Below are 140,705 nucleotides of genomic sequence, written 5' to 3'. Positions count from 1 at the left end.
CCACAATATACACAAAGACTTCAAATGATTATTGCCTGTGAGTAATAATCTAATGTGGCTAGGTATAATTAAAGGCCTTAAGAATGAATAGATATATTCATGCTTTATAGTTAAGTAACACAACATCATTTATGGTAACATGTATTGTTTTCTCGGCTTTTATAGTGGCAGCCACAAGAATTTTAACTAATTTCACAAATGGGTATAAAAGGAAAAATACTTTAGTAACTATGCATTCAGTCTATCTTTTTAACATGTAATGTGTAAGTGATTATTTGATTAGATGATTCACCAGTAAATGTTTATAAAATTAAAAGTACTACACTCAAGGAGAGAATAGTCTTTGGAATTTTTTTAAAAATAAGAATACTTAGGCTACTTGAAACAAGCACAAATTTTTCTGTATCTTTTTCAGACACGTTTTTGTTAAGGAATTTTCTTTCTTCCAAAAAAATCTTTAGACAACTTTTAGGGTAACAAACTAGAGTAAAAATGAAATATTTGCTTTTCTATTACTCATATAGACCTGATTTTCAAATGATTTTTACTCATTTTAATATTGTAGTCTTTCAAAATGTGATGAACTTGGCTATCTGATATTCAAAGAATTTTCATTGAGGTACAATTATTTTTATTTCAGCAAGTGCACTATAGATTATCTCATCAGAATTCTGAACCACAGCCACTGGAGAAAATATTGGAGAAGAGTTTAAAAAAAATGTAAGAAAGAAGATGCACTTAGATGTGAAGTGGACACATTCAAACCACCTTGTTTCAAATAATGACCATGGGTCAAGTTCATAACTCTGCAGAGAACTGGGTGAACTGGGAAACAGAACAGCAGGAACAGGACTGCAGTTCATATTATGCAGACAAACCAGAAGTCAGTGTAGAAGCTTTTCTTGCATAGTGATGTGGTTGTTGCTTACTCTGAAACATAAAGTCAGTTTTCAGCAATATGAGACATTGCTGATGTTTCAGACAGATGAACCCCTTTCAGTTTGATTTTGACTTTGTCTTCAGATCTTTGAGATTTTAAACTCCTTTTATTTCCTACTCAGAAATCAGACTCTTTTCTAAAGGCATATCTACAACAATAATTTCAACTTTAATAACTGAATAATGTTTAAATAAAAAGTGACTGGAAAATGAATCAAGCCAAGAGGCAGAATTTGTTACCATGTTTCAAGTTTAAAAAGCATGACAATATTTTCCCCTATCACTCGCCCTTCAATCACCCTATTGTGTATTCATGATGACAAGAATTTTGTCTCTTCTTCTTTCTAGGATAAATATATAACAATAATTCTTATACCAATTGATAATACTGTCTGAATTTTGTAGACTTTCATTTCTAATTCATAAAGAAAAATTAAACTAAAAAATGTTTTGGTGAAGTCATAGTTCACACTGGGATAGGAAAATTAACCTACAGATAATTATATTTTTCTAATGTAATGAAAAAATACTTTTTCTTTTTTCTAATTCAATATATTCATTAAATGCAAATTCCATATATTTATACTTTATGAATGAGTAAAATCTGAGTGATGCTGAGTACAACTCAAGAGTGGCAACAGAAACTTAGCATAGGGCTTCTGATCAGAGTATATATTTTTACACTTATTCATGCAAAATGAAGAGAATAGGGAAATTAGATTTTAAGACATTCTATGTAAAAAAAATTGTTTTTAATAAAATGGAGGATTTAAACAGCAATTAGCACAAATCTGGTAGTTTTTAATTTTTATAACAATTAATAACTAATCATAGTTGTATATTATACATTTTAAGTGCTTTTTTACAGCATGATAAGAACAGAACTCTAACCACATTTATAGTAAGAATTGTTTAAATCCTATTTCCTTGGATATATACTCTATCATTTTATTTATAATATTTAAAGAGAAGAGGTTTTAAACATGTTTTAGATTCAACTCAGAGATAACATTTCTCAGGGCAGCCTTGGAAAGACATGTGCATTAGGGTATTCCAGAAAATATTTATATTGAGTGAATGACAGTATTAAAGTTCATCACAGCACTTTGGCAGCTGCTCCAGATGCTACCCAATCTAGGGTTTTAAGATTTCAAATAAGAGCTTATGGGCAGTTGTCAAGGTAATTTCTCTTCCAAGAATTTATTTGGGCAATTTCATTACTCCAGTCACTAAAGCTAAGGTCTCTTTCTCAGACTGAGGATAATTTCTTTCAAATTTAGTCACAGTATGTGACACAAACCAAGTAGTGCTTTCACTGACATCTGAAAATCTATGCTATATCCAAGATGTAGTGTGAAGAGAACTGTACAAGTCATGATTAAAAGAAAAAGGGGATCAAATATACCAATAATTTTACTCATACATTGACTTTTCTATTGTTGGGTCATCCTTATTTTTTAAACTTCTTGATTACTTAGATATTCAGTGTACCTTATTATTTTCTGGTGCATTTTTTTTCTACTTCCCTGTGTAATGGTCATTATAATGTCTGTACAAAAACCTCAACGAATAAAATATATTTGAGTGTAAAGTTACATTTGAATATACATGGCTGGGTATTTCAGTGTTTCTTAAAAATGTTCAGTATTTTATCTCATGATTGGAGATTTCATGTGCATATGTCTTAGTATTTCTTGTTCTTTTTCCAGTAGACATCTCTACTGTAATGAAATATTTTCGTTCAGTTTTGATTTTATTAATAAATTCTTTCTCCTGTATTTATGGAGAGGAAAAAGCTATTAGACGTTCTTTGGTGTTTAAAGCAACACTTGGACACACTGACCATAACCCTTATCAATGTTGTCATCTTAGAAAATAAAGGATGGCAATAGCAGAGCTTCAATTTTAAGGAAGTAACAGTAAAACCGAAAGACCACAATTTGACAAAACCATCTCAATTACATGGTCACTGTACCTAAAGAGCCAAACTCAAGAGGAGAGTTGTACAATTGCTCCAGTAATTAAGTCCCCAAGAGCTCAAAACACATTTTGCCTAGATAATCCAGGTAATTCCAACTCAAGTGCCCAAGTGTCTCACTTTATGATTACCCAGTGTCCTAGAAATCCAAACTTATGGAACAGCTCAATCAGAGAACTATTTTCCTGTCACAAAAGGTTTTATTCTAGCTTTTTTTTTTTATTGTCAAGGAGGCCAGAACTCCCTCAGAATAGGTGGGACAATTTTTTGCTTATCAACGACCTGAATTACTCACACATGTTGACCAATCTCATAAAGCAAACACAGAGTTACTAGAACAGACCTAATTTCCAATATTCTTGTTATAGCAGTCCAGAGCATTGCATTGGGAGTCAAATGCCTGATTCAGTACTGAAGATCTTCACTTAATAGCTGTTTAACCTTGAAAATTTTACTTACCATTTCTAAGCCTGTGTTACTTTATTAAATGAGTACAACAATATCTTTACAAGACTTTTGAGAGAATAACATAACAAATGAATTAAGTGTAACCAGGAAAATAATACGCAATCAATTTTAACTACTTATTTTTGGATGCTAGCTGCTATATGCTCCCTACCTCAGGGCAGCCTAAATTAGAAGTCACTCCCAAATGAGATCAATTGTGAATGAGGACAATTTGCAGGCAACAGTTTTTCAAATCTTATTTTTTCCATGACAACTCATTTTTGAAAATATAATTAGTAGATAGAAAACATTTTTTTCATTAATTCACTAAAAAATTATTTAATGAGGAGTTCCCGTCATGGCTCAGAGGAAACAAATCTCACTAGTATCCATGAAGACACCGGCTTGATCCCTGGCTCACTCAGTGAGTTAAGGATCCAGTGTTGCCATGAGCTGTGGTGTAGGTTGCAGAAGCGGCTCAGATCCCACATTGCTGTGGTTGTGGTGTAGGCCATTAGCTACAGCTCCGATTTGACCCCTACCCTGGGAACCTCCACATGTGGCAGGTGTGGCCCTAAAAAGGAAAATAAATAAATATAAAAATAAACACAATTAATTATGCATTAAGAGTAATGATCAATTATGTATTTACATATTAATAGTAATGATTAAGTAATGGCTAAGTAATTTATTATTTAATATCTGATTAAGTAATTTACTTAATGATTATTTATTATTTAATCAACCTATGTTCAGCTACAACACCATATCCTTTAACACACTGAACGTGAAGGGAATTGAACCTGAGCCTCTAGAGTGACCTGAGCCACTCAGTCATATTTTTAACCCACTGTGCTGCAGCAAGAACTCCTTAATCTATTTTTTGGTCTTTTTGCCATTTCTTGGGCCGCTCCCTCGGCATATGGAGGTTCCCAGGCTAGGGGTCCAATCGGAGCTATAGCCACCGGCCTACGCCAGAGCCACAGCAACACGGGATCCGAGCCGCATCTGTGACCTACACCACAGCTCACGGCAACGCCGGATCCTTAACCCACTGAGCAAGGGCAGGGACCGAACCCGCAACCTCATGGTTCCTAGTCGGATTCGTTAACCACTGCGCCACGACGGGAACTCCCCCTTAATCTATTTTTAAAGAAAGAAAAATCTCCCTAGAGTCCCCCAACTTCACCACCCAACAACACCTCACCAAATGGTGTGATTAGCTAACAGAGAAAAACCTCTCCATCTAAATCTACATGTTGAACAGTGTATTATAAGAATACTTGAGGAGGAGGAGGACAAGATGGCGGAGGAGTAGGGGGACACGCTCGCCCTCTCCCACAAACACAACAAAAAAAGCACATCTACAGAAGAAATGACTCGCACAGAACAACAACCAATCGCTGGCAGAGGAACCTAAACTCCAATAACGGCAAGAAGTTCGTGACATTATTGGGCAGAACGGGAGAAAAGAGGAGAGTGAGAGAAGGTGAATCCGAGCGGGACGGGCGCTCCCGAAAGGGAACTGCGGAGGAGAAAGGGATCCCGCACCCTGGAAAGTCTCCTACCGGGGGAAAGATCAAACGAACCGGAGGAATCTCCAGATGCAGAGAAGAGTGTAGCAGTAAGTCGGAGTACGGAAAAACGATCAAGAACCCAACGGACCATCTGAACTACGGGCACAGTCACCAAAAATTGAGACGCCTGGGTGGGGGCTGGGCACCGAATCCTCGGCTCCAGAGTTTAGTCCCCGGGAAAGGGCCGGGGGACGCCTGGGTGGGGGCTGGGCACCGAGACCTCAGCTCTGAAGGTTGGTCCCCGAGAGGGGGCCGGGGGACGCCTGGGTTGGGGCTGGGCACCGAGACCTCGCCTCCGAAGGTTAGTCCCCAAGAAAGGGCCGGGGGGCGCCGCCTGGGTGGGGGCTGGGCACCGAGACCTCGGCTCCAGAGATTAGTCCCCGGGCTAGGGGGGCGGGGAAGAGCGGAAACTGCTTGGGAGGTCTCTAAACCATTTGACGGGGCAGAGACTGCCTGAGAGACTAGAAAACAAAGCTGTCGCAGAGGAAGGGAGCAATACTCTAGGGGCGGGGAAGTGGAAAGCCGCCTCAGAGGGAACCTGGGAGAAGAGCCTGGTCTGCGCCCGTGCTGGGGAGGGGAGAGAAGAAGGGGTGGGTCCCCATAGAATACCCCCCACGCCACAGCAAGCTTACAGGCCCGCTAGCTAGCAGAAAGCTGTGCTTCCCAGTGCATTCCCTCCCCCCACCCCCGCCACCCCCTACGCTCTCGCCGAACCTGGGGCTGCCTGCCATCCAGGAGGGCTGGCCTCAACAATTGCCTGAAGCCTACCACCGCAGGGGCTCTCCCTGCACAGGCCTGCTTGCCCTTTGGAGGGGCTACACTTCCACAGAGCAGCACCAAACACCACCAGCCCCCTAGAAAAGGCCTGCAGCCCAGAAAAGCTAGAACAAGCCTAGCCAGGCCGTGAATAGATCGACCTAATTCTCCGACGGTTTTTCTGAGACGGGCTCCCCCGGGGAGGAGCCTCTTGAGTCTCCAAGGGCCTTGCTACACGCCCAAGACCCCAGGGGGTGCTAAGACCTAGGGGACCAGCTGCATAGGACTGCCAGCTCCAGGCAGGACCCCCTGCAGCCCAGAAAAACTGCAACAAGCCTGGCCGAATTGGGAAAAGATCTCAGACGGTCTTTCTGAGTCGGGCTGTCCTGGGGAGGAGCCTCTTGAGTCTCCAAGGGCCCTGCTACCCGCCCAAGACCCCAAGGGGTGCTGAGACCTAGTGGACCAGCTGCATAGGACTGCCAGCTCCAGGCAGGACCCCCTGCAGCCCAGAAAAGCTGCAACAAGCCTGGCGGAATCGGGAAAAGATCTCAGACGGTCTTTCTGAGTCGGGCTGTCCTGGGGAGGAGCCTCTTGAGCCTCCAAGGGCCCTGCTACCCGCCCAAGACCCCAGGGGGTGCTGAGACCTATTGGACCAGCTGCATAGGACTGCCAGCTCCAGGCAGGACCCCCTGCAGCCCAGAAAAGCTGCAACAAGCCTGGCCGAATCGGGAAAAGATCTCAAACGGTCTTTCTGAATCGGGCTGCCCTGGGGAGGAGCCTCTTGAGTCTCCAAGGGCCCTGCTACCCACCCAAGACCCCAAGGGGTGCTGAGACCTAGTGGACCAGCTGCATAGGACTGCCAGCTCCAGGCAGGACCCCCTGCAGCCCAGAAAAGCTGCAACAAGCCTGGCGGAATCGGGAAAAGATCTCAGACGGTCTTTCTGAGTCGGGCTGTCCTGGGGAGGAGCCTCTTGAGCCTCCAAGGGCCCTGCTACCCGCCCAAGACCCCAGGGGGTGCTGAGACCTATTGGACCAGCTGCATAGGACTGCCAGCTCCAGGCAGGACCCCCTGCAGCCCAGAAAAGCTGCAACAAGCCTGGCCGAATCGGGAAAAGATCTCAAACGGTCTTTCTGAATCGGGCTGCCCTGGGGAGGAGCCTCTTGAGTCTCCAAGGGCCCTGCTACCCGCCCAAGACCCCAAGGGGTGCTGAGACCTAGTGGACCAGCTGCATAGGACTGCCAGCTCCAGGCAGGACCCCCTGCAGCCCAGAAAAGCTGCAACAAGCCTGGCCGAATTGGGAAAAGATCTCAGACGGTCTTTCTGAGTCGGGCTGTTCTGGGGAGGAGCCTCTTGAGTCTCCAAAGGCCCTGCTACTCGCCCAAGACCCCAAGGGGTGCTGAGACCTAGTGGACCAGCTGCATAGGACTGCCAGCTCCAGGCAGGACCCCCTGCAGCCCAGAAAAGCTGCAACAAGCCTGGCGGAATCGGGAAAAGATCTCAGACGGTCTTTCTGAATCGGGCTGCCCTGGGGAGGAACCTCTTGAGTCTCCAAGGGCCCTGCTACCCGCCCAAGACCCCAGGGGGTGCTGAGAACCAAGTGAAATCTGCTACCATCGTGGGGTGGACCTCCCAGTCCTGTCTGCCCTCAGGAAGTCCTCCTTTGCTTCAAAGAAACACTGTTAGTCCCATCAACACTCCAGAAAAGCCACACTGCCTCAAAAAAAAGATTGACCAACAACGACAGCCCTCAGGAAATATTCCACGGCAGTGACAAGGCAAACACTACCCGATAACGGAGAGTACAACTCCCTCAGGAGAAAGAAGACAACAAGCAAGATGAAGAAGCTGAGAAACCACCCCCAGTCAAACCAACAGGAGAACTCACCTAAAACAGTCAACAATGAAACTGATCTCTGCAGTCTGACAGACCTGGAGTTCAAAAGAGAAATAGTGAAAATACTGAAGGAATTAAGAGAAGATATGAACAGCAATGCAGATACCCTCAGAAAGGAGCTAGAAAATATAAGGAGGAGCCAAGAAAAACTAGAACATTCATTTGCAGAGATGCAAACTGAACTAGGGGCAGTAAAAACCAGAATGAATAATGCAGAAGAACGAATCAGTGATATGGAAGATAGAATAATGGAAATCACTCAATCTGGTCAACAGACAGAAAACCGAATCAAAAAACTGGAAAGCAATATAAGAGACCTATGGGATAATATAAAACGAGCCAATCTACGCATAATAGGAATTCCAGAAGGAGTAGAAAAAGATAAGGGAATGGAAAATATATTTGAAGAAATTATCGCTGGAAACTTCCCAAATCTAAAGGATACTGGATTCAAGATACAAGAAGCACAGAGGGCCCCAAACAAACTGAACCCAAACAGACCCACACCAAGACACATCATAATAAAAATGGCAAAAGTTAGTGATAAAGAGAGGATCCTAAAGGCAGCAAGAGAAAAACAGAATGTTACCTACAAGGGAACCCCCATAAGAATATCAGCTGATTTCTCTACAGAAACACTACAGGCCAGGAGGGAATGGCAAGAGATATTTAAAGTGCTCAAAGGAAAAAATATGCAACCTAGAATACTTTATCCAGCAAGAATATCATTTAAAATAGAAGGGGAAATAAAAATTTTTCCCAACAAACAAAAACTTAAAGAATACAGCAACACAAACCCCAGGTTAAAGGAAATATTGAAAGGGCTTCTCTAAACCAAAAGAAAGGAAGGAAAGGGAAGAAAAAAGAAAAGAAAAAAAAAAAAAAAGAAGAAGAAGAAGAGGAAGAACTAGGACAGAGGAAGATACAATCAGAGAGCAGTCATTCAAATAAGCCAGCATACAGATTTAATCATGAACATGCTTCAAACAAAATAAAATTAAAAAGAAAAAAATAAAAGAGTCATCAAAACCATAAAATGTGGGCAAGGGATGTTAGGAGGTAAATAATCCTTTTTGTTTGTATGTATGTCTCTCTTCTTAATTTTAATATAATAATGAAGTGTTTGAACTTACAGGACCATCAGGCTAAAACACACAATTATGGGAAGGGGTTAGCATACTTAAAAAACAGGGCAACCACAAGCCAAAACCAAATATTGCATTTGCAAAAAATGAAAAAAAAATACACTCAAGCAGATAATAACAGGAGACCATCCAACCAAAAAAAAAAAAAAAAAAAAAAAAAAAAGAAAGGAAGAATGGAGAACCATAGAATCAACTGGAACACGAGGTTCAAATGGCAATAAATAATCATCTATCAATTATCACCTTAAATGTCAATGGACTGAATGCCCCAATCAAAAGACACAGAATGGCTGAGTGGATAAAACGGCAAAAACCTTCAATATGCTGCCTACAAGAAACTCACCTTAGGACAAAAGATACATATAGATTGAAAGTGAAAGGCTGGGGAAAAGTATTTCATGCCAATAGACATGACAGAAAAGCAGGAGTTGCAACGCTCATATCAGACAAAATAGACTTTAAAACAAAAGACATAAAGAAAGACAAAGAAGGACACTATTTAATGATTAAGGGATCCATCCAAGGAGAGGATGTTACTATCGTCAACATATATGCCCCAAACATAGGAGCACCCAGATACATACAACAAATATTAACAGACATAAAGGGAGATATTGATGAGAATACAATCATAGTAGGAGACCTAAATACCCCCCTCACATCAATGGACAGATCCTCTAGACAGAAAACCAATAAAGCAACAGAGATCCTAAAGGAAACAATAGAAAAGTTAGACTTAATTGATATCTTCAGGACACTACATCCAAAAAAATCAGAATACACATTCTTCTCAAATGCTCATGGAACATTCTCAAGAATCGACCACATATTGGGACATAAAGCGAATCTCAATAAATTTAGGAGCATAGAAATTATCTCAAGTATCTTCTCTGACCACAATGCCATGAAATTAGAAATCAACCATGGGAAAAGGAAAGAGAAAAAACCTACTCCATGGAGACTAAACAACATGCTACTAAAAAACCAATGGGTCAATGAGGAAATCAAGAAGGAAATTAAAAACTATCTTGAAACAAATGATAATGAAGACACAACCTCTCAAAATCTATGGGATGCTGCGAAAGCAGTGCTCAGAGGGAAATTTATAGCAATACAGGCCTTTCTCAAAAAAGAAGAAAGATCCCAAATTGACAACTTAACCCTCCACCTAAATGAATTAGAAAAAGAAGAACAAAGAAGTCCTAAAGTCAGCAGAAGGAAGGAAATTGTAAAGATCAAAGAAGAAATCAATAAAATAGAGACTCAAAAAACAATAGAGAAAATTAATAAAACCAAGAGCTGGTTCTTTGAAAAGGTGAACAAAATTGATAAACCCCTGGCCAGACTCACTAAAAAGAGGAGAGAAAGAACCCAAATCACCAAAATTATAAATGAAAAAGGAGAAATCACAACGGATACAGCAGAAATACAAAAAACCATAAGAGAATACTATGAACAACTATATGGCAATAAGTTTGACAATCTGGAAGAAATGGACAATTTTCTAGAATCTTACAGCCTGCCAAAACTGAATCAAGCAGAAACAGACCAACTGAACAGACCAATCACCAGAAATGAAATTGAAGAGGTCATAAAATCACTCCCTACAAATAAAAGCCCAGGACCAGATGGCTTCACAGGTGAATTCTATCAAACATATAAAGAGGAATTGGTGCCCATCCTCCTTAAACTCTTTCAAAAGGTTGAAGAAGAAGGAATACTCCCAAAGACATTCTATGAGGCCACCATCACCCTCATTCCAAAACCAGGCAGAGATACCACCAAAAAAGAAAACTATCGCCCAATATCATTGATGAATATAGATGCAAAAATTCTCAACAAAATCTTAGCCAACCGAATCCAACAACATATCAAAAAAATTATACACCATGACCAGGTTGGGTTCATCCCAGGTTCACAAGGATGGTTCAACATACGCAAATCAATCAACATCATACACCACATTAACAAAAAAAAGGTCAAAAATCATATGATCATCTCAATAGATGCAGAAAAAGCATTTGACAAAGTTCAACATCCATTCATGATCAAGACCCTCGCCAAAGTGGGTATAGAGGGAACATTCCTGAATATAATCAAAGCCATTTATGATAAACCCACAGCAAATATAATCCTCAATGGGGAAAAACTGAAAGCCTTCTCACTCAAATCTGGAACAAGACAGGGATGCCCACTCTCACCACTGCTCTTCAACATAGTTTTGGAAGTCTTAGCCACAGCAATTAGACAAACAAAAGAAATCAAAGGCATCCATATAGGAAGAGAAGAGATCAAACTGTCACTGTATGCAGATGACATGATTCTATACCTAGAAAACCCTAAGGACTCAACCCCAAAACTCCTTGAACTGATTAATAAATTCAGCAAAGTGGCAGGATATAAGATTAACATTCAGAAGTCAGTTGCATTTCTGTATACCAGCAATGAAGCATTAGAAAAGGAATACAAAAATACGATACCTTTTAAAATTGTACCTCACAAAATCAAATACCTCGGAATACACCTAACCAAAGAGGTAAAGGACCTATATGCCGAGAACTATAAAACCTTAATTAAAGAAATCAAAGAAGATGTAAAAAAATGGAAAGATATTCCATGTTCCTGGATTGGAAAAATCAATATTGTGAAAATGGCCATCCTACCCAAAGCAATCTACAGATTCAATGCAATCCCTATCAAATTACCCATGACATTTTTCACAGAACTAGAACAAACAATCCAAACATTTATATGGAACCACAAAAGACCGAGAATCGCCAAAGCAATCCTGAGAAACAAAAACCAAGCAGGAGGCATCACTCTCCCAGACTTCAAGAAATACTACAAAGCCACAGTCATCAAAACAGTGTGGTACTGGTATCAAAACAGACAGACAGACCAATGGAACAGAATAGAGAATCTGGAAATTAACCCTGACACCTATGGTCAATTAATCTTTGACAAGGGAGGCAAGAACATAAAATGGGAAAAGGAAAGTCTATTCAGCAAGTATTGCTGGGAAACCTGGACAGCTGTATGCAAAGCAATGAAACTAGAACACACCCTCACACCATGCACAAAAATAAACTCCAAATGGCTGAAAGACTTAAATATACGACAGGACACCATCAAACTCCTAGAAGAAAACATAGGCAAAACACTCTCTGACATCAACATCATGAATATTTTCTCAGGTCAGTCTCCCAAAGCAATAGAAATTAGAGCAAAAATAAACCCATGGGACCTCATCAAACTGAAAAGCTTTTGCACAGCAAAGGAAACCCAAAAGAAAACAAAAAGACAACTTACAGAATGGGAGAAAATAGTTTCAAATGATGCAACTGACAAGGGCTTAATCTCTAGAATATACAAGCAACTTATACAACTCAACAGCAAAAAAACCAATCAATCAATGGAAAAATGGGCAAAAGACCTGAATAGACATTTCTCCAAGGAAGATATACAGATGGCCAACAAACACATGAAAAAATGCTCCACATCGCTGATTATAAGAGAAATGCAAATCAAAACTACCATGAGATACCACCTCACACCAGTCAGAATGGCCATCATTAATAAATCCACAAATAACAAGTGCTGGAGGGGCTGTGGAGAAAAGGGAACCCTCCTGCACTGTTGGTGGGAATGTAAACTGGTACAGCCACTATGGAGAACAGTTTGGAGATACCTTAGAAATCTATACATAGAACTTCCATATGACCCTGCAATCCCACTCTTGGGCATCTATCCGGACAAAGCTCTACTTAAAAGAGACACATGCACCCGCATGTTCATTGCAGCACTATTCACAATAGCCAGGACATGGAAACAATCCAAATGTCCATCGACAGAGGATTGGATTCGGAAGATGTGGTATATATACACGATGGAATACTACTCAGCCATAAAAAAGGATGACATCATGCCATTTGCAGCAACATGGATGGAACTAGAGAATCTCATACTGAGTGAAATGAGCCAGAAAGACAAAGACAAATACCATATGACATCACTTATAACTGGAATCTAATATCCAGCACAAATGAACATCTCCTCAGAAAAGAAAATCAATCATGGACTTGGAGAAGAGACTTGTGGTTGCCTGATGGGAGGGGGAGGGAGTGGGAGGGATCGGGAGCTTGGGCTTATCAGACACAACTTAGAATAGATTTACAAGGAGATCCCGCTGAATAGCATTGAGAACTATGTCTAGATACTCATGTTGCAACAGAAGAAATGGTGGGGGAAAAACTGTAATTGTAATGTATACATGTAAGGATAACCTGACCCCCTTGCTGTACAGTGGGAAAATAAAATTAAAAAAAAAAAAAAAAAAAAAAAAAAATTAAAAAAAAAAAAAAAAAAAAAAAAAAAAAAAAAAAAAAAAAAAAGAATACTTGAGGAGTTCCCTAGTAGGTCAGTGGGTTAAGGATCCAGCACTGTCACTGTTGCAGCTTGAGTCACTGCTGGGGTACAGATTGGATCCCTGCCCTGGCCCAGAAATTTCCATTTGCCATTGGTGTGGCAAAAAAAAAAACAACAAAAACAAAAAGAAAAAAAAATAATGCTTGACATTTATGAAGTGTTTACTATATCCCAGATATGCTTTCAAATACTTCACATGTAATTTATTTAATATTTTCAATAACATTTGAGGTTGTGTATTAAAGAGTATACAATAATCTACAGCCCTCAGCTCACACTGGTTTAATGTGATATTATTTATTTATCATTTATGTCATGATCTATGACAGTGTAATTGTTCTGCCCCATATCATAGGATGGTTTCTTCATTGACTTCCTCCATTTGGAATACTGTCATCTGCAATATGTGGCCTCAAGTCATTGAGAGTGGAAAGAGAATACAGAAGATTGTAAATGGGATATTTTCACAGACTAGGGATGGAAATGACATACATCAGATTCATCCACATTTCTTGGCCATAGCTCAGTCTGAGCCCAACTTCAAAGTGGCTGAGAAATGAATGTGCCCAGTAAGAACAACAAAAGTGTCAATATAATGAACATAAACTCACTCTTTACTAAATATCTGCTCTTCTGATCACCTCCATTAATTTTCTGTTTTTCCTTTAAAGAAACAAGTCTCATCCAGACCTTGTTCCCAGATCAATTTCCACTACCTCTAAATGATGTTCAATCTGTTTCTGGATGTGGCTCCTAGTCCAATTGCTCTAATTAAAGCGATAAATTATCTTTTCCACCAATACCCTCAAAATACATACATACCTAGTATAAAATAGTTTAGCACAGTTGGGATAACATGATAATAAATCCAAACTCACAATTTACACTTGTCTAAAGCAATTATGGAATCTTTTTGGGCAAACATTGTGAAGTTTTCTAACCATGCCGGTAGGTATAGTTCCTCGATTTGTTCTGATTTTGCTGTCTTAGAAAATTCTCTTTATGTTTTGTTCCTTGACTTCAGGCTTTACTCTCTACAAGGTTATTTAAGGCTATCAATCATGAGGGAATAAACTATATCTTAATATGAACTTGAATCGATATAAATTTATACTCAAAGATTTCTTAGTTTTATCTGCTATTAATTGAGATATAGAAGCAATATACTTTTTAAAAAAAATAGTAAGGCCCTATATTTCAAGACCATCTTTTATTGTCCCTCTCATTCTTGCTGTCAATAGTGACAATTTTCACCTGATATTTTGGTTTTGGGATATCTTGCCCAAAACAGCCAAATGTAGATAATTACAATGAGTTTTGACTCATTCCAATTATTTCCTATGATGCTATCTTTTATATTACTATGGGCAATATTTTTCCAAATGTTCATTATTGAATATTATTACCATGTTTCTGACCCTCAATATCAGTTTTCTTTCTGTCTGTCATCTGACTGGTATACCAACGGCCACTTATTTTTGGTTTCTGTTGTGGCAGCTTTTGTGACAAACTACTCAGTACCAATTATGGGGTACTGATTTCTGTTTTAAGCAGGATAAGCAAAATTGACAGTTAAAAAAAAATACCCACATCTCTGGCTTAACATTATAAAGTGTATTTCTTCTTCATGTCACAATTTAATGATGATCACATATTTCTTCTCTGAGCAGTGATTCAAGGACTGAAGTTCCTTCCTTTTTATGGTGTATAAATCTTAAACATGTAGTCTTTACAATATTTGTAAAATGGAATGAGACAATGGAGATTTATGTGTGAGAGATTTCCATTTCCAAACCTGGCTCATATTATTTATTCTCATATTCCATTTGCCAGACATCAGTTATAAGGCCACTAGCAAGGCTCTGTTTTCACAACTTAGATCTCTACTGTCTTCTTAGTCTATGATATTCTCAAATAAAGACATTGCAGCATGAGGTGATTTCAACAAATGAATCATAGGTAGATAAATAATCAGAGGTGGATTTACCAAATTTCACTCTACTTGAAAGTAGCAAAACTGACTCTAAAACTGACATAAAATCTAACTTCAGATTCATATTCTAATCACTTAGAAATGTTTTAAAATATGAATCAGAAATAGAATTATCAGGTGCCTAAAGCAAATGGGATTCTCAAAACTGGAATGCTGAGAGGATAAGCCAAAATCACAGCAACCTATTAGACCCAGACTGAGATCTTCGGGATCAGTGACTGCAGTTTTAATATCCATATGATAAAAAATGACCTTGGGGTTAGACAAGTAAAAGAAGCTGGAACTATTATCCCTGCATGATACTAGAAATCTCTTAAAGTGACCCCTTCTGTGACAAGGAGACTAGAAAATGCTTTCAACATTGGCCTTGAAAAAAAAAATATGGTGAGAAAAAAATATAATCATATTTATTTTTGTTGGATACCAAATTATCTCTATCTGAATGGTGAAAGAAGCTTAAAACAGAAATTAATGACCTTATCCTAAATTAAAGACCTCATCCAGGAATGGTAAAACCACAGCTGTTCTATCTACAAACAATGTCAAAGCCCCAAGAGAAAAAAAATATGTTTATATGCATAATGCAAAACACTTTCTCAAGGAAAGAATAAAATCTGTAAGAATAAACGATGGACTTGAATTATACCTTGGACCAAATGAATCTAAAAGACATATACAGAACATTTCACCCTGTGGCATTTCACCCAATACACATTTTCAAGTCCATATAGAACACTCTCCAGGATAGATCATATGATAGGGTACAAAACAAGTTTTAGCACATTTAAGAAGACTGAAATTATACCAAGTATATATTAAGACTACAATCGTACAAAAGTAGACATCAGCAACAGGGGTAAAATTGGAAATATACAAACATGTGTAAACTGAGCAACACACTCTTGAATGAACAATGAGTCAAAGATGAAATCAAGGGCAAATTAATAAATCTTGAAACAGATAAAAATAGAACTAGAACATACCAAAACTTATATAGCAAAAGCAGTTGTAAGAGGAAAGTTTATACTGATAACTGTCTAAATTAAAAAAAATAATAATAAAATCTAAGCTTACATTTCAAAAAAACTAAACACAAAGTTATCAGATGGAAGGAGATAACAAAGATCAGAGTAGAAATATATGAAATATATAATTTCACACCATGCACAAAAATTGACCCATAATGGATTAAGGATTTAAAAAAAAGATCTAAAACTATATAATTCCTAAAGGAATATGTAGGGGATAACTACCTTGACATTGGCCTTGGCAATGATTTTTTTTTGGATGGCACTGAAAGCACAAGCCACAAAGGAAAAAGTGAGGCTACATCAAATGGAAAAGCTTCTATACAGCAAAAGACAATCAACAAAATGAAAAGGCAACTTACTAAATGGGATAAAATATTTGCAAACCGTATATCTGATAAGGGACCAATATCCAACATATATAAGGAACTCAAATAAGAAAATAGCCCAAAAAAAATTCTGATTAAAAAACCCAGGCATAGGAAATGAATAGAAAGTTTTTTCCCTTAAATGTCTGCAAGTGTTGGCAGTGTTTGCAAGGATGTGGGGAAATGGGAGTGTTGGTAAGGAAGTGCAGTAATAGGAACACTCTGTACTATTGGTGAGACTGTAAATTTGTGCATTGGAAATATTATGGAAATTCCTCAAAAAATTACTGTAGAACTACCATATGATCCAGCAATCCCTCTTCTGTATATTTATCCAAAGGAAATGAAATTGCAATCTTACAGAGATATCTGTGGCCTCTCATGTTCATGACAGCATTATTCACAATAGCCAAAACATGGAAATGACCTAATTATTCATTCATTCACTGATGGATTAAGGCATAAAGAAAATGTGACATATACATCCAGAAAATTATATAAATGTGTTTAAGTATATATATTTATATATTTTATATACACAAAAACAAGGAAATTGTGCCTTTTCTCACAACATACATAAAACTTGAGGGTGTTATGCTAAATTAAATATCAGACAGAGAAAGACAAATACTGTATAATTTTACTAATAAATGAAATCTATAAAAGTTGCACTCCCAGAAGCAGAGAGTAGACTGGTTATTGCCAGGAGCTAAGCAGTAGAGGAAATGAAGGGATGTTGTTCGAAGGGTTTAAAATTCTGTGTATAATAGGAAAAAGTTCCGGGAATGTAATGTGTGGGATAATGAATATGGTTAAAAATACGTATTGTAGAAAAAGAAGTTACAATGGACATCACAGAAATACAAAGGATCATAAGAGACTACTATAAGCAACTATATGCCAATAAAATGGACAACCTAGAAGAAATGGACAAATTCTTAGTAAAGTACAATCTTCCAAGACTAAACCAAGATGAAATAGAAAGGTTTGTCTTGTACTGAAATTGAAGGTGATTAAAAAATTCCAACAAACAAAAGTTTAGGACCAGATGGCTTCACAGGCAAATTCTACCAAACATTTAGAGAAAAGCTAATGCCTATCCTTCTGAAACTATTCCAAAAAATTTCAGATGCCATTCTATGATGCCACCATCACCCTGATACCAAAACCGGACAAAGATACCACACACACAGAAAAAAAGAGACAATTACAGGCCATTATCACTGACAAACATAGATGCAAAAATCTCAACAAAATTCTAGCAAACTGAATACAATATTTTAAAAGGATTGTGCATCATGATCAAGTGGGATTTATCCCAGGGACGCATGGATTCTTCAATATCCACAAATCAATCAATGTGATACACCACATTAACAAACTGAAGAATAAAAACCATATGATTCTCTCAATAGATGCAGAAAAAGCTTTTGACAAAATCCAACACCCATTTCTGATAAAAACCCTCCAGAAAGTGGCCACAGAGGGAACATACCACAACATAATAAAGTCCATATTTGACAAATCCAGAGCTAACATCATTCTCAATGGTGAAAAGCTGAAAGAATTCCCACTGAGATCAGGAAAAAGAAAGGATGTCTGCTCTCACTACTACTATTCAACATAGTTTTGGAAGTCCTAGCCATGGCAATGAGAGAAGAAACAGAAATAAAAGGAATCCAAATTGGAAAGGAAGAACTAAAACTATCACTGTTTGCAGATGATACCTAGAGAATCCTCAAGACTCTACCAGAAAACTGTTAGAGCTCATCAGTGAATTTGGCAAAGTTGCAGGATAAAAATTAATATGCAGAAATCAAATGCACTTCTATATACTAACAATGAAAGATCAGAAAGATAAATTAGGGAAACAATCCCATTTACCATGACATCAAAAAAGAATAAAATACTTAGGAATAAACCTACCTAAAGGGACAAAAGACCTGTACTCTGAAAACTATATGTGCTGATGAAAATCAAAGATGACACAAACAGATGGAAAGACCTACCATGCTCTTGGATTGGAAGAGTCAAATTATCAAAATGACTATACTACCCAAGGCAATCTGCAGATTAAATGCAATCCCTATCAAATTACCAAGGACATTTTTCACAGAACTGTAACAAAATATCTTAAAGTTTGTTTTGAAGCATAAAAGACCCAGAATAGCCAAAGCCATCCTGAGAAAGAAAAATGGAGCTGGAGGAATCAGGCTCCCTGACCTCAGAGTATACTACAAAACTATAGTCATTAAAACCACATGGCCCTGGCACAAAGACAGAAATATATAATCAGTGGAACAGGATAGAAAGCCCAGAATTAAACACATGCACCTACAATCAACTAATCTATGACAAAGGAGGCAAGAATATAGGAATGGAGAAAATACAGTCCCTTCAATAAGTAGTACTGGGAAAACTGGACAGCTACACATAAAAGAATGAAATTAGGACACTTCATAACACCATATACAAAAATAAGCACAAATTGTATTAAAGACCTAAATATAAGAGAGGATACTATAAAACTCTTAGAGGAAAATATAGGCCAAACACTCTCTGACATAAACCATGGCAATATCTTCTCAGATCCACCTCCTAGAGCAATGAAAATAAAAACAAACAAATAGAAAAAAACAAATGGGGCCTAATTAAAATTAAAAGTTTCTGCACAGTAAAGAAAACCCTAAAGAAAACAAAAAGACAACCCACAGAATGGGAGAAAATATCTGCAAATGAAGTAACTGACAAGGGATTAATCTCAAAATTTATAAAAACATCCTTCAGCTCAATACAAAAAAAAAAAAAAAAAAAAACAATCCCATCAAAAAATAGGCAGTAAGATCTAAACAGACAATTCTCCAAAGAGGACATATGGATGGCCAAAAAACACATGAAAAGATATTCACCACCACTAATTATGAGAGAAATGAAAATCAAATCTACTATGAGGTACCCACCTTACACCAGCCAGAATGGCTGTCATCAAAAAATCTACAAATAGTAAATGCTGGAGAGGGTGTGGGGAAAAGGGAACCCTTTTACACTGTTGGTGGGAATGTAAACTGGTGCAACCACTGTGGAAAACACTATGGAGATTCCGCAGAAAACTAAAAATAGAACTACCAGTTGATCCAGCAATCCCACTCCTGGGCATCTATCCAGAGAAAACCATGAGTCGAAAAGACACACGTACCACAATGTTCATTGCAGCACTATATACAATAGCCAAGACATGGAAACAACCTAAATGTCCATCAACAGAGGAGTAGATAAAGAAGATGTGGTATGTAGACACAATGGAATATTACTCAGCCATTAAAAGGAAAGAAATAACGGCATTTGCAGCAACACGGATGGATCTAGAAATCATCATGCTAAGTGAAGGGAGGGAAATGCTTATAAAATTGCATTGTGATGATAGTAGTACAACTATAAATGTAATAAATGTATAAGCAATGTTTAAAAAAGTATACCTGGAAGTTGCTAAGACAGTAGGTCTTAAATGTGCCCACCAGGACAACAGGATACAATGGCAATTATGTGAGATGAAACATGTGTTCACCAACCTTAGTATAGTAATCACATTATAGTATATACATATATTGAATCACATATGATACAGTGTATGTCTTAAACTTACACAATATTATACATCAATTACATCTAAATAAAGCTCAATTTAAAAATGTTAAAGAAGGAGTTCCCATCGTGGCGCAGTGGTTAGCGAATCCCACTAGGAACCATGAGGTTGCGGGTTCAGTCCCTGCCCTTGCTCAGTGGGTTAACGATCCGGCGTTGCCGTGAGCTGTGGTGTAGGTTGCAGACGCGGCTCGGATCCCGCGTTGCTGTGGCTCTGGCGTAGGCTGGTGGCTGCAGCTCCCCTTCGACCCTTAGCCTGGGAACCTCCATATGCCGTGGGAGCGGTCCAAAGAAATAGCAAAAAGAGAAAAAAAAAATGTTAAAGAGAAAAGTGTAAATCACTTTTTGAATAAATCTTCTATGAGAACATTCTTCACCAAGTAAAATGCAGTTTCCTTTGTCTATGATTTACAGTCTTTATATTCTTCTCCTTATCAATTTCTAAAGTCTTATTCTACTCCTTTTTTTTTTTTTTTTTTTTTTTGTATTTTTTTGTTTCTTTGCCTTTTCTGTGGCTGCTCCTGTGGCATATTGATGTTCCCAGGCTAGGGGTCTAATTGGAGCTGTTGCTGCTGGCCTACGCCAGAGCCACAACAACATGGGATCTGAGCCGCGTCTGCAACCTACACTACAGCTCACGGCAACGCCACATGCTTAACCCACTGAGCAAGGCCAGGGATTGAACCTGCAACCTCATGGTTCCTAGTCAGATTCATTAACCACTGTGCCACGACGGGAACTCCTCCTCTTTTTCTACTTCTTATGTGTTTTCATATTTTGACCTACTTAAACCTGGCTTCTCCCTGACTCCCTTTCAAAGACACCACTGCATCTGATCCAGCATAGTTCACTAATGCCTTCCTGTTTGACAAATCTCTTCGACACCTTTCTCCCCATGCAGCCCCCACTCCATTTTACGTCTCTATTCAATCTAACACTGCCTACATCTTATCCACAGCGAGAAGTTGCACCCTCCTATTTTAAACTCTTACCACCTTTTGTTTATAGATCTAATAATATTTTCCTTTCCTTTCTTTTCTTTCTTTCTTTTTTCTTTTTCTTTTTTTCGTTTTTTAGGGCTGAACTCGCAGCATATGGATGTTCCTAGGCTGGGGGTCAATCGGATCTATAGCTGCTGGCCTACACCACAGGCACAGCAATGGAGAATCTGAGCAGAGTCTACAACCTCCACTGCAGCTCATGACAATGCTGGGTCCTTCAACCCACTGAGCAAGCTAGAGATTGAACCTGTATCATCATAGATACTTGTTGAATTTGCTACTGCTGAGTCACAATGGGAACTCCACGTTTTTATTTCTTCATTTCCACTTTTGCGGAAAGATGTAAACTACTTCCTCTAAAATACAAATTTTACTTTATACTTATTGCCTTTGTAACCCACCTTGGTCCAGCACTAGTGCAAATCAGATATTTAATAGATACGCTTGTTGTGTGAGAATTTTGCTTCAAATAAGATTTTATTTGTTTCATAAAGCTAAAATATAAATAGGACCATCTATGGAAACTTAAGAAATAATTTGCACAAAACCTCAGAGGAAGAAATATCCTTTAATAATCATAATTTAAAAATAACCTTAAAAAATCTCATATGTTTTTCTTTAAAGAACAAGTATATATTATGTATATATGTGTGTGTGTGTATATATATATATATATATATATATATATATAAAACAAAAATATATTATAGCATATGCAGTCAAGGATTATAGGAAACCAGGTCTATAATTCTTAAATATAAAATTTAAAAGCATTGATGTTTTAAAACAAAGTTAACCTTCCAAGACTATTTCTCTAATGAATTTTGTGAATCAGAATTAAATTTGACTTTTAACACATTATTATTTTTTAATAAAAATAACTTCTTACACTATATTTATCAATAAAATACTATCTTATTTTTATTATTGCTCTATTCTTCTTCTTTTTTTTCCCTAGGTAATGCTACTTTACCTGGTAATGTTACCAAGGTACTGCTGTAACATTAGGTAGAAATCATATTTTTCAGACATAAAGAATGTCATTGAGGTTGAATGTAGAGAGAGTATGGTTGGAATTGGAATCGAGAGATTTCCTTGGACAGCCAGGGCCTTCTTAATGTGCTGTTTGCCAGGCTAAGCTGGACTTACCATCCATTAAGGCTGAGGGAGTGTCTGTGGTGGATAAGGATTAAGTACATTGCATTGGCAGTTTCCTGTCCTTCCCGCTCTCCTTCATTTCTTTTAACAAAGACTTCAGTAACTTTTAGCACATCTTCTGTCATCATTTATACCGTGTTTAACATTAAGAATAAATTTTCAAAAGAACACTAAAAGTCTGAATTTTCATCTTTTTTGTAACTTTAAGGATTTCACTATACTTTTTTTAAGGTTTGTTGTATTTGAAATGCTATAATTGAAGGGAAAAAAAACCCTGTTTTAACCATATAGGCAAAAAAAAAAAAAAAATTCAATTGCATGAGAGCACTTTTCTTTCAAAAAACAATCTCAAACTTGCAAAGTAAATAATGGTTTGGGATTTAAAGACCTGCTACAACACTATTGGAAGGAAAAGATTAGCATCTCAGAAACGACGTCAGACCCACCTTAAGTTTGACACTCCTTGTCATAGTGCCTGGGCATAGCAGAAAACCAAAGAATATTTATTGGATAAATGAGTGCACCCTGGGGCTGTGGGTATGCTACTCCAAGGCTTTAAATCAGCAAAAGTCAAAAGTACATGTAAAAATACATGCAAATTATGTGCATTTAGTGGAATGAAAAGTCACCTATACTTTTATTTCTACCATTTTTATTTACCAAATACTTATAAAGTCAAGGTTCTATGTTAGGTGCTGAAAGACATATTATGAGCAAGACACAATGCTCTCACTTCTACAACAAAGGACTTACTGATTTACAGGGATATGAGAAAAGAACACAGTGATCTACTATTTATAATAGGTGAATGACCAAAACAGGCATAAAAGATGATGGGGTTTCAATAATTTTAAAATAAACGAGCATTTATTTATATTTTGTTTCACTTGCCTTTTCGCATTGGGTCAAAATGAAAAATAGATAAATATACTAGTTTTTAAAGCTTTAATCATATCTGCTTATTTTTTTTTTAAAAGTCAATTAAAGTAACTTAAAGAAGGCCTAATAGTTATGATTAAAGTGCTATGGACCCCGGAGTTATGGCAAACAGAACACATATCATATAAATACTACAAAGTCTGAATAAATCATGCTGCTTGGAGTATATACGTATTCCTATTTTCAAATGCATGTTAAAATTTTTTCAAAATAATTACTCAAGCAATGGTATCTTTATTATCTATTTTATGTGACTTGATAATAAATGAATAACTACCATTAAATAGGTCCTGTATAGTTTGTTACCCAACCTCCTGAGTGGAATTGCTCCCCTAACGAGGGGATGCACCAGTAGAAAAGGGCCTGAGCTCAGTTCAGAAGCGAGGGAATGCTGTATTCTTTGATCAAAGGATGGAGAAGTGCCGAGCTTGCGCTCTAGAGAACACACTCACCGGAAAAGTCCAGTGCAGGGCTGTTTCTAGGGTTGTCTTCACAGGAGGAGGTGGAGTTCTTGCGGAGCTGGCAGAGCTGTGCTTCTCAAGCTCCAGATGCAGGCACTGGTTCCAGCAGCAGCATCTCTGCACACGGCCCGCTGCCGCCATCTTGAACAGCAGGGTGAGCGCAGCGCTTCTGCACGCAGCCCGCTAAGCAGAGGTGTTGGTGCGGTGCTTTCCTACGGGGATGCTGGTCTGAAGTGTGGGGTTTAAGGTCTCCGCCCGCTGCCCCCTGTGAGCCAGTGACAGCAGACTAAGCGCAAGGGAAAAAAAAGGTTAGACTTTCTTTTATTACTCAGATTCTATTTTTATTTCCTGAGAATCCTTAATGGGCTTTGCCGGTGACAAATCTCTCCTCTGCCTTTGGCCTGCTCCTCCTCCGTTCTAATTTGGAGTTTTATAGATTCTGAACCTTTTGGAGACAAAAGACACCAGATAACTTAAGATGCCTGGCCTAAGTATTGCCAAGAGAATAATGGTGGTTAAGAAGCCTGGGCTGCATTACAGCTCAGGGGGAACGAACCAGACTAGTATCCACGAGGATACGGGTTCGATCCTTTCGATCCTTTGCCTTGCTCAGTGGGTTAAGGATTCCGCATTGCCATGAGCTGTGGTGTAGGTTGAAGATGCAATTCAGATCTAGCGTGGCTGTGGCTGTGGCTGTGTCTGTGGCCAGCAGCTACAGCTCCGATAGGAACCCTAGCCTGGGGACTTGCGTATGCCAGAGGTACGGCCCTAAAAAGACCAAAAAAAAAAAAAAAAGCCTGGCAAAGGTACAAAGCAAGTGATTGCTGCAGAGGGCTGGTTTTACCTCCCCCTGGGGGCCATTTGGTTACCCAGGACTATAATGGCCAGTGAGTTAATGGCTTAAAATTGAAGCTGATCTCCTTGGACACCATGGCTTCAAGTGACTGTTACCTTTTCTGTTGTGACAGTGGCACGTACAGTTCCCCCAGCAAGGTCACTAGCATCCTGTGAGTGCAATGATTCTAGGGTCTTACTGGGGTATCCAGGTACCCTGTGTGGCTGTATTTGGGGGGACTGCCTGATTTACATAAGAGAGATTCACAGGGGCAGTCCAGGGGATTTCTTGCTCCCAGGTTGTCTCTCTGGAGTTTGGGGTCCTGGGGCCTCTTCACCTGAGTGTGTTGTACCCACAAAGTGATCCCCTGCAACTTGAGGGCAGAATGGCTGGTCAGGGTCACCAAGTGGGACCCATTCCATTTAGAAGTGAGTTGATCCTGTGGGCTGCCTGTTTTTTAGGTTTTTAGGTACATCCAGTCTTTTTTTTTTTTCTCCTTCTTCGGCCACACCAGTGGAGGCATATAGAGGTTCCCTGGCCAGGGATAGAAGCCAAGCCCTATCTGTGACCTATGTAGCTGTGGCAATGTAGGATCCTTAACCCACTGTGCAGGAGCAATGCCAGAGACAAGCCAGATCAGAAACCCACTGCACCACATCAGGAACTCCTGGTCAGAAGGGGTGAAGGGCCACATTGGTGGGTGCAGGCAGCAGCTGATTACCATATTCCCTGATTGCTTTCATTGTTTTCCTACCTGGAGGGCATACTACCTGTTGGGCATACCTGGTATATTTCCATTTCAAGGGGAGTAAAGGGTCTTGTCTCGTGGGCTTGGGGAATGGGTCTATTATACATCAATTCAAATGCATTTAACTTTATCTCTTGGAGCAAATTACTCTCTGAGCAGGGCAGTTGGGAGTAACTTAATCCAATCTCCCTGAGTCTCCTGGCAGTTTGGCTAAGGTTCCTTTTTAGATCTGATGGATCTCTCTACTTTTTCCAATGGCTGGGGTCTCCAGGTTGAGTGAAAAATTCATTTTATGCCCAGGGCACTTGTTATCCCTTTGGTTGCTTGAGACAGGAGACATGAATGCTGGGTCGTTATCACGTTATAGGAATCCTGGGAGCCCCAACCTGGGGATTATCTCATTTAGTCATACTTTAGCCACTTTGGCTGTTATTTAGTTCTAGTGGGGAATGCTTCTACTCACTCTGAAAATGTGTGCACTAACACCAAGATACCTGAAGTTGCCTGATGCTATCAACATAACTATGAAACCAATCTGCCATCATGCCCAGGATACGTCCCTCTGGTCTGAATGGGCCTTCTCTGGGGGTCTCCAGGGCAGTCTGGTGTCAAGGTTATTCATTGTGTATAAGGGGCATGTCTCAACTATACTACCAGTTATACTTTTCATGCCAGGAGTTACCATGACCTCACTTGACCCATTACATAGGGACCCCTTCATAGTGAGTTCCCGGATGAGTTCCCTGATGGTGTGACATGTTCATTAACTAGCCACACATTTTCTGCTAGATCTCTATTGAAGCCCCATTTCTGGGTTGTGTCTAGATCTTTTTTTTGTAAAGACTGGGGAGTGATTGGATGGACCTGGCCTCTTAGGCATGAGGGGTAATTGCCAAGTTACTGGTTCTAGGGCTGACTTTTTGGCAATTCTATCCACTTCATTGTCTCCCTTTTTTCCTCTGAGTTCCCTTTTTGATGACCCCTACAGTGAATCACTTCCATTTTTTTTTTTTTTCCAGAAACTGCCCTGCTTCTAGGAATCTCAGTATGTTTAAGTCATGTTTCACTGGTTTATTCTGAACACTAAGCATACCCTTTTCTCTAAATAGCCTGCAGTGTAGGATGGCAAACACTTACTGAGAATCTGCGGAAGCATTTAGGATCTTCCCTGTCCAGAGCCTAAGGCTTGAGCAAGGGCTCCTTTTGGGTGGAAATTCCTGAGGGTAGGCTTTGTGCCTCTGACTGGGATCTGGGAAATCTCCCCTAGCCTCTTCTCCTCTCATAAAACCTTCCTGTCAATGAACTATTCCTCTTCAGCATCTGGGAGATTACTTCTTAGTCAGGGTGACCAGAATGGATTCTGTATGTGATACAGTCATGCTCTAGGGGCCCGTTTCTGTGGGTAGCAGGGTAACAGGTTTTCATGGTGACCATTGGGTTGTCTAAAAGCCTAATGTGAACTTGAACTGAGCTTCTAGATTATAGCCCTTCTGTTCCATCAGAGCTCACTAAAGCTGAACCTGCTATATTCACTTGGTGATGGGCTGACCAAATATAAACTTTTCTCCTTCTTTAGCAGGGTGATAGTAGATGCTACTGCCTGTAGGCAAGAGGCCAACCCTTAGTGGTTTGATTTGTTTAGAGAAATAAGATACCTCTCCTCCCCCCAAAAAGTGGTCTGAGTTTTTGAGCTAATACCCCAAGGGTGATTCCCCTTTTCCTGAATGTAAAGGTCACAGGGTTTAGCTAAGTCTGAGAGGGCCAAGGCAGGGGCCTGGAGCAACTGCCTTTTCATTACTTTAAAGGCCCCTTTACATTCTGAATTACATTCAAAAGGATCCTTATGCTTTCCTTTCAACTTTTCCTTTAAGGCCCAACTATTGGAACAAAATAAGTGATCCAGAGGCAGCAAAACATGGCCACCTAAGGACTGCCCCCCCCTCCCCACCCCCAGCTGTTTTCTAGTTCTAAGAAAGGCAAGGCTTCAAATAGTCTTCATTCCTTTCCTGGGGTGGGCTTCCCTGAACTTCTGTGAGAATGAAACCTAGGTAGGTCACCCTCCTTTGTGGTATTTGAGCCTTTTTCTTGGACACTTTATATTCTTTCAGCTGGATGATTCATGATGGTTACAGTATTTTTTGTCAGGGTTCTCTCTTCCAGATGTAAATCTCAGAGGTCTTTAGCTAAAGTTTCCCCAAAACTAGTGGGGGGGGATTTTTGAATCCTTGAGGGCAGGGCTCTCTAGCAGTATTATTGGTTTTGTTGCATGTTTGGGTCCTGCCACACAAAAGCAAAAATTTCTTGTGATGCTGAGGCTAATGGAATATAGAAAGTGGCATCTTTAAAATCTAATTCAGAATACTGGGCCCTGGTGGACCCTAGAGTGCAGCAGGGTGTAGGGATTTGGGACTACTGAATGTATATCAGTTTGTCACATATATAATACTGAATGTAGATCCTCTGTGGCCTCACTGACTGCTCTGAGGTCCTGTTCCATCCAGTATTCCCCATTGGGTTTCTCTACATGGAGAATGTAGGGGTATTACAGGCTGATTGGCATGATCTAAGAAAGCCCTGGATAGCAGGAGCAATGCTCCATGAGGCTTTCTGTAAGAGAAGGTTCTGTCTTCTCTTGGGCTATGTGTGATCAGGTTTTAGATGGACCATCACAGGACTGGCTCCTACAGCCTGTTCCACCAGTCCCTGGGCCCAGACCTCGGGGTTTACTTTGGGGAGGTTGACTTGCTCTATCCAGAGAGCTTTCTCTTCAGCCATTAACATTATAATCTTGGAGTTCCCGTCATGGAGCAGCAAAAACGAATCCGACTAGGAACCATGAGGTTGCAGGTTCGCTCTCTGGCCTCATTCAGTGGGTTAAGGATCCAGCATTGCTGTGAGCTGTGGTGTAGGTTGCAGACGTGGCTCAGATCTGATGTTGCTGTGGTGTAGGCCGGCAGCTGTAGCTCCATTTGGACCCCTAGCCTGGGAACCTCTATATGCCGCAGGTGCGGCCCTAAAAAAAGAAAAAAAAAGAAAAAAAAAAAAAGAAGAAAAAAAAAACCATTGTAATCACATGTTCTCTGTCTAAGGAATGCCAGTCTCCAGTTTCCGTCCCATTAGATGGATAGCAACCACCAGTTTATGCAAAATAGCTCTTCCTAGCAGGGGTACAGGGCATTTGGGGACATACAGGAAGGAATGGGTGAGCCTGTGTTCATCCAGCTTGCATTCTAATGGCTCTCTAGTAATGACCATTCTTGGGCCTTCCATGGTACCCCCATAATTTTACAATTCTTTTGGCCAAGTTTGCTTGATCTTGTGTTGAGATCTGAGTAAGTGGCACTAGTATTGACTAAGAATTTGACAATCTTTCCTGGTGTCTTATGTCAGCCGGGTATGACAATTGGAGTGCTAGTTCAGGAGGCTCCTGGCCCTGTTATACTCCATCTGTTTGGACCACTTGCCTTCCATGGTAGTGGCTGGGATTTGCCATTTCCATTCCTCTTCAGGGTCGGTGAGGGTATTCTCTTTTCCAGAGTGCCTCTTGTTTATGTATGGAACAATGGTTGGTCCTAGTTTCCTAGACTTGTGATCCCTGGGTGGGGACTTGGGGATATTTGCCAAAGTGGAGAGTCTCTGTCAGTGGTTAATCCGGATTCCGTGATGGCCAGTTGATATTGGAGGGCAACAGCCAGTAGGTGGGCTTGCCCCTGGACCTTTTTAATCCTCTGATTTTTTTCTTCTGTCTTTGGAGTATATGTGTACATTAAAATATCATTCGTGCATTCCAAAATAACTTAAAATCCACCTAGTCCAAAATTAAGCTTAACATAGTCTACACTTACCAGTAGTTTCTATCACAGTGAATGGTCTTTTCATCCACTCAGTTGCATAAGTCAGAAACCTGAGAGACATCAATAGGAAAGTGATATGGGATTAATCAGTGAGGCTTTTTAGATCTTATTCCTCACAAAGGAGGATACAATTAAAAGTAGTTATACAAAAAATAAACATGAGTTCCCGAGGTGGCTCAGCAGTAACAAACCCAACTAGTATCCATGAGGATGCAGGTTCGATCCCTGGCCTTGCTCAGGGGGTTGGGGATCCCTGTCATCATGAGCTGTGGTGTAGGTTGCAGACATGACTCCGTTCTAGTGTTGCTGTGGCTGTGGTATAGGCTGGTGGCTACAGCTCCGATTCAACCCCTAACCTGGGAACTTCCATATGCTGTAGGTTTGGCCCTAAAAAAGACAAAAAAAAAAAAAAAAAAAAAAAAAAAGAAAAGAAAAAGAAAAAGTAAACAAAGTAAGAGTAGAAATATAAGATATTTCTGGAGAAGCTGTAGTGCAAGTTGATGAAAGCACATACAAATTCTTCCTGGGTTCATATTCAATTCCTCTATACTCATTTGTGAAGGCTAGTATAGATAAGGCCAAACATAAGGTGACTCTCAGAAAGATATCTTCCCAACCACTTTTGGATTTTCTCTGGAAAAGTGACACAGTACTTTATTGGGCTGAGCCTTTAAAAAGAGACATTGTTTCTCTCAATGCCAGTGGATAGATCTGCTTTGAATCATCACTTATTATCAAAAATGCATTTGGACACGAGTGTTCAAAGTGCTCTTCTAACTTCAGTCTTTTCCCAAACAGGGTGGGTGTACCAGATCTGGGGCAACAAATTAAAAGGTTTTAGCTTGTTTGTGTTCATTTCCAGAGAACTTGCTTCTGAAAAAGATACATTTTCTATTTTTCAACTACAGGATAATGCATCTGGAGTAACTGTTCTGGTACTTTCAGAATTAGCTGGAGAGCCTTGTTGCTGCCTTAAGAGATTTTAATTATATAGTTTATTTCAGTAATTGCTTTATTTTATAGTGCTCTTACTTCCTGTAAGTGCACTTTGTGTATGTGGCAACTGTTTTTCCTTTAATTATAAGGTTAAGTATCATATAATTACAGGGTAAATATGCAGTTATTTCTGTCCTGTGTGACAGTATTTAGGTAACTTGGTATTTGTACAGAAAAAAAATCTGGTTGTTCTTGGGAGTCTTTCCTTTGAGTCCCACATAAATTAAGCTCTAGTGTAAAATTCGATCATGTATTATATTATTTTTCTTTTTAAATCATTGTAGGTGCCAGACCAAAGTACACCTTTATGAAATAAATGACATTACAAAGAGAACTAATATCATAGGGTTTTTAAAAAAATACCATCACAAAAAAACTCTCATAAGTTTCAAGTAAAACATTTATTATGGTACCTTTAATTTAGTGCTTCTCAATTTTAAATTTTATCTTTTGTCATTGTTATTAACTCTTAGCTTAAAATCTAATACATCTAACTGAAAATAAGAAAAAAAAAACAGAGCCACGATTTAGAGAATATTCAAATACTAACTCTATAAACTAAAATAATAAAAGTGAAAATAATGAACACTTTCAGTTTTCTTAACTGTTACTATACTTATTAAACATATTTTATTTTGTGATTTTTGTAAGCACAGAATGTCCAACTTATCATCCACTTGTAGAATGATTTTAGAATTTTAACGATTTTAAAAAAGATATGTTTTATATTTTAGTATCTTCTCATTAATCATGCCTAATAACCAAATAGGTATGATTCATTAATCTAATTCATTCTATAGGTATTTGTTTGATGCTTACTGTGTTCCAGAACTGACCATACTGTAGTGTGTTTCATTATCTAGTGGGACAGATAAACCAATAATTGTAATTTGTGTTAAAAGTTCCCTAATATTGCTCCATAGAAGGCCCAGATGTGGCACACAGGAGAGGGTCATCGGTTATAATGAGGGCAGACAAGGGAGACTAGGAGCGAAAGAAATTAGATCTTGGAAGGTGAAAAACTGCCCTGTAGACAGACCATACAAATTTCAAAGACATATGTATATTACGATTTTTAAAAAGACAATAATGGCCACTACCTATTAAAGCTAGATAGAGAGAAATAGTAGTTTTATTTAGCAGCAGGTCGAATATCCACATGATTCTATTAAGCTAAAGATTATATACAACAGCTTAGAGTCTACTAATAATGAGGTTATTTAATGGCAAGGGGAATTATAAATAGACTTTCTATTAACCAAAACTATAACCCTAATAGAAATAAAATGAATTGTCCAGTATTGGTAATTAAAGGATGTGAATATGTATGTATAATCTGATGACCCAGAAAATGTCCTGCCATAGAACAGGGGCTACAGAGAACTGACTCTCCTAGCAGCATAGTATCCTCAGCATGAATAGAAATCTACTGCTCCCTAAGGAAAGAACCATCTCTGTCTCCAGCTAGTACACATAGTACAACAAACCAAGTTCACTGGTGCTTTAGTATTGGGTGAGGCATTACACTGTGTTTTGAAAGTGTTAGAGTAAATGTTCTACAGTGTAATGGGTTGCCTGATATCCCACGTGAATTAGAATAGGAGAAATATTTTCTAGGTATGATATGTCCATACTTCTCAAGGGATCTGAAAAGATCCAATTTAAAATATCAGTCTCCACAGTTTACCTTGGAGTTTGTTTTCTCTTTTGCTTCTCAGAATGATCATTATCTTTTAGGCTCACGGTGAATTTGATGCCAACTGAGTATGCTCAAAAACAGCTTCGTGGACTACTAGTCCTTTGTAGTTCTTATCACTATTTCTTTAAAGCCATACTTAAAATACGGGATCCTCCAATATAGACTGGAATTGAAGTTAATCTAATGAAGTAAGATGGTCAGAAGAAATGCTCTAAGAAGTTTTGGAAGTACGCGCCACATGTGGCACAGATGGATAGAGGGTTACTGGGCAACGAATACTCTGGAAAGGTTAACCTCATGCTAAGTATTTATATCAAGAGACAAGATTGCAAGTGAAAGCCATAGGACAAAAGATCTTGTAAGCTATATACTACATGGGCTTTGTCTTTACGCAACTTTGAGGGAACACTCTTGAGTCTTTTTCAGGTGAAGCAAAACATACCTTCTAACATAAAAGAGTATAAGTTTAGAAGACCTTTTATGTCTTAATATTGTAAACATCAGTTACTTCTTAAATTACAAGGAACACTTTTTCTTATATAAACCACAAAACCACAGCACAAACTGAGCTTGGAGGTGATCAAAAATAAAAGACAAATTAGTTTGTCAATACATAAAAAGATATACATGAACTCCTTGTCAAAACCTCAAAAACAAGGAACATGCCTCCTCACCAAATGCACTTATCAGCTTAAAATCCACTTTATGGTCAATATACAAATATTGGAAAATTAAGAGAAAGGGAGAGGAAAAGGAACAAATGACACAAAATTTTCTTCACTCAATATGTTAACTGAAAATTAAGCTAATCTTTCCTTGATTTTCCATGTAATAGGTCTGTCTTAGAAATAAAGTATAGTCTTTAAAGATCTGATCTAACAAACTGTAATTTATATACTTTGGTATAAAATTTTTAAAGTATTTTATTACTATAAAGTTGACTTTCTATGAAATCTAAGCAATTGGATAAGGTTCAGGTTATGATTTGGGTCTGACAAGTTTAATAAAAGTACTGCATATTTTTAAAAAAATCTCTCCTCAATATAACATTTTATAATACTTTAGATTGTCTCTTAAGGAAGAATTACAAGAATGCAAAACATAGTGGAGGAATATAAAGAATCAGTTCTTATTATTTTTTCAGTAGCATTTGCTTAATTTTATTTTCAAATACCACTGTTTGGGTAGATCAGGTAATACTTTGATAACCAAATGTACCAATATATATACATACATATGCATGCATACACACTATAAGAAAACACCCTGTTCAAAAATAAATGGGTTAAGCACAGTTCACAAATTTTTGCCTTTTCTGTTTGCCCTCTGAAAGATATAATCACCACAGCCTACATTTTATTATTGACCAAGAATTGTGTTTGGCTATAAATTGTCCCTTGTACAAACCTAAAATAATGCCCACTATACTTTTCTAATGGTTAATTACATAATCCCATATTGTTGTTGGTTTCTAACTTGTATTAGTTACTGCAGTATTTAATTTTAGGAACAGTTGGTAACCACATGTTTTATATGATAGGGGGAATCTAAACATCTGAAAAAAAATGTTACCTCAGTATATTTTGTGAATATGAATTCTGTGTCCTTCAACAAAATATTTAGTTTCTGACATAAGGGAATCTGAAGATGAGAGATTTCTTTGGGTAGCTGTCAACACTCCCTAGATTTTTTCTTTCATGTTCGCTGTGCTCCCATCATTAGCTCTTAATAATAATACTAACGTGAAGAGTTCTAAAAGATAGACCCTAATATTTTTATTTTTGTGTTCGTATTAGTCCATGTCAAATCTGGTAATTTTTTCTGAGTGTATAAAGTTATGCCCATGAAGATTTCTCTCTGAAGGATAAATTTTATAAAGAAGTGGGCAAACATAAAATTGCAGGTTTTAACCCAAGACAACCCATTGGTCTCCTTTTACTTTCCCTCAGATCTTTTACTTCTTGTAATTATATCAGAGAAGACGTCTTTATAAGGGGCTGGTTTGTCTTTAGCACCTTTCTTTAATTTGCTAACCTCTCCTTTAACAAAGAGCTTGTGTGTTCCCAGCCAGGGCCATTTATATAACTATAGCAGCCAAGAGAATTTAGCTAGTGGGTCTGAAGCAACCCAGAGGAGCATCAATCAATTGAGCACCTGTCATGTTGATAATAAATACTGAAAACTTGGAATCCTGAGTCCACAAACCCAGAGGATGTCCTGTATTTCATCCAGACTTAGTAGCACTGTCCCTTTCATCTGAATCTGAATTTCCTGATGGGTTAGACAAACATGATCTTAGCCACCAAGATTGTGTATGAAACTCACAACAGGCAAATATTCTCTTTTCCTAGATACATTCTCCTGGGCACATACATATTCTTTAGAGAATATCAGACCTTTCTGCTCTAACAACTAAAGTACATGTGTGTTTCTCTACTTTACAGCAGAGAGTGTTGGAAAGGTAATAAAAGTAGCACCTGATAAAGACAGCTTTCCTTCTCTCCTCAAATCTTTGTCCTTTATATTCTCCCAAACAACAATTGGGATTTTCCTGAAACCCCAAAATTTCTTGGGTAATGGAAAAGGATAGACTACCTCTCACTTTGTGGAGAAATTTTAGCAGGCGTAAATGTATGAGACTATACTTGTTGCCTAGGCAATTTTTTTTTTTTTAATATTTGCTAAACCTATAGTAGAGCTAGTTGGTCCTGAGAGCTGATAACAGAAAAATAAATAAAAAATGCTTTCTGGAGTTCCCGTTATGGCTCAGTGGTTAATGAATTCGACTAGGAACTAGGAGGTTGTGGGTTCAATCCCTGGACTTGGTCAGTGGGTTAAGGATCTGGCGATGCCGTGAGCTGTGATGTAGATTGCAGACGCGGCTCAGATCCCACGTTGCTATGGCTGTGGTTTAGGCCAGCAGCTACAACTCCAATTAGACCCCTAGCCTGGAAATTTCCATATGCCGTGGGTGCAGCCCTAGAAAAGACAAAAAGACAAAAAAAAAAAAAAATTGCTTTCTGCCACCAAGAAATTCTGTCTAATGAGTGTAAGAGAAACTATTGTATCTCCAGCATCTGAAACAATGGCTGTGTCTTTATCACTTCTCACTATATGTTTGAATAAATCAATATACAGTTTGACAAGATTGATAGAGATACACATGGGACAAAGGCACAGAGATGTGAAAGAGCAACCCAATTTTACTGATGAAGTAACTGAGGCATAGAGATGTTGAGTAACTTACACACAATATACAGGTACTAAGTGTCAGAATGAGTGTATAATTCCTGTCTCTAGAGCTTGTTTCTTTTACGTGATGCTAAATTACAGTATCATGGTCTAGATAGGGAGTGATCAGGATCAACATACAATACTTAGTTGAACTGGCTTGTCTAACTCAATGCTCCTGGGCCTGCTATCTTCCAATGGTGGCTTCTAAGAATAACTAACTTATTGAGCAGGCTTGACAAAGGCCTGTGCTTCCATGTCTTTTAATTTCATCTGGAGCATTGTGTAGCTCCATTATGCACTGACCAGACAGAACCCTTCCCATCCCTTTCACATCCTGAACATCCACAAATCTGGATAAATTTCTGAGAGGGGAGGAGGACAAGGAAGGAGAGAAAGAATTCTAAGAAACCTCTTTGGCTAAGTGCTAAGCTGCATCCTACTGAGGTTTTCTGGTTGATATCCAAGTTTCTGGAAAAAATGAGTAATTATGTGGTCGGAGGGTGGTTCATTAGCTTCTATCATTGTGAAATTCACCTGTCGCCTAATAAAATGTGTGTTTAAAATATTAGTTAAATGGATATAAAAAGAAATCTAAACCAATAGTTTTAATACATTGATTTTGGAACAATTTTAGATTTATAGAAAATTGGCAAATATAGCACAGAGTTCCAATATATGTCCTTCGCCCAGCTTACTCTAATATTAACGTTTTGTATAACCATGGTACATTCATCAAAACTAAAAAAAACCTTACTTATGATTAGGACTCTAAACACTTTACTGAGAAGCACAAAGGTTAATGAATAAATGAAGGTTAAATTCCATACCAGGAGTTCCCGTCGTGGCTCAGTGGTTAACGAATCCGACTAGGAACCATGAGGTTGTGGGTTCGGTCCCTGCCCTTGCTCAGTGGGTCCGGCGTTGCCATCAGCTGTGGTGTAGGCTGCAGACTCAGCTCGGATCCCACGTTGCTGTGGCTCTGGCGTAGGCTGGCAGCTACAGCTCCGATTAGACCCCTAGCCTGGGAACCTCCATATGCCACAGGAGCAGCCCTAGAAATGGCAAAAAGACAAAAAAAAAAAAAAAATTCCATACCATTGTTTGGAAGACTTTATATTACAGTGAGGCCCACTCTCTCAGAATTAATATATAAACTTAATATAATCCCTATGAATTGCAAGCAGAATTTTCTTTAGGACTTGAAAAAATTTTAAGTTTTATTTTAGAAAAGCAGAGTGATAACAGTTTATCCTACTAGATATTAAAGTATTGTACTTATTTAAAATGATGTGCTATTGATGTAATATAGAGACAAAACAAATAAGTCAAAAGACAAACTTCAGAAGTATATCTAGACAAACACAAAACTGTGATAAATGTTACAGTTCAAATCAGTCAAAAAGGATGGATTACTGCATAAATACTTTGGGTAAAAATGACCACAGAATCGTTTTGATTTTAGGAAGCATAATTCAAAACACAAATTCCTAAGAGTTTGAAATTGTTAAACAAAATAAGAGCACTAAAATTATATATAAGCAATATATGCATATATAATTTTACAGTGAGAAAAGATGTTAAAAAGTAACAAAGGCATTAATATTAAAGTATCAATTTGATTACATATTTTTAATATATTTCCATATAAAAAACTATTCCTGAAGCTGGTAAAAGATGACACTCAAAATACGCCACAGTGTCATAAGGATTATTTCAAACTAAAGGCACTTAAAAAAAAATTTCCAAACAAGTAACAAATGCAAGCAGGGCATTCTAATCTCCCCTTTTCTTCTGAAAACAGGAGATAAAAATTCCCATGTGAAAGATGCCCTTTATATACCAGGAGAAAAGAACCATTCTTCAGTGGGAAGTCCAAGCAGAGAGAATTCTGTACAAACAAACCTTGTGAAAATAGTTCTTATCTTCCTTGAGCCTCCGCATATGTTTTAGTTCTTTTTCTACAATTACCTCTTTTTGTCCAACCTAGTATAAAAGTATTTAGGTTTTGCCACTTCTTTGGGCCACATTTCCTTATGAGGGCTCCATTTCATGTAAAACTTAAATAAATTTGTATGCTTTTCTCCTATTAATGTGTCTTATATCAGTTTAATTCTCAGAACCATCCAAAAAACTCTTAAAAAGAGGTAATTTTTTTTCCTTACATGAAAAACATATTAAACTTCCATGTGAAAAAATTCTAATTTTAAAAACAGGTTTAAAAATCCAAACATAGAAAAGATAATTATCCTAAGATCATTTTAAAAGACACTTACAGGCGTTCCCTTGTGGCACAGCTGGTTAAGGATCCGACATTCTCACTGAAGTGGCTTGGGTCTCTGCTCTGGAGTGGGTTCGAGCCCTGGCCTGGGAACTTCCCTATGCTGTGGGTGTGGGAAAAAAAAGAAAAAAAAAAAGCTTTAAAATCAAGACCAAAAAGTGAAAATTCCATCTAGAATAAAAAATGCACTGTGCAGGAAAAGATACAAAAAAAGCCAATAAACATTAAACATATACTCACTCAGAAAGACATGCAACTTTCTAGAAGATACCATTTGTGATTTAGAAAAATGGGAAAGATTTAACTTAAAAATGACCACACCCTGGGTTGTTTTGAAACAAGGATATTGTGGAACGTCTACAGATAAGATTCCATAGAACCATTCTATGAATCACTTTGGCAATATATAGCTAAACCATTAAAAACTCTGCAATTACATTTTTACTCATCTATCTCTAGGAAACAGTGAAATATTAGGATAAATATTTAACCACAAATACAGTTATCATTGAATCACTTAAATAAAATTAGAGGTAATAGAAAGTCTGTTCTGTAAAGAGTGATTGAGAAAAATTTTCCCTTTATATGCTGAAATACTAGAGATTAATAAAATGCTTTTGAAGATACATATTTATTGATTTCAGAAATGTTTACAATTTATTAGGAGAGCATAGTATAAAATATAACTGCATAAAATATATACATACATAAAAATGTCTGAAAATATGTAGATCAACATTAATTTTTAGTAATAATTATGTATTTCCTTCACTTTTTATTGATATTACTCTTCATCTATATATTTTTTATGGATTTTGTAGTTTAAAAATAAATCACAGAAATTCTCTCTAGGTTAATTAGATAAATTTGATAGACAAATAAATATGACACAAGTTTTCTTTGTACCAAAAGTTTCCACCAGTTGCAGTCATTTTCCTAAGCAATGGTATAAAAGGCTTCTGAAAATTTATAGGAAATGAGAATGTTCCATCATTAATATCATTTGAGTTAAGTTAAAAGTCAGATAAGGCCCTAAGGTCATATGGAGTCTTTAATGGAGCATAGGTTTGATTCAATAGAAATGTTATAGCCAAAACATTTGCATCAATGAACTACACATGAATTAAAGATAAGTGAATCAAAAGCCTTAATGCACTGATTTGGAGTCACAAAATTTGTATAATTGTTAAATGTTTCATTAATTTATCAAATGGTTCCTACTTTATGTCCTTTTTGATTTGCAAATTAGAGATAGTACAAAATATATTCAATCTGTGCACCATACAAAATGTTAAGCTAATACTTAGAAAACACTTAGAGTTTTTGAAGTATGTAAAGTGTCTATCAATAGAAAGCATATTATGTCTTATAAGAGAAAGACTTATAACTACAGATAATTTTTGAAACAGTATTGAGCTTCAAATATACCTATTTTAATAATAGTACAAAATATAGCAATGTATGATTTAAAGTGGTTTGTTATGTGATTTCATTGAAATTCACATCAACTCTATGAAATAGATAAGTAAATGTCACCTGCCAATTTGTGGAAAATTGAAGCCCAGAGAAGCTAAGATGTATGGTATAATTCTCTGCTGGTCAAGCCACAGTGGCCAGTTATTGATGTCTGTTTTTAAATAGTCTTAACAGATTTTCAGAAGCAGATGGCCAGACTGGTGACAACACCCAAAAACCATTTCCTATGAACATTAGTTAAGAGAGCTGAGCTTGGAGTAAAGATCATGCTGGATATAGATGAGAGCTAGGTTCAAGTGTCACCATGCTAGCTTGGGTAGCAGGGAAGCTCAGACTTACTTTTGTTTTGCTTTGAATCAAAAGAAGCCTAGATTTATAGTTTGGTTCTGCCACTTAGTAACTATGAAACCCAAGGAGTCTTGAGTTCCTTATATTTAAAATGAAGGTTTTGATACCTCCATCTTAGTGGATAAAATGTGGATTTGATTCTGAATCTGAGAAAAAAATACAGATGTTCCCAAAGTTAGTTTAGAGAATGCTTTGAAAACAAAAGCAGCCAATTTACCAAAATCAACCAACTACAATGTGAGGATAATATTTTTAAAAGCAGAAGCCACCACATTTTTGATTGGTGAGTGTGGTTTTGATAAACAGATAACTGTTTCAAAGCCTGTTCCTCAGGTTGAGAGCCAAACACATCAGTTTTTTTAGATGGCTGATCATCTTTTGAGTGCCTTGGTTTGAGGATTAATATTGAGTGCTGAGTAATTTAGGATGTCCATTTTCATCCCCAACTACTCAATGCTGCTTTCTTCAGTATTGTTTTTATTGTTTGTATTTATTGTTCCTCTCTCTCCTTTTTTTTTTTTGGATTGGGTAGTTCATGTTACATTTCAGATGTACATTCTCAGTGGGTAAAGCTGAGATAAAATATGGAAATGTGGCTGTAATTTTTGGTACTTCTAAGAACCTGTGAGGATTCTCTATAGAGTTTACCAGTAACTCTGATTTCAAACAGTTTAACTCTAGGCATCATCAGGACTCCAACTTCACAAGAGTAAATGAAAGATCTTTCAAATCATCAGATAACCACTGACCTAATGGATATACTCAAAACATCTAGAATGAAATAATTTGCATTCTAAACTTCCTGTAACATTTAATGACTATGTGACTTTGTGTAAATTATTAAACCCACTTACCTCTGCTCTAAAGTAATGGTTTTTAATACTATTCTCTTGAGTTCCTGTTATGGGAATGACATCAGTAAATACATGTAAATTGTTGGAATGATCCCAGAATATACATGTTGAATAAATGTTAGCTATTAATATTTGCCAAACTGGCTACAGTGATGTACTGTGGGCACAATGCCTATTGGAAACTCTCAGAACATAACAGTTTAAAAATTTCTTCCAGGCTTTTCTTGGTTGGGATTTGATGTCCACTCAGATTCAGGATAGCTTCGAACATCTGCTGGCAAGCTCTCTGACTGGTAGAAATCATACTGAGAGTAGCTTTCTAACACTCAATTTGTTCAGGTTAGGTTAATGTTGTATTGATCTTAGATCTTTAGCCTTATGTATTACACATAGAAAAAAGCCAGGAAAAGGAAAAATTACAGATGAAGGAGAGGCAGTAGACTTTAGTAGTTAAACCATTTTACATGAACAGTAGTATTTGGGAGAAAAGCAAAGATATTGGAAGGAAGAAATGAGCAACAGAAAGAGCAAATACCTACTTCAATGTCTAAGGTGAAGTTTTCAAATCATGGTAGGTTTTAGCTGAAAAGAATAAAGGAGGTCCAGGGACTAGGTTCCTTGGGTAAAGATGTAGGAGTAAAAGAAAATATTTTTTAAAATCTTAGAGATCCTAGTTGTTCATGCTATTTCTTTCTTTTTTTTTTTTGTCTTTTTGTTGTTGTTGTTGTTGTTGTTGTTGTTATTGTTGCTATTTCTTGGGCCGCTCCCGCGGCGTATGGAGGTTCCCAGGCTAGGGGTTGAATCGGAGCTGTAGCCACCAGCCTACGCCAGAGCCACAGCAACGCAGGATCCGAGCCGCGTCTGCAACCTACACCACAGCTCACGGCAACGCCAGATCGTTAACCCACTGAGCAAGGGCAGGGACCGAACCCGCAACCTCATGGTTCCTAGTCGGATTCGTTAACCACTGCGCCACGACGGGAACTCCTAGAGATCCTAGTTGTTACATAGCAGAACTGCATACGTCACACAGTCTCAATTCTAGTATTATGTTATTATATCAGAGAAATACGAAATAACAGATACATAAAGAGAGATTAAAACAAGTGTCAAAAATTCTTGGAAATATTTATGATTTAAAAGTACATATAGGCATTCTTTAATTAATTAGCAATCAGTTTTTTGGAATTCAAAGTATCTTCTCCTAGAAAGAATGCTTAGAATTATAGTTCTTTCCAACAACCACCACCAAATACCTATAATGCAAAATAAAGTGAAGTCAGACAGATAAACATCATATTGATTTCACTTATATGTGGAATCTAAAAAAAGCATACAAATGAACTTAATCTGCAGAACACAAGCAGACTCATAGACTTTGAAAACCAATTTATGGTTTCCAAAGGGAGCAGGTGGGGGGAGGAATAGTTTAGGGGTTTGGGATTGACATATGTACACTGTGGTCTATGGAATGATTGGCCAGTGGGGAACTGGTGTATAACACAAGGAACTCTGCCAATATTCTATGATAATCTATATAGGAAAAAAAATCTGAAAAAGAATGGATATGTGTATTCGTATAACTGAATCACTATGTGGTACAGCAGAAATTGTTCCAACATTGTAAACCAGCTATACTTCAACAAAACCTTAAACAGTAAAGATAAGAACAAAAAATACAACTGTAAGCACTATGGAAAGCATTACTTTATATCTGTCTATAAAAGGCTTCTTATAATATACAACTTCAATTTCTGATTAAAGAATTTTTAAAAACCACACTTATTAAATCATGAATAGAAGATTATTCTTTAAAATAATAAGTGATATATATTTGAACTCAACAGTGCAGTAAACATTAAGGTAACATTTTGCATCTTCGCTTAAAATCAAGACTGTTTTAATAATGCCTGGTCTCTGTATTCCGGATGGTCTAGTCATTGCACTTAGAATAAAAATTAATGGTAAACATAAGGATTGAATAAGAAGAGATGACTTAATTTTTATATGCATATAATGGACAGCAGGAAAATTCTACAAAATAAATAGAAAAATTTTCAGAAGTAAGAAGTCTGAGTAGATATATTAAAAATAAACATATAAAATCTATCTTCCTACATAATAGAAATAATTATTTAGAAAATATAATAGGCATATGTTACATCCACAATATAAATACAAATATAAAATTACTGATACTAAGAATGTTTTGAAACTATATACAAAGAAAATTATCGTTTTGAGTGACATAGATTATATAAAAAATTCTTTTGTAAGAATATAAATTGCTCAGTTGACCTACGTACATTTATATTATTTCAATCATTAATCTAAATTTTTGAGTATTTGGAGGAGAACTGAATAATTCAAGTAACTTGGAATAATTAACAATAAACCATAACCTATACATATTTATGGATAAAGGATAAGGGGAAGATATTCTATCAGATTGCAAAGACAATTAAATGGAGCAATTCTTTTAAAAATGATTCTGAGACAAGGCTTTTTTTCATATTAAAAAAAATGAAACAACCTATACCTCACATTGTATGCAAAATTTAAACTCAAAATTATGAGTTTTATATTTATTCTTTACATTATGATAAATATAAATTGTATAAAGTCATATAAATATACAACTCTTTAGAGAAAAAAAGGCATGGCAGAAAATCTTTGTGACTTCGAGTTAGACAAAGTGTTCTTAGGGATGATACCAAAAACACAATCTAAAAATTAAAAAATTAATAAGTTAGATTTCATTAAAAACTTCTTCTCTGCAATAGACAAGTCACAAGCTGACAGGACACATTTTCCAATCACAAATCAAAGAATTCATATCAAGGAAATTTTTAAAAATAAAAGCAACACTAATAAATTACTAAAAATAGCTAGAAAAATTGAAAAAATTCCTAATCAAAAAAGATATATGGATAGCACAAAAAGAAAAGAAGCTCAACACCATTTGTCATTAAAGAAATGCAAGTTAAACAAAGTGCAGCATGATGGAACTTTGGGTGATGCTGGAATTTTTCTGTATTCTGTCTTTGGTGGTGATTCTCAGAATATGTACACGTCGAAATCTTATAGAACTGTGTAACAAGAAAGTTGAATTTTATTTTATGTAATTACAATTTATTTTATTTTAACTGTAATAAATAAATTACTGGATGAGTTAAAAGTAAAATTTATGCCCAAAATATCATGGCAAAGAAATTTGTAAAAAATCATTTGAAAAGCTAGCCTCTAGAAACTTACCAAAAAAAGATGGAAATTCATATAATAAGTTTTCCAATAAGTGGGAAAAGATGGATGGTTGAATGAATGATGTTGAGGCAACCGGATAACAATGTGGGGGAAAATAGCTCATACCTAACAGATAAATTTTATTTTGATCAAGTTTTTAGATTAAAAAACAAAGAGAACTACCAGAAGAAAATAAATCTCTAGGAAGTTGTCTATTTCTTTTTGGTTGTCAAATTTGTTGGCATATAATTTTTCATAGTATTCTCTTAGGATTTTTTATTTCTTCAGTATACATTGAGATTTCTCCTTTTTCATTTCTTATTTGGTTTGAGTTCTTTCTCTCTTGGTGAGTCTGGCCAGAGGTTTGTCAGTTTTGTTTCAGTTTTGTTTATGCTTTCAAAGAACCATCTCTTGGTTTTATTGATTTTTTTCTATTGTTTTTTGAATCTCTATTTTATTGATTTCCTCTCTGATCTTTACGATTTCCTTCTTTCTGCTGACTTTGGGTTTTGTTTGTTCTCCCTTTTCTAATTCTTTTAGGTAGCAGGTTAAGTTGTTGATTTGGGATTTTTCTTCTTTTCTGAGGAAGGCCTGTATTGCTATGAACTTCCCTCTGAGAACTGCTTTTGTGGTATCCCATAGATTTTGAATAGTTTTGTTTTCATTATCATTTGTCTTGAGGTATTTTTAAATTTCCTCTTTGATTTCCTCATTGACCCACTGGATTTTAGTAGCATGTTGTTTAGTCTCCATGGAGAAGTTTTTTCTCATTTCTTTTCCTGTGGTTGATTTCTAGTTTCATGCCATTGTGGTCAAAGATACTTGAAATAATTTCTATATGCTAAGAATTTATATTGTGATTTTTTTTGGGGGGGGGGATGTAATACAGTCCTAAAAATATCAATTAAGTCTAACTTTTCTATTGGGTCACTTGGGATCTGTGTTGCCTTATTCTGCCTAGAAAATCTGTCCATTGATGTAAGTGTGGTGTTAAAGTCTCCTACTGTTATTGTATTCCCATAAATTTTTCCTTTTTTGTCTGTTAATATTTGTTGCATGTACTTGGGTGCTCCTCTATTAGGGGCATATATATTGATGAGTGTGATATCCTCTTCTTGAATTGATCCTGTTATAATTAAATAGTGTCCTTCTTTGTCTTTCTTTATAGTTTTAAAGTCTATTTTGTCTATAAAGTCTATTTTGCCTGATGTAGGTATTGCAACGCCTTCTTTCCTGTCTTTTTCATTCACATGAAATACCTTTTTCCATCCTCTCACTTTCAGTTTACATGTGTCCTTTACCCTAAAGTGAGTTTCTTGTAGGCAGTATATTGTAGGCTCTTTTTTCTTCCTTCCTTCCTTCCTTTTTTCTTTCTTATTTTTTTATTTTTTTGTCTTTTGGCCATTTCTAGGGTTGCTCCTGTGGCATGTGGAGGTTCCCAGGCTAGGGGCCTAATCGGAGCTGTAGCCGCCGGCCTACGCCAGAGCCACAGCAACGCGGGATCCGAGCCGCGTCTGCGACCCGCACCACAGCTCATGGCAATGCCAGATCCTTAACCCACTGAGCGAGGCCAGGGATCTAACCTGCAACCTCATAGTTCCTAGTCGGATTCGTTAACCACTGAGCCACAAGGGCAACTCCTCTTTTTTTTTTTAATTGTCTCCCACTCCGTTTTTGGAGTGGAGCATTCAGTCCATTGACATTTATGGTAATTATTGATATCTATGTATTTATTTCATTTTAAACTTTGTTTTCCAGTTGACTCTATGTCTCTCCCTTGTTCCTTTCTCTTTTTGGTTGGATGATTTCCTTTTATTTTATGCTAGCATCCTCTTTTTAGTTTTTGTTAATGCATTGTTTGGTTTTGATTTGTGGTTGCCCTGTTTTTCAAGTATGTTAACTCCTTATATATCTGCTTGCTTTAGCCTGATAGTCATATAGGCTCAAACCATTCTACAAAAAAAAAAAAAAAAAAAAAAAAAAAAGTCAGATTTTTTGACTTTCCTTCCCCATGTTTTACAATTTTCGTGTCCTTTTGTAATATTTTCATGTTTATCCTTTTGCTGTTCCTTGTGTTTATTATCACTTTTATAATAGTTTTTTTTTTCTTTTAGATATGTCTACTGGCAGATAGTTAACTCTTTGTTTTTCTCTTGCTGCCTTTAACTATTTATTTTTTTATTTATTTAATTTATTTAGTTTTTGTCATTTGAGGGCTGCACTGCAGCACATGGAGATTCCCAGGCTAGGGGTCGAATCAGAGCTGTAGCTGCTGGCCTATGCCACAGCCACAGCAATGTGGGATACGAACCACATCTGCCACATACACCACAGCTCACAGCAGTGCTGGATCCTTAAACCACTGAGTGAGACCAGGAATCGAAACTGCATCTTTGTGGATACTAGTCAGATTCATTTCCACTGACCTACAACAGGAACTCCTCTTGCTGCCTTTAGAATCATCTTCTTATCTTTAACTTTTGCCATTTTTATTATAATATATCTTGGTGTGGGCCTGTTTGTGTTCAACTTGTTTACGGCCATCTTTGCTTCTTGTATCTCCATATCTGTTTCCTTTAGATTTGGAAAGTTTTCAGCCATAATTTCAAATGTATTTTAAATTTCCTTTTCTTTTTCTTCTCTTTTTGGAATCCCTAATATGCATAGATTGGCCCACTTTATATTATCTCATAGATGCCTTATATTGCTTTCATGTTTTTTTTTTTTTTTTTTTTTTTTCTGGTTTTCAATCTGGTTTTCTGTCTGCTGTTCTGATTGGGTATTTCCATATTCTATCTTCTAAGTCACTTATTCAGTCCTCTGCATTATTCATTCTTCTCCTCAGTGCCTTTAACTCATCTTGTGTCTCTGCAAATCAGTTTTCTAATTTTTCTTTTCTCCTCCTTTTGTTCTCTAGTTGTTTCTAAAGTAATCTGCGTTACTGTTCATATTGGCTCTTCCTCCTCCTCCATCTTTATCCCATCTCTCAGATTCCACTTTTAAAAACAGAGTGAATAATCTAATTTTGCTATCTCGCTGTAATAATGAGACTGTGTTTATAAAGTTCTAATCACAGTCTCAAGCTTATTATTAGGAATGTTCTCATTCATTAATTGATTAATTTAAAAGGCATTTATCATTTGATCCTCAGAATAAATGTGCTAGATGTGTATTATTTCCCCTAATTTTTAAATGAAGAGACTGAAGTAAGAAATGAACCTCACCTCCCTAAATTTCAGTACCACAGAGCCATAACCTGAGGATGTGCTTGACAAAGGCTTCTTTCAACCACTTTTCTTGGGTAAAAAAGCTATTTTTGTCCCAAAGAACTTCCTGTGAATATTACGTACTTTTCTTCTTTTATATTTTGTCTAATGACTATGTGTTTGGAGTACTCTAGGAGGAAGCTAGAGTGAAAACTTCTAGTTCTACTTTCACTAAAAGTATAAGCTGAGCCTGAAGGAGAAGAAACGTTGTTATTGTCCATTTTCTTAAGATGTATAGAAATATATTATCTGGTATGAAAAGTCTCTAGGATCCACATCAGGTTTAGGCTAAAACTCTCAAATAAAACACAGGAAGCCAGTTAAATTTGAATTTCAGGTAAACAGTGAATAATAGTTTGTATGGCTATGTCCCAAATATTCCATAGGATATACTTACACAAAAATATTTGATTTTTCAATTGAAGCTCAAAATGACTAATTTTATTACAGTGTTTTTATTAGCTAAACACTGCAACCATAAGTTAGGCATAATAAAAGATTCCTTTATAGGGAGAATATTGGATCTTCAGGATCATTCATTGTTTCTAGAATCTTGAGTTATTAATCTGTAGGCATTATGACTCTATACCTCCCAGGATAATTGTAAAAATTGAATAAGATTGTGTTTACAAAATAATAAACATAGTGTTTGGCTGAGCATATAGTTTTGGAAATGAAAATTAATTATTAATATATGAAATACTGAGTATATTGAAATTGAAAATAAGTGGTTCAAATAAAGGAATGAGATCAATGTGAAGTAATAGTTTCCAGTAAATACGTGAAATGATTGGACTTTAAATATAACTGGAATTTGTAAATGAGAGAAGCAAAGGAAATCTTCCTATTTCTTGCAGTTTAGCAGTAGAGATACACAATAAATTTATAGACTAATTGCCGTAAATTTGGAAAGCCAAAGAGGAGACATTTCTGACAGGTTTTCTGGCATAAGATTATAAAATAAGTTTGCAAGAGGAAGAATTGAACAATAACAGTGAAAGGCAGGCAGAAGAATTTGGACTCAATGTAGTAGACAAGAGAAAGCCCTTTTCAATTTTTGACCAAAGAAGTAAAATGATGCAATTGGCTCCTTACAAAATTAGTGAGCAAGATGGATTGGAGGAGAGAGAAACTTATCAGAGAGATTAGTTATAAGGCAATTTGTAGTGATTGAGTTATGAAGCAATGAGGATCTCTAGATTAGTTTGGTGGCGTGAGGACAGGGGAGCAAGCAAATCTCAAAGATGTGTGAAAGGAGAAATAACAGGAACTGAAGAACTGAAGAACTGAAGGAAAGTCTAGGTGAATTCCTAAATGTACAACTGGAAAAATAGTAACAATGGTCAAAGAAATTGCAAATTGAAAAACCCAGAAAATAGGTCTCATTTCAGACACACTCCATTGCAGAAATAGAAGTAACTTTTCTTGGAACTTATTATTTTTTCCTTTCAATAATCAGCCAGTGTTAGATGCATAGCCTCTATGTTCTGGGTAACTCTTATTTCCAATTCAGATAATCAAATGCAGGAGATTATCTGGTAGGGCTAGAAAATCAGTTACTGATTGAGAAAATAATCTAGGTATATCACAATAAGCCATAAATGGTTGCTAATGTTTATAGAATTATAATGAAATGTTCTCAAATATAAGACATAAATATGTTCAGAAATTCTCTTGGCATTTTGAAAGCTTCTTCCTAGAATACTATATATCATTGTGTCCATTAACCATAAACATTCTATATCTCTATAGAAATGATAGATAATAGCCTTGTAGGGGAGATCACTCTAAAATCACTACCTTTTAGGGTTTTTTTTTTAATTGTGTTTTGTTTTACACTTGGTCTTCATTTTTTATATAAATTAAAAACTTTATATATTCAAGTAATTATAAAAGGAATCTTTTTGCTCAAATATGGTAATTATTTGTATTTTGAAAGTAGGTTTCCTAAATAATTTTTATTCAAGCAGTTCTTGTTTCCATCCTAGCAAGTGGTTACATCATATATTTATTTGAACAAGAAGAATTTTTTTTTTTTTTTTTTTTGGTTCAAAGATGGTTGGGAAGAATGATACCAGGGGAAGTAAGAAAAAAATAATCAGAGTAGTGGTTGAGAAACAGCAAAAAAAAAAAAAAAAAAAAAAAAATCTGTTATTTCCAATGGAATATTCTGTTTTGAATTAATGCTAACCTTTACTTATGAAGCATATTTTTCCTGCAGATTTTTGACACATGTGACAGGTATTACAGGGTTTTTTTTTTTTTCTTGTATTTTTAATCTGGTATATCACTGTAACCTCCAAGAAATTGATTTTTTTGAAAGTAGGAAAAATATTATTGCTCCTACTTTCAGATCATGGAAAGGGAGTTTTAGTAAACATTGTCCCATGTTCTTATGAGTAGTGGATGCCCTAAATAAATACAAGTCCTCCAGCTTTCCTCACTATAGTAATTCCTGACAGAAAAGAGAAAATAATCAACAAACGTTGGTTAACTCTTGGGAAGGAAGCAGTGGGGGTGTTACTAATACTCTTTCATAATAGCTCTTAAATAGTTCTTCATAGACACTACATTCTTAATCCCCAAAGTTCCTAGAACGGTTAACTATGCTCCCCAGGGATTATATCCTTTCTCCCCCCTTCAAGGAAACCCATTCTGACATCAAAACCCCCCAAACCCCCTGAAAACAAAACTCCAGCTAGTTGGCTTTTCAACCTCTCACAGACATTTTTTGTTTTTCTTATAGCATTTAAGGATAAAATTGGAAGCAAAGAAAATAACTTTTTTAGTATAGACAGATCACACTTGATTAAACAAGTAAATTATTAATATACCATGCTAAGGATATAAACATTCCAGATTAACAGAATTGCTTTGAAAATGTAAATTTATTTGACAATTAGTTGCTTTCTGCTTTTTATTTAAATTTTTAAATAAGCTATTTCCTATTATTTATTCTTGAGCAGACTGTGATGAAAGTTGATGAAAGCTCATTTCTATGTTCTGCTGCAGCAATCTTAATAGTACATGCATTCTTTTCTCCTTGCCTTCCTCCTTCTCCTTTTTCCTCTTCTATTTTTATCAGCATTTTTTTGGTGATGGTGTAATTTGCAGAGTAGTGAATTAGGGTAATGTGGCTAGTTACCTGGCATTTTCTAGCCATAAATACTACATAAATTTTTTTTTCTTTTTGATAATATTGTGTACTAAGTCTTCAACTGTCAGGATGTAACCATCCTGTTTTCTAATATGTATCAAGGGAGCATGGTGGATTTTATTACTGCTGCACTTTGTACTTGATGCCATTTTACTGAATTTTGAAGGTTGGGGGCTGGGAGAGGAGCAGGGAAAAAAATATTGTTTTGAATGGTATATTCTGTTTTGGAATTAATGATGACCTCTGTTGCTTGTGAAGCATATTTTTCTCTAGCAGATCTTTTGATTCTCTCCCTGACAGACTGCTGTATAACATGTTTAATGAACATGACATAGTATGTAGTAAGTATTCCTGACAGTTCTGAATAAATATTCATCATACTAAAAAAGGCAGTGACTTACTCTATTCTCTTCATCATTAAAGTATCCTGTACACCTAATTCATTGTCCTATGATTACAACAAACTCTATTGGATGAAATATCTGACTTGTATTTTTATTTGCACTCTCTAAAATAAATTTCTTTTATATCCTCAGGTGACCAACACCATTTAAGATAGCTTATATAAAGTCAAATAATTAGATAAGTGAGAATCCAAACAGTCAACCAAGCATTTTAGACAACCCAGTTCTTTTATGAGATGTAGATGTAGATCAAAACATCTAGATAAATGGTTCTACTTTAAAGCTTTTATTTAGGATATTTAAATTGTTCAAGGCTTCATTTAATGTCTTCTAAAATGCAACACGGACATATGGCCAAGATATAATCTTTAGTCCAAGACCCTTTTGGTAACCTTGAAATACTTATCATTCATGCAATTTAAAGACAAAACTGAGTTTAACAATGTTGCATGTTGTTTCCAAGCAATCAAAGCAAAAAAAAAAAAAAAAGTTAAAGAATTTACATTTATTTGTATCTTTTATAATGAGATGATCTTGACTAAATTGAAATAAAAGATATAAGAAAACATAACTATGGCTACAAAGCGAGGTATTAGTAACAAACTTTGGCAATGCAGACTTTTTTTTTTTTTTTCCCCTATTTCAAAGTACAGAATGTGTGTAGATTCAGGGTGACCTGATTCATCACCTACTTTTCAGTTAAGATAATAATTTCAAGGCAAGGAGAAAAGCTGGGTACTATTTTAAAACATCAATATATGCTCTAAAAAAAGACATAGTTCAAATTAAACTAACTGGGCATTTTCTAATATAAGTTTGAAACATGGGTATAAACAATTCACTTATGACTGTTCAGAAGCTCTCCACCTTTACCTCTACCTCATTAATTGAAGAACAACTTTCTGAATTTTTTTTTTACTTTTTTTTTAATATATATATTTTTTTTATTTTCCCACTGTACAGTAAGGGGGTCAGGTTATCCTTACATGTATACATTACAACTAGATTTTTCCTCCACCCTTTCTTCTGTTGCAACATGAGTATCTAGACATAGTTCTCAATGTGAAATTTTGATTGAAATGAATTTGTATCTCAGTTTTACAAAAGAAAAAAAAATGTTCTGAATAGAAAATCCTGTCACTACAAACAACTATATTGAATTTCTCCAGGGTCAGTATTAGAGCTAGCTACCTTTCAGAGGATATTAGTAGCAGTTAATTGGAAAAGTCAGATGTAGGTCAAGTCCAGGGCTGTCTGAACTGTTTAGATGCTGATAAAAATAAATATAAAATATTAATAATAACGTTTATTGAAAATTTTCTGTTTGTCAAGTACTAGTTTGTCTAACTTTTCATGTATTAACTCAAGAAATCCCTAACAACAATCTGAGGAGGAAGATAATATTACTTTTTATACTTTATGGATGAGAAAACTGGTACATATAGAGTTTGTAATTTGTCCAAGGTCCAACAGTTAATGTCAGAACCAAGTTGTAACCCCAAATAATTTCATCTCAGAACTTATGCTACGCCACACAATACAAATGATGACCTAGGCTAAGTATAAAGTTGAAGATTGCAAAATTGTTGGAATCAGTAAATACCATAATTATTTGGCAGAATTTATGCATTCATTCATTTGTTTTCTTTTGTCACATTAGCTGAATTCACTGAATTCCTAATAAGCCACTTCCAACATGAAATTGTTTTTATACTGAAAAGCAGAGCCCAACTCCATCTACTGCCAAAAGACTAACAGTTGATACTCAAAACAGGACTTTTTCCCCCTTTAATCTTTGTTTCTTTACCTGAAAATTAAGGATTCATTAGTTCATTCTGCCAAAAGCTTTCAAACTTATTATGTGCTTAGGATACACAGGATACTCAGGAAAAAATATAGTGCTAAGACTCAAGAAACATACAAGACAATGTGGTTGAGAAGACAGATAACTTCGCCAGCCATCCATAATTGTGTATTATTATAGGCTACTGTAGTCGAAGAAGTAAAATCCATGGGAGCAGATAGAGAGCTGGGTAAAGTTGGGAGGTGGGGACTGGACCTTGAAAGGGTAGCTTCCAGATCATGTAATTCTAGGCATCACTGTTTGCATTGAAGTCTGTCAAAGAGCATTACCAAATTGCCACCATATGCAATTTATTATTCTTAAAGGGATTAAATGACAAACTGAGAGTAAAAGAAAATTACAATTACTGATAATATACTACACAAAAATAAAATGTTGTCATTATTCTTATTATTATGCTACTATTAATAAATTATATAATTAGATCTATTGTTTGCTTGGAAGGTGCTGCTTTGTTGGCTCTGTGGAGGAAATGGAAATGAGCAAAACAGACACCATGGATTTTTACCATACCATTAATTATTTAAATTGTGCAATAAAACATATGTCATTCTCCATAATCGTGATCATCATTTGAAATTATTTGATGTTATCTTATTACCTTAGTTTTCATATATGAGACACCTCAGTCTTAAGTGGGCAAGACACTGATTGCTCAGATTTTACCTTCCCAAATAGATTCTAGTATCTTCACAAGAATATTGTACAACTTGTGTTTCTTTTTTCCTATGTTGATATTCCTTGAACTCTCAGGACAATTTTTTCAAGTATAATATATTTTTTAAAATATATGATATATTTTAATAATCTTTAGATTATATGAAATTAGCATTTGCTGCTATTTTATGTAAATATTTTTCCTGTTTGCAGGAAAATTGTTTTTTTTAAATAAATTTTAGCCTATGAAAAAACTTAATTTACTTGAAAACACTCTCCAAGTTGTTCAACATGGTAGCTTATGCACAAAGAAGGATAAGAAAAATTCTGATAAAATTGTTTACATCTGTGGACATTTTCCAACTTCAGCTTTTGGTAAATATTAATATCAACAGCTGGAAAGACTTGTAGTACTTAGTAGAGATAATTTTTCACAGCAGTGTTTGGAGTTTGAAGCAACACTATTCCCACTGGCTTTAATAGAAATCATGTTTCTAATTTCTAAGCAAATGATTTGAGAATGTGGGAATTAGAGTTTAAAAACTGATTTTTAAGAATTTCTATTTAGGAAACAGTGTGTTAACTACAAGTCTTATTCTGAACATGATATTTACATACAATTTTTTAAAACATAAAAAACTAGCTGTGTCTAAATTTAAAGAATCAAGTCATCTTTAAATAAAAGTTTCCCATGGTTTAGAATTCTTTTCCTTCTTAATTATTCCCAGATTCTCCATGAAATTACAAGGTGGTGTGGGCTGACATCCCTAATATCTTCTGTAGTGCCTGGTACACCACAGGCTTTTTATAATTTTGAATGAATTAATAAATAAATAATTGTGCATTCTTATTTTTCTTTTGAGCTAAAACTTTAGGCATATAAACATAAAAACAAATAATCTAAAAAGCAAAAATTGTCACTGAATTGTGTAGATGCCTTACCTCCTGGGTAAGATTTTCTACAGATTTGTGTGCTGCTTCTCTCCTAGAAAATGAGTATTCCAGACTCCTTTAACTTCAGGCATCTATCCTGATGTTAGCAAAGAATGGTCCTCATTCTTTTTGCTTTCCTCCCTCTACCTCCCACCCCCAAAATGGTTTATCTCTTGCTGCTTTGTTTCAGAATTGATATCTTGGATAGCCCTTTTCCAAAAGCTCAGAAAGTAATTTTTTATCTGTCAATTTTGCTGATAACGCAATGTGGTAGAACTTAAACTGGTAAAGTGAATGGCTTTCCTTTGCTGACCTGAACCAAACATACAGAGAAAAATAATCACTGCCTAACGAGGTAGAATATGAAGTAATAAGTGGAAGGGAAAGGAAATCTACTCCTTATTATGCATGTCTTTGCACACACAATCTTCATATTATCTCTTGATCTAGGCATTATCTTAGTTCTACAGATACAGAAAGGAAGATCACCAGAGGTTAAGAGGTTGTTTGAAGATCTCTCTTTTTTTAGGAATATAGTAACTCATATCATGTTTGAAAAGTAAGATCTTTAATTTTCATATAATAGTCAATAGTATGTACATGGGAATTTTTTTTCTTATCCATAATACATACAACAAAAATCCTATCTTGAAGAAGAAAAAAAAGTATGACTTTAAATAATTGTTGAAAAAAGTATATATATAAATATACATAATACATATTTTATGTATTTATACTACATACACAAACACATATATATGTTGTGTGTATGTGTATATTTATTTATTTATTTATTTATTATAGACAACGTGATATTCTGTGATGTAAGTAACTCAATAACTTACCTGGAAAATATTTTGGTCATTTCAAATTTCTTTCTCTTCTTTTTGAAAACATTGATAATGGTATATAGTAATCCATAGACTGCTAATCAGTACTATACTATTTTTATTTCTGTTTTGCATAGACATTAAGCTCAAAATTGTATTACCATAAGATTGTACCATTAGATCTGTAATTGATGGAAGAATCCCAGAAGATGACTGATAGTGCAAATTTGAGATTGTGTAGTGATGTAGACATAATGTAAGCTCTAAAGTCATACAAGTCCAGTACCCACTTGCTGGGCTTGTGACCAATAGCAAGTTACTTGCTTCACTGAGCCTGAATTTCCTCATCTTTGAAATGGGCATAATCATTTATTTGCAAGGTTCTTGTGAAGTTTACAAATGTAAACCACCTTGTAGAGTACCCCAGTAAACAATTCTGGGGTGAACTAATGAACCTCTTGATCACTTATAGTTTAAGCTAGAGATAGGCACTTGTCCAGCATCCTCATGGAGTGGTAAAGATTTCTATTTCATCATAGCCTGGGTGGGTGGCAACAACGAGCTGTTACCTCAGACAAAACTGGAATGGCATCAGCTAGAATAAACTAGGACAGATTATTCAAATAACTGGTCTTGGTTAAGTACAACTGCCATATTACTATCACAAACCCCAAACTGGTTTAGTTAAATCCCTAAAGAGCAGAGATTCAATAACATCTTGACAAATATTTGTAATTAAGAGAAACAAGAATGGATAAAGACTGAATAAAGCAATTGTGTGGTAATACTCCTCCTTTGAATTGCATGCTGAACAGCATTAAATAAAAATAGTTTTTATAGAGGTATATGTATTAGCTATTATTGTTTTAAGGATATTATCATTAGCCAAACATTTAGTGGCTCTTTTTGTTACTATAATCATTTTTTAAAACACCCTGCTCCTCAAATGTTTCTTCTATGAAATAGAGACACAGATACTATATGAGTTCGAAGCCTTTGGCTAGAACCAGTGATCTGAGATATTTCAGCTCTGATATCTGTGAGTAAATTGCATATAGTAACATTTGTGTCTCTAAAATTCTGCCTGAATTATTACCTTGTGGTAACTATTTTATTCCTACTATTATTATTTTGCTTTTTGCTGATGATAAGATAATATTTTCAAGGTCCAGATGTAAGAGCTGCTTAAATGCTTTCACTTGTTCTCCATTGCTCACTCCTTTTCACTGGCTATAGCTTAGATCAGTATTTTATAATGTGATCCCTTTAAAATTTCCTTCTGAGTCCATTAGAAAGGAATGCTTTTCTACATGCTAGTTCTTTCCACTGTTTTGCTCATTTTAAATTATTTTCCCTATATTTAAGCAACATGTCTTATTTAAACCATCTTTACTCTCATGAATACTTTATTTTGGGGAAAATAAAGTAACTCTTCTTGCAATCTCTTTCTTCACAATGATCAGAAACTTCTCTCAGTCTCTCCAGATTTCTATTTCTAGATTGTTATCAGATACGAATTGTCTGTGTTATGCCCATTTCACTCTGTTTGGATAATCTGATCATCCCAAGCTTCTGTGTTAGGATTGCAAAAATGTTGTCTCATTGCAGGTTTTTTATTTTCCATTTTCCCTATTTTTTAGTTACAATAAATTAATCCTTCTAAAAGGCGATATTAAATATGGTGTTATGGTGTTTATAAAGATTTCGCAAGGATTATGGCACTATGCTTCGTGAAATAACAGAAGTTTTCATTGACATTAAGTTTGCAAGGTACAAATTGTGGTTTAATGAAGGGCCCAGGCCAGTGTGATAAAATATTTAGTTTATACAATAAGTGAAATAAATATATTTATAAATATGTTTAAGGATAAAATGTTCAGAATTTGAAGTAAAAGTGAAGGTGTAAATAGTGTCATTTTAGAGCCTAATGTCAAAGCTAGTCTACCTTGCATAATTCAATTTGAGGAGGCAATGACCTAGATATGTGGGAGAATATAGGATGTATGGTGTGGGATATATGCCAATAAGGAAGAGAATGAAACTGCTGACATGAGTTAACAGTGAGAGATATGTTTCTAATATAATGCGTTATAAGAGAACAAAATTTAGTTTTAACATGTCACCTAGGTTGCAAATAAATTTAGAAAGCCTGCTTACTAATTTTTGGTATTTTTTCTCAATATACATAGATTTTAAACTTAAGACTTCAAATTTTATATTTATAGCAGTGAAAAAAAGTTACTCTACAGGAATTATTTTGAAAGCAAAAGAAGTTTCATTTTCCAGTTAAAATATTTTCTCAATACATTTGAAGAAGACATGCATCCAGGTAATTTAGAACATTCATAAGCAGCAACAGTATTTCCTTTTTACTTAAAAGCTCAGATATTTTATAGACCTGAGAAGCAATTTCTAGGTGAGCTGTAATCATTGGTCTAATAAAGGTAGATTGCTTTAAGCCTCTTTCCTCCCATTTCCCTTCTCTGTGACCTTTATGCTTCTACACTTTGTAGGTTCTTCCTACCCCCACTATAAAATTGTCCAGCCATTTCTCACATTCATTTGTATGATTTTCCTTAATGGCCAAATGCGTCCTGCTATTCTACATGGCCCCCTCATTTCCCTGAATCTGCTTGAAATTTTGCTCTTGATTTCCTTTGTCATTTTATGCCATCTTTTCCCTTTTTGTTTCCTGAATATTGTTTTGATATTTAGCAAATGAACATAAATAGATACTTCACATTTTCTGTGTTGAAACACCACCCTTTCCTTCATTTACCTGAATCAAAGTGAATTTTAATAGGATGTTTCATTACACTGGAATAAAATTGCAAATGGAATTCAAGTCTGAAGAACATTCAAACACACACACACACACACGCCACACACATGCACACACACACACACACACACACACACACATGCATGCACAGTCTCATTCTACAAGAGCTCTTCATCACAGAATTAAGAAAAAAATGGCTTCATTTGTGATAACTCCAGATTTCGAATTTCCTGATTTTTCAGTCTTTTATTTGAGCTAAATGCCTTAGGCTAAACCAGTAACTATAAAACAGCTTATTTAGTGGAAATGCAGGCCTCTTTTAAATGCACGGCATTTTACAAAACATGGAAGCCTATTTAATTTGTATTATGATAATTAGGATGTATGTGTGTGTCATTTTATTTTACAATGTTTGCTAAACATCATTTTGGTTATTAGCAAGAAAAATATCCAATGTTATGCTATTGCTACCTCAAGCATTGATTAAACTCTCCACTCTTCATGAAGGCTGACAGAGATTCAAAGAAGGAAATGTAAAACTTAAAGGTACAACAAAATAATGACATTTCACTCTATAAAGCTGCCAATATTTTAATCCTGCATGTAAATCATTTTTATCAGTTCAATTCCATATTTTAATTTGTATACCAAAGAAAATAACCTATTGCATTAACTTTAGTAAGTAACTAGGATAAGTGTTCTCTCTTTCAAGCGCCTAGAGAGCAAGTAAAGCTTTTTTCATGTTGATCTCCAATTTCTTTATTTTCGTATGAATAGATTCTTAAAAAAAATATTTTTCATTTTCCTGCTAACAACCTACCTTTCATTATTTTGTTATTTAGAATCTTTCCTTTTTCAGCTTAAGTGATGTCTTTGTCAATGATAACATCGTATTCATTTAGAAAGATGATTGATATGGTAATAGATACAGTGTGATTGAAAGCAACCTTTGTCAATAAGAAGGCCAAATACTCAAACTGTGTATTGGTCTGAATTTGCTCATTATTGGAGACCTTTCATAGTCATATTGACTTGCTGTCCAAATGTTGTTACTTACCTGATGCTTCCATTGTTTAAATGGTATAGACATTGGTATTGAACAGATCTCACCCCAATATTTGTCCTAAAATACTCATGGCTCAATTTTGCAATGTTTGAGCATATTATAAAAGTGTATATAACAGAGATTTTAGGCTCATAAAGGATATATTTAAAATTATAAAATGAAAAAAAATCAGATGAAAGCTACAAATTTATATGGCTTTATCCTCCCAGTCCACTATATTCTTAATTTTGAGACAATACTTTGTCTATTTTTAGTCAGAAAATGGTATAAAACATTTAAACAGAAAATATTATTTCTCAAGTAACTTGATTTCATTATATTTGTCTTGAGAGGAGTTGTGACAAAGTAGTGTGTTAACAAATTCCATGACATTTTGATGTATATAGACAGTGAAATAGACATTCAAGACTGGCAAAATTGCCCCTTTAAAGATTCTGTACAAGGATCATGATTGTGAACCTGATTTCTTTCCATTCAGAAAATCTTATTTGTTCTTTCTTTCGGGTGCCTTTTCATTGCTATCATAATGAGTATTATCATCCATTTTCCCTGTAGGACTGTGGGCAGCCTGAGGACATCTTTTCTTATTCCTGTCCCTCCACTTCTCTCCCCCACTTCCATGCTTCCTACTGTGTCTGGTACTTTTTAGGTGATCTATACATGTTTCTTGATTTGAAGAATATAAGGATTTCAGGAATTCAAAAAGAAGAAAGACTGGATTACAGTTGTTTTCATATAGCACTTAACGTGGAAACAGATGTTGCCAAATTGCTGAGAACATGCTCAGCCTGGATGATACATGATCCTTGATTGTCCTGCTACAGAAATAGTAACCAAAGAGTGTATTTTCTTAAATGTTACCTACTTAGAAATGGAACCATCCACATTTTCAAATTTTATGGTTATCCTCAAAAAAAAGTCAATATCCTTTAATTATCATCAAATAATCCCTTCTTATTGTCCTCACATTTCTTACTTCTAAATCTATTAACAGACTCATCATTTACTTTTTCAGGGAATGATTTCTGAATTGTCCAAGAACCTTGCTTTTTCTTCTTTTTTGCTGAGTTTCTTGAAAGACACAATTATTTAAATAATCCTTCTCCACTGCCTCCTTTGTATGCCAATGCTTCATTTGCAATAATTTTCATAACCATTCCTTATTTTCAATTTCTGCTGCTGTCTAACCCAGGCCCTGAGAATTAGTATAACTGACTTACTAATTAGATACTAGACTTTAGCATCTCTTCCCATCTTCTACTCCCATTTCACCCTGTAGCCAGCTTGCGATAATATTGCTTCCATTTGCTTATAAGGTGAAATTCAAACTCACTCCACTCCCATTCAGGTAATTCTTTATTTTGATCTCCACCTATAATTGTAGCATATCTCTCCTGTCTACTCTACAAGAACTCAGTCTACATACAATATCCAGCACATCTTGCCCTTTTCTTTCCCCATGTTTATACTCAGTTACATGCCCTCATCTAAAATAATTTCATTTCCCCATTTTCACCATGCTAAACTCAACACATCCTTCAGGATCCTATTCTGATTTTAATACCTTAATAAACCTTTCCTGATTCCCCAAATTAAAAGACATCATTCAGGCTAGTTTCCAGGTGAGGGGTCACAGAGTATACCTTCCTAGGCCCTTTGCCATTTCTCCTCAAGGTAGAAAAGTCATATTTAACTTAGTGCTTCATACTGTCCAACATCAGGGATGACTTTAGGAGATGTGACCTGTGCAGTTACTCAGGGCCACACTCTTAGAAGAGTTCTGTGCTTGGTTTAATGCTCTGCTGTCTCCATCTTGAAATTATTACATTTTGAACAAGGGTCCCTAAATTTTCCTTTTGCACTGGGCCCCACAAATTATGTGGCCCATCCTGTCTAATGGTGTATTTTTCACCAAGTAATTGTTCCATAAATATCTGTTAAATGGAATGCTTGCCAATTTGCCAACTCATTTCTCTCCTCCATTGTAAGAAAAACTAGGTTAAAACCTAAAATGTAATTCAGGTTCTACTTTTATAACTCTACAATGAGGCTTGGTTGAAAAAAAATAATTAAATGAAATATTGTAGAGATTTTTATATTTACTCTTGTTCCACTATGTTGTCACAGATGAAAAAAAAAAAAAAGAGTTGGCAGATTTTCACAGACATTGGTATAGGTTTTTTATGTTTACTGAGAGAATGACTTGTTTATCATCATAACATTTAGAAATAAGAAGACTTGGGGTTTTCAAGTTGACCCAGAAATTGACAGATATTTTCAATATTATGCTTGCAATGACTGAATTACTTAGAAAAAAAATAAACACAATATATTGCACATAGTAGTGATTCACTATTCAGTCAGCTCAGTTACATTAGCTAATTTATAAGACTTTTTCTGAGGCTGGTATGGTGTTCAGAAGCACATTTATATATTTTTTATTTAGAAACCAGCAATGAAACAAGATTGTGTAGGATTTTATAGTTAGAAGGCTGGCAACCTTTAGATTCTATCTTGAGTGGCTCATCATCTGCAGTATTTTAAATCTCTCTGGCAAGAATTTTTCTCTCAGAGTTATTTTGAGGGATGTTGATCTAGAAATATTTCCAGACTATTCAGTCTTTTTTATTCTTTATAGGTTTTTGCCTTGAGTACATTTTCAAGGTTAAATTTTCCCTGCTCAAGATGCACAATAGAAAAAAATCCTTCAAGGACATTGTGTATTTTCTCTGTGTACTGAATGACTCAACTCTTTATAATACTGCACAGAAGTCCATGCACAGAAGAAGAATTTAGATACTACTAGACATGCAGCAACATCTTTCTCTTCCTACTTTAGGAGTTACACATTTATATTTCACAATCCAATTTTCGTTACTCATGTCTTACTATGCAATGGTCATAATAATAAGAAATGACTCTTATTTAACTATCATATCGAGTTAATTTTCAAGGCTCAGAACACATAATTTGGAGAAATGCTGTGTATTTTAAGCCATGGACAATTTTTAATTACCAAATATCAAGTAGATATATGCAGACACAAAAATTATAGTAGGTGAATCTTTATATGGTGAATTATTTAAAGTTCAAAACTTCTGTATGTCTAAAAACTTCAATTGAATTACCTTAGATTTAAATAACCTTCTATGTGTAGTATTTGGAATTCCAAGTATGCAATGAAACAATGAATTTACTGAAGTTGTAATATTGCCAATCAATATAAACACAAAAATATTTTATATTTAAAGAATATATTTGTGTGGCTAAGTCTAATATTTCTAAGACTAATAACCAATTCTTTCAGCTCCTTTCCCACAGTTGAACATGAGAACTTATTTGGAAAAGAACCCTGGTTTTGTAGATGAGTGATGATGTTTTCAAATTCTCGAAACTAATATCAGTAATAACTCTGATTCAAGGTTTCAGCATTTCAGTGTTTCAGTGCTTTGTACATGCAGGTTAATCTACTCAGACTGAAAATACATTGTGAATAATTATAAGAGAGAGAGACCTACTAGATATAAATGGCACATGATTTGGCATGTGTTAAACAAAATATGAACCCTATGGGAGCTAGCCCAGAGGATAGACTCCCTGATAATACTCTTTTAATACTTTGAATATATGAGACATTCATAAATATATTCTGCAAGCCTGGTGAATGAGACAGATAATGCTTTAAGAATTTCGCTATAAAGGTTGATGAATCAAAAGTTAATAGCTTTTGAAATAGAACATATATTTGAAAAGAGTCAAGTTTAAGCTAGGTTATCTTCTAAGACATACGAATATTCCAAATCTTAGGGTGGAGACAGAGAGGGAGAGAGAGAAGGAGATAGGGAGAGAGAGAATGAGGAAAAAATGTATCTAGAGGCAAATAATACAAAAATACATAAGCTTGCTTTAGTTTCAGATATATAACCTAAGTCTAAGATGTGACCGGATATGATTATCTTTATATTTAAGATCCTTGAATTAAGGTCCTAATAGAAGAGACCTTTGAATTTTCCACCAGAGGAAGGCAGTGTGTTTGAGGAAGAGTAGGGAGAGATGGCCTCTAACAAAACTGTCATGATTGTGTTCACTAGCCAAAAATATTTACCAGTCAATAAAGAAATAACTTCTTCTCTAAGGGTTAATTAATCCATTTAAATGTTGCACTCTCAGCAAGCATTTAAAAATAAATATCTCACTAGAAGCTAAGTGATCCAGCTCCACCTGTATGCTAACAATGTTTGCTAATATCTCTTTTCTTCATGGCACATGACTTGAGTAATTCTCTGAAAGTATCTCATCTATTTAGTGCTACCCAATGTGTAATGGCATGTAGATATAAATACTAATGGAGAAAGTGCACTGCCTTAGGGAACACCCATCATGACAAGTAACTAATTGCTTTATGTACATTAGTACCAAGTGAAGCGTTTTACATCTTCTGAAAGGCACCAGCACCTTCTACTTTCTAATTTACCAAAATGTCATGTTCCCTCCTGAAAGAAGTGGAAGACTTTTTTTAAAAAAGCATTGCACTAACTCTCCTCGATTTACTGTGACCTGCAAGCTAGCTAGATTGAAAATCATTCTAAGTCATAGAATATTTAATATTATATACCACATCACTCATAATTGGGTAGTTTTATTTCACTTAATGCCATATATTATATACACATATATATCACTTGAATTCAGTTTTTATAGAATCATGAAAACTTATGAAATATTACTCTCTCATTCCACAAGAAATTGCTATTCATGCAGAGAAAATGAAGGAATCATTTTATGAAGTATAAATCCTTCTTTTGAAAACAAAACTGAAACATATATTTTGGGAAAAATTTTTCTCCAGCATTAACGACATTCCCTACATGACATGGAATGTTATGCATTGAGATATGTTTCTTTAATGGTGATGCTACACCGCTATTAGTTAGCACCCATGATGGGAAATGCAGAATTGCTTAGTTTGATAGATCGATAAGTTTCCTGTCCTGAATCCTAAAGATCTCATTGACACAGGTTGCTTCTCCTGTCACCAGACATTTATAATGGTAATTATTGAAAATTAATAAATATAGGTGCAAATAGGGTAAGAAAGTTAGAGCAAGTCTTTTTCATTTTTTCTTTCTGGACTTATTCCCACACTCAACATACATTTTTACCTCTGTCAAATTTGAAGGTAGACCTACCTACAAAAATAAGTTGTATTTCATTTTTAGAACAGGTCGCATATTCATACCCATCAACACAACCTATTCTGTGCTTTCTCTTCCCTATGAGGAAGAAAGCAGAAAGTACCCTCCTTACACAGAGCATGAACATTGTCTTTCTACGCTAAAGGAAAGTACTATGCTGTGCATTGGAGAAGAAAAATGAAGGAAGAATAATATGAAGTATCCCTTATGTGGTTGTGCAAATGTTATTTAATACTGTAAAATGCATATATTAGGTTAGATGATATTCATTGTCTAGTTTTGCATGTCTATGGAAAGGCGATGGGAATTTTAAGGTAAAGGCAAAAGGAGAGAGATTCAGATAGGAAAGTAGTCCTGCACAGTGGGCCAATATGCAAAAGTCAGAAACACTAAGTTTGGGATTAGCTGCACTTAGCTCACCACAATCTTAGACAGCTTTAATCTTCCTGCAACTCAATTACATTATTTATAGCATTGGCTATTAACATGTTTCTAATAGGACTGTTATAAAAATTATATGAAATAATGCATATAAGATGCTGGGCATAGTGCAGGTAAAGGTTTAAAGATAACAACTAGTTTTCTTTTTGTTATTATTTATTACAGGAAAAATATACTTTTTTGCAGATTTCAAATTGCTGTTCTGATATTTCTAACTGAATATCAGGTTGATAAATATGAAAGCTAGCTTTACCTACGTCAGAGACTATCCCTTACTTGTACCAGAAGCGGTCCTTTGATTTCAAAATATTTTTTTTAAAAAAGATACATTGGTATAAATTAAACCCTTGATATAAAAATAAATATATCATTAATTGAGTTACCACAGATATTGATATAAGATGAAGCAGATTACAAGTTATTTACACATAGCATGCAATGTGGATTTTGTTTATTCTTCTGTACTAATCTTTAAGTACTATTGTCCATCTTGTAAATCTTGGACACTTAGTGTTTTCCTTTATTTTGTGCAAGGTACACATTCAATTTACGTACTCATATATGTGCATTATCAAAATTTGTTGGAAAATGTAAGTAAAAGAACACCTGTTGTACTTCAGTCGTTTTGAAAAAAAACTATTTAGGGTAGTAATTCACAGATTTTTATAAATGAGTAAAAACAAATTATATTATTATAATATTATTTTACATATCATCAAATCTTTAAAACACTCTATTGTTAACAATCTAGTCATCATCAGAATCAAGTCAACAATTATTAGGCAATCCGTAATATATAGGGTAATCTTTGAAATGTCTAGTTTATTATCACTTCTCAGAGTAAAAATGTCTTATGAAATTGAATAGTTAGACATGCATTAATTTTTAAATAAATTAGGAAAATCTGTTATTTAAAGTTATTTTATGGTTTATTTTTATTTAAATGAAAAAAATTGCCCTGATTAAGTGTCTTGCTTTAATTTTGAAAATACAGGTACTTTTAAATTTTATTTAGATACTTTAACAAGGAGGTTATTTTTAGGAATTTATTTCATCCCCTCTTCCTTTTTTCTTAAGTATTATCATTATCTACTTCCTTTTCTAGTTCGCCTACTAAGCAATCAGCTCCTCATAGAGCTTGTCTTTTTGCCTCCACAGATTGTTTCCCTAAGAGTCAACAGGTCCTCTTTCCTGGGGATTCCAATCTCCAAGGTGTAGGGCCACTAAGGTAACTTTATGTCTTGTCCTCCATTCCTGAAATCACACAATTTCCTGATTGTTAACCTCCAAACAGAGGCAAACAGCTTATACACAGGTACTAGCAAATACATACATCAAGGAATGGGGAGGAAGGCCAGCCTGTTTCAGAGATACTCTAACTGAGATGCACTTGGAAGGCCAGATTGATTCTGAACAGCTTTAAAGACAGTCACAGGTCAAATTACCAAGTTGGCTGGTATGAAGAGAAGGGCTCTCCTGTTCTTTCTCTTCTCCCTTTCTTTCTGAGCATCTTGGATCATGTAGACTTTGTTCATTGCACAAATAATTGACAAGTGGGCTCTAAAAATTCATCTGAGGACTAGCTTTACGTATAACACAGAGGAGGATTGTCAAGAATATCACATTCAAAGAAATCTGTAGCCAACTCATGTCCCCCTGAATTTCCCAGGCATGGTCTACTCTCAAACCTCTATTAAAATACAAACAGATTCCTTTATATGAGATGAATAACATTTTATGTTCTCAGACTTTAAACTGTAGCCATTCATTCATTCAACAATCCTTATAAACAAGAGATGAAGCAAAAAAATAGAACATATTCTGCATATAAAATGCTCCTGGAGTTACAGTGATAGAGGCAGACTGGATTTGGGAACTCCCCAGGAGTTTTATGAGTTATAGACTTTGGAGAAGAGGTAAGAAACCAGAATGCTAAAGAAAGAAAGAGAAAATCATAAGGAAGTGCTGAAAACAAATGTTGCTAGAGCATGTTTGTTTTGCAACAATCCCTACTTTCTACAATAATATCCTGGCCCCATGTCATTAAATGTTGATATATGAAATACCAGTGATCATTTCATTACTAGTTAGTATGTATCTGCTGCATATGTTTGAGGTTTTGTTTTCCAAAGTTTGGGTGTTGCATCCTGTATGTTCACCCAAACAAGGGCAACTGGGATCCTAGCTTGAGATGTTGCCGCTGTTGGAATATGTGGCAAGAAATGTCTGGTGAATGACCACTACAAGTTGAAGCATCATTTTATCTATCCCTATCTGTCTATCTATCATCTATCTATTTATCTATCTATCATTTATTTTTTTCTAGCTTTATTGAAGTATAATTGACATACAAATTGGGTAAGTTTAAGATGGACAACCTGATGATTTGATACACTTAAATACTGTGAAATGGTCACCACAGTAGAGTTCATTAACACTCCCATCACCTTGTCAAATTACCATTTCTCTTCTTGTAGTGAGAACATTTAAGATTTACTCCAAGGGCTTTCACTTATTACAGTATTGTTAATTAACTGTAGTCATCATGCTGTACTTTATATCCCCAGAACTTATTCCTCTTATAACTGGAAGTTTGTATCTTTGGATGAACATTACCTTATTTCTTCTACCCCCCAGCTCCTGGCAGCCAACATTCTGCTCTCTGAGTTTGGCTTTTTTAGCTTCCACATGTAAGTGAGATCATACAGTTTTTCTTTCTCTGACTTATTTCACTTATTATAGGCCCTCAAGGTCCATCCAAGGGGCCACAAACAGCAGGATTTCTTTCTCATGATTGAATAATATTCCATTACATGTATTTCTCCTTCTATTTTAAATGATATTCTTGCTGGATAGAGTATTCTAGGTTGCACATTTTTTCCTTTTAGCACTTTAAATATCTCTTGCCATTCCCTCCTGGCCTGTAGTGTTTCTGTAGAGAAATCAGCTGATAATCTTATGGAGGTTCCCTTGTAGGTAACATTCTGCTTTTCTCTTGCTGCCTTTAGGATCCTCTCTTTATCACTAACTTTTGCCATTTTTATTATAATATGTCTTGGTGTGGGTCTATTTGGGTTCAACTTGTTTGGGGCCCTCTGTGCTTCCTGTATCTTGAACTCAGTATCCTTTAGATTTGGGAAGTTTCCAGCGATAATTTCTTCAAATATATTTTCCATCCCCTTATCTTTTTCTACTCCTTCTGGAATTCCTATTATGTGTAGATTGGCCTGCTTTATATTATCCCATAGGTCTCTTATATTGCTTTCATGTTTTTTCATTTGGTTTTCTGTCTGCTGACTTTATTGGGTGATTTCCATTATTCTACCTTCCACATCACTAATTCGTTCTTCTGCATTATTCATTCCGGTTTTTACTGCCCTTAGTTCAGTTTGTATCTCTGCAAATGAATGTTCTAGTTTTTCTTGGCTCCTCCTTATATTTTCTAGTTCCTTTCTGAGGGTGTCTGCATTACTGTTCATATCTTCTCTTAATTCCTTCAGTATTTTCACTACTTCTCTTTTGAACTCCAAGTCTGTCAGACTGTAGAGATCTGTTTCATTGTTGACTGCTTTAGGTGAGTTTCCATTACATGTATATCACATGTTGGCTTTATTCATTCATCAAAAGATGGACACAGATAGTTGCCATATCTTGGCTGCTATGAATAATGCTGCAGTGAATGTGGAGGTGCAGCAGATAATTGCTTCAAGATTCTTTTTTGATTTCTTTGTGTATATGCTCAGAAATGGGATTGCTGGCTCATGTGGTAGTTCTATTGTTAATTTTTTGAGGAAACTTTATACTATTTTCCATAATCACTTTAACAATTTACATTTCCTGTGACAGTGCAAAAGTGTTTTCTTTTCTTCACATCTTTGCCAGCACTTGTTATCTCTTTTTTTGGTTTGTTTTTGATAATGGCCATTGTAACAGTATGAGGTAATATTTCATTGTGATTTTGATTTGCATTTCCCTGTTGAGAACATTTTCTATGCTGTTTCTTGGCCTCTATATGACTTCTTAGGAAAAATGTCTATTCACTTCCTTTGCCATCTTTTATTTTAAATAGCAGTGTTTTTCTTTCTTTGTTTTGCTACTGATTTGCATACGTTTCTTATTATTTTGAATATTATTTATCACAACTACTGTTTGTAGATTATCTATTTTGCAGGTTGCCTCAGTTTTGTTGCTTCTTTTGCTTTTCATAAGGTTTTTAGTTTGATGTGGTCCCACTAATTTTTGCTTTTGTTACTTGTAATTTAGGTTTCATATTCAAAAAGTCATTGCCATGACCCATGTCAAGAAGTTGTTCATCATGTTGAGTGAATTTTTGTGTGTGGTGTGAGGAACTAGTTTCATTGTCTACATGCGATTATCTGTCTTTTCCAGCACCATTTATTGATGGTATTATTTCCTTTCCCTAGTGAGTATTCTTGGCTCCCTTATCTAATAGCAGTTGATCACATCAGCTTTATTTCTGGATTCTCAATTCTGCCATTAGTTTGTGTCTTTATTTTATGCCAATACTACATTATTTTGATTGCTATAGAATTGTAATGTAGTTTGAAATCAGAAAGTGTGACATTTCACTTTGTTCCTCTTTCTCAGAATTACTTTGGCTATTTGGGGACTTTTTTGCTTCCCTATAGAAATGTTAGAACTGTTTTTCTATTTATGTAAAAAGTGCCATTAGAATTTTGATATGGAGTGCTTTGAATCTACAGATGGCTTTAAATAGTGTGGGTGTTTTAACAATATCATTTCTCTTAATCCATGAATACAGGAATTTACTTCATTTATTTGTGTCTTCTTCAACTTCTTTCTCAAAGTCTTGTTTTTGGGTACAGATCTTTCACCTCCTTGGTTGAATGTGTTCCTAAATATTATTTTTGATACTATTGTGAATGGTATCATTTTCTCTTTCTTTTTCAGGTACAGATGATCCCTAACTTACCATGAATCAAGTTATAATTTTTCAGCTTTACAATGGTGTGAAAGCAATATGCATTCAGTAGAAACCATACTTGAGATTGAATTTCGGTCTTTGCTCAGGCTAGCAATGTGTAGTACTTCCCTGTGATGCTGAGCAGCAGCAGTGAGCCATGGTTTCCTTCCAGACATGTGATCATGAGGGTAAACAATTGATGCACAAATAACCATCTTGTACCCATACAACCATTGTATTTTTCATTTTAAGTACAGTGTTCAATAAATTACATGAGATATTTAACATTTTATTACAAAATTGGCTCTATATTAGGTGGTTTTGCCCAATTGTAGGCTAATGTAAGTATTCTGGGCATGTTTAATGTAGCCATGGCTAAGCTGTGATGTTTGGTAGATTAGGTATATTAAATGCATTTTCACCTTATGATATTTTCAACTTAGAATGGGTTTATCAAAATGTAGCTGCATCATAAGTTAAGGAAGATCTGTATTTTGTTGTTAGTTTATAGAAATCCAACTAATTTTGCTATATTGATTTTGTATCCTACAACTTTTCTGATTTTGTTGATTAGTTTTAACAGTTTTCTTGGTAGTGTCTCTTAAGATTTTCTTTATATAGGCTCATGTTATCTGCAAAGAATGTTTCTTCTTTTCAGATTTGGATGCCTTTTATTTCTTTTTATTTCCTGATTGCTTTGGATAGGACTTCCTGTGTTATGTTGAATAGGAATGGGGAAAGTAGGCCCTTCTTGTCTTGCTCCTAATCTTAGAGAAAAAGCTTTCGAATTTTTAGCACTGAATATGAGGTTAGCTGTGGGCATGTCATATGTGGCCTTTATTATTTTGGGATTTATTCCCTTTACAAGTTGAGAGTTTTTGTCGTGAAAAGATGCTGTATTTCGTCTAATGCATTTTTTTGCATTTATTGAGATGATTATATGATTTTTATCTTTCATTCTATTAATATGGTGTATCATATTGATTGATTTGTGTATGTTGAATCATTCTTGCACCCCAGGGATGCTTTGTGTTACAATTTCATTTCACTAATTGTATAGTTCATCTTCCGAATTTCTGCTAGATTCTTTTTTACAGTTTCTGTCTCTTTAACTTTTAATTTTGTTCATGTTCTGTTTTCCTAATTTCATTGAACTCTCTTTCTTGGTTTTTGTATAGCTCATTGAGCTTCCTTTTAACAGCTATTTTGGATTATTTATCAGATCTCCATGCTTTTTGAGTCAGTTACTAGAAGATTTTTGTGATCTTTTGATTGTAGTGTGTTTCCTTGATATTTTATGTTTCTTGAATATCTGTGTGGCTGTCTTTGCTTTTGTAGGATTATTCACCTCCTTCAGTATTTGCTAACTTGCTTTTAAGAGAGAAGTACCTTCTGTCAGTTCTGCTACAGATTCGGAGGCTTTCTAAGATCATCTATGGATATGCCAGTTCCAAGCTTTTTGCTTCCTTTGTGGTAGAATTCTTAGGTTTGTATGCCTTTTCTCAATCTTACAATATACCAGGTCAGGTGCTGACAACCTTCCTTTTGCTTTCATTGGTTGTCTCTCCTGGCCTGCAGGTTGGACTGGCTTTCTGCAAATGCTCATGGGCTCACTCTCTCTACCATCAGGAACATGCACAGAAAGCTAGCCACAGGGTGGGGGTGTTTGAAGGTGAGCCACATGGAATGCTGGGGTGCCCTTGGACCAGTTGGGGGAATTCTTGGCAATATGTCCCTAATAGCTCATCAATGGACTACTTGATGTAGTCTACAATGTAATTCATAGGATTCATGTTCTTTTAATTTCCTCAAGAGCTTTATGTGCTGTTCCCCTAACGTCTTCTTGCTCAGGTAGCTCATATGAGCCTCTTTTTCCATGCCCCATGCAACTGGGGGGACTGGGCACTCACTCACATCCTTTCACATTGCCTGCAGAAGAGATCTTGGGCTGAGGAGACTTCTCTTCATTCTGAAATGTGCCATCTTGTGGAAAGGTTTCTGTAGGTAAGGTGAAACTCTTCCTTCTACTCTGTCTGATGTGTTCAAACTTGTCTTTTGATTAGTTTGTTTGCTTCAGTTGTGTCTTGTAATTCCTCCACTGGAAACCTAGACTTCCAAAAAGGTTCTCTCACCCATGAGTGATTGTCTAAGGCAGCATTTTTCAGGGGCTCTAGGACCATGGCTGAGAGAGGTTGGAGGCAATTTGCTACCTACTGCCACGTCCATAGTTGAGATGAGTCTGTATGCCTGTTATTGGATGCATGAATGGGTGAGACCTCCTGGGTCCCTTGGTGTGTAGTGCTGGATTCCATACCTCCCACAAAGGTGCTTTTGTCCATGGATGTATGCCAAATGGTTGTTGAGGGGAGAAACAATGAGGTCTGTCTTCCTTAGCCATGTTGCTGACATCACTCCTCCGAATCATTTGTATAAAGGTTGTTGAAGGAAAGGGAACTAAGAGGCACATGAAATAGTGAGAGAAGGCAATGGGAATGAGAGCATGGTCTTGTCTCAGGTATTGTAAACTTGCGTTAGGGCCTTGGAGGAACAAAGCTCTAAATGCAGAAAAAAGATTTTTTTTTTATGGTGTGATATTTTTGGGGGGTAAAAGAAGGGTTCAAGAGGCAAGGTAACAAAATGTTAGGCATCTTAGGAAAGCCTGTTCTATTTCTATGTGCAATGTAAGGTTTCTTAGATTCACTGAGGCTCCAGAGAAACTGGTACCACTTTGGACTTTTGAATATTGCAAGATTGTACCTTTACCACAAATTCCATCCTTATGTCATTGAGCTTTAGAAGTAAGGGAAGAAACAGTAGGCCCTCAAATGGCTTTTAAGTCAACCGCTATCAGCTAGAAAGGCCAGAACTCAATTTCATAAAGAAGAGTTCCCAGAAGTAACTTAAAGCTTTTGTGTGGAAGTAAGGAATGAATGTATTTGATATGCAAGTTGGGGAGATAATCACTGAAAAGTGGACTGTACTAATAATAAATTATCATGTACTGGTGCACTGTCTTCAAGAATGGTTCAAAACAAATGAGTAGGAGTTCCAGTCATGGCGCAGTGGTTAATGAATCCGACTAGGAACCATGAGGTTGCGGGTTTGGTCCCTGCCCTTGCTCAGTGGGTTAACGATCCAGCGTTGCAGTGAGCTGCGGTGTAGGTTGCAGATTCGGCTCGGATCTCGCATTGCTGTGGCTCTGCAATAGGCCGGTGGCTACAGCTCCGATTAGACCCCTAGCCTGGGAACCTCCGTATGCCGCAGGAGCGGCCCAAAGAAATAGCAAAAAGAAAAAACAAAACAAACAAAAAACAAACAAATGAGTAATCCTTAAATTGATTATAGTGCAAATTTAAGATTCCAAGCTCATATTCGAAAAGGGTTTTGATTATTTTTTACTGTTCAAATAATTATCTTCTTATATTTAATATCAAATATACCTTAAGAATATATCCAAATGTGGCAAATCTGGTCCAGCTATAAAAAATAATTTATACTTTTGTTAGTATGAGAAATTAAATTTAGTATTGTTTAAATAGAGTACTTATTTCTCTACAAATATGAAATCTGCTTATTGTCCCCCACATTTTAATATTGTATATTTTCTCATTTTCAAGTTTATTGGGGAAATATATAATTATTGTATTCTTAGAGAAATGTATATGAATATATGTATGTGTGAATATATATATATATATATTAACTTTTTTAGATAGACAAGACTTCTAATAGTTAATAACTAATTGCTTCTTAGACAAAACTCCAGTGCCTTGCATACTGCTAGGTACTAGTTTCTGTAACACTGCTTTGTTTGTATTTTGCTACTGAAGCTAACAGTATTAACAGCCTGAACCTAGCCAGAACACAGATTGGGACTTGAACCCATGTGCCAGGACTTGAACTCAACCTAAACCCAGACTGGGACTCAAGCCCCGCCTAAACCTAGATTGGAGCTTGAACCCATGTGCCAGGACTCGAATCTGGCCAAAACCCAGATTGGGACTTGAACCCACGTTTTCACTTGCCTGAGGTCTGGACTTACCGAGGTTCAGGTTCTTTATGCCTCTGTGCAGAAGGAATTCAGTGAGAGACAAAGTGATAGGCAAGAAACAGATTTATTAGGATAGAATAGAGATGCAAGTGGGCAGGCAAGGAAGCCCTGCCCTAGGATCCAGTGGGCTACAGTTTTATCATCCAAGGGGACTGAGGGTTGGAAAAGCCCACCTCTTCCTTTCTGGGAGTAGTATCTCCTCCTTAGTATCTGGTAAGGTGTGTATTCAAATCCACAGAAGGGAAGTCCTCAAACTCTTGCCATTGGTCTGAATATGAATGCAGGCCTAATTCCATCCCCACCCAACAACCTGAGGCAATTCTCAAGGCTCCTCTAATGAAGCAAGCCTGTGTTGTTCTGATGGCTTTTTTGAGCAACTTATTTACTTAACATCAATCTCCAAATGTCATCTAAGTTTCCCTCATTATCTGTGGTCCTTTATTGGGACTTCTAAAAATACCTCTGTCTACTCCATCCCTATCACTACCATTAAACCTTTTCTTTTCTTTTCTTTGTGCATATATTACACAGATTAAATGTATATATGTACATACACACACACACAGAAAGTTTAGTCTCCTTCTTTCTGCATTATGTAATTCAGGTTGCCCACACATTATCTTTTCTTGGAACTCCTGATACCAATAATTTAACCTATCAGAGGGTAATTTAATCATCTCTGCTACCAACAGTCACCCATTCCCAATATCACAACTAGCATTAAAATCTTAGTCTTCCTTCTATTCTTTCTAGTCCCTCAGGGTTTTTAATAGAAACTTTTAAACTTTCCTTTTCTATTTTCCTCACTAGATCTCATTCATCACCAAGCTTTGACACTTTTTTTTGGAGGGGCTATTCTATTTCTTGAGCCTCCCTTTCCAACTTACCAGCCAACACTTTATCCCAGACATCAATGGTCTTTTTCATCTGCGTGATGCTGTAAGAGACCTAGTCACTTCCTTGCCTCCAGAGCTTCTCCACTGTACTTAATTCCCCTATATCCTCTGGAATACCTTTCCTCCAATGATATTTTTTCCCATCAAGTCATTTTCTTACATTTTACTATTTTAAATCTACTATTTTATATCTGCTTTCAGAGTTCTAGTGTCAACTGAATTTCCTACCTTACTACTCTTGCTCTTTAGAATCTCTGCTCTTGTCAGGTTAAATATACACTCCTACCCTACCCTTGCCCATTTTACCTCCTGGACATCATGTCACATTCTTCATTTCCCACAGCTTCCCTGTATCTTAAACCCTGCATTTCTTGTCTTAAATTAAGTTCAATAACAGGGAATGGTTCAGTAAAATATGAGCATGAAAGACCATGAAGTCCCTGAAAATATTTTATACATAGTTTTATATTCATAAGCTGAGTGATTATAAATATTTTCAAGTGGGTGAAAACAGATGAAAAAATCTCTTGGAAAGTGTTTTAGGTGAGATTTCCTGTGTACTAGATGCTGAGATAAACATTTGCTCACAGGAAGTTTTGTGAAGACTGCCCTTGGGATCAACACTTTTAGGGGAGTGAGGGAAGCAGTATTGAGCTAAGGAAGTTGTTGAAATATAACCTCATTGGGACAAGGGATTAAGGCAGTCTCATAGGGATCTTTTCATTTGAGAGTGATTCTCAAAGAACCACTCAGCTGAGGGCTAACATTTCCAGCATCCCAGAGGCTGGGGAATGAATGCCTTAGGACTGAATGGATATCTGGGAGGTATGCCACAGCATCCACTCAGAGATGAGATAGTCCCTGTATAAACTTCCATCAGCATAGGAGCAAAAGCTGAAAAGAAACACAGGAGCATGTTTGTTATCTCCAAATAGTAGGATTATAAGTGAATTTTATATATTCTTATTTAAATTTTCTAATATTTTCTATATTGGCTGCCAAACAAAAGAATTAATAAAATTTGAATTACATAAAAGTAATATATTACTTACAAAATATCTCATCTTTGACATTTTTCCTTGACTTTCTTAAATTTTGTTAAGTAAGCAATCTGGTTACTCTGTCCTCCTTAAGCAGTTTTTTGGGGGGTCAAATTTTATCACTTTTTTGTTCATTAATACAACTTCTAAGCCATTTATGGGTCTCTTTTTCCAAGTAGATCTTAAACTTCTCAGGAATAGGTGTCTTGTCTCCATGTCTTATTTGGATTCTCTTTTTATTGTGTACTTTATTATTCTTTTTTATTTTATATTATATATATAAGTATGTAAAATATGTATATTTAATATATACTTAAAGCTGCTAAATGAGGTTTTGTGTAGAGGAAATGACTGTATTTTTGAGCAATTGGAGGAAAGGAAATCCAGATCTAGATTAGGGCTAATTTTACCAAACAGCCACAAGTTACCACCAGATCCTGATTTAGATGCAACATTGTATCTACAGTTGAGGTTTTCATGCACTGCCTATGTAACCCCCTCATTCTGTTTTGGGACAAACTAGCTAAAAGAAATTTATAAGCTTACAGCTAAGGGTAACTTTGGTTATTCTTGGGATTAGCCTGATAATATTTGTTAGAAGATTTTTCTGAGACTTCAGCTTGGCCTATTATACATTTGCCTCAACAATAGAATGATAAACCCCATCAAGTAGTATAAAAAAATCATTTGAAAAGTTGAAATGGGCCCTGATGTTCCTAAGTTCCATGGGTCACAGACTTTTCAGTCATTTTTAGAATAGCAGTTGTTCATCAATAATAGTTTGTGTAAGGAATTCTTATGAGAATGCTTTTAAAATAAGCAAGATGGCTGAAACTCTAATAGCTTTTTTTTTTGAACTTGACATTAAAAGGAAAAAAGACAGAAATATCTATTTTTCCTGTCTGTCAAACTCAAGCAAACTTGAGTCAGAATAAACTAAATATAGCTGATAGAGTCATTTAAGATATTACTTAGAAATAGCTCCAAGCCCCAAGGTTATATTGAGCTTAAAGCTGTTTAGTCCAAATAACTAAAATGTATCCTCCTAAAAGAGGGCAGTTACAAACTAATGCTTATCACAGAGGATTCACTAAAACTCAGTAGTTACTTGCTGTGCATGTTTGGGAAGAAACCTGATTTCAAACTACAGGTAGGATTTCTAAAAATGAGTTCACAGCATTAAAGAGTAATATACATTTTAAAAAGTTTAAAGTAATAAGAAAGCTAATTTGATTGAAAATTTTTTTGCATGTTGGCTTAAATTTAGGATTTTATGTTTAATAATATTCTAATATATTGTGTATATTACTAAGAGTTATAACAATGTTTAAAGAGTATATTTTAATGAAAAAAATAGGTTTCCTCACAGTTTTCTTTATCTTGCCTAATAAAAATCATGTAGTTTATCTCACATTAAAGTTCAGATACTTGTCTATAAATGTGTCCTATTATCCATCTCCTTCCCCTGGTCTTTAAGTAAATCACTTTCTTTTACTGCTTGTATTTCTCTTCTCTAAATATTAACCTAGAGCTCATTATCTTATGAAACCTGATGTGACCTTAGATTTGGCTTCCTCATTTAGGTGACAAAGTCTGTAGATTTTACATCTTCCTTGGCATCTTCAAGGGATCACTCCTGAATTTTGCTTCTTTTCATCCTTCCTTTTCCATTGCTTTAGTCTAGGGCTTCATCAAGCAGTGATCATCAAAACTCCTTCCTTACGTCAGTCTCCAGTCTGTCCTTAGTTTCACCACTTTTTGGCCTCACTCTTTATAAACTTGACTATTTAAAACTTTTGTTGCTTTCTTATTGCCTAAAGAATAAAGCTTAAATTACCTCAGAAAGAAATATCTGCCTCCACTATCTGGTTCTCCCTTTTTTTCAGACTTGCCTCCCATTGCTTTTCTTCAGGCATTCTCTAAACCTTCTTTGATCAAGAAGGTAGATCTGGTAAGGAGTCTCATGGAGCTGTGTATAAAGCTGTTTAGTCAGCCAGGAAATAAAGAACCTTCTGGCTACATATGTGATGTCAGAGTTTGGAGCACATCACCTTCACTTTCCCAATTAACCTACATTCCCAATGTTCTAAATCTTTTATAATTTTTCATACTCCTAGCAGTTTTTTGAACTTTTAATCTTGAAACTTTTATTTCAGGTTCAGTTTTCAACCATTTTTTAAAATGTGATCGATGTCTGCTGGTTCTTGAAGATGAACCTAAAATGTAATCTCTTTAGTGAAATTTCTTTGATACTTTTATTTGTGTTCTTTCTATTATAGCTGGGAACTCATTTCTATGAGTTATGTTTCTAGCACTTATAAAGCTATATTAATATCCATCCCTTGGCTGGATAGAGAATTGATCTCTATACCTATAGTCCCTAGCTCAGGGAAAGGAGCTCAATAAACTTTTGCTAATTAATTGAACAAACTAATACAACAATTTTCCAAAGCTTAAGGAGTCTGTGGGGGATGTGCACAGCAGGGTCCATCTTAAAAAATGAAGAAACACCATTTCTTACAACTATCTTAATTTCAGGACATTACAGAAATAGCTCAAGCAAAAGATAATGATAGTCCTAATTAGAATTGTAACTATGGTAATAGAAATAAATAAAATGAATGATAATGTTGGAATATAGTAAAACTATCCAGTGACATTTGATAAGGTGGATAATAGGGAGAAAGAGGGAAAAGACTGAGTGTTAGAGGGCCTGGACCCTTGTTTCAGATCAACCTTCTAGATTGATCGCTTGTCACTATGACTTTGGGAAATTGAGTTAAAATTTCCAGTTGCAATTACCAGCATAGTAAACATTGGCTTCTATAATTTTTTAATAATTCTGAAAGACTATATAAATTTGACTTTTTAACTATTGACCTTCAAGTAAAGAAATATGTTGATTTTTATTTGGAATAAGGTTTAAGGGAAATGTCTGGGTATCAGTGGAGTATTTTTTTATAATTATAACAATTTTTATAGTTTGCTGTTCAAAAAATTTATATTTTCTCAGATAGGAAACAGAGTCAAATAGCTCCCAATGAGTTTCTCTTGGACGATGTTCCTATAATTCATCTGAGTTGAAGAATGTGGTTGATTTTCAAACCAATCTAGTAACTATCTAAATCTTCCCTATATTTAAGCCTTTCTAACTAGTCCTAAGCTGCTACTAGAAGTCTATGCTTGAAAATTTCTCAGTTAAATATACTGTAGATGGATATGCTTTTAAAGCTACTCAAATTTACAAATATAAATCATCTAAGAAGTCTATGCTTGAAAATTTCTCAGTTAAATATACTATAGATGGATATGCTTTTAAAGCTACTCAAAATTACAAATATAAATTAAGTGATTAAACATTCAATCATTCATTCATTCACTCAATATGTTTTGTGTACAACTGTTAAACCTACTGTGAATATTGCAATGAATAAGACAGTTATATCAGTCAAATTAGGCAAATTGCTACAATCAACAACCCTAAAATCTTAGTGACTTTATGCATTAGAAGCTATTTTTCACTCATATTGCAGTACAAATGAGTTTTGGACTTAGTACTCCATACACTGATCCAGAGATCATAGCTCTGCCTGCCGGTGGTTTCTCAATGTTTCCCAACAGATGGTTTAAAGCAGTTTGGGTGATGAAGAAAGATCCTGAAAGGTCCTAGGATGTTTTAAAAGCAGATGTGAAAGTATTGCAGAAAACTTCTACTCACAGTTCATTGGGTGTCACTAACCATTTGAGCACATCTAGCTGCTAGGGAAGCAGAAAATATAGTCTGTGTGCCCAAGAGGTAAAGAAAATGGGACATGTGGACATGTAACATTGTCTGTGCCAAACAAGGATTCTCCTTCTCATGGAAATGGTATACTATTGTGGGAGAGGGTAGCAGTAACTGATTAAACAGATAAATGAAGCAAATTTCAGGTAGTGACCAAAAGCTACATGATGTGATAGTAAAGGACTGGAGGCGGGGAAAGCTAATGTAGATTGAGTGGTCAAGGAAGTTTTCACAGGGTGAAAAATTTTAAGCCAAGACCTAAATTATAAAAAGGAAAAAGAAAAAAAGAAAAGTGAGAGGTTTCTTTGACAAGATGTGGGTATACAGACTGCTCTAGGGAAAGAGAGTAACAAGTATTAAGGCACTAAGTTAAAACTAGCTTGTGTTTTCAAACAACAGAAAAGACTTGAGAGGCTGTAGTAGAATGATGTGGGATCAAAAATGTCAGTTAAGAGGTGGCTCCTATAAAGGCTTTTAGGTGATAATGAGGGGTTTTTGTGTTGTTTACAATGCTATGGGCAACCACTGAAGAATTCATGAGAAGAGATGGTAAGATTCACATTGAGATTATTCTTTTTGTTATATGGTAAGTAGATTCTAGGGGACAAGGATGGAAATGGGAGAGCAGTTAGTGGTCTACTGCAGCTATCAAATAAGGAATGCTGTTCTTGGATAAATTGGTAACACTGGAGATCTAAAAAAGGTGGACAAGTTTGGAATACATACCTAAAAAAGAAGATAATAGATGATAGATTTGCTTTTGGCTTGGACATGGTGGTAGGTGAAGGGTAAATAATTAAAAATAATTTTTGCTTTGGTCTTGACCACTTTGGTGGATAATAGTGACATGTAATGAGATGTAAAAGACTGGGAGAAAAACAGATTTTTGGGAGGGATCAGGAAATCAAGAATTCTATTTTGACCATATAAATTTAGAGACACTCAGTAGATAAATGCCAAGGTAGGTAGTTGAGTGTATAAGTGTTACAGGATACTCTGTGCTACCTTTATGTTGCTCAGATACATGACCAAATTTCCGAAGCTGGAGTAATAGGTTCTAGGCATATTCCATGATTACTGAAAACCATCAAAGTGCTGCTAGTTATATCTCCCTCCTCAGGACTTTTAGGAGCTGGTAGGAAACAATTATAAAATTGGATATGAGGTTAAATTTTAAACTGAATTTGGTTGAATTAATATGGTAGCAGAAAGTATTGGGAAAGGTATGTTCACTGCCATAGATATTATTATGGGATATTCAACAGACAGTAGTTGAAGGCAATAATTTGAAAAAAAAAAACAAAAAACAAAAAACTCTTTCATGATTCCATCCTCTTTAAACTGTTCATAATTCTGTCAGAGCATTTATAAAAATTTCTGTAGTCTCATCCTTAAAGAGACCAGATTTAGATTGTTTAAAGTCATGGCTTAGAATGGTATTACCAAGGCAGACATCCAATACAGAGAAAATAAAAGATCTACAATGAAACCCTGGATCCTACCAGGACATACAGTTTAAACAAAGGAGGACAGTCAGCAGTTGGATTACAAGAGGGAAGCAGGCAGAGAATGTGAAGAAGCTGAGAATGGAAAAGTAATTATTAAATTTTGCAGCATACACAAGATCCTTGTATGAATTTGATGAGACAAATCTCATTGAAAAATTATACTCTGCTAGCTCCCTGTTGCCTAGCAGTTAAGAATACTGTGTTGCCACTGCTGTGGCTTGGGTTAATCCCTGGCCTGGGGCCTGGGAACTTCTACATGTCATGGGTGTGGCCAAAAAAAGAGGACAAGACATTTTATAGGACAGGTTAAGGAAAGAAAACGGGAGAGTTCCCATTGTGGCTCAGAGGAAAAGAATCCAACTAGGAACCATGAGGTTGCAGATTCATTCTCCAGCTGTGCTAAGTGAGTTAAGGGTCTGGTGTGGCCATGAGCTGTGGTGTAGGTTGCAGACAAAGCTTGGATCTGGCATTTCTGTGGCTGTAGTGTAGGTCAGCGGCTACAACTCCGATTTAGCCCCTAGTCTGGGAACCTTCATGTATTGTGGGTGCTGCCCTAAAAAGGAAAAAAAAAAAAAAAAATGAAAAGGAAATGGTATAAGGCTTGGAGCCTTGGAAAGAGGGAATATAGACATTTTGAAATATTTTGTGTGAATGAGAGTCAAAATATGGGATATGAGGTCAAAAGTGGAACTTTTAGGATGGAAGATACTAGAGAATGTTTGCACACAAATAGACAATAGATAGAAAAAAAGAAAACTTATTAACTCCAGATAATTTTTTTTTTTTTTTTTTTTTTTTTTTTAGGGCCGTATCCCTGGCCTATGGAGGTTCCCAGGCTAGGGGTCAAATCAGAGCTGTAGCCACTGGCCTACAGCACAGCCACAGAAATGCCAGATCCAAATCGTGTCTGAGACCTACAGCACAGCTCACAGCAATGCCAGATCCTTAACCCACTGAGCAAGGCCAGGGATCAAACCCGCATACTCACGGATTCTAGTAGGGTTCATTAACCACTGAGCCACAGAGGGAACTCCAAACTCGAGATAAATTTCAACTGCAAGTGCAAAATCTCTAATCTGAAATCCAGACTCTCAGCAAAGGATCTGACTTTAGGTACCAGCGGGTGCACTTAACTCATTGTTAGCTGGAGTGTTATTAGAAAGTAGATCTATTTATGGGAAGAAAGTGTTCTCAGAGCAAATATCAGCTAAGATTGTGTGCCTCTTTGTCTGGGTGTGTATGATCCTGTGTATGTGGTAATGGTAACTATGAGTTTTAGGTGAGCCACTGGTTGGTTGAAGGGCATTTTGAAAGCCTGAATAGAAAAGTTAAGAAATAGTCATTTTTATGCAAGTGAATATTAATATATTTGGTAAGAGTGATAAAATGGTCACTTTTGTCTGTATATTCATTTGGGATTTATGGTCATTAAGGCTACCCAGCCTTTGAAGATTTTTTTCCCCTACCTAGTCTGAAGCCCTATTATAGACATGGTCTAAGTGAATAATTGATGTAGCATTTAACTAGTGTTGTGGGTTTGTCAGGAAATTTCAAGGGGGGAGCGGAATGCAAGAAAAGCGTGCTCAGTTTCAAAGGAGTGATTGCAAAGATGGCAGAGAAAAATGGTTTATTTTGAATCAACTATTTGGATTATTTCTTTAAAATCCATTGCAAAATACTAGTATAAATTTATGCAGAAACAATATTTAAAAATGTTGCTTTTGTTGTTTTAGTATTATTTAATCTGATGTTTTATATTATCACTTAACTTACATTGTTCTGTTAATCTCCAAATTATTTTGAGGGACAATTTAAAGGCAAGGAAATATGGGATTTCCCATTGTGGCTCAGTGGTAATGAACCCAGCTAGCATCCAAGAAAATGTAGTTTTGATTCCTGACCTTGCTCATTGGGTTAAGAATCCAGCATTGCCATGAGCTGTGGTTCTACTTATAGATGTGACTTGGATCCAATGTTGGTGTGGCTATGGTGTAGACCGGCAGCTGCATCTCTGATTCAACTCCTAGCCTCGGAACTTCCATACGCCCCAAATGAGTCCCTACAAAGCAAAAATAAATAAATAAATAAATAAATAAAATTTTAAAACAAGGAAATTAAAGCACTTGATAGCTAATATTCATATACTTGGGGCCTAGGACAATTTAACTTCAAGGAAGAAAATATAAGCAACTACTCATTTCCTTAGAATGATTAAAATAGTTTCATTTGTAAAATTCCTTTGGATAATTCATCCATTCTGAGACTTAGAAGTATGGAGCGCAAAGAATGTATTTGTAATCTTTTTGGCAGGTTGGTTGCTATTCCTAGTTTTGTAATACTGTCCTATTCAAAGCCAGCCACAATAGAATAGTCAAAAAAATAGTTGGACATCAGATATTATTTCTGAACTTGGATATTTTTGTAGTATTTTCTAATTAGTTGATTTATGTTCTTAAAATTATGATATGTTTATATGAAAATGTGAAAATAGTAGGAGCAAGGGATATGTAGCAGATACTTTATAACCTGATTTAATCACCAAAATAAATTCTGCAAGGCAAATATTGTTATCCCGATTTTAGACAATGAGAAACCAAGATGAAGAAAATTTATATAATTTGCTCAAAGGCACAAATTTAGTAAGTGACTGAACCTTGATTTGGGCATGGATATGTCAGTCTACCAAATCTGTGCTTTTTGGGTCAGAAACTTGCCTCCAGGTTTCTAACTGAATGTCCATATCAGCTTAATTTGTGCAACCATGTAATATTTAAACTAATGGATGTAATGGAAAAAGACACATAAACAGATAATCTAGCTATTGATAGCATTTAAAGCATACATAAAGCAATTCAAAATTTTCCTCACACAATCCTCACACAATATAAACTTTCGAGATTGGTGATATGTGGATTTAGTATTTACTAGCATTTGAAATAATTGTTGATAATATAAAATGGTCTTATTTATCTATATTTTGTCCAATATTAAAGGAAAGGTTATATGCTGCTGACTACGGAAACCAAGACTATTCTGTCTCTATTTTCTCAGCTCACTCAAATGAAACCAGATAATTCCATCTGTTTAATTCCCTTTGACCCAGTTCACAGTCACCCCTAAATGGATTCCAGAAATACCAGATCTGCTGCTTGCAGAGTTTTCTTAAAGCAAGCCTAATGGATCAAAGTGTGTCATTCTATCTAGCATCAATTTATTCATCATGCAATAAATTCACATTTTGTGTAAGGCTTAACAATGTTTAGGAAAGATAAAGCCGAAAGGGCCTTGACCTCAAAGACAGATGTATATCTATATCTATATTAATATAGGTGTATGTATATATATATATATATGTACATAGATATATGTATATCTGTATTGATATAGGTATACATGTATATATATATATACACACACCTATATATGATGTATATGTACCTATATCACATACCTATATAAACTATATGATTACATGTAGATAGATACAGATATGCAAACATATATGTAAAAACATACACATGCAAATATAAACACATGTTAATTTCTTTAGCAGAGTACCAAATTATAACCAAAGAATTGCTATGGATTGCAATATATTTTACCCCATAAAAATTCAGAATAGAGAAAGATGAACATGTACCATAGTGTTAGTAATACCATTAGCAGTTAATGTTTTCTTGGTATTACTTAGCTCTTTGCATGAATTATCTCATTTAATTCATCTTTTAGTCATCTCTTGTTAGATAACAAATTATGCCCCAAATTTGAAGCTTAGAACTATAAACATTTATTATTTCACAATTTCTATGGGTCAGGAATCCAGGTGTAGTAGCTTAGCTGGGCCCTCTGGCTCCAGGTGTCTTATGAGGTGGCAGTCAATCTGTCGTTGGGTCAATGCTACAGTAATTTTAAGTCTCAAGGAGGGCTAAAGATCACACTTCTAAACTTGCTTAGTTATTGGCAGGCCTCAGAAGATCTGCTTCCAAGTTTACTCAAGTGGGCCGCCTCAAAGAACTATTTCATGACATAGCAGCTGGCTTTCTCCAAGGTAAACCATCCAAAGAAATCTAGAGACATCCCAGATGGAAGTGACAGTCATCTGTAACTTAATCTTAGAAGTGACATCCATCGCTTGCTTCTGCCGTATTTTATACATTAGAAGCAAGTTGAGAAGTTCAGCCCATAATCAAAGGGATGGCATTACACAAGGGTGTGAAAACCAGAAAGCCAAGGAATGCTAGAGTCTGTCTTAGAGACTGTCTATCACAATCTTAAAAAAATAAAAAAGCCTTATGAGGTAAGACCTATTTTATATAGATAAGACAATTGAGGTCCAGGTTAGTTAAATACTTTCCTCAGTGTTATAGCTGAAAAAAATGAGAAGGCTAGAATTCAAACGCAGAAAGTATTATTGCAGAGCCTAAAAAGACTCCCAGAAGTTAAAATTCAATCAGAAGAAAAATTCTTTATTCTAGAAAAGAAGTAAAATATAAGCACAAAACAAAGATGCAAGTATGAAATTATGTATAATATTGATAATGCAGAGAAATTTATTTAGAAGTTGGTAGGAAATCTAGTTGGAAAAATTGGTTGATGTTAGTGAGCTTTTAATATATGGCTAAGGAGTTTAGATTTATGGATAAGTCATCAATTTATTTTAAATTTTATTTGATTGTGGTAAGAACACTTAGTCATCAGTTTTTGTTTTTTGTTTTTTTTTTAAAGAAGGAAATCACGTAGTCAATGACTGGCTTAATGAATATCTGTCCGGAAGTTTGTCGGACAGTCTGGAGTGTTGTGATGTGAAAGATAAGGAGAACTGTTTCAGTATATGCAGCCACCAGGGTCTGACCAAGGCCTAAGTCAGTGGAAAGAACAGGCAATATCTCCCAGTAAAATTCCAAATGTTTATTGATGAGTTTGATGAGAAATATAAAACAGTGACATGAATTATTCCAAAGTTTCGAAAGAGGAATATTGTGAAAGTGCAATGAAAACATCCAAAGGATTGGTTTTTTACCTGAGTTTTTTTTTTCACTTTTGCTCTGTGGAGCCTAGAATAGGTCACCTACACAAGCAAAAAAAAAGAAAAGAAAAAAATTTCGAATAAATAAAGGAAACTGCAGTTTATTGGACTAAGATTCACTAATCTTAGAGCAAACAAATAAAAAACAAAAAAGAAATGTAAGGAAGGGTTTAGATTATAAGGTTTCAGGCCATTAAAACAGAGCTAGGAGTTCCCATCATGGCGCAGAGGTAGTAAAGCCAACTGGTACCCAGCAGGATGCAGGATCGATCCCTGGCCTCCCTCAGTGGGTTGGGGATCTGTTGTTGCTGTAAGCCGTGATGTAGGTCGCAGACATGGGATCCCACTTTGCTGTGGCTGTGGTATAGTCTGGCAGCTGCAGCTCAGCTTTGACCCCTAGCCTGGGAACTCCCATATGCCACAGGTGTGGCCCCAAAATAAAAAACAAACAAACAAAGACACATCTAGATTTCATGAAAACTAGAGAACATCAAGACCTAGGACTATTGTGCTCATTTGGATGTGGTTGTATGCTCCGTCTCTCTCCCTCTTCATTGTGTTATATCTTTGGGTACCTTAACCTATTTTTATAAGCAGGTCTGCACCATTCTCTACTGTGTTTTGGCAGGCTGTGTGTATGCTTCCCTATAATTTCAACTTTGTCTTGCATTGATGAACGCTCTTAGATTTTATAAAATAAAAGGGTTATTTTCGAGTGCTGTTGAACTCTTCTTGTGTTTGTTCAAGTGAGAGAGAGAGAATTTAGAATCTCTCTCTGTCTCCCCTTGGCTAATTAGCATTGACAATGGGGAGGCAGATAGGAAGTTATGAGGCTTATTTCTCTCAAAGTTGGCTGGAGGAAACATACTCTCCAGAAAGCTGGCATAAATGAGGTAGGCAATTCAAATTTTTATGATCATGTGGAATGCAATACACATTATTTTTAATCCTTGACAATGGCTCATAGTGAGTTCTAAATATCGGAAGAGGAAACAGAGGTTTTGAAGGATTTAGACAAAATGCTGTTACATAGCTCATCAGTAGTTTTGGATAAGATTCTAAATCCATTACTTTCTGACTCTATAACCACTGTCTCACTCTTTCTCTTTCTTATTGCAACATACCAGTAAGAAAAATAAGGAAGTTAAAATCAGAATGGTTGTTTGTTTAATCGTGAGTCATGTAGGCCAGCCTCTAATGGGCCAGGTGTCAGTAATTGCAGACAACCAATATCCCTAAGTCTTATCACAGCTCAGGCCCTATATCAGCCTCACCCCATGCCTGACACATAGTGAGGCGCCAGGATGGGTGAGGTCTGTCTTAACACTTTTCTGGCTATTAAACACCCTGGATGTTTAATGGTTTATATTTAGCCTTTCCAAATAAAGCTGTTCTTCAAAATGCCTTATGCCTCATAGTGGAGATCACAGTTATCAAACATTGGCTGTAGAATTTTGGCAGAAAATAGAAAGAAACTGTAGAGTTATATAACATCAATCAAATACAGATTAAGATGGTTAATTAATTAGCTGCTTTGTTCTAGGGAGTGGGTAACGTGCTTTTACAAAGAAAAGAGTTTTTGAAAAGAATGATTATAAACAGGAGACAGAACACTAATGCAATGAGGAAAATAAGTGAAGAGGGTATGGGGATGAAATCATTGCTTAAAAAATAGGTAAAGACATGTATCTCAAGTGACAAGAGGGAAAAGATGTGGCTGAAAGAGAAAAACCTCCCCGGGTGATACATTCTAAATAAAGTAAGAAATGATAGCCTTTGCTAGGAATAAGGGATAGAATAGAATTTATAAGGAATGTAGAGAAGGTTTGGAATAGAATTTATCCATGAGATTCTCTTAAGATTTAAGTGGAATCACATTGACATGGATATCCAACAGTTTTAATTTACACATTTATAATATGAGTAATCTAGAACAGGAAATAATCTTCAAATATCCTTGTGTGATTCATAGGTTCCACCACAGTTCAATTCAGATAGAAGACCCTTAATAAAAGTTTGGTGGGTAACTAAATCAAATAGTGAATAAATGAATAATACTTATGGTCTGTATTTCACTTAATATGGCCTGTCATATTTGGAGAATATGAATATCATGCACCTATTTAAGGAATTACTTGATAGTTTTTAAACTCTGCTTATATATTGTAAGTTAGCTTTCATATAAAGAATTCATAATAGTAATTTATAATCAAAACTATTTAAGTTTTGTTTGTGATATATTAAATGGATAAGAAGAATGACTTCACTAGAAATATATTGTTGAAAAATTTCTCAAATTTGTTTTCATAAAAAGGGGGAAATTATTGATAAACACATCTAAATTTGCAGATTGGTTATTTTCAGAGGTTATTTGGGGTCATAATTGTAAATCTCATTACCGTGCTTGAAGGAGGTCTCTTTCATTATTATGGTGCTGAGGTCCATATCCCTGAAGCTAATTGCAAGGTAGAGCTGCAGAGTTCTAATTGTTTGCCATCAAAATAGCTGTGTAAGCTTGATTAACAGTGTTCAGCAACATTCATAATAGTCCAAGCCTGGCCCTGCATAAAATAGAAACTGGGAAAAAATCAATAAGATTTAATAAGATCAGGAACAATCACTTACAATAGTACATCAATCACACAAAGTAATAGGTGCAGGATTTGATAGGGTCCTGAACTGCCTGAGAGATTCATAACCAGTACTCGTTAATGATTTGTTCATTTGCATTTTATCAATCCAGCTACAGCTGACAAGCAGAAGGAGCAAGAAAGAAATATGTTGACTTAAACTCATCAGCTTTGCAATTAAAAAAATAACATATAATAGCAAATGCCTTGTCACATGGAAATCTGATATTATTACAAAGATGTGTGCAATTGTTGGCTCTTCAAACTGGGCCGGCAGTTAGCCTTGCAGAATAGCCAGCATGACAGTGTCCCTGTGGTCACTAGGAAGTCTCAGAGGTTAGAAAGAATGTACACGTGAATATAAAATTTCCTCTCCACCTTTCATAGACTTTGATTGCATAATAATATTTAATGCAAAATGTGCATATTTCCATGTTTTTATCTCTTTGAAATAAATGAAGCTCCTGGCTTTGCCTTAGGCAAACCTTCTATCAAATGCTAAAGCAATCATAATGAGAAGGCTTTCTGGTGATTATTGCTTATCATTATATCCTATTTCAGTTGATGTTATGACTATATAAAGTAATCATGCTGTATTTACCATCTATATTAAAACATATTTTGGGAAGAAAGGTAAATGGGTAAGATAAAACTGTGTAAACAAATTTCTAATTCTAAATAAATGGTATGATTTAATGTGAAAAAATAATCCCCCTATAAACATCAGAAGTATTATAAAAAGTCTGAGCTATTTCCAAGAAATTCATGTGGATTCTTGCTTGGAACATTTCATACAGATTTTCTATAAAGAGAATTTTGTGAGTGGTGGGATACAGAGCACATTGTCAAAAACCAGCAGCGGTACCATCCAAAATGTGGATTAATTAGTCTCTGTCCAAAACTACAGTAAATAAAGTGCTCCTTCAGAGAAAAACATTATGATTCAGGTCCTTGTGGATGATGTTTTAATAGCTTATTTCTATATAGGATCCATTAATTCAATCAAAGTACAGGTAAAATCCCATTATAATAGACGCCTCTAAATTGTTCTGTTGTGGTAGAATTTGGTTAAAATAAATAAATACATTTATCTCATTCCCACTATGTAGTACATACTGGAGAGACAGACTTAATGCCCAGTCTCCTTTCTATTGAATTAACACATGAAAAGAAGTGCTTTGAATAGGAAGAGGGGAACCAGGAGCAAAGTATACTGCTCACATACCTTTTTGGCTTTCTCTAAATCCTGATGACTTTCAGAATGATTTTGGCATTAAGATGAAGTTTTTTTTCTTTTTTTTTCCTTTTTAAAGTTAGGATTCATTAGGCTGAACAGAATGTTGATATCTAAAAGACTGAAGAAAATAAAAAGTTATTATTATTTGTTAGCCTGACAAAAATAACTCTGAAGAAGTCAATTTTATGCAGCTTAATTTGCTCTCCCTACAAAGGGAACCACCTAGAATCAAATGCTTCAATTATACAGGTTGACTCTTCTAAGGCCATTAAACAGAGAGCATTAGCAAATTTATGAAGGATCAATTCATAGGATGCCAATTTGCCTAAAAGCAAATTGATAAATGTCCAATTTAGTGAAAGACCAGTTCACACTCATTTTTGGCATTTAGTGATTTGTTTTTGGTGCATTAGTTGGCTTCATATATACAGTTATCAGTTGTATAGGAATCATCATTATCAGTCTGCTGGAAAATGGAAATAGTTTTAATTATTCTGAATATTCTTACCTTTTATTTACTGAAGAATCATTTTTGACCCTGATATTGTAACAGGCCTTGGAAATGTAAATACTATTAAAATGTGTATTCCAAATGTTCACATTTTAATAGGAAAAAAAATTCTCTTAAAAGATTAATAATGTACTTTCTGGGTTCAGAATAAGGCTTGATTAATTGCGGGTAGGTATCATCTCTAAACCATGGTACCCTTGATGGTGAAAATTAAGCTGTTAATATTTATTTTGAAACAATGAAACTATAACAACGGCTTTTCAAACAAACCAGAATATACTTTCACTTTAGTAATGAGTAAATAGGGAAAGGATGGTCTGTTAAAAAAATTATGAAGGAACTGGTACTATTTTAGTTGAGATGTTAGAAATAAGTAGAATTTCACTATTTTGAGTGAAGAAAATCCACACAAAGACAGGTAACACGAGCTATGGTACAGCAAGGAGGTGCTTTGTGTGTCCAGTATGTAATGGAAGACAGAGCAAAGTAGAACTTTCTTACTATGGGAGACCTTAAATTAGGATTTTTTTTTTCTCTAGGGTAGAGCGATTTTTTGAAAATGTTTGAGGAGGAAATAGCAAAAGAGGAGTAAACTGTATAGTATTAAGTGGTTAATATTTTGTGTCTAGCAACAAAAATACTTAGGTTTGCATGCCAGCTCCAGCACATGAGTTACTGCTGGGCTTTGTTTGAGCTTCTATATTCTATATATTATTCTATATTCTATATATCACATATTCTATAAGCTTCATTTTCTTCATTACATATAATGCGTACAGCCCACGTACCACAGTGGCATGTAGTAAGGACTCAATGCCGTTAGTTTTTATTATTAATAGAAAAGTAAGTATGGTATAATGGAAAGAACTTATTTCAAATCCTATGTATTCAACTACGATAAAATCACCTAATTTAGCTGAGGCTTAAAATTGCTCTTTTGATGGGAATATATATATACACCGCTCTTTAAAACTGTAATGAACTCTTCAGATGATGTGGTTTGTATAATATCTCTATTTCATAAAGACAAAAAATACATGCCAGTAGCAACCTTAAGCATGACAGAAGCAGGAGACTGAGAGTGAGACTGAAGGCAGGAAAGTTATTTAAGAAACTTGTGGCAGACAGTTTCTTTGGTGGCCTTCAATGAACTAAGCCTCTTAGAATTAGTACCTTTGTGTATTCTTCTGTCATTGATTCCAAACTTGACCATGCACCTAGATTTGATCAGCTTTGGCTGCTGGAACATTGGAAGCATAATGCAAGTGGAAGTTCAGTAAGCACTTGTACACTAAGACTTGTCTTCCTTGACTCCTTGTCTTCGGAGTAATCCTTTTTGGAACCCAGTTGCTATGCCTTGAGGAATTCATGGAAAAGCCATATGGAGAAAGAGAAAGAAAGAGAGAGAGAAGTGTTCAGCCTGGCTCCAGTTGTTCTACCTATTCCACTTCAGACACCAAATGTGTGGAGAAGAAGCACTTATAGTCATCCAGCCCTAGCAGTTACAGTGGGGAACACTAACAAACTGTTCCAATAAATCCCAGTCAATATTATAGAATTACAAACAGATAAATACTTATTGTTTTAAGCCATTAGATTTTAAGGTGGTTTCTTATACAGCAACAGATAACTGCAACAGAAATTGGTACACCGGATTAGGGTGCTACATAACAAAATAGTAAAATACATGGCATGTATTTGGGGACCAGATAGCAGGTGGACCTGAAGGACATAGAGGAAATTGCTATTAGAGGCTGAAGTAAAGAGGATTCAAAATTGGTACTGCAGGAGTTCCCGTCGTGGCGCAGTGGTTAACGAATCCGACTAGGAACCATGAGGTTGCGGGTTTGGTCCCTGCCCTTGCTTAGTGGGTTAACGATCCGGTGTTGCCGTGAGCTGTGGTGTAGGTTGCAGACGTGGCTCGGATCCCGCGTTGCTGTGGCTCTGGCATAGGTCAGTGGCTACAGCTCCGATTCGACCCCTAGCCTGGGAACCTCCATATGCCGCGGGAGCGGCCCAAGAAATAGCAACAACAACAACAAAAGACAAAAGACAAAAAAAAAAAAAAAAATTGGTACTGCAGAACAATTAGTGAGAATGTCAACTGCAGTAATATGAAAAAAGTATTAGTAGTTCTGATAAGATTTCTAGAAAAAAATACTGGAAAGGCCACCTGGATACATTTCGCTTCCTAATGTAAAAAATGTGAGAAGTTAGATGAACTTAAGAAATAATTGTTCAATACTTAAGCATGATTAGAGGAAATGTAAAGGAGATATGACTTTCTGTGTTGAAAAAGAAAATTATTTCCTGTCCTCGGGGTTTCCTGTCAAAAACCTAAAAATTAGAAACTAATTCAGATAAGATCATATTCTGGATGCTGCTAGTAACACACAATCTCATAATAAACCTCAAGCATAGAGTGAGAGTGAAAGGCACTTTCTGAAGCCTCAGAAAGATTGAAAGTTGTGTCTCAGAAAGCTAGATGAAAAGGCTTCTTAGAATCTTAAAGATGTTGTCCACAGCACCCTAAATCAAAAGGTTTCAAGAAAATTGTTTTGGGTGAACCACTGCTAGCTTGGGTTAAAAGTCCTAAGACAAAAAGAAAAAACCTATTCTATGAGAAAGAAGAAACTTGAGTAGGCTACTCAGTGGCAAATATAGGCCAATTGTTATGAAAAGAAAGAAAACTCTGGGTATGGGTACAGGGCCAAGATGGCTGAGCTGAAGCTGGGTAGAAGCACTTCGAGGGAGCAAAATTATGCCCTACAAAAGGAGCATGTGAGATAATAAACAGAGGTTGTTTTAAGCCACTAGGTTTTGTACTAATTTTTTATGACAGCAGTAAAAAAAAATGTCAAATGCTCTGTTCTCCAGATTCTGTTATTTGCTACTGGCTTATTTTGGACACATTTATGCATCACTTCAGAACCCGTTGGACTTATCTGCCTTTTATTCCATCCATTAATGTAGTGACCAGTTCTGCAAAGACTCTGATAAACAGAATTATCTTGACATTCTGCAGATGCCATGCCGTCATACTGGTTCACAGTATTGATAATATTATTTCAGTTGTACCTGGTGAGCAAGGATTGGAAAAGATGTTTGGTGCCCTAGTAAACCACAAGGCATGTGAGGGGGTGGAATACTAAGCCTTAAGAAAAAAACAAGTGAGTATTTTGAGTTTGAAGATAGGAGGTATCCATCCTGATACATCCCCTCCCCTCCTCCCCCCGCCACAATTTCTTTAGCAATTTACAACTGCCATAAAGAGTTCCAGTGTTTGGGGGAATTTTATGCATTTTGAAGGCAATTTATACTTCTCTTGCATACAGAAAGCTCCCAGTTTCATATAGAGCCTAGGTTAGGGTGCAGTCTTTGTTTTCCATGGGCTATATTGTCAAGTAAATTCAGTGGTGTTATTAGTATTTCTGTGTCATAAGGATGCTGTGTGGCAAGGCTCAATAGTAGAGCTGAAGTCTAGACTGGGTTTCAGATCAAGGATAAAACCTACTGTAGTTAAGAATAAGCATCTAAAAATATCTCCAGTAGCTCTGGCCACTGTAGTTTTTCCACTAATGATTCTGTATTACTTATTTGTGGAGATTGTATTTGACCAGCATCTGAACTGACCCTGTGATGAACTGACACTCTACCACCCCTCACTCACAAAAATTAGGCTCCACAGAGTACATTAGTAGCCAGCTATAACAAAGGGCATGAACAATCTGAATGGTGCCAGGTTGATCACTTCATTTATACCACTTCTGACATTCCATCTCACCTGATTCTTTCCAGCCATCGCTATGGAAACCAGGTCAGCACAGTTTTTTGTAACATCCTAGTTGATCCCCCATCACCATGCGGCATACCTTCAACCTCTTTTCCTAAGAATTCTCTGATTGTTTCTACAGTGTCAAATGATGAGAAGGAATGCTTTCTGTTCATAATCATGCGCAACTTGGAAGTGTAAGAGAGGTAATACCCATTAGGCAACCCATAAAACCATAAAATAAGGTACCTACTAGAAAAATACTTTTATTATTCACCTACTGTCAGTCCTGAAAGACATTTTACATAGTTTATCAGAGTCCCATAGATTGACACAACCAAAAATCAACAAAGGCTATCTTGAAAGCTCGTGTTTTTTGCAAAACTACTGAGACTACCTTTTTTTTTTAAAAAAAGCCTATTGAGAGTAAGTTGCTGACATGACATTTTATTACTCTCAAGTGTTCAAGTGGGAAATTCCTGTAATGAATTCTCCAACATAACCACAATATAATCATCAACATTGAGAACTAAACATTGACACATGACTGTACCATATAGTGACTCATTCCTTTTTTTGCCAATTATTTCAATAATTTCTTTTATAGCAAAAGGATCTGATCAAGGATCACATATTGATTTTAGTTGTCATGTCTTTTCAATCTTCTTCAGTCTGGAATGGTTAGTCTTTTACTAGCTTTTATAACCTTGACATGTTTAAATATTACAGACCAGTTATTTTGCATAATATCCTTCAATTTGGGTTGATCTAATGTTCCCTCATGATTAAATTCATGTTATGAACTTTGGCAGGAACATTATGGAGGTGATTTTGTGTCACTTCTATTGCAGTTTATCAGGTGGGATATGATTTTGATATGTACCATTAATCTTTACATTAACTTTAAAATGTTTAAATTTTATGGCTACTCCCATGGCATATGGAAGTTCCTAGGCCAGTGATCAAATCTGAGCTGTAGCTGCGAACTGTGCTGAAGCTGAGACCTATGTCACAGCTGCAGCAATGCTGGATCCTTTAACCCACTGAATTGGGGTAGGGATCAGATCTGTGCCTCTGTAGTGACTAAGCCCCTGCACTCAGATTCCTAACCCACTGTGCCATGGCAGAAACTCCCAATTGTTATGTTAATTTTAACCATTCAATTAATGTGCTGTTTACTTAGTTTCTCCAGTGTAAAGTTACTATTTTTACCCCTTTGTAATTAATCAGTATTTTGTGGGCAGGTTCTTTGAAACTATGTAAATATTCCATTCATTAAAAAAAACAAACAAAAAAAAGCTTAACCCAACGGTCTTATCATCTATTGATGTCCACTGTGACATTTGCCAAACAATTATTTTCTAATTCTAATTCCATAATTCCTACTAAATGCATTAATTAGCATCCTATTGTAGGAAAAACTTTTTTCTCTCTTTCTCCATATGTTCATATTTGTATATATAAAACATTTACAAATATATACACATATTTACACGAGTTGGCCTTATGAATTCCTATTTTATTCAATGGGTTATACTCCATCAATACTGTTAATGTTATGTTAATGTTCAAATCATCCCATATTTGAAAGTGGGAACCTCTTCAAGCTGACTTCTTTTTGGCATGTTTCATAATTCTTTTAGCACTTTTAAAATTTATGTCACAATAAGATGTTCCATGCTCATTTTGTACTTTCTCTGACCAAGCCTATGTCCCTCAAGAACTGCCGCTTCCAAGAATTTTGATCAATCATTACATTATATTATCTGAGCCCAATCATTACATTATATTATCTGAGCCCAAGTGCTCTATTGCTTCAGAGAAGAAAGTCATAGTTTTCCCACTGCAGAGCCCATTAGTTGTTTAAAATTACAATTTGCTAAATATATGTTATTCAGATTTTTAAATTTACATACATTAAAATTCATACTATTGGGTCAATTCTACAAGTTTTGATAAATCTACAAGTTTTGATAAATGCATATACTCATACCCACTACTGAAGTTAAGATACAGTATAGTTCTGTCACTCTCTTCCATGTGCTACTCCCTGTATTTAAGTCCTCCTTTCTCTCTTAACCCTTGGCAACCAATAATTTGTTATCCATTCTTACAGTTTTGTCATTTCTAGAATGTCCTTTAAGAGGAAGGGTAGAATTTTTAGCTTCTACTCACTTTTTTCATCTACCCTAATGTATTTGGGATTCATTCACATGGTTGGAAGTTTCGATAGTCAATTCCTTTTCATTGCTGGTAATACTCCTTTAATGTCAATGCACCACATTTTGTTTTTCTCTTCCTCACTTGAGAGACATTTAGGTTGCTTCCAGTTTTGTGCTGTTACAAATAAGGCTGCTTTATACATGCATACACAGATTTTTTATAAATATAAAACCATCAAAGTGTTTTCCAGAGTGATTGTATCAGTTTGCATTTTCACCAGCAATGTATAACAGCTCAAGATGCTCCATGTCCTTGTCCACACCTAGAATTGTCAGTTTTAATTTTAATTTGGTAGTCATTATATTATGTAACTCATTTTGGATTTAATTTACATTTTTCTAATGACTAATGATATTGAACATAAAGTAGCATAATTTCATGTGGGGCAGAAGCTCTCCATGGCAGTTATTCTCACATAGTAACTTGATTGGGACCTGAAACATCAGTCTCTCCACAGTGATTATGTGCAGTTCTATAACAGTTCTGGTGATTCTGATCTCACCTGCCTCTAAATCCCGAGAAGAATATCATGCATCATGTTAAAAATCATTGTCCCCTAAAGCAAGGTAGAAAGGAATAAAAATTGGGTGAAAGGATAAATACATTTGGAAGTAGCATAAAAGGATTGCAAAAATTAACTTCTATGCTCTTCATGCATTCACTCAAAAAGAAGTGGGATCATTTGTTCAAAATGAAGTGTGAGGGGTTTTATTACAACAGAGATATTTTGTTTTATTATGGAAATTTGTATAAATCATTTTCCTTTCTTTTTCTTTTCTCTCACTCTTTTTAGTGAATGAAAATATGAAGTAACATCAGATAGAGCTATTTTACAAGAATTCAGTTTCTTCATTGTGGCGACATGAAGCAAGTTTGCCTACAAGCCCATCCATAAGTAAAAGTAAGTAGTTTCAGTGTATAGTTTTTGAGTAAAAATTTACCAGTTAGGAGTTCCTGTCGTGGCGCAGTGGTTAACGAATCCGACTAGGAGCCATGAGGTTGTGGGTTCGGTCCCTGCCCTTGCTCAGTGGGTTAACGATCCGGCGTTGCCGTGAGCTGTGGTGTAGGTTGCAGATGCGGCTCGGATCCCGTGTTGCTGTGGCTCTGGTGTAGGCCGGTGGCTACAGCTCCGATTCGACCCCTAGCCTGGGAACCTCCATATGCCGTAGGAGCGGTCCAAGAAATAGCAAAAAGACAAAAAAAAAAAAAAAAAGAACTTTACCAGTTAAACATTTTTGAATGGCTTTGGCATTGGCCCTCAACATACTGGCTCTCTTTTGTGTGACGACACTGTTATAGGTAGTTTTCTCGGATGGTAGGATATATCGTGTGGCTGAGATTCTGGTAGGCAAGAATAATCTTAACAGTGCTCATGACTTTCTGTTAAAGATGTGAAGTTGTGGTAGAAGGTGTTTGTTTCTGTAGGAGCATTAAAGTCCTGAAGGATTTTATTCTTAGATTAAATCTCTATATGTGGAAAAAGTGGTAAAGGGCATGTACTTAACACTAAAGAATTATCAGTAGTCCATGTAGGGTTTTTCATAATGAAGATCTAAAGGATTAGAGAAATGAATTTAATAAATAGGAAATAGTTCTTATTCGGATCCAACAGAGTAACTAGTGTCTGTGTTGATGTTGGCTTTGCAAGTTAATTTTAGTAATGGAGTGCCTGGTTTCTTTTCCAGACAACTTCACCATCCTCATCAGTGTTGATAACTATTGTAGTTTAGTTTCTGTAGCAAAAATTGCTTTTGAAGCCTTATTCCTATCTCCTTTTTGGCCTCCTCTTCTTTTTTTTTCTAAACTATTACCTAACACAACTAATAGTTAACCATATACAGCTTTTATTTTCTTAGAAGGTTGATATTTACTATTTCCTTCTTCTTGTGTTCAATACTATTATACTTTATTCTAAAATAATGAGTCAGTTTGGGAGAAAATAGACAAAACCAGAAATCTGGCAAGATTTTTATATCAGACAATTGTAGGTCAGAAAAAAAAAAAAAAACTGAATCATACCAGAGGAAGAGAAAATCTAAGAAAAGTAGAAAAATAAATCTAGTGGCATGGATTTTTTTCCCACTATCAAGAATCATGTAGGAATGGGCTCTGGCAATTTGCACCTGTATGTTCATTGACTAAAATATCCCCCTTACTTTCTCTCTAGTTTTTTGTCTTTGTTTTGTTTTGTTTTGTTTTTTTCTCTCTGTGCTAAGGCTTGTGGGTAAATTCATGTAAGGTTAATGATATAAAATCATACCTCAGGTTCTGAACCTTAATGAAGGAGAAGGATATCAGGTAGGAAACTAGCATTTCCTGATTTAGTAAGTCATCTTAATTATGAAATATAAAACCAGCACAACACGTATTTGCTCATAATTTCAAGTTTTTCACTATCGTACTTTGAGCCTAGGTCAATTCCCACACACACATGAAAAAAAAATACTTATATAGAGTATTGTCATTATTTTGCCATGTGTAGTGTTCCATAGATCCAAGGTCTAGAAAGCTGTGTAAATTAATTCAGCCAGGCTCTTAGAAGTTTGTAATGTGTTAACGTTATATATAATTTACATAATGTGTAAGTGATATACTTTCTTTATATCAACATTAATGTGATTAGAATTGATTAAAGTGCCATACTTATCTTGTAATTGTGCTTTTCACCTACAAACTTATTATAAAGCAAGAATCATTTCTTTAGGAGCAGCCCCAAACTCAGTTTGTCAAAAATTTATTCTGGAGGAAAACATATAAATATAATATCAAATGTATTGTTTTAAAATATTTTCTGTGGTATAGCCAAATAAATTATAGCAAAGTGATGATTTTTCCTCTTAAATTTAATATGGGATGTTGACCCTCAGTGGTGGAGACTACCTCTTCTGATGTATTATGCAATTACATTGATGGATGGTTAATTGAGTCTCTGTGGCAGATCATACGTTTACTCATGACCCACATGTCACTGGTCAGGTTATGGCTTCAGATCTCTGGCCTATAAACTTACCTTGTATTGGAAAATACCTGTTTTAAATATCAACTTCTGGTTTAAAATGCCCATAGTAAAATAAATTATTAACTTCATAACCAGAAATTGGCATACAATTGCTTTTGTCACTAAGATGACTTAGATGGTTTTTTGCATGGCTTGAAATTACCAGTAAATGTAATAAGACTTTTGTGTAAATGATTAAATTGTCTCAGTTTAGGTGTTCACTCACATTAATAGAAAGGGCACTTGAATTTTCATAAATATCTATAGATATAGCTCTTTAGCTCGTACTCACATATTTAGTTCATTGAGAAAGAATGTGGAAGAAAATCCAGCCAGGATTGGCCTTTATCAATGTGGTATAGTTGATCAAGATTACCTTTGGTTTTCTCAGTTTTCCACTGTCTTAGATCAACACAGCTTCTGTGTGTCCCAGAATATAGGAGATGTCTTTTTAGGTAATGGACTCTGATAACTGTTTGAACTGACAGGGACATTTTTTAGTTTCCCTGAATATCAGTATGTAAGCAGCCATCTGCTTACGAGGGCAGGTTAGGTAACTGAAGTCACTGGGATCCTTTTACTTTTAGGGGAGGTGTGTAGCAGAGAGGAATGGCTGCAAGCATAGCCCAGAGTTGGAATCTTCACTCTGCTACTAACCAGTTCTGGACTTCGAGTATGTCTTATAACAATCCTAATTGGTTTCCTTAGCTGCACAATGGAAATAATAATATCTATATCATAAAAGATTACATTAAAATTCTCTTTATATTGCATCAATTATAATGTCTACCCTATACTTCTATAATAATTATATTAGTAATTTTTGTTATTCCTTAGACATCTTACATAAATTCTTGGGTAATGATAACAACAATAATGATAAAAACCGCCTTTTATTGAGCACTTGATTTCATGAAGAATTAGGCTATATGCTTTGTCCTGATTTTGTTCACAAAAATTGTGACATACCATTATTATTTCCATTTTACAATTAACAAAGTTGAAGATTGAGGGGTGTATTAGCTTAAGATCACAAAGCTAATAAGTGATAGTGTGAAATCAAATTCATGTTGTGTGGTTCCCAAACTGATACACTGATTACACATACACATACTAAATTCTAATTTAGTAATGAAAAAAATTGATTTCATATTCAGGTCTCTTTTTTGCCTGTTTGCATTTTTATATCTTACCCAAATGTCTACTAATACGAGTAAAGAAAAAAATGATAGGAAAACTGAGGTGAATTAGATTCTTGACCAGAGTATTCTATAAACTACCTGAGTTACCTTTCAGTGTTATTTGATTTGAGGTTATGATTGTGCTCTTCTATTATTGGCAATTTTGAAAGGGAAGAGAAGGCTTCAATTACCTTGCACCCTCTATAGAATGCTATATGAAAACCAATAATTCTGTAATCTGAACACTCATTTTCTATCTTGGAAAGAAATTACACTTTAATTTTTAAAATAAATTTCTTAGGTAGTACTTTATTACACACACTCTATCTTGTGTCTGAGACACCTGTCTCATGAAATAACCAAATGCATTTGTATCATGTGATAGAAGAATTCTAAGATGACCCCATGATATCCACCTTCTGATATAAGCATCCTATATGATCCCTAGGACTGTGAATATTAGGGTTTTTTTTTTCACTCCCCAGATTTGATGAATTTATTTGTCACAGTAGACTTTAACAAAGGGAGATTATTTAGGATAAGCCTGACCCAATCAGCTGAACCCTTAAAAGTACGAGGCTTTTTCTAGACTCAGAAATTCAGATAATAAGAGGTATTCCACATGAGAGGTATTCTCCATTGCTGGCTTTGAAGAAAAGGTAGAGGGGCCATAAGACAATGGCAGTCATCTTCTACCAACAGAGCGGGCCCCCAAATAATAGCTCCCAGTGAAACACATACTTCCATAACAAGGAATTGAATTCTTCCAATAACCTCCAGAGGAAGACTCAGTTTGGCTGATGCCTTGATTTCAGACTTAGAATGGGTGAATTCTGACCAGGACCAGAAATCTTGAGCCCATCATGCTGTGCCTGGACTCATTAATATACCAGTATTATTTTAGGTACAAAATTTGTGATAATTTGTTACGCAGAAATACAAAACTAATATACGCTATTGATAATATAACTTATTCACAAGCAAAAAAGTTGTTTTTAGGAGCTAATGAAAATATAAAAGGCTAAGCATGCTTACGAAGTAAAATAACCATAGGTTCTCCTAGCTCACAAGTGCTGTGCTTCTTTACAATATAAATGTGATTACAAAGTGTGGTATTTCAGTAAAACACTTGAACTGTGATGGTTATTTTTAACTAAGCATTTAGATTCTGAGAGTCAGAATAAACATTTCTGCTTCTTTATCAAAATGATGTAAAATGCCTTTTATATTTGTATGAGCTGCTTTGCATAATTTCTCTCTGAACCAACAATATTTAAAGCTATCTAAATTTCCCAAATGTTTTAAGGTAAATACTATTACTTTTTTACATCACTGTGGTAGATGTAAAAATAATACTGCTTTATCTATGACATGTCTTTGATGATTCATCCAGTTTGACAAGTAACTCCGCTATAAGCTCTTCAGTTTGCATCAACACTGAGATAAAATGAGACTTGAACATGTGTACCATTGAAGCAAAATAATGTACAATCATTGTATTGTTTAAAATATAAAGATTTTTAATGGACAAAAATTGCTAATACAGCAGTATCTTTGCTTCGATCATTGATTTTCTCACAAAAAAAGTTATCCAGAATTAACTTAAATATCCTTTGTCCAATGGCTTTAAACTATAATGAAAAAGAAGGTTCATCTCTGCTGTATACTTTTTAGGGCAATATTGAAAAAGATTATAATAATATACATATAATAAAATTGTCCACAATGGGTGAGTCCTGTAATTGTGAACTGAATTCAAGAAGGCTGCCTTGAAGATGAGAACTAACAATGTCTTCGTTTTGATTAGCTTACCTTTTCAAGTGTTCTGCTAGGAACCTCTATTACACACATAGAAGCAAGAATTTTATTATCATCACTATAGCAACTGCAGGGAAATTTATTTCAAAACAGTTGGCTATCTGAAATTTTTTTTCAGGACAAAAAGAAGAGCAGATGATATGTAACATTTTAATTCATTTAAAAAAATTGTTCTGTGGTATAAACTAGTGCACTTTTACAAGGACAAGACAGTCCTATTGCTTTATAATTTCTTTATTTAAGCAATAAGAGATAACACATATATCTGTTGTATGCATGTTAATCACATACCATTTTAATTTCACTTTTTAATCGATTAATGTTTAACATCTCTTACATTTTTCAAAGATACTAAACCTTTGTAAGGAATAGTTTTATATGGATCATTCAAAATCTGAGTATGTCACAACAAATGTATTTTCTATAAATTATTATATTTAAGCAAAAAACAGTACACCAGATAGTACTACATAAACAACTGTAAAATAAATTAATACTATCCTCTTTTCTTTGCATTTGGATGATCACAATTTTAAAGCTTTTTTTTATAATATTTTGTGCTCTCTCTTGAATTTCTGTGCAAGAAATGCTCTTGTTCTTCTGATCGTATCTTTTCATTTCTCTCAACTTTATCGTGAACATGCGTGGTTCAAAGTTGCTGACAATCTGCATTTAAAATAAGATAATCATAGAATAGGGCTGCCTAGGCAAATTTTAACCTTTATATCTTTGTTGGAGCCAGAGTTCTGAGAACTTCTTTTATAATGGCCTTTTAAAAATGCCTTTCTGGACTGATAGGGCTTACTTTTTAAGTACTCTTCTCCTACTTTAACTGAAAAAGACATGACAAGATTTCAAGATTCCCTGAAATATATTCTTATGCATGAATTATGCACATTCATAGGATGGCATCGCTGCCTTTAGACTTCCCCCAGAAAGCCTCCTACTGACAGACTGAGGAAACAAGACCCCTACAAAATGTAAGCGAATTAGTTGCTCTATGAGACAAATTATGCTATGCATCCATTCTCAAAGCTTTCATAATCTTTGTATGAATTGTTCTCTTGGAATTAAATTTTATAAGTGTATAAAATTATACATGAAAGAATAAAATTATAAGAATATGTAGTAAATCATTAAAACATGCATAGATGATTTTTGAAGGAGCTTATTGGTGAATCAGAATCAAAAGTTGATTTTCCATGTTCATTACTTCCTTTTATTGTAGAATCAATATAATGAAACATCTGGAATGTCTATATTCCAAATGTGTGTGTATGTGTGTGTGTATATATATGTATGTATACATCTATATATAGACACACACATCTACATATATATATATGTGTATGTATGATGTTATAGGTATAAGTTCAATACTAATTTTAACTATTTAAAAAGAATTGTTATATATTTGGTAATTATACATTTTAAAGTCTTTCCTCAAAAGGTTTCTTAAGTCACTTAATTACATAACTAACTAAAAATTTCATTGTGCATTCATTGGAGCCTTTTATCACAAAATCAGTTTTCAATAAAATTCTCATATCTATGCTAGGTACAATTTCTATCAATATTCAATATACTTTGGAACCAAATATTAAATTAAGAAGTAAATCAGTGACTTAATGATATCTAGAAATATTAAACAATATTTTTAAACTCTGAATACTTTTTTTTATTTAAGGCAATTTTACTCCTCCAAGTTAGAACATTGGGATATTAGCTATTGGGTAATTACATCATTTATATTTCCCATGAAAGTAATATAAGGCAATGTGTATTTAGAAAATACCTCAACTTTTAAATATGTGAACATGTTAACATAGTAGTTATTTCAAAAGCTAGATATTTCTTTATTAAAATATATATCTTTTTAAATTGATTAAGCATAAATTGTTTTGTTTAAAAGTTTACAACATTTTGGAGGCTGCCAGTAGATGGCATTCTGGTTTCTGTAAGAGATGTTTATTAGGATGGGCTCTTTTCTTTGGAAAAAGGAAAAAGGATCTGTGACAATAGGATTCTGATTGAAAAGATATTAATTCTTCTTGATAAACTGTAGCCATTCTAAAAATAATTAAGTTTCAAACCATGTTTCTTTTATTAACTCAGTTTACCAAACCTGGTTAGTTGCTTAACTCTCAAAGTCATGATAAGGATAAAATTGATGTAATTTTATTGAATAAAAATTTAAAGTTAAAATATAATGTTGCATTGATTCTAAATAAACTAGCAAAATAATGTTTTAGCTTCATTAAAAGCGTCAATAATTGGCTTATGCCAAGAACTATTTTATTACCTACTGGCCCAAATTCATACATATTAGCATTATTTAGTCATGAATAACCACGTGATTTAATTTTCTTTGAAAAAAAACTTACTTAATCTCAAATTAACTTCTTCCAAATATAAATATAATCTAATATAGTCTCTTGCATATAGTAGATGATGATTAGGTATTTGTTAAATGAATAAATGATAAGGTATACCTATAACTCTTTGAGTCTATTTCTGAGTTTATTTGTAAAATCACATAAATTAAAGGTCCTCAAGAAACTCTATCAACTGTCCAACATGGAGAATAGACTGTTCTTTCCCAGGAAGTCTTTCCTTAATTCTTACATTACTTAGCAGATTATAGGCAGTTCCTCCCTCAAACAGCATTCTTAGTAGTCATATGATTTATTTTAGTGCTAGGATAGTTGGGGAAGTAAACTCCATGACCACTAAAAAACAAACAAACCACAAAACAAAACAAAAGAAAAAAACAAACCCAGCAATTATTTATTTGTAATATGTTTTAAAATAACCTAATAAACCAAATATATTTAAAGCCTTTGAGATAACCTTTTAATATACTATGACAAAAGATTAGAAATAATTTTCTAAAGTAATTATAAGTGCAAACAAGATTAGGGTAGATGCTGATCCAAAATAGCAGTCAAGTTCCAAAGATTGTTTTCTTCATTGCTTTAGATTTACAGGCAAATAATTAACATAATAATTGCAAAAGTCATCTTTTTATTACAGCAGTCATCCTTAGGAATAAGCAATAAAGTACCCTGGTATTTCATATATGCTGAGCAATTGAAAATAAATTAAAAGATTTTTTCAAAAGCAAACTTTTGTTAATTACAGAAAATTTTCCTTTATTGGTCTGATAAAGAAAGCTCTAATAGAGTAACACTGTAATAAAGCACAAATGATAGTCCATGTTGGAGGAAAGAACCAATTAACCTCAGTTAATACCTCAGAATACCTTAGAATTTCTGGTGTTATTGACTTGTCTGAGTCACTATTAGATTCTTCCACTGCAGAAAGTTGAGAAACATGGATATTTCTGGTTATCTGTACAATTCAACATGATAGTTACCTTGCTATTGTAAGCAAGAATCTACTTAGAACATGTTTATTTTAATCCACAGTGCCAGCAAGTTTATCCATTCTTGATGACCTTAGTTAAAAACTATTTCCAAAAATTCCTCCTTGATATCTGAAATCAGAAGTTATATTACTCAAGCTTCAATTCTTACAGTATTTCATACCAATTTTATGTAGTTTTAGTTCTTAAATATTTTGCCTTAGGTTCACGTATGATTTTTTTAAGCTTTTGTAGTGCTTTTAATGTATTAACAGTGTTTTTACATTTGCCATCACCCATTTTTTTTTAAATGCAATTAAGTTCTTTAGAGAAGTGTTCCTTATTGTACCCCTCACAATGGCTACTATATTGCCTTTTATGTCCCAGTTCCTCAACAATTATTTTCAAGTTTACAATATAAACTACTATAATAGTACAATAAGTATTTTTTGAATTAAGTACAAAATCAATAAATGTGTATAAGAGGAATAAAATCATGCACAAATAAATGATTATGATAGCTTGCAAAGGAACAGCAAAGACTAAAACTATTCCCCAGGGAATGGCACAGTATAAATTATAAATTCAGGTTAATGTTTTACATTTGGAGGTTCATCAGTGTTATTTTTCCAGTGGGTTTTGTTTCGTTCTAGATCAGAGTCTCAACTGTGAATGCCCATTTTGAATCTCTGGGAGCTTTAACAATCAATACTGGTTCCCATGATCCAACTCTAAAATTTCTAATTTAATTTGTTTCACTTTTGCTTTTTCCATCAAAAATTCCTCCCTAAATGATTACAATATTTAGTCAAGATAGAGGCTACAGGTAGAAAATCATAACAGATCAAGTCCAATGTATTCTTCCTCTAAATAGAGAACTAATAAATCTCTAAATGAGGGAGAGTTTTCAATGTAAGTATGCACTTAGGACAACATTCACTATGAATATTTATGTAATTTGCTATTTAAAAAAAATTCACACACTTTGCAAAACATGTGTGAGCTGTGCATATTCAGGAAATATTGTCTTAAATAGGCATTTCCTTATGGAGAAGGATTCATATGCGGTTTAGTCAACAGAGGACTTGATTTAAAATTCCAGTTCTTTATGGGGGTCCAGCTTGTAACCTTGGGCAGGAACGTATTTCCCCATTCATAAAGAAAAGGTTATCATCCTTGTCTCATAAGATTGTTAGGAGGTTTATGTTACGGGAAATTGTTTGTTGAGTAATTAGTATGCAGGTCAGCCTTTAATAAGTTCTATTATAATTAGGCCCATCAGACTGTTAGCACTATAATCATTACTGTCTTGAGTTCTGATGCTTGGATCCTGCTATTCTCTTAATTATTTTGGTTCTTATTTAAACTTTATGTCTCATTTTCAAAGGTTCTTCCTTGAAGATGTCTTGAATTATTTCCCAGTGTAAATTAAAATCACCCAATCTGTTATTTTCTTTCATCACATCTCTTTCAGAATGTTTGTGGTAGATTACAGGCAAACGGTGGTCCAGTTCTCTGCCTTTGACTGTATTTTGCTTACTGTGCAAGAGAAATATGCTCCAGTCCTGGGGTGAAGGATACTTCTCCACTGCTATCACATAAAATTTTTGCTGAATCTTTGTCTTCCTTTGACCAATATAATGTGTGGGAGATGTGTGTGCCAGTTCCCAGCCAAGCCTTTAGAACCCTGACAGCTCTTAATTGCTCTTAAGAAGTTTTCTCCCCTGCGAGAGAAAGCCTGCCCACGTGAGCAGTGAGGACCCAACAGGTGTAGCAGAAAAAAATCCAGGAGACTTGGAAACTCCTTGAATTTTGAGTGCATTTCTCAAATTTTTAAGAAGAGGAAAAAAAGACCAAAAACTTAATAGAAAAATGGGCAAAATAGAAATAGAAAATTCATGGATGTATGTTCTTTTAGGCTTATATAAAGATGTTCAATCTCATTTATAACTAAAGAACGCAAATTGAAACTACATTTAGATACTATATCTTACTTATATTGATAAAAATTTTAAAATATGACAACACATTTTATTGGTGAGGCTGTCAGAGAACAGATACTCTTTTAGTGCTGAGGGGGAAGAAAACTGGTGTTTCCCTCTTAGTGGAGAACTTGGAAACATCCAACAAAACTATTAAGCACTTAACTTTTGGCAAAGTAGTTCTACTTCTAGTAGTTTATCCTGAAGGTAAATCTCCAAAAATATGAAATGTGTATGCCAAGTTTATTGACTATTTTGTTTGTAGTTTCAAAATAACGAAAACAAACAAAATGCTCATATAAAATAAAACATTTGGTTAAATTGTGTGAATACCCAATACCAAACACTATTAAGCTGAAAGAAGTGACAAAGATTTTATAAACATACATGAAGTGTTTTCTTGGATTATTGTTAAATGAAGAAAGGAAAGTACAAAATAGGATTTACAACATGCAAGCTTTCCATAAAACATCATAAGGAAGCTGATTCCTATCAAATAATAAGCATACCAGAAAGTCTATAATTAAAACATATGGGATGGGTACATGTCTAGACAAACATATCAGTGGAATAGAACAGAATGCTTAGAACTAGAACAGCTATACATGGAAATTTAGTAAATTATAAAATTGTCATCTCAAAGATGGCATTTTTAATAAATTGCTCTAGGACATGGATTCTGTTTATTTATATATATAAAAAAACAGAAATGTGATTGAGATGAGGAGGTAGGAATAGAACAGAAAAGTTGGAGGGATGGGAATGGAGTAAAAATCATGGCGGAAATGACAATTTTATGAGTATATATTTTTATGAAGTTCTGACTTTTAGAACCATGTAAATATTTCACATCATTAAAATAGATATAAAATCAGCCCAAACTGAAGGATGTGAAAAAAAACACACCATTATGGAATATAAACAGAAATAAACCTTACTGTGTTTCAAGTGAATATCATTTACACTATAAAGGTGAGAAGATTTGGTACTTAGGGAGAAATAACCTAGTAACTTTGGAACATAGTACTTTAAATAACTGAAGACTAAGGACAAATAGAATTATAAGTAATTATTGTTTGCATTAATAGGTGTTTATCACAGTAGTATGGGTTAGAAATTCTGAAACCATTTTGTATGAATTCTGGGGCTGAGTAAATGTATTTGAATAGTAAGAAGCAGGTTTCTCTTTTTTGGAAAAGAAAATTAGCAATAAGAAAAGGGATACAGTGAGAATAAACTCTTTGTTGTTGGAGGCATCCAAATGAACTGAAGACTTGTAAAAAATATTACATAGAAATAAATATTAAAATGTATCTTAAGCCTTTATTTAACTTTGGGTATTACAAGTGTAGATTTTTATATCCATATGTACATTTACAACATTTCTGATAATGTTCTAGAATCTCATCAAGCAGAAAAGTGAACTAGTATCACAAGACAAGGGTAATCACTTATTCTGGTTCAAAAATAGACCTGCAGGGCTCAGAGTATCACATGAAAGCCAAAGTTTCTCAGATATGTTCTCTATTACTTTGCTACCCACATTGTGAGACATGGTTTTGCAACATTGTTTTCTTCTTGAAATTGTTAGTAATGCAGAATCATGGGTCCCATCCCATATCTTCTAAATCAGTTCTAATTAGATTCTGAGCAGTTTCTGTACACATTAAAAATTATCAGGCATTGCTCCTGTAGCATTGAAGACCAAAATCTATAAAATACTTTATAGGCTTAAACATAATTTATCATCTTTTACTCATTAGTCAGAAGTAAAGGTGTGGAAGATTATATATATATATAAATGTGTATATATATGTTAATATATATAAAATATCCTTCATGTTTAGCTATAGGTAGACATCCTAAAAGCAATCTGAATTAATCACATTACAGCAAATCAATAGCATTTTAGTAGCATCCATAGCAATTTTCTAAATTCTTAATACCATTAATTAATAAAAACTGACTCTGCTTCTTAGTTATCAGCAAATACTCTAACCACTGATTTTCTATCTATATAACATAGATCTTATGAATCCAAATTTTAACTATGGTAAAATATTTTGAAAAAATATATCCCATTAAAAATAATACAATGAATCTTTTTTTAAAATGATTTTTTATTTTATATTAACATCATCTTTGTTTTTGCTTTTGCTAGGACAAAAAATATATTTGGACAAATTATACAATCCAATTTAAGGATTTTGACTGGAGGTAGATTGTCCTTGAGCTCTATTGATAGTGATGGGAAAGGTTAGTTTGGAGTGTAGATGTTGTTTTTAAATTAGAGCACCATTCTTATTATACCTCTGAAGATGTGGTCCTATATTGACCAGCTGGTAATTGAGTCTGCACAAGCTTAAATTAGTTATTTCATATAACAATCTATATTGAAAAGCTCCTGCTACCAACCATTTTCCTTGTGACTAGCTCTTCGAAACAATAAATCAATTAGTTGAGTCTGTAGTGAGGTCTATAGTTTACTCTTTTAAATACAAATTGGTGACACAAAGCTCTTCACATATTTGAAAAGTCAGTTTTTCAGTTAATTACTATTTAAAAAATCTATTCCCCACAAGAAAAGAACTAGGAAGAAAGTCCATAGTTAGTAGAACATTCCAGAATAAATCATTAAAAGACAAAACCTTTGTACATTATAGAGTTTAACTCAAATCTGAAACAAACAAATGAAATGTTAATATTTAAATATTAAGTTATCAAGAACTGTGAAGGGTTTAAGATTTTGTCCTACTTGAAAGCTAATAAGTTAAACTGCCACAGTTTCAGGAAGGCTGACAGAAGACATGAGATCACTGGGTCAGAGAAAAAAGACATTATTACTTATGGTCCAGCAAGCAACACGAGCATCAGCATATTTGTGTCAGTTCCTCTTGCTCCAAATCACACTAGGCTATGTTAATGGATCCAGATTAAAGCCTGTCTGCACAGTAAGTTGCATTACAAATGAATCCTGAATTTAGACAAAACATAAATGCTTTCCTTTACTTTCCTTAGAAGGCAGACATTATCTCTGTCTTCAAACACTCTTCATTATACAAATATCCTTAAAATGATAATCCGGAAGAGAGGGAAATCACTTCTGTTCATAAAATATGTAGAAACAGAGATTACTGAAGAATTGACTTTCAGAAAAATTGGAAATCTTCCTTAGCTTATATTTGTCTGGACTGTCTGATATGTTAAAAAGAGATAAATGTTACTACAGTGATTCAAGGAAGGTGTGACATCAAGTATACTTTAAAAAATTAAGTCTATTTTACAAATATTTTAAATTACCAGAAAGATTATCTTACATAGAGATTTGCCATATCCCCCTCACCTATTTCCCAGTATTATTACCATCTAACATTATTATGATGAATTTGTTACAGTTAGTGAATATTAATACATTATTATAACAAAAGTCCTTAATTCAGAGTTCCTCGGTTTTTACTTAAGTTGCTATTATGTTTAAGATCCCATTCAGGACACCACATTGCCCTTAGTCGTTATGTTTCCTTAGGCAATTCTTGTCTTTGATAGTTTCTCAGATTTTCCTTGTTTCTGAGGACCTTGATTTTTGAGGAGTATTGGTAAGGTATTTTTTAGAATTGTCTCCCATTGGGATTTGTCTGATATTTGCCTCATGATTCAGCCTAAGGTTACATGTTCGTGGAAGGAAACCACAGAAGTAAAGTGTAATTTTCATCACTGCTTTGTACTTACTATTATCATATCATGGTACATACTATCAACTTGATACCACTAAGGATATTAATCTTGATTATCTGACTGAAGTATTGTTTGTCAAGTTTCTGCTGTGTTAAGCTACTATCTTTTCTCCTTTTTCATATTGTTCTCTTTGGAAAGAAATCACTATGCCTAGCCCACACTTAACAAAGGTGATATTTCTGCCCCATCTCCTTTAGAGCAGAATATGTACATAATTTATTTGGAATTTTCACGTGAGATTTGTTCATTCTTCCTCATTTATTTATTTATACAGTTACTTGTTTATATGTGTAGACTCAGAGATTTGTATTTTACACTCAGGGTTACAATCCAATACTATTTCATTTATTTTCTTCAGATTTCTTCAGTTTTGGCCATTGAGAACTCTTTCAGTTGGCTTGTTACCCTTTGCTGTATTTGTGTGTGTGCATGTATGTGTGTGTTTGTATGTATGTATCTATAACTTCCTTATTTTCAGACATTACAAATGCTCCAGGCTCATCTTTCATATTTCCTGCTCTATTTAAAATTTCTCTAAGGAGCCTTGGTTCCTTTCATTAGAGAATAGCAATAGAAAACAAATCTGGGCACTAGGTGTGCTCATTACTGTGTGTGCTATTATTATCTAGAGCTGCTGCTTCTAGCCAGCCTTGGCTGACAATGCAAGGATGTCTATGTGTGTATACCAACTCATGTGTATTAATTTATCAATAAATATTTCTGCATGTAACCAATTTTATCAGTATTAAGCAAAACATGAGTCCATACTCATGAGTGTAATCCTAATCCATTAAACGTGGATCATTCTAGCCTCTAGCATTTGCTTACATGTAACCTTCAATCCAAAAGTGAATAATCTGACTCGCATCATGAACATAAATTCACTTAGTGTTCAGTTCTGGTATTCTTATATAGCAGTAAAAGAGTAGTTAACATGTATCTCTAGGAAATAATTTCATTAACCAAGAGTACAGTGCTTAGTGCAGTTGCTTTTGCCTTTAATCTTAAAGTTTCCATTGATTTGCAAATTAACTTTGGCTAGACTTTTTCCTGGATCCTCTTCGGGGAAGTTTTGTTTTTTTTTCCACATATTTGTATTATATTTATATTGCTTGTCACATTCTCATTTGTCCTGGAAGCTCCCAGCATCCTAAATGACTTTGAAAAACTTGCATAATGTTCACTCTTTGTGCTGGAAAGTTCTAAGGTTTTCAACAAATGCATAGTGTCGTGTATTCACATTACAGCTTCATAAAAAAGTAGTTTTACCACACTAAAAAAATAATTTGTGCTTCACATCATCCACCCTTTGTCTCTCCCCTAATATCCTAGCAACCACTGCTCTTTTTACGTTTCTATTGTGCTTTTTGCAAAATATCATACAAAATTAGGCTTTTTACACACGTATCCATGGCTTTTTGTGGCTTAATACATCATTTCTTTCCATGACTGATACATCGCCAAACTGTCTTCCAACATGGATGTGCTGTTTTTAATTACCGCTAGCAATGGAGGAGAGTTCCTATTCTTTATTCTCACCAGCAATTATTTTTATTTTTAGCAGTTTTATTGTGGGTTTATTTTATGGAATTATTTATTTTTACCCTCGTAATGTTTATGGGATGATCAGTAGTAGTGAATCTTCTTTCATTTCTGACTTTGGTATGTGTCTTCTCTTTTTTTCTAATCCTGTCTAGAGGTTTGTTGATTTTATTCTTTTTTTTTTTTTAAGTCTTTGTTTCACTTTCTTTGTAATTTTTTCTGTATTCAATATTTTACTTCTGCTTTAATTTTTATTATTTATTTTCTCCAGCTTGCTTTAGGTTTGAATTGGTCTTCTTTTTCTAGTTTATTAATGGGGAAGTTTAGGTTATCATTTTTTAAAAATCTTTCTTTCTTCTAATGTACACACTAAATACCATAGATTCCTCCTCAAAGCACTGCTTTTGCTGCACAGCACATAATTTGACATGTTGGATTATTATTTAGGTTAAACTATTTAAATTTTTCCTGAGGATTGTTCCTTGACCTGTACGTTATTTAGAAGTACATAGATTACTCCAAATATTTTGGGACTTCCAAGCTATCTTTCTATTCAATGTTTGGTTTAATTTCATTATGATTTGAGGACTTATTTTATATGTTTTTTCTCTATTTTTAAGTTAGTTTCAATGTATTTTATGATTCAGAATGTGGTTTGTCTTGATGAATGCTTCATATGAGCTTGAGAAGAATGTACATTCTTCTGCTCTAGAATGAAGTATTATGTAAATGGCTCTCCCTTTATTTATATAGATCTGAGTTTTTGACCTCTATCATTTTACTTATGCCTGAAGAACTTTTTCATTTTTCAAGAACAGTATGGGGATGATGAATTCTTTCAGTTTTTGGTTGTTAGAGAATTTTTTTTTCTTTTCACTTTTTAGAATAATTTTCCTGGATATAGAAATTTGTGTTGGTTTTTTTTTTCCTAATAATTTAAACATTTGAGTTACTCTTGTTTCTTGCATGGTTTTGGCAGAAAATTTACTGAAATTGTTATCCTTGTTCTTCTATAGAAAAGGGGTTTTTCTTTCCCTCTGGCTTCCTTCAAGATGTTCCTTTTTTCTTTGTTTTTGTATGACATGAATATGCTATGTCCCATGTAATATCTTTGTTATTTATCCTGCTAAAGGATTACTGAGTTTCCTGGATTTATGCTTATGTGTCTGCCATTAATTTTGTAAAGTTTCTGTCATTACTACTTTAAGTATTTCTTCTGTTACAGTTTTATTTCTTCCGATTACATGTTACACTTTTACATGTGTTACACTTTTACATGTGTTACACTTTTTCAAATTGTTTTTTGGTTCTTGGATATTTTATTTTTTTCATTCCTCTTTTTTTCTCATTAGATTTCAGTTTCTGAAGTTTCCATTGACCCGTTTTCAAGCTCATTGATTTTTTTTTTATTTTGTGTATAGTTTACAGATCAGCCCATCAAAGGCATCTCTCATGTTAACAGTGTTTCAATTTTTAAACATTTCCTTTCCTTAGTATTTCTACCTCTGCTTTCATTACCCATCCATTCTAACATGTTGTGTATTTTTTCCTTAGACACTTTAATATTTTAATCATAATATTTTAAACTGTCTGACAAGTTTATCATCTGCATCATATCTGGGTCTGGTTATATAGTACTATTTTGTCTCAGGTTTATTTTATTTTTTTATTTTGTGTGCCTTAAAAAATTTTTGTTGGAAGCTGGAAATTTTTTGTTGTGTGTTAGAAATTGAGTTAATTTGGCTGTTACTGTGAGGTTTTATTTCCGTCTGGATAGATGTAGGACTGTGTTTTATATTTACAGTTGCTGTAGGTGCCAAAGGCTTCAATTCCTCTAGTGTCTTGTCTTCATCTTTTGTCTTCTCTAAGTACTCATCTTCTAAGAGAGCTTGCATTTTGAAGTTCTTTCAGATGTAATCCACTGGTATTATACTGGCACCCTGTTCTTGTAGTAGTTACAAGAGGGCAAATTTTGAATATGTTTCTGATTAAATCACAATTTAGTTGTCTTCTTGTCTCTGGGTTGAGACTACACAAGTGGTTCTTCATTTTTATAGCCTATTTATCTCCCACAGGTAAGAGGGGAAACAAGAGAGAGATGGAGCTGAAAGAATGATGTTCTTCCATGTGGAATAAGTCCTTGACAATGTCTTTTATTCTGGGTTTAGGCATTTGTTACTGATAATGTGCTGGGCATATTTTGCAATGATTACTCTTCACCTCTCTCTGCCAGTGATACAAAGAGATTTGTCTTGAATCTTCACATTGATCCCCTTGTTCCTGAAGAGTATGGTTCTTGAATGGTTACTCCCTCCACCAAAGTGTGGAGACCCCCTAAGACTGCAGGTCCAAGGAGTCTATCACACTCATTATACTCTACACTTAATTTCTAGCCATTCTTCGAAATTACCATTTAGAGTGCTCCTAGTAGTTTAAGTTTCTAATAGGTGGTTTTTGCTCTAGGTAAGCATATCTTGGCTATGATTCTGAATTTGCCTATCTCTGGATGAGAAGGTGTTTTACCCTGCAACCTCAGTTTTATGATGGATGCTAAAAAAAAGGTTGTATCTTCCATTAGTTCAGTTTTTTTCTTGTTCTGAGGACAGAGTCATTATTTCTAAATTATTTGTATGTCAGAGTTAAACCAGAAGTAAAACGTTTTATTTTTCAAGAATAAGTTCAATTGAAGCATCAGACCACAGTTTGCAAATTGTGATAGTTTAGGATGTATTGATGGCTAGGGGAAGTGAGAAAATGGGAATCATCATCGTCAGGATTATCCTCATCATTATCAAAACTTTGCAAAAGTACGAACCGTACGTAATATGACTCTTCTCTAAATTGTCATGGAATTATGAGATGGGAAAAAAATAAGCTAGAATAGCTCTATTTATGTCATCTCATCTTTTCTTAAATAAGCCTTCACCTCTTATAAGGAAAGACTACTGAAAAGAAATGTCAATCAAGAACTGCATAAAAGTAGTTCCCCTAACCAAAAAAAATTTTGGAGAATAAAAAACATTTTTATGTTTTCTGTGAAGGGGAAAAAAAATTCCCTTTCTTAACTGTACGATTTTGTGAAGGATAAATGTACCATCTTGATATACAAGGGTACAAGGTTTATTACAAAGGCCAAGAGTTAATGTACACTTTTGTAAATTGAGAAGGACTCAGTTGAGAGCTTGGCATGCTGGTTTTAGTCATTGAGTTAGAATAAGATTTTCCAGTCTAGTCAGATACACTTTTCCCCCAAAATGTAAAAAAATACCATTGTGTTATTTATTATTATCTTTTTATATTGATATAAAATACATTTCAAAGTGTGCTTTTTTTTTTTTTTTTTTGGTCTTTTTGCCATTTCTTGGGCCACTCCTGCGGCATATTGGGCCACTCCTGCGGCATATTGAGGTTCCCAGGCTAGGGGCGAATCAGAGCTGTAGCCACCAGCCTACACCAGAGCCACAGCAATGCGGGATCCGAGCCATGTCTGCAAGCTACACCACAGCTCACGGCAATGCTGGATCCGTAACCCACTGAGCAAGGCCAGGGATCGAACCCACAACCTCATGGTTTCTAGTCGGACCTGTTAACCACTGACACCATGACAAGAACTCCCCAGAGTGTGCATTTTTAAGGCTCTTATTAAACTCAGTGGATAAATTGCTTGTCAAAGCTATTGTGCTAACTTTTACTGTTATCAGTTATTGAGAACTTAACCTGTTATACCTTTGAGCATTGAGTATTAAATATTTTGAGAATTTATTTTCATTTAAATTTATATTTTTTCTATTTTTTCAAGTTAACTATCAAATATATTATTTGTAATTTTGTGAATAGTTTTAATGCTATTTAGTTATTTAGATCTTACTGCTTTTTGTTTTTAAAAATTTGAGTAATTTTGATAATTTCGGGTTTTGGAAAAAAAGTCCTTTACATATAAGTTGTCAAATTTACTGATTACAAGATGTTCAAAACATTCTTTTATGATCTTTCTAATGATAATATGATCTGCACTCATGTCCCTTATTCTATGTTTGATATTGGTAATTTGCATGTTCTCTAATTTTTTTTAATTAGTCTAAAGATAGGCTTAAATTTTTTTCCTTTTTTTCATGTTTTAAAGTTTTATTGGAGTATAATTGATTTACAATGTTGTGATGTTTTCTTCTGTAAAAAAATGATTTAGTTATACATATAGACATATCCATTCTTTTTCAGATTCATATAGGCTTAATTTTTTGTTAATCTTCTCAAATAACCATCTTCGAATTTGATTGATTTGCCTCTATTGTATATACTTCTAGCTTGTATTTCTTATTCCTTTGTACTTATTTTAGGTTTAACTTCTCTGTATTTTTCTATATTTTTTAAGGAGGAAGCTCAGATTATTGATCTTAGACCTTTCTTCTTTGGAAATACAAGCACTTAAGGCTATAAAATTTCCTCTACACAGTGCTTTCCCTTCTACAAATTTGGATATGTCATGTTTTAGTTTTCAATGAGTAAAAAATGTTTTCCAATGCCCTTTTAAATTTTTCTTGGTCCTATTAGTTATTTAAAATTTATTTGTTTAATTTCAAAGTATTTGGAGACTTTTGCTAATATCTTTGTGACTGATTTTTAGTTTAATTCCATAGTGGTCAGATAACAATTCCATATGTTTTCATTCATATTAAATTGACTGAGGCTGGATTCATTGCCGAGAATGTGATCTATGCTAAGGGATGTTTTATTTGAGCTAAAAAGAATGTGTATTCCATCATTTTCAGCAAGTTGACCTCTGTTTAATGATTAAGAAAGTGGGTCGATAAAGTTTTTTCAGTTTTCCCTCTTCTTAGTATTTTCTATCTACCTTTCCTAACAATATTGAAAGAGAGAGGTACTGAAAACTGTAATTACATATTTTTCTATTTAATGTTTGCTTCCAATTTTGTGAAACTCTGTAATTAGATGCATACACATTTAGGATCACTGCATCATTTTGGTGAATGGATCCTTTACCATTTTGAAATGACCCTTTTTACCCTTAGTAATATTTCTTGTTCTGAAGTCTACTTTACCTGATATTAATAAAGCTATTTAATGTTAAGATTTTTGTTTACATTGACTACTTTATTTTCAACCTGTTCATGTCTGTGTATCTAAAGTAAATTTTTTTATCGACTATATACTGTGGGATTTTGCCTTTTTTTTAATCTATTCTAACAACATCTACTATTTTATTGGTTTAGATTATTTATTTTAATGTAATCATGAATGCAATTTTGTTTTTCAAAGCTACTTCTTGCTGCTTTTTTTTTTAATTTAGTAATATATTTTTCACGTAACATAAAATTAATTATTTTGAAGTGAATAGTTCGGAGGAAATGAGTAATTTATAGTGTTATACAGTCACTACCTTTATCTAGCACTTTAATCACTTCAAAAAAAAAATTTCATACCCATCAAGCAATTGCTTCTCATCCTGTCACTCATCTCCTCAGCCCTGGTCGACCACCAATCTATGTTATGTTTCTATGGATTTACCTATTTTGAATAGTTGAAATAAATGGAAGTACACACTGTGTGCCTTTTGTGTTTGTCTACTTTTACATGGCATAATGATCTTTACATCATCTGTTTTGTAGAATGCATATACTGCAATTGGTTTATTTATTCATACATTCATTGCCATTTGAGCTGGTTTTACCCTATAACTATCATGAATAGTGCTGCTACAAATATATATCTTCTCATACTTGTTTTAGTACCTAGTTTCTAGCCTTTGAAGTATGTCTGTACCTAGGAGTGGAATTGCTGTAGACTCATACGGTTATTCTATACCCAACTTTTTGAGAGACACCAGTTTTTACAGTCACCGAACCATTTTACCTTCTAATCAGCCAGCAATAGACAGGGGTTCCAGTTTCTCCACATCTTTGCCAACACTTTTTCCCCTGCCCCTCTCTAAAAAATAGCTACCCTAATAGGTAAACTGTTATCTTATTAGGGTTTTATTTGAATTTCCGTAATGGCTAATGATGTTGAGAATCTTTTATGTGCTTTTTGGCCCTTTGTATATCTTCTTTGGAGAAATGTTTACTAAAACCTGCCGTTTTTTAAAAGTTGTGTTTGTTTTTGAATTGTTAGAATTCTTTGTATATTCTGGATACTGGACTCTTATCAAATATATGATTTACAAATATTTTCTGCCATTCTCTAGGTTTTTGTTTTTGTTTTTTTTGTTTTTTGTTTTTGTTTGTTTTCTGCTTTCTTTATATGTTCTTTCATGCACAGAGTTTTTAATTTTGATGAAATCCAAATTATCTCTTTTTCCTTTTTTTATTCATGTTTTTGATTTCACATCTAAAAATCCTTTCCAAATCTGAGGTTCTTGAGATTTACCTGTTTTCTTCTAAGATTTTTATTTATTTTATTTTATTTATTTTTTTTCTTTTTTAGGCTGAACCTGTCATATATGGAAGTTCCTGGGCTAGGGTTGAATTGGAGCTGTAATTGCTGGCCTACACCACAGCCACGACAATGCCAGATCCAAGGTGAATCTGCAATCTATGCTGCAGCTTGTGGCAAGGCTGGAACCTAAACCCACTGAGTGAGGCCAGGGATAAAACCCACATCCTCATGGATGCTAGTTGGGTTCTTAACCCACTGAGCCACAATGGGAACTCTGTCTTCTAAGAGTTTTATGATTTTATGTAGTTTGTTGAAACTTTTTTTGTTTGGCTTTTTGTTGGGGCAGGTGTGGCATGTGGAAGTCCAGGCTAGGGGTCAAATCATAGCTATAGCTGCCAGCCTATGCCACAGCTACAGCAACACGGGATCCAAGCTGTGTCTGTGACCTGCACCACAGCTCACGGTGATGCTGGATCCTTGACCCACTGAGGAAGGCCAGGGATCGAACCTGTATCCTCATGGATAGTAGCCGGGTTTGTTTCTGCTGTGCCACAATGGGAACTCGTGTTGAACCATTTTGAGCTAATTTTTATATTTGGTGAGAGCTAGAGGGCCAACTTTATTTATTCTTGCATGTGGATATCCAGTTGCCCCACACCATTTGTCGAAGAGACTATTCTTTTCCCAACTGAATAGTCTTGACACGCTTGTTGAAAATCAATTGACCATATATGTGTGGTTTTATTTCTGGAATCATGTTTCTTCCATTGATTCATATATTTATCCATATTTTTGATTACTGCAGTTTTGTAATAAGTTTTTAAAATTTTATTATAGTTGATTTATAATATTCTGGCAGTTTCTGCTGTATAGAAAAGTGACCCAGTCATACATGTATACATACTCTTCTTCTCACATTATATTCCTGCATGTTCTATCACAAGTGATTAGATATAGCTCCCTGTGCTGTACAGTAGGACCTCATTGCTTATCCATTCTAAAGGTAATAGTTTGCATCTGTTCACCCCAAACTCCATTCCATCCAACTCCCTCCCCCTCAGCAACCACAAGTCTTCTCTCCATCAGTGAGTCTGCTTCTGTTCTGTAGATAGATTCACCTGTGCCAAATTTTAGATTCCACATATAAGTAATGTCATAGGGTATTTGTCTTTCTTTTTCTGACTTATATCACTTAGTAAGTTTTGAAAGTGGAGCATATGAGTCCTCCAATTTTATCCTTTTTCTCCACTGTTTTGGCTATTTGGGAACCCTTTCAATTTCATATAAATTTGAGGATAAGTTTTTCCATTTCTATCCCCCCACCAAAAAGGTCATTTGAATTTTGATAGGTGGTTGCATTGAATCTATAGATCACTTTGAGTAGTATTGCCATGTTAACAATGTTAAGTTTTTCTAATCCATGAACACAGAATGTCTTTCCATTTATTTAGGTTTGTGAAATAAATCTGTTTTCTGATTTGCCCCATGTGTTATTTATTCTTCTTTTCCTCTATAAACTTTTTTTTTTCTTTTTAGGGCCACACTTGTGGCATATGGAAATTCGCAGGCTAAGGGCTGAATCGGAGCTGCAGCCAGCCTACACCACAGCCACAGCAATGTGAGATCCAAGCTGCATCTGTGACCTATACCACAGCTCACCGCAACGCTGGATCCCCAACCCAAACTCCTTGCAAAACAACCCGAGTTTCTTCAGGCTTATATTAAGCTTTTATAAGGCGAATCTAGATAGCCTTTAGTCTACAGCTAGTTTCACTCAACTCCTATAGCCTGACCTTTTTTAGTCTCTACAGAAAGCCATATATATATATATATATATATATATGGCAGTTTCTCTTCACTTTGGCTTGTGGGAAAACTAGAATTATTCCCAGATCTCTCTGCGCCCAGGAATTATTATGCTTATAGATTCCTACTAATTGTTTTTTCCCTATAGTTCCCTATAATTGGTCCTTTGCTTACCTCATTGAAAACCACTCCATAGAGGACAGATGGATTTCAGACAAAAATACAACAAAACTCTTTTCTTTGCTCGCTGCTCTATAAATTCTAGAGAACTCTGCCTCCCCAAATACTAAGCTTTGCTTCATTAACTCAGTGAGACTTCAAATTCTGTTTTGTTCCACTCTCTCTGTCCCTGCTTAGGAAATTGCTTTTAGTCAGAAAATGAACATTAAGTGAAGTTTACCTCAACTCCCCCCCCCCAGTTAGCAAAGGGAGATCAAATCACACAAAAATATTCTTCATGCGTGGAAGCAGATATTTTTATCAAAATTTGCAAATTAATTCTTTATTTTTAGTTGCTAAAAAAAAGTTGATTTTGAAAAGAAAATTTTCCCTTTTCCCCCCAGAAGTTTAAATGTTAAGAATTAACAAGGAATTTTCTTTATAGATAAGACAAAATCAATTTTGAGTCACATTCTTTTTAATTTTTTTTTTTTATTTTTATGGCCATACTTGTGGCATACGGATATTCCCAGGCTAGGAATAAAATCAGAGCTGCAGCTGCAGGCCTATGCCACAACCACAGAAACACAGAATCTGAGCCACATCTGTGACCTATGCCAGATCTTGTGACAATGCAAGATCTTTAACCCACTGAACAAGGCCAGGGATCAAACCTGCATCCTCACTGAGACTATGTTGTGTCCATAACCCTCTGAGCCACCATGGGAACTCCTAAACATATTCTTAACATCCTGAAAAGTCTCAATTCTGTAATGTAAAATTATCATACTTTTATTTGCAGTACCAACAATAGTGTGTCTTTTAACGTCTTCAAATACTTTTCATAATTATGTCATATACCACATTTTGCAGGTGAAGAACTTATGGTACACAAGGTTAAAGCAGTTATTTCTAAGTGAAAATATAAATTATCCAAGGAATAGATTTCAAATCTCTCAAGGAAGCCGCATAATTTATTCACCTGTCCATCCAGCATATACTTACGTCCTATGAGAAAATTTTCCATGAATAATCACTATTTTTATTTCTTAGGTCAAGGTTTCCTTCCTATGTGCTGCTACTTTTTGTTTTCATTAGGCTCCATCAAATTGGCTTAATGTGTTGCTTTTGCCTCCTCTGGACATCCCAACAAAAAAAACTTTTAAATAGGCCACATCTCCCCACTTCTCTCTTCCTGAAGGCAAACATAAATACACATTTTTTTTTTAAACTGGAAAACAATGTAAAGGGAATCTGAGAAAGTATTTTTACTTTCCACCTTCCATAATACAGTTCATCTTTCTAAACCACTCGTCAATAAAATATACAGTAAATGATTTTCTTATCTCTGGTTGAATAGTTGCTACCTATCTTCTTCAAGTTTTGAAAACCTGAAGTGGATTTGGTACGACATTGCTCTTTTGCTTATCTACCATTTTAACCTTCTTAATTAGTTAACAAATTTAGGAGGAAGAGAATTCTTTCAAAATTTGTTCAATATGAATGATGAAAGGAATGATGACCCATCATTTTAATTTTATCAGTAAAAAACTGTTTCAAAGCCCAGCTCTGTACCATACTACCTCAGACTTGAATCCAGGTTATATATTTTAGACAAGTGAATACATTTCACAAAGTCTCATTTTTTTCTTTAAATGTAGATTAAAATATATCTAGATCATAGGCTGTGAAAATTACATGAAGTAATATGTATTTATGCATAGTTCAGTGCTTCATATACGATAGCAATTGTTACTTTTAGTGTTAATTATTATTCAACAACTCAGATTGCGGCATACTCTTAGTTCAAGCTACTTTTTTAAGTTGTGTTAGATATCAAAGTCAAGTTGAACAAAATTATATTAACCTCCCAAAACTCTGTCATTACACATATGTAGACACAGTTGCATTTGTTTAGCACTAAGTGAAATGAATATTTATTATTATCCAGTTAATCACATGGTAAATGACATGATCTGAGTAATATATAAATCAGTGGGTACAAAAATACCTGCAGGATTTGGGCCATACATACATATAACTTCCTAATCTGACTCAGTTTGTGTATACTTGATTCCATGAACTGCTGAGGATCTGATTCTCATGAACTGAAAGACAGAAATTACAATCAGGCCATGTTAGCCTGATATGAAATTTTATTATTAACCCATTATTTAAAAACTCATAGATGCATTAACATTTAAAAAGAGATCTGAAACTTCTGTTTCTCCAGGTTTCATGTTTCTATGTTGTAAATTAGTTTTCCAGGGCTTCCATAACAAAATACTACAGATTGAACGGCTTAAACAATGGAAATTTATTTTCTCACCATCCTTGAGGCTAGACATCCAAGATCACAGCAGGACTGGTTTCTTCTGAGGCCTTTTTACTTGGATTATAGGTGGTCATTTCCTCCCTGTGTCTTCATCTGCTCTTCCCTTGTATATATTTCTTCCTCCCGATCTCTTTTTCTTATAAGGACAGCAATCATATTGGAGTAGGACTCACTCTAGTGATCTAGTTTTATTGCCTCTTTAAATATCTTATATACAAATACAGTCATATTTTAATATGCTTCAACATATGCATTTTCGAGAGGGACACAAGTTAGCCTATAACGTATGGGTGTTAGACTGTGAAATAATAGATATGGAGTGGAGCATTCTTGACTTTATGTATTCAAAACTTTAATAATCCATAAAGCATTTTTGGGGGTCCTATCTTAATCCCAATGGCTTTCTTATTGTAAAAAAAAAATATGGCAATGATGCCATAATAATTGTTGGATCACCTTCAAAGGTATCAAATAGGTTATTTTAGAAATCATATTCAGGGTTTTAATTTTTGAATTAATGCTTTAATGCTTTGAGAATACCCTGTTTTCTCTGTATGGTCACAAAATGGATTGAAAAACAAAAAATTTGGCTTAGATGATTAGAAACATCTATTTGAAATTTATGTGAAGCTGAGAACATTTGAATACTTTGTCAGTGTATTTGTAGAACTTAATGGCATCTATCATTTAACCAATTGGAGATTAGAGGTTAGTTGTTAAAGCTAAATTTCTAATTATTAGTTTGCTGCTGTTATGTTTTGATTAACTATTTTTATTCTTTTCATGCATCTCTGAAAATGGGATATTGGTAAATTCCTGTTCATCACAATTATCATCATCTGAGAACTAGTAGATTTATTTTTTAGCAGATGCCAGTATTTATAATTATTGATTGTGAGTGGCTTTGTGTATACATAGCATAAGAGGAAATCATTGAAAGCACAATATTTATTTTCCTTGTCTAATGTGCCATAGTGTTTCAACAATTGCAATGCTGAAAAAAAAGAGTAATGTTTGATGGGGCACGGGGAACTGTTCCCCAGAGGTTCATACAGAATGGCATGTGATAACTTCCAGTAAGGCATTTGAATAGTAGTGAGATTTTCTTTGATGTCAGCACAGTTGTAATACAAATTAGGTAAAAATAACAGAATGTATATATGTATCTAGAGTCATTGTATCTATATTTCCTAGTATATATTTTTCCTGAAAGCCATCTACCTCTGGTAGATATTTATTATGCATAATTATGTATGTGTATGTATATATATATGTTTGTGTGTGTGCATATATATATACACACACACACATACATATATATATATTTATAACATTAGTATGTTTGGCTTTACAATTTTCCACATTAGCTGGTTATGTAACACAGCATACAATTTTTTTCATTTGTTAAACATTTCCAGTGGTTTATGTTGTTTGCAATAAATGAATTAGAGAATCTCAGAAAATTGGTTACTGAAATTGAAATGGAAATGGTAGGATCCATTCTGAAACCTGCCTTTTGGTGTTTACCTCAAAGCATGCTTCTGTGTGTTTGCTTGATTTACATTTAGCAATATCTACGTGCAAATAGTAATCATACACCAAAGTAAACGGGACTATATGCAATTGCTTCCTCTGTTTCTTCAATTGCAGTTGCAATCCCATAGATTTCCATCTTGACAGGTAGCATAATTAGAAAATTCTCTTTGTCTTATTAAATGTGACTCTTCTCAATAGAATTCACTTCATTGCCAGCAAAGAACAGAACATATACTTCAAATCTAAAATGGGAAATCAAGGGGGACTGTTTTATTTTTATCTGTCTTTGTGCCAGCGACATTATTATCAAAGGATATTGTAATGCTGAAAATGTACTTTGGGGATTTAAATCACGCATTAGCCTGGAAAGCAAAAAGTGCTGTAGGGCCCGTGCAATATATTTTCTCATTAATCTGATTGAAAGATTATCCTTCCTATAGCTATGAAAAGTCTAATACTCATATATCCGTCTTCTTTGCTAGTAAAATTCAGCTTTGTGCAAAGTCATTGTCTCTTGTGTCGGGGGTCCAAGACTTTTCTTCTCTCAGCATAAGCCCATCTGTATTAAAATAAATTCAAAGCAGGCCGCCATTTCATGCACACATTTTGATTATTTCATAAGCTGCTGTGGAAAATGGAAGTATCAGCAAGGCATGCAGTTTCCTGGTAATGTAATGCTGTCATTACCTCAGTGGTCATGTGAGAAAGTTTAGCTGTACTGTCTTTGACAAATGTTCAGTGAGTCAAAACAGTGCATTTAAATGAAATGCAGATATGAATGAGCCATTATTGCAATCACAACTCCCGCTTCAAAATTATCTGATGTGAATATATACACTTTCTCTGTAACCTGACATTTGTAATACAGAACTAGCTGTGCATTTACTCTCCCACCACTCACTCTGCCTCTTTTCTCCACATCCTCCCCCAGATTCAGAACGAAGGAAGGTATTATGATCAGAGGCTGTATGCAGTAATTGAAGACACTCCTGATGATCCCACACAATCAGAGTGACACGTTACTTAGGATGAAAATTAAGAAGAAAAGCCGATTTATAGGTTGTTTTACTATGGCCAATGCTTCTGCAAAGATGAACAAATCTACCTCAAAAGATTAAAAAAAAAAAAAAAAAGAACAAAACAAAACAAAAAACAACCATTTCTATGCTTTTCCATGTAAGAGACTCACTAAAATTTTGTATAACCTTTGCTATAACTTGCAGCACTTTGGGATTTTAAGTTTTAATGAAACTATAGAAAATATCTTAAACTGAATGATTTCTATTCAGAGCACTTGGAGTGCTGATACCATGAACAGTATAGATGGCTCCAGCCATAACTGTCACACAGATAATATTCTTTTATGCCTCAAGACACTGAGATGGTGCTGTAGATAACCAAAAGAAATAAGCTGCCACCATCACTAATCTGCAGTTTTGAAACAGTATAGCTTTTGCATGGTTAAGAGAAGGTAAAATCACCTACCAGTGTAATAGAGAAGACATTTAAAAAGTGAACGGGACCTGGATGAATTAAAGCTTTCATATTTATTTGTTATCCATATGCACCGTGGATCAAATCGTCCATATTCAATTTTATGTGTTTATGTATGACAATTGAAAATACAAAATGAGCTAGGGCCTTTCCATTCCCCTAGGACATTTTTGCTAATGTAGTGAAATGAAAATCTAAGGAGTATTTGGCCTCAATGTTCCCTTCAGAGGTTAACTTTGGAGAATCTTAAGTGTGTGTTCTTATGGCTGGATTTGTAATGTGTGTAGCAGATTAGAATGTAATATGATATTCAGTTGCACCACCCAAACAGAAATTGCTGTCTGTATTTTTCTCACCCAGCAAATATTGCTTGAGGGCTTTTTACATGGATAAAATTGAATTTTACATTCCTATTGCATAATGTGACTTATCAACTACTTTCTGTATGTGTGAGTCTGGGGTTTGGTGAACACAAATCATAACCAAAGTTTGATGAACATCTTCTATAAAGCTAGGATACTAGATCCATAAAAAAAGAGAAGATAATTAGTTTTATGTCTGGAGCTACCTTTTGGAGTGAAATACATCATTTCATATCACAATGGAATGCATCCTTACTGGCAAGAAAAAAAAATACTATTCCTTGCTACTTACTCTTCATAAGAAAAATAAATAAAGATAAGATCAAAATAAATTTTGAAATACCAAACATATTTATTTTTACTTAATTTCAATGGTTGTTTTTTATATTTGGTTTGGAAATCTCCAATCAGAAATCCTTTCATTTGAGAATACAGGCTGACATTCAAGACTCAGGGAAACAGAAAAAAACATAATGATAAACCAAATATCATGAGAATTGGACCCTACAATAAAACCATTTTCTCATTATTTGTTCTAAGAATGTGACAGCTTTCCAGGGAAAAGAAAAATTCTACTTGAAAATGTAGAGCAAGATACACAATTTTTGTAATCGAACACAAGAGTTATCAATACTAATCTGCTAATTTGTGCCCCAAAATGCAATCATATTGTTGGGACAAAAACACAATGCATTCAGGAAGCTATTAAATGCACAGCAGTATTTGAAATCGAACCACAGTGACTTGTTGTTATGGCATGCTGACATTATTGGTTCTTGTGTATAGTTACATAATGATCTCTGAAGCCAGCTTTAAAAACTGTTCTATAAAACCAGTTAACAGATGTCAAAATCTGACTAAGAGTCAACTTTCTAAGACACTTACTTTACAGCTACATTTAAGAACCTTTTGTCTACATTAAAAAATAAAAATCTAAAAGCAAAATGTTACAGTATTTTCTCTCTCCAAAGGAACTCCCTGGCACAGTAGGCTCTACTGCCTTTTATTTCAAATTTATTATGGATGTCATCATCCAGTGGTCATTGACCTAAAAAATATGTACCACTGAAATTATGTCGATGTCAAGAAAAAATTATTTGTTATGATTTTTTCCATCCCCATTACTAATATAGCATACAGTTTCTACTCTGTATAAAAATTCATTATCCTGCTATAGAAAGTTTGCATCATTTCAAATATACAAAAGACAGCATAATCAGAAATCATTTTATCCATAACATTATCACACTATTATGGTCATATTTTGTAGCATAATAGGATCTGCTATGAATGTCATCTTGCAATATAAAAGAACACAACAGTGATGGCATTATAGCATCCAGTAGTACTGTGGACAAATATTTTAAATCACTGTTTTCTAACTCAAAGTAAATGTGTTGTCCGAAAAATAGAAATAGAAATGAAATTATACTTAAATATTCTCTTATAATTCTCTATATTTAAATATCTCTTCTCTTTCCTAGTCCCCATTAAAACAACTCAAAAATTAGTATACATACACACACAAAAAAAAAATTTTCAATGCTTTAGCTTATTTCTCAAATAAAGAAGATGGCATCTAGAAAATAGAATTGCTACAGTAAAACCGTCCTGTTCTGTGAAAGCCCTTGCTTTTGTAATTGTAAATGAAGCTGTTTCATCTGGTTTATATGCTGCTGTTCCTACTATTGCAGCTCAGGGCAATACAAATGATTAGTTGCCTGATTCCAGATTCATACAGGCTCAACTATGAGAACTAGACTCCGGCATTTAAATGACTGAACTGATGTGAGAACATAAACCATTCCAGACCATTTATACAAATGGAACCAGCCAGGCATTTTATCAAATCTCCTATTACAGGAAATAACCTCGTATCACCTCCATGCAATTTTTTTCCTACTCTTACAAAATATTGGGGTGTGCTTTATGTTAATTTTTATTTTTAAAAAGTTGTGCCATAAATACTGTCCCCCAAATGATATTTTCAGGTCACAGTCACAAATAGTCAAAGCCTCATGCTTTACTCACTCAGTTACATTTCAGTGAAGAGGTCTCTATGAGAAATGTTTCCTTCAAAGGAAAGCATCATTTCCTGAAAATTAGGTTTCTGAGGAGTTTCCCTGGAATACAGAAGTGCGGATTTCAACTGAGCTCAAAAGATAGAATTTACATATAAATATCAGTCATTGTATTTTAGGTCGAACATCAAAATTACCTGCTTAAGCTTTCATATTGGTAATTTCATATTCCTAAAGAGTTTGAGATGTCAATGAATACTCTCCGAATCCTTATTTCTACCTTCCACCGGAAGTTCTAGAATGTCAGGGTGAAAAATTGCACCAATGAAGTATGAAGTTTTACAAAAAATTCCAACACATAGTTTAAACAGCCTCCTAAATTAGCACAACTGAAATTTTGACTTTAATACTATGGTTTATGAGCTTGAGTTTCTGCCTCCCTAAAATTAATGGAATAGTAACTGAGCAATAATATATGTGAAAAATATTAGAAAGACATAACACTGAATTTTGTAAGCCAATCACGCAGATCAGTCCCTTTACTTAGAATAATAATAAACCTTATGCACAACATGAGTAACAATGAGCAACAAAATAACAATGATAAAAAAATTAAGAGAACTATTTTTATCAAAGTTTATAAGAAAAATTAAGAACCCAGCACAATTTTATTAACTGAGCTGAAAAATTGTTTTGTTTTTTTAAGATGTTTTTAGAGCATTTTTAGGTTCCCAGCAAAATTGATGGGCAGGTACTGGGAGTTGCCATATACCAAAGGCAGTGACTTTGTCTATGTGATGGTAGTAGCTTGGAATGGAAACTAACTGGTAAGAAAAGACTACCTAGAGGGGAGAATATGTGGATAGATGGAAATGTTAAGTCTATGTTTCCCAACCAAACAATGATGAGAAGGGAATCTCATATAGAACAAATAGCATATGCAACTTCATGGGGAATGTATATAGGTAGTTTGTTATTAGAGGAACATAAAAAGGATACAAATGAATTTATTTGCAGAACAGAAACAGACTCATAGACTTTGAAAAACTTATGATTACCAAAGAGGAGAGTTGGGGGGTGGGGAAGAATGGACTTGGGGTTTGGAATTGGCATAGGCACACTGAGGTATATGGAATGATTGTTCAACCAGGACCTCCTATAGCGCACAGAGAACTCCGCCCAGTATTCTGTGATCATCTATGTGGGAAAAGAATGAGAGAGAGTGGATGTGTGTATATATATATGTGGTTGTACAGCAGAAATTATCACAACCTTGTAAATTAACTATACATCAATACAAATTAGGGAGGAACATATTAAATAAAACTGGGAGATGAGCAAAGATCAGAAAGTCATAAAGGGATCTTATAATACCACAGTAAGGATCTTTGTTTCTATTATGGAGGCCACTTGGGAGAGGGAATTGTCCAGGAACATCTTTAGTATGGGAAATGGGTGACATGTTTGAGAATATTTGTGCTAGTTTCAGGTAAGGAATCAATACGGAAGAGAGGGTCAGGGAGAGGGTGCCTGTGGAAGTCAAGCTAGAGTAAGGGAAAACACCTTTGAACACTTTCTGACACCCTGTGTGCAGTCAAAGACTTCTCTTTTGTGCTTCCAGAGAACCACCTACTAACTGCTATCACAGAAATCATCATATTTTGGGTGGACAGTGTACCTGTCTATGCCATAACTCATCATCCTTCCCAGCCCCCAACCCACCTCCTAGATAATAAACTCACTATATATAAACTCTGTCTCCTTCCTCACCATATCACACAAGCCATAGTGTGGTACATAGTAGGGCTCAGTAAGTGTTTAAATGAATTGGTAAGAATTTTATCAAAAATTAAAAGTTCACTGTGTAACATTAGGCTTGTGCTGTTTCTATCTATTTCTAAAACCTGAAATGAGCTACATCTTTATTGCTAGTTTAGGTACCTACTAAACTTGTGGAAATTGTATAAGAATGAATTTTTATGTTGAGTTCCCAAGTTACATATCATATATAAAAGTTTACAAACTTCATGGTTCACAAAATAAATATCTAAAAGTTAACTTATAAAAAAAGAAGCCAACTAAAGTTGATTGAGTACTCTCTGATTCTCAAAACATTGTTATTTGGGGATTCTTATTAGGGGTTATAATCAGAGGTCCAGGAATGACTGAATCACCTCTCCTTCCCAATAGAACTCAAATTGGAGGTATGAAATTAAAAAATACATATTTTAAATAGCAAGCTGAGAATAGCGAAATGACTTTAGTGTGAGTCAAATAAATTTCTGAGAATGTAAGCAATGCTTGAATACAAGCCAAACCGATGCTTATGGCCCAGACTCAAACCCTGCATGGAACTTCAAATTTTTACTTAAAAATAAACCTTGGATCTATACACTTAGGTATGCTTGCAAGGAGAAAGAGATGAAGAGATCCCAGGGTCCATTTAAACACCAATTGCAAGGAACCAGCAGGAGAGAAATATTCCTTTGGAGCCCTGTCCTCGCTGGTTGATTCCACTACTGCAAATTTGGAGTAGAAGAGACACATCCAAAGATCTGAGGGAGCAGTAATGTAAGAGAAGGTGTGGGGGTTTTTCTTTTAACACAGTTAACACAGTGTCTCTAGCCAGAGATAACTTTGGCTCATCAGTGCTCGGCAATCTGGCCAAAATAAACCAGAAGATCTTTTCTCTATAGTGTAGATATTATGTTTACGGATGAATAAGGTGAACTTTCGATAAGTTAAATGGTTTGCCAAAAAGTACAGAGGTAGAGAAACTGAAACTTTTACCATGCTTGCCAGGCTTTAAATCTGTTATGACTGAAAGCTTATGGGAGATCCCTCGTTAATGTCCTATGATGCACAAGATCCACCCAACTAAACTGTCCAAACAGTTAACTCCTCAGAATTGTCAGCTAATAAAATGGCTACTGTTTCAACTCCTAAGTTTTGGGGAAGTCTTATATGCAGCAATAGATAGCTGAATTACAAGCATTTTCTGAGAGTATCATTATTTAATACGATATACTTTAATAAAACATGCACATACTTACTGTAAGAGGTTAGAAGGAAGGGAGCCCTGCAGAGTTTAATGTTGAAATCCATTCTAGACCCACAGTTGATCTGAGATCCCTAGCAGTGGTCTGGAGAGCTTCCCAGGTTGTCAAAGCTTAAATAAACAAAATAGTAGGTTTTTTTTTTTTTCCTAATGAATCAAGATTGTGTTACATACCTTTGCCAGAGAAGTAACCCTTGGCAAATGTTGAAGAATACTTTATTGACCCAACTTTCAACAAATACATAAACTAACCATCCTGTAACATTTAATTAAAAAATAAAATCATTGTTTTCAAGTTACACCACCATCCAAAGCAGAAAAAAATCATATTTCTGTACTTTATGATTCCCAAAATGTAAACAAAGTGATGATACTTTTTTTTTTCAAACTCTGCCTACAGGCCTCCCTTCTTTTATCCAGCAATAGAGCTGAACTAAAATTTTAAGCAGTTTCTCTGAACTCAGATATTTAGTTGCTGTGTGAGTGTGACTCTTCAAAATGCTTTTACATAAATGCCATAGTAACACATACAAGCTGTAGTTTTTCTGGGTGCTTATTGTTATTGTCAGTATGTCCTTGTGAAACAAGATTTTTAGCCTAATTATTGAGAAAGACCATATGGAACAGACTTCAAACATATAAATGATGGAAATAAAGAATATTTAAATGTTTTGAGTAATCAAACATTTACATGTTATCATTGGAAGTCATATTTGTGATTGTGAATTATGCTGAAAGTTAACATTATTAAAAGGAAGCAAGAACCATGCTGATTAATAATGCATTAGCATTCTTTCGCCTACCTTTAAAATAAGCTATTACCTGCATTGTGGGAAAGCAGATAATAGACCATAATTTATCACTTTTCAGGAACTAGAAATGGTCCTATATTTTAAATCTTTGTTTTAATTATCTAACCTGATATTTTGAAAACCAATATTATAACATCAGGAGGCTCAGAAGATACTGTGGGAGAGATATTTTTGACACATTTGGTCTACATTTCTTGATTTCATAGTGAGATTGTAATGAGGAATTCCCACTTACTCTTGAGCTCAGCATTTAGATAATTGAATAATAAACCACAATCAATGAGATCCTTTAAAGATTGTCACTCTTATGCTAAGACCGAACTTAAAAAAATAGCTTCTTTGCTTGCAAACATTTTTGGCTCAACCCCACTTGGTGTTCACAATGTAAATGAGATTTGTTATCAAGCAGGAAACCTGAAACTGATTTAACCTAGATATTAATCTTCATATTAAGGACATATTTAAATTTCTTATATAGCACAGTAGGTTAGCACTAAGGAGGATCTGCTTTTAATTTTTTAAAAACAGCTTAGCCCAATTGATATACAGTGCATATTTCTCATTTTAACTATTTTGTTTATTTCATAGATTCTTTTATTTTCCCATGGTCGTGTTGAGGCTTGCTGGATTGGAAATATGCTGCAAATAGAAGCCAAACCACAGTAAAATGATTCTGCCTAACCCTAAGAGTTCTAGTCATTTCCTTTTATATTTTATAATAAGATATGACAACTCAATTTAAAGAAAATACACAATAGTTGCTGACTACAGTGAAAAGTTTATATTAAAATAATGTGTTGCTGTGGGAAGGTAGATAATTGAGCATACAGTAGGTAATTTCTGGCAGGGCTCCTGCAATAAGCAAAAGTAATATCTGTTAACAGAGGATAAATACAGATAATGTTACTGTAGTCAGTAGTTAGGATTTTACAGATCTCTGTTTAAATGCTGATGCAAGAGAAAAGGAAGAAGGCAGCTACATTTAGTCATTAAGGTTGAGCTGATCCAAACTCTCTCAATAAGACCTGACCTTTGATTGGGCCCCATTCCTACTCTACTGGTTTTCTTCTGCATTTTCATGAAGACTGAGCAAGGCTGAGAAGTCCAAACAAAATCTAACTGAAACTGTTAATTTTAAGAAGTGATTAGGGGGTGGGAGATGGGATTTGAAACCCTAAATCTGAGTAAGTTGGCCTAACTTTCAAACAGAACCTTTGGCCTCTTGTCTCCTTCAGCAATCTTATTTAATTCCAGGAAATAGACTTTTAACCCCTTGACACTCATCAAGGAAGAGGTGAGGTGACCAGTCATCAGCTTTTTCAAGGGGTTCATTCTTACGAAATTCCAGTTGACGAATCTCTCCTTTCCTTCAAGAGAATTTATAAAATCAACAATCTTCTCAAGTCACTGTGTTCACCAAAATAATAGTGACTTGAATGATCTAAGTTAGTGTTAAGAACAGGAGAGCGGGTATTTTTCCTTTAGGAACACTGCCAAGTGACAGTACTTGACACTGAATACAAACAAAACCTTACAAACAAAAACCTAAAGGCCAAACTTATTCCCAAAATTATAGGCCAATTTACTTCTCTCCTTTCCTCTCTGTTGACAGGGGCTTGTCAGCAATGGTCAGCTTTCATCCACTGTTTTTTGTTTGGAGATAATTATAGGAATCTAGAGATGATTAATAAGGACCACCATACACCCTTGCAAAAGAAAGGAATTGGGGACTTTGGGGTTATTATCACTTATTGTGCTTTGTTTCCTTGCTACTTGGCCCAGTGAGGAGGTTTTTGCAAGCCTAAGTAAGATGAATTAAAGGGGGAAAGAATAGAGTTAAGGAAGCAATTAGTAAGGTATTCCAAACTGTATTTGGGGTGAAAGTCTCCATTATCACTTATCAGTGTCCTTTAGATTAGACAAGCCTCTAATCAAGCATTATTATAAATGATAGACACTTGAATCTCTATAATCATAATCTTATCCATAGGCTTGGAAGCTGCTTTTTCCATTCCCACTAAATCCCTTTTATCCACTTGATCAAGTGTCCTGTCAACCCTTGATCTGTTACCTTAGGTCATCTGAGATAAGCATTGACTGCTTTCTTCCATTACTTGTCTATGCCTAACTCTGGTTACTATCCTCAGATTTTTTTTTTCTTTAAGGTTAATAATTACTATAGTTCTGCTTTTTTACTTGAACAGAGGAAGTTCCTCTACTCCCACAATAGACTAAATCTCTTTTATACGACTCCATAGGGGGCCTTATATGACACTCATTTGTTCTTTTATTTAATCACTCAACAAATATTTGTGGAGTGTTTTTTCTGTTCTAGGTACAACAGTGAATAAAAGAGACAAAAGTTCCAGGCCTCGTAGAGCTAACATATTGTAATTACATACCACTTAATGCCTTGAAATCTCCAGCTAAAATAAAAGCTCTTTGAAAGCAAGAATCATAACTATCTTCTTGATCATCACTCTTTGCCCAGGACTTTGCAGAGTAGCTGGATTATTGAAAAGGTGTAATGAATAGTTATTGAATTTTTAAATAAATAAGAATTGCAATTTTACAGAAACATAGATGTTTTATTTGTTCATGAGCAAATTTCAGCTGTATAAAATTACCGGTACAAAGTATCTATAAAAAGTGACCTAATGGAACTCTTGGACTAGTACATTGGCACCAGCAATATAACTACATTGCCACTTAAAAATAAACCATTTTCTAGATAATTATTTGGATTTGTTTTATACTCTGTCTTTTCAACAGACATCAAGGTAGTGTTTAAGCACTTCCCAATATTCAGTTTAAGTATATGTAGTATGATAAAACACATCATTCATACTTATTAGGACCCAGTCTAGGATTCTAGCAGCAAAATATATGACATGAGTCACCTTATAGTAAACACAAACACACACACGCTTGCACACACACAATCTTTACAAAATGCTTTGAGTGAACATTGAGTTGAAGCATTTTCATGGTTAATATGGAGCTTAAAAATATCTGAGTCCTTTGATTTAATTAAAGACAGCAGGGAATTCTCAATGACAAAGTTAAAGTTCTATGCCTACATGAAGACGAGATTTGTCTTCAGCTGTCTTATTTTTTGTTGTTGTTATTGTCCCTGAGTCTATTTGAGCCAATATTAGAGAAAATAGGCAAATAGGGACATAACCTAGGACTGTTCACCCACCCACTGTTTCAGGCCATGAAAATGGTTAAATAACCAAAATAAGTGTCAGGAGACTATCCCTGCATCATAGATGGTTCTTTTATTTTTGAAATATCAAAAATAAGCCCTTAAAATAATTTTAGAAACAAAATGAAATTATTGTCTCATTTAATAAAAAATCTAGTAATAGCTGGTATTAGCACCCACTTAATCGAGGGTACAAGCAATAAATACCACCTGAACCCACTTCACAGCTTGAGATTCTCAGAGCTGGCTTCATTCTCACCTCTGCACATGGTAGGAAGAAAGCATCCGTATTCTAAGGCTCATTTCCATGCCAGTGGCAATCAAGGCACAATGAACAGGACTGTTACTTTTGCAGAGAGGTGTAGCAATTTTTTAAGCATATTATAGAGTCCAGTAGGGTCCATGTTTCTATCACGCGAATATGTTTTCAGCTTGCCCCAATACAAGTTTTATTCTTTTTGCTGAAGAAATATATAGAATACAAGCCCCATGAAGTCAAGGTCTAATGAATGCTCATCACACAGAAAGGGAACAGAGCTGGGTTTCTGAGCCAGTACTGCCCCTCTAGGGGGTAGCTGGATATAGTGGTGGCATTGTTGGTTCACATAATGACTGGGTTATGACATGGCATTTGGGGTTCAGGATCTGTGATTTTTTCACCATCCTGAACTTCCTTGATATTTCTTTATAATGGCAGATTATTCTGCCTGAAAGGCCAACTGTGTTCCCTCCCCCTGCCACACAGAGCAACAGAGAACTGCCTGTGGTGGTAGAGACCAAATAGTGATGACTGGTCCAGTGAAATGAATAAAGGAGGCAGCCGAAGTTTTTGAGACTCTATTGACATTAGCGAAACAAGTCTTCTCAAGAATAAAACTGATAGAGTCTAAATTTAAGATGAACCTTTTGTGGAATATAGAAGTAAAGAAAATGAACTTTTTATAGGTGGACCTTGATATAACAGATTGATCTCTCTGAGTAGCATTGTGTGACTATATTCATGGTGTATTTTTAAAAGAAAACTTTGGTAGGAAAAAGTCAAGTGATCTTATCTAAGCAACCCACTTGATCCTTCAATTTCTTTTCCTGAACGCCATGTTTCGAATTTTTGTAGAGAACGTGGCAATTCAGGGTGCTTGGTTCCTAAGGCAATTAGCCATTCACTCCTGGTCCTAAAGTTTAGCCATCTCTGACACCTCCAGTCATTCTACAGGTACCTTAAATTATACCCATGCCCATCTCTGCCCAACCTAGCTGCTGCTCTAAATAGTGCTAGCTTCTACCAATGGGTGCAGAGCTGGATCCCACCCTCTCTGGTCCTGTCTCCCTTGTAGGTTAAGTCAAACTTCTGCCAATAGGTGCAGAAATAGGTTCTGCCCTTTTATATCTCTGGCTACATCTGGAAACTACCCTCCTTGCTGGCATTTAGTTCCATCCACTCAACAATCTTTTCCCTCTCTGGCTGATGCTCTGCCATCCTATCTTTGTTCTAAATTCATCTTTTCTAGCCAATAACTGTAAAGTTGCCCTTCTAGCCTAGGCAGTGCCCTGGGCCAATCCCCCCATCCCTGCTACTGTACCCACTTACAAAACACATACACACAGAATAGGGAAGAATAAAAAATGGATTTTTTTTTTTAAAAAAGATAAGCGCTGGAAGTTGCATTCCAAGTCTACTGTGTGTGGTTGGACAAAGTACAAAATGAATGTGTGTATATAGAGTTTTAATCCCTGAGTGTTCAACTTAATCATCAACTTGATGTTTACCAACAAATTACATAGGGCTTCTATATAAAGCACTCACTTGTTATTACTAATTTATACAACATAGAGATCAAAATTTTACTTTGAAATCCAGGTAAAAGACCCTTATTAAATGATTCTATAACTATTTCCATCTTTCCAAGTGGACTAAATATTAGAAAATAATATATCTGTTCTCACTTGCCTGTGCCAGTTAGCAGTGGCCTGGGATGGTTTCTTGGTTCTGGAAGAAGAAAATAAAACTTCTCTGTCAGTTATCAGTTGACCTCAGTATCACACAACAGAACTAGGAAGACAGTGGGTGCTGGACATTGAGGGTCTTGTGAATACTGTGAAACAGTAACACATTAGCTGATGTAATAAAAAGATATGTTGGAAGTAGAGGTCAAGAACACCAGGGAATTAAATTAAGAACATGTCATAGGTGTGGAGTGATATTTTGATGTCTAATTAGGTGCTCCTTCACTTGTTTTTAGGTCATGTTCCCTTTATAGTGCTCAGAACTACCCTTTACTTCTTAACTATCAGGAAGAGTTAGGAAGAGCCAGTTTGTAGCTCATTACTTTAAAATAAACATTTTATTTCATAGAGAAGTCAGAGTAGTATTGAGTATATTAAAATAAAAATAACAGTGAAATAAAAAGACGAGCTGTAGTGTGTTTCCTTGACTCTCTCTGCGATGTGTCATCTGCTTCAGAGAAGAAAAAAGATGGTGGGTGCCTAGAGAGAACATGCCATGAGGGTCTGCTAATTCTGTGGCATGCGGAGAGATCCACACCTTGCTCTCCTCCTGAAAACAATGAAAGAATCTCAGAAAATCTAAATATAGAGGGGATTATTTGCTCTGATTTCAGGACTATTAATCCTGAGATGAGACCAAGCCTTGAGGTGAAGCCCCGTGCTCTGTATATTGCTGTGCCAATAGATTTAAAAGGCCTCTATAAGATTTCTAGAAAAATAGGTCAGAATTTTTTCTACATGCCTCAAGAAGGTCATGTAACTGCTTTCAAAGTGAGGTAAATGATAGGTCTGCAGAAGTCTTGTGGCGAAAATAAAACGACTCTTTTGAAGAAGGTGATGCACATAGGTTGCCTTGAGAGATCAGATAAAAACCCATTATATGTATGCTAGTGCTAGCATAGTGGAAAATGAGTGCTTGAGGGCCAGGCTGCATAGTGTGTCTCCACAGAAAGCACCAGAGTTTGGAGACCAGGGAGTATGAAGCTAGAACAGCCAATGTTAGCAGTGTTAGAACATGGTAATGAATGACTTCATACCCTTTCCTCAATGACATATAAATCTCATGCAGTCCAAAACTGAAGGAGGTAAGATAGAAATTGTGAATCAAATTTACAATTGAAATGACAGAAAAATTTCAAGTGACTGAATTTGCCTGGATATGATCAGATTATCTTGGATGACATTAGGTGGATCGGACTTGAGAAAGAATAAATAGTTAGAGAAAAATAAACTTGCATTTACTTAAATGATACAATAAATACATGCCGTGCCCTCCTTGAAATATACATAAATTGGAAAAAAATAAATCAAGTGCAATACTAGTAGTGAAGAAAATTACCTGGAAAAAAATCAGTTTTCTCTTTTGTAAGTTCAGATCAGTGGGCTAGATAATAGCTAAGGTTTTGTCCAGTTCAAATCAATCAAAAGCACCATTTGATATGGAGAGAGGGGAATGCAGATTCATGACAAAGACAGTAGCATAACCAAATGCAAGGGAACATCAAGCGACTGGAAATAAAAAAGAAGTCTCATGGCCCAAACCACAGCAACTGAATCAGAATATCAATTTTAACAAGGTCCCTAAGTGATTTGTACACACATTAAAGTACAAGAAGCTAAGCTCTAATTGATCCATAGATGAATGGGTGAGAAAATATGAATGTAAGTTCATGTGGGCAGATAATTTTGCCCTTATATAAGGTAGTCTATTCATAAGAGCTGTAAAAGTGCATGACACACCCTGAGTACATAATAAATAGTTGTTAAGGAATTCCTGCTGTGGCTCAGCGGTAATGAGCCTGACTAGTATCCACAAGGATGCAGGTTTGATCCCTGACCTCACTCAGTGGGTTAAGGATCCAGCACTGCCACAAACTATGGTCTAAGTTGCAGATGCAGCTCAGATCCCATGTTGCTGTGGCTGACGCAGGCTGGCAGCTATACCTCCAATTCAACCCCTAACCTGGAAACTTCCATATGTCTTGAGTGTGGCTCTGAAAAGCAAAAATAAATAAATAAATAAATAAATAAACAAATAAGCAAATAAATAGTAGTTGAATAGAATCTACCTATATTATAAAAGAAAGCAAAATGCTTACATGTACAGCTGATAGTGTAACTTTTAAATATGCAACATAGACTCAATCACTCAATTAACCAGCCAATAACTAAAAACGAAATTAATGTCAAAAGTTTGAAAGTTTCTTTATTTTGCTTTCAATACTCCTACATATAATAGTCAAAGCTTTAACTTTTTTTGCGTAAGTTGGTAAGAATATTTTGCTTATAGAATTAATTTGTATCTCTGATCTGTAAGTGAAACAATTATTCATTCAGAAATTATTTCTACATTCCATGAATTGTTTCAGTTTTGTGGGGGAAAGTTGGAAACATAACAATCACTGTCTTAAGTTAAAAATATAGTGGGAAAATAAGCATTTAAACTGCTCAATGCATGTATTAAACAGAAGACAATGAATTTTATACAATAGAGTTTACAAGCAAAAGAACAGGAGAATGTGTCAAGCATTTACAAGGTAAGAAAAGGCTGATGCTTGACGGATTCAACAGGTAAAGATACAACATGCCACTGAGATTCAATGTATTACTTACATAGGCAATGAAAGATGAAAACTCTCCATGATCATTTTCCTACATACTGAAACAGCACCAAAACCACAATGTGACTCTTGGGGTGTCCTATTGCTGAGGAACCAATTACAGACTGCAGCTAAGCAGTGTTACATTTTGGGATTCTGTTCTGAGGGTTACCAGGCAGAAAGCCCCATACCCCATCAGAATCCTGATGGTGATGAGAAACTGTCTCCTGACAGTGGCCCTGATGAGGCAGGAAGGAAGGTGAGGGGGACATGGCTTCAGAGCAGCTCCTCAGTAGACTCCCATCTGGTAGACACTCTGCCAACCCTCACATTAGCTCCAGGTCAGTTTTGATTCTTTGGCCCTGTGGCCTGCGTAGATATTTGCAAGACTGAGAGGACACCATGGTCCCTCAGAATGCAGAAATAGGAATAATTAATTCCCTTTGGGAAGTATGAGAAAAGATTCACTGTAGAGCCTAAGAGGCCAGGAGGTTTTTGTTAGTGTTATCATTGTTTCTGCTCTCAAATGTGATTATATAATTGGGGATAGACTTGAATAGAAAAGAGATGAAAAGAGATTTCCTTTCATCTGTTCAATCAGAGAATGCGTGTGAAAATAAATCTTAGGTGAATAGGTGATAGTGCATAAGGAAATGAAAACAAGAAGACATTGAAAACAAGGAGGAAAGGACAAAATTAAAAATAGTGAATGTTAAATATGTGCAACTTGTTACTCTAAGAGGTGTTAAAATATAAATCGTA

The 140,705-nt window shown here is 35.1% G+C and overlaps 1 long non-coding RNA gene across 1 annotated transcript; it reads left to right on the top strand.

Annotated features, from left to right (window-relative positions):
- Positions 23,940 to 126,555, top strand: LOC102160555. The gene is made up of 3 exons (XR_302933.3): positions 23,940 to 24,060; positions 96,329 to 96,436; positions 125,316 to 126,555. It is a non-coding gene; the product is annotated as an uncharacterized LOC102160555 (long non-coding RNA).

This window comes from Sus scrofa, chromosome 4, assembly GCF_000003025.6.
Source record: "Sus scrofa isolate TJ Tabasco breed Duroc chromosome 4, Sscrofa11.1, whole genome shotgun sequence".
In the NCBI taxonomy this organism is placed as follows: Eukaryota; Metazoa; Chordata; class Mammalia; order Artiodactyla; family Suidae; genus Sus; species Sus scrofa.
The sequence above is the reverse complement of the archived record's forward strand: the minus strand, read 5'-3'. Positions and strand labels throughout refer to the sequence as shown.